General features: G+C 37.1%; 1 protein-coding gene across 1 annotated transcript; it reads right to left on the bottom strand.

The window, feature by feature from the left end:
* Positions 1-19435: 19435 nt before the first annotated feature.
* LOC129657389 (B-cell scaffold protein with ankyrin repeats-like) lies at positions 19436-90186 on the bottom strand. Its single transcript, XM_055587563.1, has 3 exons — positions 89960-90186; positions 49530-49928; positions 19436-19779 (listed from the first exon to the last, which is right to left on the bottom strand). The coding sequence occupies exons 1-3, from the start codon at positions 90027-90029 to the stop codon at positions 19436-19438; spliced, it is 813 nt and encodes a 270-aa protein (XP_055443538.1). The 5' UTR covers positions 90030-90186.
* Between the last annotated feature and the right edge of the window lie 16576 nt (positions 90187-106762).

Below are 106762 nucleotides of genomic sequence, written 5' to 3'. Positions count from 1 at the left end.
AACATAGACATTTTAGGCAGTGACACACACAATAATCTTTTGCAGCTTTTACTATTATGTTTCAATTAAATCACAGGACCTGACTTAAGGTTGGTTATCAAGATCTAATGTGGGATTTGATGTCAGAAGTAAGTGGGCAGTGCTGTTAGTTTCTGTGAATTGTTTTAAACTGTATTCAGTGCCAAGGAGTGAACAGGAAGCTGCTAATCTCAGAGGTTTTTGTAGCTTCCCCATGGGCCCTGCTAAGAGTCACACTCCTTCATATATTCTCAGAGTTTCTCTAGATTCACTGGTTATACAATCTGTGATCTGAACAGATTTGAGTTTGGAGACTCATATTATGGTTACAGACACAGACATATACATCAGTGAAGGTCAAATAAAATGAAGGTCTTTACCAGTGGATGTGCCATGTTCTAGGACTCAGAAAAACAAGTCAATGAAATTAATATAGCTATAATTGCTGATAAAGCCCATTAAAAGGTTTTTTGTCATGATACTATAAGTTTAAGAATTAAATTTGCTCAAAAATCAACAAGTAACCAGTCTCATCTGAACAGTAGCTGTGGAAGAATAACATAAACATAAAGAAATATATATAACTATATGAAAGGAAGTAAGAGGTTCGGGGTGGAGGAAAGCTGAGATTGCAGCAGATTCTACCAAAAGGAAGGGAATGCCATATTGAAGTCCTGCCTACACAGATAAGACAAGATAAAAATAAGCTCCTCTTAGCTGCTCTTTAAGATGGAAGAAGCAATAGAGAGGCCATTACTAACCCATGATTGGGGCTCCAGGAGAGGCAGGAGGCATTTAGAGCAAACCACAGTATTTCTGAAAGGGCCATTGAGGAAAACACTCAAAGGATCCCTCTTAAAGCTTCAGGTCAAATCCATTAAAAAATTATCCAGTGACTGGATTACTGCTTAGAGATGATGCCTCTCTAACAAGAAGGGCTTCCCAGGTAGCATGAGTGGTAAAGAACCCTCCTGCCAATGCAGGAGATGTAAGAGAAGTGGGTTTGATCCGTGGGCTGGGAAGATCCCCTTCCCACTCCAGTGTTCTTGTGGCAACCCACTCCAGTATTCTTGCCTGGAGAATTCCATGGACAGAGGAGCCTGGCGGGCTACAGTCCATGGGGTGGCAAAGAGTCAGACACAACTGAAGTGACTTAGCACAGCATAGCACAGCTCTAACAAGTGTTCACAGAACTGCCCAGACTGCAGACAAGGCTCTGAAGAAGAGCACTGCCTCCTTGAACGCCATTCCTAGGGTGATTTGAAGGTGACCTATTACTGAGAGGCATGAATGTATTTTCTATCCTCTGGCGCAGGATTTAACCCTGACACTACTGACATTTTGGGACCAGAGAAGTCACTGCTGTGGGGAACACCCTGTGCACTATGGGGTTTTTGGTAGCATCCCTGGCTTCTACTCAGCAGTTGCCAGGAGCAACCCCCAGTTATGACAAACTTGTCTGCAGACTTTGCCAGATATCTCCTTGGGAGAGACCAAATCACTCCCAGATGAGAACCATTGTTCTGAGGGAATTTTCCTGAGAAATTAATGAAATTAGGACTTTGGGGTAAATACACAGCAAAGGGAAAAGAAGCTAGCAAATAACAGACCAGGTTCAGTTCTGGTTTAGATATTATTTCAATGGGAGAATGCCTCCCAAGTGGATAATTCATCAGGAACAAAATTGGGTAAGATTACTTTGAACAATGGACTTGTTTGGAAGACTTAGAACTCACTGATTTCATATCTCTCATGATATATTACCCCATACAAGACAAAATCAAGAGGAATGTGCTAGAAAAGCAAAGTATCTTGGCCCATAAAAAACAACAAAAAGCTTAACAAACACTAAAACAGAACAAAGATTGCTAATCCTAGAAAAGGGAAAAGAAGAGGCCACATTAAGCAGATTTAAACTGTTAAGACCCATTTAGGTGTTTCTTAAAAAGACAGAGAATAACTTACATGAATAGAACACTGGAGGCACGTTTTCACTATTGCGCATGCACACACACACACACACACACACCTGTCAAAAGAAAAAAAAATGTTTTTCTGCTGTTTTTAAAGTGGCACAAATTTTAAGGTCCAAGGAAGGAACAATGCTGGGAAAGATGACTAGGCAGAAGGAATCAAAAGGGCCAGGATCCTGGGATCAAAAGCCGCAGCAGGCTCACCTGCAGCCTCAGTTACGCCAATAAACACCACTTCTCCAGAGCAGAGGAGGGCTCAGGGAGAGCACTTGGCTAGCGGCGGATCTACAGACTCAAGCCATTCCACAGCAGGAGACAGCAGGAGAGAATTAAACTAATTCCCTGTTCATCAGACAGAATGAAGATGACACCAATAGACTGAATCAGTCAACTCAACAATGGCATGCCAGAAATGTTAAAGTGTAAGGGGAAATTCATAGAATTTGAAGATACTGGGAGCAGAAGAGGCACATCGAAAATATGACCTGGTGACTGGCAATGACAGTCTCGTAAATTTCTACATTTTGTCCAATGGCAGAGAAGTCTCAAATATCATTTCTGGAGAGAGAAAGCTATACATTTAAGTGGATTCCATTTACCTAGTAACTTGAAGACTTCTCAGAAACGAGTAAGCACAAAGGTTGAGCTTTCAGACAACTGGTTTAGACTGAATGCTATCCTGGGCTTCCCAGGTGCTGCTGGTGGTAAAAGAACCCACCTCCCAATGCAGAAGACATAAGAGATGCAGGTTCCTGGTAAATCTGAAACATGATTTTCACTCATCTTTCTTGTGGTGCATGAAAACTGGGACATGAATTTAGACTATACCAAGATCTAGGTTCTAAGAATACAAGATTTTGACTTGGATGACTATTTTTGGTCCATGGATCAGTCTGTTTCAAATTTTTAGTGTGTACATGCTAGGTTGTTTCAGTCATGTCCAACTTTTTGCGACCCTATGGACTGTAGCACTCCAGGCTTCTCTATTCACGGGATTCTCCAAGCAAAAATACTGGACTGGGTTGTCATACACTCCTCCAGGGGATCTTTCTGACCCAGGGGTTGAATGTCTCTTATATCTCCTGAATTGCCACTTGGGAAGCTGGCTGGTGCTAAAATAGTCTTACATGATCTTCCAAATCTTAGGATTGTTTAAAAAGTGGGGCTCCCAAGATAGATTTGGAATTGAAATAATTTAATTCAGACCTTTCAAAGATTCTAATAGAATTATATCCATGTCAATTAATAAAAGACAGTCCACAATTCTGCTATGGAAAGAACCCTGGTCCTCCCCAGCCACCTGAGGGCATGATTTCTGCCTGGAGGGCAGTGGGATTTAATTTTTGGATTTTGATGTCTCTGCAATTTAATCATGGAAAGGTTTTATATTGTTCAAATTTTACTGTTGCAGATATTTTTAAAAGCAGCTAGTTAGACTCATTGCATAATTCTTGGTGAGCAATTTTTAGTTCCAGAGAGTTTTTTTTTTTTTTTACTTTGACTTTACCTACTTGAGAATAGTCCTCATTTCCCTTTTATAGTCTCTTCTACTAATTTCTGTCTCTTCCATTATTTCTCACTCAATAGGAGCCGCTGGTTCTGATTCTTTGGCCTGGTCTTCCTTCCTCAAGTAGGCTGTAATATTTCTTTGCCTGATTCCTCTGTCTCGGTTCCCTCCAACCTGCACAGTTCCGGTTCCTGGGGTCTCTAAGGGAGTGCCAAAGAAGTTTTTATTCCTCTGGCACTGATAACATAGTAACTTAAATTGGCGATTCTCCTGCTTGTGCTTGGGGCCTGGAGATGAGGGAAATAAGCTTTTCAGAATTGCACAGCACATTCTGCTTCTGCCAGGGCTGCTGGAACCATCAGGATCAGAGGATTCTCTCCCCAAATATGCCTTCCAGTAAGCAGACAAGTGAGCTTCCCTGGTAGCTCAGCTGGAAAAGAATCCGCCTGCAGTGCAGGAGACCCTGGTTTGATTCCTGGGTTGAGAAGGTCCCTTAAAGAAGGGATAGGCTACTCACTCCAGTATTCTTGGGCTTCCCTGGTGGCTCAGATGGTAAAGAATCTGCCTCCTGCAATGCGGGAGACCTGGGTTTGATCCCCTGGGTTGGGAAGATCCCCTGCAGAAGGGCATGGCAACCCACTCCAGTATTCTTGCCTGGAGAATCCCCATGGGCAAAGGAGCCTGGTGGGCTATAGTCCATGGAGTTACAAAGAACTGGACATGACTGAGTGACTAAGCACGGTACAGCAAGCAGACAAGTGCAGCTCCTGCCACCTAAATACTGGCTTCTACCTGAAGGACCTCTCATGCAACTCTCCAGCTTCTCCTGTATCTCTGGCTCTTTCTGCTCAAGTACACTGCAGATGTTGAGGGCCAGCATCTTCTTAGTTTCTGGAGATTACATAGCGCAAATTTTGGTCAAGCTCTAGCATGGCTTATTTTAGTGGTTCAGTCCAGTGAAGACTTAGGAAGAAGAAAGGTCAGCAACATGCATCCATATAACACCTCCTGAGAAATCTGTTTGCTCTAACATTATATTTTTATTCTCAAACCAGCTCTTCTACCTCTTATGATATTTCCACTTCATAATGTAGGCCTTTGACACATGTTTTATAATTGACGATAGGTGGTCCTAAAGCATTTTCAAATTCTATTCAAAAACATATTTCCTTTCATGAAAATAAAATCCTTGATCTGGTTAATATGAATCCAACTTTGCTTTGAACAGTTTGATACACACAGGCACACACACACATACATATATATATATAGCAATTGTAAATCTGTTTGCAACATATCAAGTAACATCTAATCACATGGTGCTTTCATGTACGTTTCAATATTCTATTACTCAACAAATACATACCAAATGCCTAGTAACTGCCAGACATTGTTCTGCCATTCTGAGGACACAGCCAAGAACAGAGTAAACAAAAACACCTCTATATTGGAGCTTCTAGTGTTAGTCACATTCTAGGGAAATGCAGTATCCATTACAACAATAACAAGGAGTCTTTACTGACCTCACATGGAATCTCAGCAGGAAGCACCACTGCCTGTGATATGGCGCTTCCTGAATCTTCTGATAATTCTTCAACTTCCTTTCCCTCACTGATTTGCCCAGAATGTTCCTTTCTTAGGTCTGGTGGAATAATGATCTCCAGGTAGTCCGCAGAACCTAAAGGAAAGTTCATTAATATGGATTACAATACAGCTAAGGCCACATTAAGTTCCTCCATTGTTATGAAAACTAATTGCTGAACAGTTGATTTAATATATGGGACAACCAAACTGAGCTTAATATAGTCAAAATAATTGAACCAATGTTAATAATTAAAATGATGCCTCATAATTTAACTAGTATTATAACCTTAGCTATTAAACTAAATCAAATACATATTTTCATCTACTAGGTAAATATTTTCCCCCCCAAAAATCCAAATACCACTTTATATTAAAACAGTCAATCTGAAAAACATGAAACTATCTCCTTTCAATGACTGTAAATAAGAAAATGTATTCATTTAAAATCAGAACAATTTAACTCAGAACAATTATTTACCCTTTATGTATATTTCTAATTTTTAAAAACAATAGGCATAACTAGGAGACAATCACTAAACAAACTAATTTTTCTATGAAATGTTAGTTTAATAGTGAAATATTAGTGTTTATCAAAACGCTAATGTGTCCTGTGAAAAAAGTGTCTTCAATTAAATGATATGGGTTTCTTTATGGTAGTATTATTAAGAACACTAAAATATGCTAATGTGAATTTTAAATATAAGAAGGAGAAAAGTATTCGATTGTTTAAAAATGTAACAGTAATTCAGTATTTGGTCCCAATCATTAAAAAAACTTTATTGAAGAAGAGTTGTGTGAAGAGAGATGGACAATATTTATATTGTCCAAAGTCCAAAGCATTTCCTTAGGGCACAGAACCAATATGACTGAAACCAAGGCTCTCACAACGGACACTCACAACTGTTGTCTGTCTTTGGCCAACCACAAAAGTACCCCTCAAATCCCCGAAGAAGGGTACTGGAGAAAAGGAAAAGAGCTCCTGACAGCTAGAAATTGTCCTGATACCTTCTGAAGGCCTTGGTGTTGCTAGGCAGTGGCCTCCTGTCCTGTTGAACACCAACAATCTCACAGAAAATCACCACCACTAGACCACGCTGCCACCATGATGGATCCAGTCAGAGATCAGGCTACTTTGCGTTCATGTCTGAATCCAGGCAAAAACATGAACATTATCCAAACCACAAAAGGAACCAAATATCCTGAATCCTGGCTCCTGTGAGTGACTTTGCTTCTTTACCAAGTCTAGCCTCAGCCTCTTTTCATTTTACCTTCCAGGTAGGGTAACCAACTCCTCCCAGTTTGCTTGGGATTTGGAGGAGGTTGTGTGCTGAAAATGCTGTGCCCCAGAAACCCCTCAGTTGCTGGGAGAGCTGGTTACCCAGCTTCTCAGTAAGAGTCATTAATTACACAAACCATAAAATTACACCCGCTTTTTGACAGCAAGCAAACAATAGCAAAGCCCTGCTTCCATGAACCCTTCCTCAAATCACAATACAACCCTAAATCCTACAGTAAGTTTTTTCTTAATACAATGTTACTGAGATGCCCCATGGTTCGCCATGGTAGCCTTCACTTCATTGCTACTAGACAAAAAAAAAGTAAATAATAGTTCAAGTACAGGTGTGTTCCAAGTTCCTCTGGCAAAAGGAAATTGACAGGATGACAAGGAAGAAGAGTCAAAGGCAATATAGATGAAGATCTATATATAGAATAAGGTGGCTAGAATTTTGGTGTCATTGCATCTCAAAAGTGAAGTCACTATTCCTATCTGAGAAGCAGAGTAAAAAAGTGATGTCCTCTGGAAAGGAGCTGTCCCCATGCTACACTTAAGAAGGAGTGTTGGTTTGTTTGTTTGTTTGTTTCTGTCTTTTGAAATTTACAGAATAAAAGTACAAAAGCACCTGGGATTTCCAGATTCTCCCAGTACCAGTCTTGCTTGAAATGGCATGAAAAACAGCCTTTATTTTTCTAACAATTTAAGGCACTTCCATAAGCAGTCTCATTCTCTCTTTCTCTGTCACGCTCTTTCATACAGACCCCAAAACAGTGAAAGGTTGTATAGAACTGGCTTGATCATTTTGTGAATTGATAAAAGAACAAGAGAACTGATTTTATTTAATGTATCTTAAGAGGTATATGTGCTCCACCGTAGCAGTATCTAGGATGTTTTCTGCTAATTCATCTGTGGAATTAGGTTAGGAAGAGCTATTTTCTTTACTTTGAGGACATAATCATAGATGTTCAAAATATTTATCTCTATGAATTCTCACAGAAGATCTGCTTATAATGCAGAAAATTAGGAGCAGTCTAAGCAATAACAGACCAGATAAAAATATCTAATGTGATAAAAGGTATTGTCACTAATTAAAATTCTATCAAAGAACATTTAACAATAAAGAAAAAGTTTATGATGTAAGTGAAAAAATTCAAGTTACAAAATTATCAATTTTGTAGGTTCCCATTTTAGTAAAATAACAAGTATAGGACTTCCTGTTTCGGGTTCCATATTTAAGGAGTTTTGGACATCACCACTCCATCCTAACAAACAAAAAGCTGAACAGACTAAAAATTCGACAACTCTTCTATGATTAATTTTTTGTTTGTTTATGTTTGGCTGTGCTGGGTATTCATTGCAGCACCAGCTTTTCTCCAGTTGTGCAAGTGGGGGCTACTCTCTAATTGTGGTGCACGGGGTCCTCATGGTCGTGGCTTTTGAAGTGCAATTGACAAATTGCTGGACACTCAACGGAGGACAAGTCTGAGAGTTAATCTCCAGGAGGGTTCAGCTAAAAGGTTGGAGGGGACACATTATTTTGAGATTTAGCTCTAGGAGCTTGACCAGATTCCCACAGCAAATATTGGGGAACAGTATTTCTAAGGAAATGGAAACAACCTTAGATACTCCAGAGTACTCTAGTCTTCTTAACAAGGCCTGCCCTCAGGAAAAACTAGTTAATCAGAGCCTAATCTATTAAGGTATTTTCAGAGACGAACTGACCACAGGAAGGGAAATAACTAACTATAGCCCACTATAACAATCCTCTCTCACCTAAACTCTTGTGAGGTTCACAGTTGAAAGGCATAGGCTTACTAAAGGACTGAGACCTAAATCACAGGACTCTAGAAAGCCTCCTCCCCACACCTCACCACTGCATTACCAAAGGACTATCTGCAACAGTTCTTTTTACAGAGTATATTACGTTTGTGCTCTGTGTGCTATGTCCCTTCAGTTGTATCCGACTCTTCCCAACTCTATGGCTGTAGCCTGCCCTCTGCCCATGGGATTCTCCAGGCAAGAATACTGGAGTGGGCTGCCATGCCCTCCTACAGGGTATCTTCTCAACTCAGGGATCGAACCCATGTTTCTTATGTCTCCTGCACCAGCAGATGGGTTCTTTACCACTAGTGCCACCGGGAAGCCCACATTATGTCTAGTTATCAAGAAAAATTACAAGGCATACATACCAAAAGGAAGGGAGTACAATTTGAAGAGACCAGGGAAAAAGCATTTGTTTTCTGTTTTTGTTACCCTGTTCTTTGTTCCTGTTTTCTCTTCTGTTTTTCTGCCATTGTGTTTTATTGAACATTTTATATGATTCCATTTTTCTTCTTTTTTATTAGCATATCAGTCATACTCAAACACATTTTTAGTGGTGTTATCCTAGAGTTTGCAATATGCATTTACAACTAATCCAAGTCCACTTTCAAATAACATTGTACCACTTTATAGATAGTTTTAGTACCTTATAATAATAAAATGATTCCTCCTCCCTCCTATACTTTATATTACTGCTTTCATTTATGTCATTATATATAAACATACACAAGCATATATATGTAAAATTTAAATCATATATTATATAAGCATACATTATTAAATATATTGTTGATATTATTTTGAATAAACTATTATCTTCTAGATCAATCACAAATAGGAAATATATATATAATTTTTAAATTTTATCTTCAGTTATTCCTTCTTTGATGCTATAGATCTGAATTTCTGATCTATATTACTTTTCTTCTCACTAAAAAACGTCTTTTAACTTTTCTTTTAGGCAGGTCCACTGATAATAAATTTTTTAATATTTTTTCCTGAGGAAAATGTCTTACTAACAATAAGCAAGTGTAATTGGAGGTTAAAAATGGAATACCACTTACAATAGTCCTTCTAGCTTTTTATTTGTCCCTCCTCAAAGTTAAATACTTAGGTATAAATCTAAAAAAATATGTACAATATCAATATGATGAAAACCACAAAACTCTGATAACCAAAATCAAATAAGAACTAAGTAAATGGAAAGATTTTGAACTGTGGTGTTGGAGAAGACTCTTGAGAGTCTCTTGGACTGCAAGGAGATCCAACCAGTCCATTCTGAAGGAGATCAGCCCTGGGATTTCTTTGGAAGGAATGATGCTAAAGCTGAAAGTCCAGTCCTTTGGCCACCTCATGCAAAGAGTTGACTCATTGGAAAAGACTCTGATGCTGGGAGGGATTCAGGGCAGGAGAAGAAGGGGACAACAGAGGATGAGATGGCTGGATGGCATCACTGACTTGATGGACGTGAGTCTGGGTGAACTCCAGGAGTTGGTGATGGACACGGAGGCCTCGTGTGCTGCGATTCATGGGGTCGCAAAGAGTTGGACATGACTGAGTGACTGAACTGAACTGAACTGAACTGAAATGGAAAAATATTCTATGTTCATGGATAGAAAAACTCAATAGTGTCAAGATGTCTGTTCATCCCAATTTGCTCTATAGATTCAATTCAATCACAATAAAAATATCAGAAAATTACAGATATGGACAAACTGATTCTAGAGTTTATATGTAGAGGCAAGAGATCCAGAGTAGGCAGCTTAATATTGAAGGTGAAGAACAATGTTGGAAGACTGACACTACACTACTTCAATACTTACGATAAAGCTACAGTGATCAAGACAGTGTGGTCTTGGTAAAAGAATAATCAAACAGTTCAATGGAACACAATAAAGAGCCAAGAAGTAGAATCACATAGTTAACTGATCTTTAAGCAAGGGTAAAAAATAATACAATGAGGCAAAAAAAGTCACTTCAACAAATGGAGATGGAATGACTAAATAATCACATCCAAAAAAAAAAAATCAAGATACAAACCTTACAGCAATCACAAAAATTAACTAAAAATGGATCCTAGACATAAATGTATGTGAAATTATAAAAACTGGATGACATTAATAACAGAAGAGAAAACCTAGATGACTTTGGGTATGATGATGCATTTTTAGATACAACACTGAAGTTGTGATCCATGAAAGAAATAATTTATAAGCTGGACTTCATTAAAATGAAAAACACGTCTGCAAAAGACAATGTCTAGAGAATTAGAAGATAAGCCATAGATTCGGAGAAGATATTTGCAAAAGACACATTTAGAAAAGGACTGTTTTCCAAAATTTATAAAGAACTCAAATTCAACACTTAAGAAAACAACTGAATCAATTTTTTTTAAATCAAAGTTTTTAAATATCTCACCAAAGAAGATATATAGGTAGAAAATAGGCATATGAAAAGATACTCCACTTGTATGTCATTAGGGAAATGCAAATTAAAATAACAATGAAATAGCTCTATACACCTATTAGAATGGCCAAAATTTGGAACACTGACAATAGCAAATGCTACCAAGAATTTGGAACAAGAACTGTCATCCATTACTGGTGGAAATGCAAATGATACAACTATTTTGGAAGACATTTTGGTGGTTTCTGACAAAACTAAACATATTCTTATCATTCAGTCTAACAAATGCATTCCCTGGTATGTATTCAAATGAACTGGAAAACTTATGTCCACATAAGAATCTACATATAGATATTTATCGCAGCTTTGTTCATAATCGCCCAAACTTGGGAGCAATCAAGATGTTCTTCCCCAGGTAAATGAATAAGCTCTGGTTCATCCACACAAGAAAATATTATTCAGCACTAATAAGTGAAGTAAGCTATTACACAATGAAAAAACATGGGGAAAAAACCTTAAATGCTTAGTGCTAAGTGAAAGAAGCCACTTGGAAAAGGCCATACATAGCATGATTCCCACTATATGACCTTCTGGAAAAGGCAAAACTGTAGAGACAGTAAAAAGATCTGGGATTGCCAGGGGTCTGGAATAGAAGGGAGAGGAGTGAATAGGCAGAGCTCAGATTTGGGGTGCAGTAAAAATACTCTTTATGATACCATTAATGATGGATGCATATCATTATACATTTGTCCAAACCCTTAGATTGTACAATACCAAGAGTATACCCTAAGGTAAACTATGGACTTTGAGGGATTATGGTATGTTAATGTAGGCTCATTCTTAAATGGTAAAAACGATGTACCATTGTGGTGAGTGATGATAATTGGGGTGGCTATATGTCATTGGGGCTGACAGGGCGGAGACTATATGGGAAATCTCTGTATCTCCCTCTCAGTTGCTGTAAACCTAAAACTGCTCTAAAAAATAAAGTCTTTTAATATGTATACATATTCAGAACTATGTGGTAGAAACTCAAGACAAATTTTTGAAAGCATACAAATAGACTAGCTATATAAATCCAAGATACCTAGAGGTTATTTCTGATTGACGGAGTCATGAGCAATTTTATTTCATACATAACTAATAATATCAGTTATTTTTAATATCTAATATACTTAATCATTATTCTGATTTTCTATACTGAATATATTTGTTTTATAGATTGAACTATATACATTCCTCAAATACAGGAATAAAATGATCAAGACTACAGATTGAGCAAATGTCTTTACCCCTCCTCTACAACATGCAAATGAAATTACAGAAAAGATTATTTTATGTATAATGATGGAAAAATGGGGAGGAAACACTGCTATTCAGATAATATATGAAATAAACCAGCTTACCACAAACCATCTCATGCTCAGGTGATCTAAGCAATCGCCAAAACTATTAACTGAAATTAACTTGTCTTTACTCTTTTAAAATAAATATAATCCTAGAGGAAAATTACAGATATCCTAAGGCAAGATAATTCTGTATAATTTTTTAGCATCCAATATTACACTGTAAACTTAGCAAAACAATAAAATAGTTAAGTATCAGAAAATAAACTTCCTTATGAATTAAGTTGCAAAAAATCATGTTTAATTTTTAAAACATACCAAATGCTTTTCAAAATAGAAACTTTTAATATTGTTTTTTCAAAAAATTAACTTTTAGTGTAGTATTTTTATCTTTTGTTTTTATTTGTCAATTGATTAAATCCTCATTTGGAATAAGGACAGGTTTTCTGGTAATTAGCAAAACTCAGTGGAGACTGAAAAAAGATAGAATCCTTTATTGCTATCATACTTGAACTGCTTTCATTATAGCGATCTGATGAAAAAAGAAGTTATTCCTCAATACCCAATGACCCTTCAAATCTATCAATACGTCAAAAACAAAGCAAGGTTTCAGTTTATAATTTGGGAACAGAGAGACAGAGAGGCAAGCAATAATATAGAAGACATATGTCTGCTGCTAAAAAAAAACTTCCTGTCTTCTCATGCAACCTTGGAAGACAAGCTTCAATTTCCTCAATTGTTTAATGGAGTAAATGACTTCCTTGTTGGATTGTTTGGATTACATTTAATAAAGTGTGTGTCAGGCCTAGGATAGGCACTCAATATTAGTCTCCTTCTTTTTCTAATTTCTGATATCAAATTGAATAAAAGCAATTTTTTATTTTCAAAAGATCATAAATCTATCTTTCTAAGTTTGTACGGCTAACTATGATTCAGAAAGCACTGCAACATATTCCTGGGATTTCAACACAATGTCATTTTTTGGACAGATTTATAACTTAGTAAACGATTCTTTAATCATAATGTAGCTAATACCATTAAGTATGCTTAAGGCAGTACAGATTCTAGCATGCTCTTCTGGAGTTTTAATGTCATACTAAAGACTATAACATTCCCTATCACTCGGGGAAGTAAACAGGTATTTTTCCAAGAGGTAAAGGAAACAAATAAACTGCACAAAAAGATGTAATTTTACCAACCTTTCAGTCTAGTCCTCAGGTATCTTAATCTTTTTGTCTGTGGGGCATTATAAAAGACACAAAATAAGGAATACTTCATTCAAGGCTATGTCCAAAGAAAAATAATAATGATCATAGTAAAATTTCTTACCTAATAAATATATATACAAACAGACATACTCAATATAACCAAGTAAATGTGGGTTTCCAATAATAAAAAGATAAATCTACATTATTTAAATATGCACATTTATCTTGGCACTGAAACTGCACAAACTCTACCAGTTCTCGCAAACGGAGACATCAGTATATATTTAATTTTACTCTTAGTACTTTAGTTTTTTTTATTTTAGTCCATAACAAGCAGGAATAGTTCTAAGACAGAGAATATGTAAGGAGATGCTGTTTTTGGTATCCTGTGTGTTCCATTTTTATCTGAATTTCTGTTCTATTCTGTTTATTATATTTTCTCCTTTTTCCTATCCTTTCCCCTTCTCATAGTCCATCACCCATTACCCACTCTTCCTTTAAGATACATTTTATTACCCACCTCTTAGTCAAACTAACTACACAAAAATGATATTATATCTTGCAACTCAAGACTGTTGTCTTCAGACCAGCAGTTTATTAGACATGCATACTTCTAGCCACCACCCTAGAGCTACTGAATCATAAACTGCATTTTAAAAGGATCCCAAATGATTTGAATGCACACTGAAGTTTGAGAAATGATGTAGATTAACAATTTGTACCTTGGCTGTTCCATAACATTAACAAAGCATGAGCCACTAACTGAAATCATATCATGTATTTTTTTTTCCTTGTTTCTTGTCCATCCATCTAGAATGCAACTGTTTGAGGTCAAGTAATTAGTCCTTTTTACCCCTTTCTATCTCTGGTACATATAATAGGGCCCGCTCAGTCGTTTCTGACTCTTTGTGATCCCATGGACCATACAGTCCATGGAATTCTCCAGGCCAGAATACTGGAGTGGGTAGCCTTTCCCTTCTCCAGGGGATCTTCCCAACCCAGGGATCAAATGCAGGTCTCCCACATTGCAGGTGGATTCTTTACCAGCTGAGCTACACTGGAAGCCCCCTTTAACACAGCAGATGCTCAATATTTATATGAGTAGACATAGTGATAAGATGTTGTATATTCATATACATAGCAGATGTAAATATTTGTTGCTTGATTTATGATTAAATAAATCCATGCCTGGTTTTTTATCTGGGGGGAGAGTAGAGTTGTAGCTTGTATCTGAAGGACAGTATTTTGTTCTATCTACCACACTCTTTGCCTGGCTGTTTTAAGGAAATACAACTGTATTTCAATCAGTATAACCCTAAAGGTGGGAACTGAACAAAGTTAGAGAAAATCACCAAAGCTTAGAAAGCACTAAGCTTGCCTCTGCTCTCCTACACATTTTCATTGTTTATAATTTTTCTGAGAGTTGCTAAGGTAATATTAGCATTACCTATTCTATCGACGGGCTCCCCAGGTGGCTCAGTGGTAAAAAATCTGCCTGCCAAACAGGAGACCAGGGTTCAATTCCCGGGTCAGGAAGATCCCCGGGAGAAGGAAATGACAGCCCGCTGCAGTTGTCTTGCCTGGGACATCCAAAGGACAGAGACGCCTAGGGGGCTACACAGTCCATCGGGTCACAAAAGAGTTTGTGACTAAACAACAACGACAATGCTATCGACTGTTATTTCCTGCAACTGGATAAATGAAACACTTAGATGAAAGAATTGGAATGCCAGTTAATGAAATAAACCCTAATTACATCCTCTCTGAAGAAGTTTAACACATATCAGTGATAATCCCTTTCAGCAGAATATCCAGAATGAAATAAAATCCAGATTTATTGAATAAGATTGCAAACAAAAACTGACCAACAGACTTTCGATTATTGCCTTTAATGAATGACACTGTAAAATATTGACTCTATTCTGGTTGCTGTATTTTTAAAGTCTAGGTTACAAGAAAACTTTGTGTATAAATTGATCATTGCAGGTTTAGATGCTAAATAATACAAAGGATTTACAATTCATGAGTAGGGAAATGACTTTTTGTGGTCTTAGAAAATATTACACTGAAATACGTAGTACCTGATAATGTACACTTAACTCAGATAAATGCAGCAATTTACCAGTTTCTTTCTGTTAGTCTTTTCTTAGAATTATGTAAAAAAAAAAAACACCAGATTAATCTGAATAGAAATTCATGAAAAGTATGGTCTGAGAAGCATTCCAAATGAATGAGATAATTTTTGTTATGATGTTCACTGAATATAAAAGCATATATATGTACATGTGTGTAGATATATGCACATATTTATATATAATCAGTTCAGTTCAGTTCAGTCGCTCAGTCGTGTCTGACTCTTTGTGACCCCATGAACTGCAGCTAAGATAGACCAGAGGAGGGAAGGACTGGCTACTTTATACCATCTTTCCTTTAGACTGGCTCACTAGATCAACTTACCTAATTTACTACAAGTTCAAAACCACATCATATAGGTTCTCAGATGAATTGCAGCACACCAGGTCTCCCTGTCCATCACCAACTCCTGGAGTTCACTCAAACTCATGTCCATTGAGTCGGTGATGCCATCCAGCCATCTCATCCTCGGTCGTCCCTTGTCCTCCTGCCCCCAATCCAAAAAATCTAAGATCATGGCATCCAGCACCAGTACCGCATGGCAAATAGAAGTGAAAGAGGTGGAAATAGTGACAGATTTCCTCTTTTTGGGCTCCAAAATCACTGTGGATGGTGACTGCAGCCATGAAATCAGACTGCTTATTGGCAGGAAAGTAATGACAAACCTAGACAGTGTGCTGAAAAGCAGAGACATTACTCTGCAGACACAAGTCTGTATAGTCAAGGCTATGGTCTTCCTAGTGGTCATGTACGGTTGTGAGAGCTGGACTGTAAAGAAGGCAGAATGCCAAAGAATTGATGCCTTCAAACTGTGGTGATGGAGAAGAGTCCTGTAAGTCCCTTGGACAGCAAAGAGACTAAACCAGTCAATCTTAAGGGAGATCAACCCTGAATATTCACTGGAAAGGTTGATGCTAAAGCTGAAGCTCCAGTATTTTGGTCATATGATGCAAACAGCTGACTCATTGGAAAAGTCCCTGATGCTGGGAAAGACTGAGGGCAGAAGGAGAAGAGGACATCAGAGGATGAGATGGCTGGAAAGCATCACCAATGCAACAGAACATGAACTTGGGCAAACTCTGGGAGATGGTGAGGGACAGGGAGGCCTGGCATGCTGCAGTCCATCGGGTTGCAGAGTCAGACACCACTGGGTGACTGAACAACAACAATGAATAATTTAGAACACACAAAGAAGAAAATAAAATCACCTATAATATTATTTCCTAGAGATAACCCTCCCTAACTTTTGAGATATATACCTTACAGTCTTTTGTTTTTTTAAGAATATAAATGCGTATTTTTGAAAAACTAAAATGGGACTGTTTTATATATATGTATACTATTAGGTGAAATAATAACCCTTTATATGCTAACAGCTCTTTGCAATCAAAATTTTCACATACACTGCATTTTATTTTGAATACACGCTTAAAATTATAATCCCTTTTCAATGCTGGATTACTGAATTTCTGTCAACCATTTAAAACTATTTGTATATAGTTTTAAAATTCTGTGAGCCAGAAACTATTTTTCTACCATAAGTTGTTCAGCCAAACAGAATATTTTATTCCTCTTCTAATGTTTCAAAGCTGTGAAGCAAATTGTTTAGTTGCTAAAGTGTGTTTGACTTTACCACACTATGGACCATAGCCTGCCAGGCTCCTCTGTCTTTGGGATTTCCCAAGCAAAAATATTGAAGTGGATATTGCCATATCCTTCTCCAGGGTATCTTCTCGACCCAGGGATAGAGCCAATGAGTCCTGCATTGGCAGGCAGGTTCTTTACCACTGAGCCGTATTATTTCTTATCGAACAGGGTTAAAAAAATTAAATGTAGATACAGTTAACCCAGGAATAATGTAATAAAGTCCTAAGTAGTAAATTTAATCAGAGAGGGCGATGCCACCCCACTCCAGTACTCTTGCCTGGAGAATCCCATGGATGGAGGAGCCTGGTGGGCTGCAGTCCATGGGGTCGCTGAGAGTAGGACACGACTGAGTGACTTCACTTTCACTTTTCACTTTCCTGCACTGGAGAAGGAAATGGCAACCCACTCCAGTGTTCTTGCCTGGAGAATCCCAGGGACGGGGAGCCTGGTGGGCTGCTGTCTATGGGGTCGCACAGAGTTGGACACGACTGAAGCGACTTAGCAGCAGCAGCAGCAGCAGTAAATTTAATAGCAAAATCTTAAATTTTGCAAAATAAATGATGAGACTCTTCTGGTCCTTGAAATTTCAATATTGTTTAGAAAATTATTAGAATTTGTTTTCCTCCTAAGAAGCTTTAATAATTTAATCAGGGGGACATTACTTTGTTTCTATAGCTTCTTTACCTAGCTAGGAACACTGATACCAACACCACATGCTAGTTGTTAGATAAAGACCACTGAGGACCAGGCACTCGGGTTGGCCTTCTCAGAAGAAGGCTTTAAATGTAAAATGATGAAGAGGAGAAAGAGAGAATATTCTAGTCACTGGAAACAATGCTCAATCAGTCTTTCTTCAATCTCTATGAGACTGAAGAATTGATTATCTTGTTTGTTGTTGAACACATGATAGGTGCTCAAAAATTATTTTTACAATGAATGAATTAATATATTTTAATTGGAAATTCTTGAAGGAAATGAGATTAGAGGAAGTGGACCGAGAGTGGAAAAGTGACAACCTCTCTTTGTGAGGAATCTATTATGGTCTTCCCTTTGAGACTCAGGGAACCATCCATATTAATGTTAATTTTAATGTTTCTATTTTTGGTGTTGTACAGGTGGGCTTCCCTGGTGGCTCAGACAGTAAAGAATCTGCCTGCAGTGTGGGAGACTTAGGTTCGATCCCTGGGTTGAGAAGATCCCTTGGAGAAGGGAATGGCTGCCCACTCCAGTATTCTTGCCTGGAGAATCCCATGGACTGAGGAGTCTGGCAGGCTACAGTCCACAGGGTTGCAAAGAGTCAGACACGACTGAGCAATTAACACTTTCACTTTTTTTCACTTATTACAGGTTATTTACACATAGCAAAAGATCCTAGTGTTTCCTAGGATACAGAGTGATAGATACAGAGTGATAGATACAGAGAAGCAAGAACAAGGCACATATGGCTAATCTGATCTTCTCAATGGCTCAGCAGCCAACAGAGTCACTAGACTTGGTAAATGACTCAATGGCTAAAAGGAAAGAAGGGAAGATACTGGTAGGACAAGGACAGGATCCTTCTGGAATGCCTAATGCAAGATCACTGCCCTTGGAAAGAATAAGAAAAAGAGACTGCACATATGAATTACCTAAATCTAAATAAAAATAGAATAGCTTTTTTTAGCTCTCATGAATGAATAATTTAAGTACATAATAAAAGCATTATAAATTAATATAAGATTATTAATATTATCTTTCACTTCAAATCTCACGCCCTTGGCCCTGGACTTGAGTTTCTGTTCAATCTTCAGTGAGTGACTACGTTATTCTAGCAAGTGGATAGAGTCCTCATCTTTCCCCTCCCAGTGTAGCAAAGTCAACCACAAGTTGCCCTCAGGAAGCTGGGAAATTTTTAGTGATGATGTCTTGTAGTTTAGCAAATGAAAAGGGATGCTACAATGCTACAAGTTCATTGACTAAAGGAAAAGAATTTCAAATAGAGATCTGTTCTAGAATGACTACCTATGATTTTATTAACAAACTTCTTCAAGAGTATTAATAACAGCTAAAAACTACTGAACATTTACTATGTACTAAGTACTGTTAGTGTTTTGCATACACTAACATACAATGTATTGAAATGTCTACAACTCGATGAAGTAGGTGTTAATATTAACCTCATTTTATAGATTAATCCACTGATTCTTTGAATAACTATTCAGTAAGCACCAGTTATGTACCAGGTGATCTACAAAGAGCTGAGGTGAATCTTTCTTCCAAGGACTTGCAAGCTAAAGAGGTGGAGGCAAAAAAAAAAAAAACAGGTGCACAATATGGAGTGTAGCAGATGCTAGGAAGAAAATTAAAGCCAGGAAGGCTGATGGGGAGTTCTGGGAGATAGGGAGGGAGGTGATGTTTCAAATGAGGAAAATAGGCTATGAGCAAGAAATAGCCTTTTTTTTTCCACTACAAAATAATTTATTAAAACACAGCTTCAGCCTCCTATATACAAGCACACATACTCCTGACTACCCTAACTAGGGGACCCTTTTCTTCTCCCTTGCCTTGCGAACCTCTTCTATCAGATCTTTAAGATACTGGATCTCCTTGGCCAAGGAATCTGCCTTCTCTTTCAGAGCCTCATTCTTCTTTCCTAGCTCTTTACATCCAGCAGTGAGGGCCTCCTGTTCTGCCCTCTTCTTCTGGCGGTACCTACGGGCTGCTGGCTTGTTCTGCTCCATTTTCTTCAGCTTCTTGTCTAGCTTCTCACCCTTGACTTTTGCTCCTACCATCTTCTCTCCAGGAGGGTCGTAGGGTTTGGGGCGGGAAGAGACACTGAGGGCACCTGGAGATAGCAGGTTCTTATTTGGAGGTGGAGGGGCTATGCTGGGGAGAGCCCAGAGAGGAGTCAGGGCTCATACAGAGGCCACTACCATTATCTGAGGGGGCATCCTCCTCCTTTATGCACTGAGGGATCACAGTAATGTAAGTGGTGGAGTCTGGCTTGCTATCTCCTTCAGAGAGAACACTTTCAAGGCCACAGAGCTAGTTACTGCTGAAGACAGGGCTTCCCAGGTTGCTCAGAGGTAAAGACTCTGCCTGCCAATGCAGGAGATACAGGAAATGCAGGTTCAATCCCTGGGTCCAGAAGATCCCCTGGAGGAAGAAATGGAAACCCACTCCAATATTCTTGCCTGGGAAATCCCATTGACAGAGGAAGGAGTCTGGTGGGTTACAGCTCAAGGGCTCAAAATGAGTCGGACATGGATGAACACACAGAGAGCAAAGAGGAGTAGCTAGTCAGACTTCAGGGATCCATAATCTCTATGCAGTATCCCACCCAAAGTTAAATCCCTGCATATGATATTCCATTAATCATGAGAATAATCTTACAGAATCAAAGACACAAAATTTTCAAAGTTGTTAAAAACATATGGTCCAAAACTCCAGTGAAAATGTCTAAGGCATTAATTCCTATGATAGCATAAGATTACACTCCATTTGACATTAAATTGATGTTCTAGTTAGAATCCTTAATTTACAAAGAAAGGGCAATTTACGTGTGAGGGTATATGTTTACCAGTCTTGCTGCTCACTGAATTATCTCACAAGAATGTTTTATATTAGAAAGAATTCCCAGGGGTGGTTTGTATGTTGTTGGGCTGACTCTCACTGCCAGAGAAAATGACTCTTTTTATAGTGCCAAACATGTGGAATCATTATCAGTAGGTAATGATGGTTCTTCTCAGTCCAAATTAGATTTGAAGGAGCAGATACAGTCTGACATTTTTCCTTCAAGTATATGCAAATTCTTTTTAATCATCTAGAGTAGAACATGAATTTGGACAGCAGACTGTCTTTGGTATTTTTTTTTTAATGTCCACTAGTATTTTATGCATTTTAAATAGTAATCAACATTTGAAACTGATATCCAAGACTATTTCCACAAAATACCAGGGACTCTGTACCTGAGGATTTTATTTTAATTTCCAAATTAAATAAAGCGTAAATAATTTTAGCATGTGTTATAGGTTTTGGTTTTCTATTTTCATGTGACTAGACAAAATGACTTTGAAATTGCTTGCTTTCACATAAAAGCAATCTTTAAAAGATACTTTCATTCTCTCAGAAATAGTGTATATAAGCATCATCTTTTTTAACTTGAATAAAAATAGTAGAATCTGAGTCTATACACCTCTGTACACTTTTAGGGAAGCAATAAGTTTTGGTTTTCTTTTTTCCCTTTTATTCAGTGAGATATACTAATAAGAAAGATGACTGCATTTAAGCCTAGGAAAGTTTCTCCTGGGGCTCACTTTATTGATAGATAAGATCCTAAAAGAAGCTTTTCAGGTTGGGATAAAACAAGAGGTAACATGTATTGAGTTCAGATTAAGTCTCAAATACCCTAGGTAGAGATTTCTGCAATGTAGGAGACACTAATTTGATCCCTGGGTCACGAAGATCCCCTGGAGGAGGAAATGGCAACCCACTCCAGTATTTTTGCCTGGAGAACTCCATGGACAGAGGATCCTGGCGGGCTACAGTCCATAGGATCACAAAGAGTTGGACACAACTGAGCAACTAACACTTTTCACTTTTTTTTTTTAACCTTAGGTAGAGATTTTTACACATAATCACATTTAATACTCACAATTGTCCTAAAATACATAGTATTATTTTCTCACTTCACTGATAAAGAAATGGAGTTTTTAAAAAGTTAAACTGCCATAGTTCACTGAGCCAAACTTCAATCCAGGAGTATCCAACTCCAGACCTTTTGCTTATGGCCACAGATGTATAGTCTGGCTTGTCCACATACATCATGCTGGTTCCCAGTTTCACACACAAAATGCTCTAGCAAGTTGGCCTCATCGGTAGGCCTACTTCTGTTAAGACTGAAGAAGAACCTAATGAGTACTTTGCTTGATTCATTTGTGAGGATGCTCTACTCCCATTGTAGCCATTCCAATCTCCCAATCCCTGAACATAACTATCATCTTTCTAATGCATTCATGTATGCTCTTTTCCTTTGCCTGTCGTGGCTAGTCTCATTTATCCTCCTAATTAATTTTCAACACTCCTATCAATAGTTGCTCCTGGTAGAACTTTTTCCAAATTATCCATGATCATGGCTCTGTACTATATACTTGATTAGAAAGTGTCAAATACAGGAATTCCCTGGGAGTCCAGTGATTAGGACTCATATGTTTTCACTGTTGAGAGTTCAAGTTCAATCCCTGGTCAGGCAACTAAGGACCCACAAGCTGTGTGGTGTGGTCAGACAAAAAGAAAAAGAGAAAAGTGTCACATGGATCACAGTATTTACATATTATTTGTTTTCCTTTCTCTTTCATTAGTGAGCTCTTGATAGCAGAAGATGGGTGATCTTTGTTTCTACTTCAACTCTAAGTATCCACCAAAAGCCTGCCACACAGTAGAAGTTCAATAAATGTCGGTTGGCTAAAACCATTATTTAGTGGAAACTGAGCCAAGCCAAAGGAAAAAAAAAATGCATTCCAAATAAGGCAATTGTGCCTTATAGCCAATACACATAATTCAAAGAAGATTATTCAAAGTTGAATAATGAGGAAAAATAAATTACACAGATAGGGCACTAACTTGCATGGGAACTAGGGAAACAGACAAAGAGTATATTAATTTAGGGAGCTATGGAAAAAGCACTCCTAATATCTAAATGTTTCAGGATTGTAGAGAAAAAAACATTATTAATATCTAAATGTTAACAATAAAGGGGAAAATGGTAAAATGCTTGATTCTAATGTTTTAATTAACAGCATGAAAATATATCCTTGAGATCAAAAGGCTAATATGAAAAATGTGTCTACATTGATGAAGATCAGAATAATCTGTTTATGACTAAAATGACTGTTGAAGAAGAACACTCTGGGGTATCATTTTATGTTAATCAAAATTAATATCATAGAGTATTTATCATGAAAATTACAAACTAGGGAAGTAATATTGACAAGGAAACATGAAAACAAAACTCATAATAATGAAATGAGACCAATTAAAATGATACGCATTGGAAAGATGATACACAGGGAAAGTAGATAATTTTCTCGGCTGCAATTTTGAAATATGAGGCCTAAAATGAAAATGTTTCAAGTGGACTATTCAGAAACTTATCCACTTTAAAAGTCTTTAAGTACTGCTATACTATTCCAGATGGGAAAACTTTCTGAAGTTCATTTAGCATAAGAAAGTTACTGAATTCAAAAGACTATATAATATTGTCTGCAAATAAAATACATTGCAAGTTTGTTCATGTAAATTAAGTCACAGGGCCTAAGATGTAAACTACGTTCAAGTGTGACCCTTGTGTTAAATATAGAATGTGGAATTGTTTTATGAAAGCTTAAAATCTTCCCACAATTGAAACTATAGGTGATAAAGAAGAGGATTCTGCCTGTGACAGTATTTCCTCAGCAAAGCTCACTCCAATTATTGCCACCTCAGGTTTTAACAACACTCTGATTAGACTTAAGAGTATCTGTACAACTAAGAAGGTAAAAATGAGCTGGTACTCCCAAAGAACCCTAAAAATAATTTTTACACATCTAACAAAAATCTGTTTGGTAGTTATTTACTTTAAATTGGGTGCTAGATGTATCTGATCCACATTCCAGCTCTGTCATTTCTTAGTTGCCTATCCTCCCATGCTTGTATTTTTACTTAAAAATCACAATGGCATTAGTATCCAGACTTTTTGTGTGAATTAAATAAAAATGTGCATAACGTTCTTATAACAGTGTTTGACACATAGAAATTTGTAACTCACAGAAATTCATTAAATATTAGACAATAAGTATTTTTAAAATGTAAGGCATGAAAGAATGAATTAGTCAAGAACAAATAATGGAAGTGAAGCTATATGCTTCCTCATGCAAGCACGAGCACCATGGGAGAACTGGAATTCAAAGGGGAGGAGCCAGCATCTGGACTCAATGTGGATTTTTCCCAGACTCCTGCCCACATGGATACTATGGGTCCTACATAAACAAGTTAATGTCTCAAGGTCTCATCTGTCAAATGACAATGTTGGACAAGATATTATTTGAGACCACTTTTAACTCTAGAACTCTAGAACTAGTCTATGATTTCTTTAGAAAAAGAGGGTTTTAAAAATAATCCTTTATAGGAAGTACAATCTTCATCATATATTTATATCCCCATCATATATTTATATCTCTGTCATATATTTATATCTTCTTTCATTTTCTAATAGCTCATCTATTTATGGCTTATTTTTGCTTCCCCTTACATCAATATTTTGCACAATTGTATGTAAGTAAGATTATCATTACCATTTAAATCTATGCTTCCATACATTAATATTTTGTTTGTTTTGAGGTATTTGTTCCATACTAGAATCTTTCATCACAGTAAGACATTGATTTTGGTGAGATTTTCATTTTTCCTTGGAACACTTAACATATCATTCCAGACCCAAAGGCAAAAATTTGACATTGTGGTCTTTTTCTCGAACATAAACTATGATTTTGTTTTAAAGCGATTCTACATACATGTTTGGAAGTACTCTCTCAACAATTAAACAGCTTGTATTCTACATTATAAGAATTTATCTTTGGAATGAAACTGTCAAAATGTTCACACTCATTGCCTCAAGGTATTGTCATTCTGAGTGACCTTTATTTCTGGCTTCTTTCATATTTTCTGTACAGTTCAGAATTTTAACAATAAGCATATCTTATTTTCATAATTAGAGAAAAATTTAGATTTTTTAAAATATATTTTTTTGGATTTTAAAATTCTTATCCATAATTCAAAGCTGGTTTCATATATTTAAGATCACATAAACTATAAAATTAAATATCTGAAATTATATAGTATCTTTCCTAATAAAGAAAGTAGGAAAAAAACACCAATTGTAAGCTCTTTCTAAATTCTAAACATCTTTGAAAGACTGACAATTAATGATTAGATATAAATCATATTTTCTCCTATTTTAAACAAATTTCAATGAGTTGTAAAGAACTTGGTCAGTTGAATAAGAAAATTATTTGTGTACGGTTCTAATCATTGTGACTAATGGAATAATGATTGAGAAAATCCCCCATGCTTAAGAAGCTTCAGACTAGAGACAGGAATGATAGAGCATTTATTAGAGTGTTGGGAGGCATTTTAGTAGAGTTGAAAATTCATGTTCTCAATTACCAAATTACCATAATGTTAGTCAAAGAGAATTCCTGTTGAGGTACTTGAATAAAAGGAAAAGTTGAATAAAAGCTAAGCTTCTTCATATGAGAAACTATTAAAGAGATTAATGAGCATTATTTATATCCATTTTCTAGCACTATAATACTATTAAGATTAAAAACAAAATGCAGATACAGGATGAATTTAAGAGTAAGAACTGTGTCGATTTCCACTTGTCCCCAATATTCCTATTACAATTCAAAAGAAACTCATAATTGCCTAGTAAGTAGTACAACCATAAAAATTTAATGGATAAATACAGTTCTTGGGAACAAATGTAATTCCAACTCTGCTATTATGCAATTTGTAAATGGGAATTGAAAAAAAATAAACTCTTCCAATATACAGGAATATTAAGACATTAGTAAAAAGTAATTTGAAATGTCTCATGCAAAGTTAAAGAGAAAATTATAAGTCCTTAAATATATGAGTGTAAGTGAACTCCTATTTGGTGGTAACATAAAATGTCTGACTTTTAAAATCTTTACTTATTTCTCAATATAATATAAACTGTCTACTGTGTTTCTCAGTGAAGAATTAAAAATTAAAATATAAGGGCCTCTTATCCTATTTCCTATGTGAAATATAAACATATGGTAAATCAGTGTTAAAGGCACACCTTTGTATCAAGCTGTTTGTTGATTTGATATGATCTTATGTTTTATTATCTTCCAGAATAAACCTCAGTGTGAATGAGAAAATGTCACTGATTTTAAGAAAATTAAGTTTAAATTCTCTGTCTAGAAAAATAATTATTGCAACAAGTAAATGGTTGCTTACCAGCTAGAGGAAGGGGTGTTTAAGTCAAACACAACTCGTATGTAACATTTCCTTTCAAATTTGATGAGGGTGTCTCCATCATCACTTGAGAATGGAGTTCTATGGATCTTAACAAAGCTAGTGGAGGTGATGGAATTCCAGTTGAGCTATTTCAAATCCTGGAAAATGATGCTGTGTGAAAGTGCTGCACTCAATAGGCCAGCAAATTTGGAAAACTCAGCAGTGGCCACTGGACGGGAAAAAGTCTGTTTTCATTCCAATCCGAAAGAAAGGCAATGCCAAAGAATGCTCAAACTACCACACAATTGCACTCATCTCACACGCTAGAAAAGTAATGCTCAAAATTCTCCAAGCCAGGCTTCAGCAATACATGAACTGTGAACTTCCAGATGTTCAAGCTGGTTTTAGAAAAGGCAGAGGAACCAGAGATCAAATTGCCAACACCGGCTGGATCATCGAAAAAGCAAGAGAGTTCCAGAAAAACATCTATTTCTGCTTTATTGACTATGCCAAAGCCTTTGACTGTGTGGATCACAATAAACTGTGGAAAATTCTGAAAGAGATGGGAATACCAGACCACCTGACCTGCCTCTTGAGAAACCTGTATGCAGGTCAGAAAGCAACAGTTAGAACTGGACATGGAACAACAGACTGGTTCCAAATAGGAAAAGGAGTTTGTCAAGGCTGTATATTGTCACCCTGCTTATTAAACTTATATGCAGAGCACATCATGAGATATGCTGGACTGGAAGAAGCACAAGCTGGAATCAAGATTGCCAGGAGAAATATCAATAACCTCAGATATGCAGATGACACCACCTTTATGGCAGAAAGTGAAGAGGAACTAAAAAGGCTCTTGATGAAAGTGAAAGAGGAGAGTGAAAAAGTTGGCTTAAAGCTCAACATTCAGAAAACAAAGATCATGACATCTGGTCCCATCATTTCATGGGAAATAGATGAGGAAACAGTGGAAACAGTGGCTGACTTTATTTCTTGGGGCTCCAAAATCAATGCAGATGGCGATTGCAGCAATGAAATAAAAAGACACTTACTCCTTGGAAGGAAAGTTATGACCAACCTAGATAGCATATTCAAAAGCAGAGACATTACTTTGCCAACAAAGGTTCGTCTAGTCAAGGCTATGGTTTTTCCAGTAGTCATGTATAGATGTGAGAGTTGGACTATAAAGAAAGCTGAGCACGGAAGAATTGATGCTTTTGAACTGTGATGTCGGAGAAGACTCTTGAGAGTCCCTTGGACTGCAAGGAGATCCAACCAGTTCATTCTGAAGGAGATCAGTCCTGGGTGTTCTTTGGAAGGACTGATGTTGAGGCTGAAACTCCAATACTTTGGCCACGTCATGCAAAAAGCTGACTCATTGGAAAAGACCCTTATGCTGGGAAATATTGAGGGCAGGAGGAGAAGGGGATGACAAAGGATGAGATGGTTGGATGGCATCATCAACTTGATGGACATGGGTTTGCGTGGACTCTGGGAGTTGATGATGGACAGGGAGGCCTGGTGTGCTGTGGTTCATGGGTTCCCAAAGAGTCAGACATGACTGAGCAACTGAACTGAACTGAACAGTTTGGTGTTCGAGTTTCATTCTTTGATATATATAAGAATGGCAAAAAATGATATTTAGAAAACAAAGTAAAATATAATAAAAAATGAAAAATAGAATTCAAAAAGATAAATTGATTAAAATAAAAGAGATTAATTTCTTCAAAGAAAAGTCCAATATGGACCATAAATTGAGGAAAACACCTTGAAACCTTAGTCTTTGCAGCCTCAAAAAATAGTTTCAGCAACTTTATTAAATCATGCAAGTCACAGAAGCTCTTTGGGACAAAATAAAACCCTTGTGTATGTAGAGCATCACATACCTGAACTCACATTTATAATTCAGACTTTTTGAGTAGTGTTCTTTTTAAACAATCCATCATTTTAATTGGAATTCTGAAGTTATAATGAACTATTAGCTTCTTGGAGAAAGCATAAAAGCAGATATCCAATCTCTGAATCTAAAGGTTGGCAGCTAATAAGTTTTCAAACTTTAATACATTCTAGAACTACAAAAACAGTTCTATTGGCCTTTGTCCTAAATGTACTGCTATCATCATACATTTACTGTTAGAATTAATTATTGTCTGAGTTAGAGGACAAGCACTGTAGGTGTTTCAAACCATGCTACTAATTTTTAAAAAGTTACCTAGTATATGATTTTGAGCAGCCTTGTCAGCTACTCTAAGGCATTCTGACTTTATTCTGTAGGTAACGTAGAGCCCCATAATCAAGTGCGAATTCTAGAGACTGAGGAGACAGGCTGCCAGCAGCAGATGTAAAAGAGAAGATGATGATCCAGGCTGATGGGAATGGGCAGTGAGAAAGCAGAGAGATTTCTAAGGCAGAGAAGTTCACTGAATGTGGGAGAAAGAGAGGGCTCTTGCTAGCCCTGAGGTGCTATGGGGAGTAGTTATGCTTTTAAATAAGATCTGAAGGTGTAACATATATAAACAATGTGAAGTCTAGGGGGAAAGTGCAGACTAGAACAGTGATTCAAAGGGTCCATGAGGTCAAAACAATTTTCATAATAATACTAAAATGTAGTTTGTCTAAGTTGGGGCAAAAGTAATGGATTATAAGACAAATGCTGCCTAAGCATGAATAATGAAGGCAGTGGCACCAAACTGTGTGATTAACCACCGTGCACTTGTGCTTAAAATAAACGTTTATTTCATAGAAGGAAAAAGCACACAATAAGATACCACTACACAACCATCGGAATGGCTGAAATCGAAAGACTGACCGAGTGTTGGTAAGGGTGATGCACAATTGGAACCCACAACACTGCTTGTGAGAATGTAAAATGGTATAACCACTTTGGAAAATAGTAGTGTGGTTTGTGCCACAATGATTAATGACTCTGAGCATCTTTTTATGTGTTTGCTTGCAATCCAGATATCTCTTTTGGTCAAGTATCTACTTAAATCTTTTGCCCAGTTTTTTTCATTGGATTGTTTTCTTATTATTGTGTTTTGAGAGTTCTCCATATATTCCAGATACAAGTCTTTTATGATTGATTTCTCTACTGATTACATGTAAAGTTCCCTGCTTTCTGGAAAGCTGGAGAATTTTTGTTTGCTGTTGGACATTACAGTCTTTATCATGGGTGCTATATCCCTACAAATATACTTGAACTTTGTTCTAGGATGCAGTTACATTACTTGATAACAATTTAATATTTCAAGATCTGCTTTTAAATTTTGTTATGCATGACCAAAACTGTTTTTCATTTAGGGCTGATTTTACCCTCACTGGCCAGGCGATACTTTGCTAAGTATCCTCCCCGATGTTTCTTGACCTATAAGGTTTTTTCCACTCTTGGAGGTGGATGGATACACAAACTATTCCCATGTCTGAGTGAACTCCTAAGAGGTTCCTCTGCTCCCTCAGGATGGTTCTTTCTTTGGTTTTGAGTAGTTTCCTTGCTGGCATGTTTTGTTTGGTATTCAGCTGAAGATGAACAATACTCTGCAGTTCTCCATAGCCCCTCTCTGTGCAGCTCTCTCTGCTTCAGCACTGTGCCTGGAGAACTCATGATGCCTCAGCCTCTGGTAATCCCATCTCCATCTCCTGAACTCTGAGTAACCAATGACTCCACCTGGGTCACCCTTTCCCCTCTGGTGTCATGGAAACTCTCTCCAGGCATTAAGCTGGGAAAATTATAGGACTAACCTTACTGTCTCCCCTCTCAGTGCTGATATTCCTGAATGGCCTCATGTCCAGTATCTGAAAATGGTTGCTTCATATATACTGTCTATTTTGTTTAGCTGTACTGGATCATAATTACTCCACTTGGCAAGAAAGAGAAAGCCCGGCACCTGTCTTTTTAAAATTCTACATGGCAAAATGCGTATACTGCATACTCAAGTTTAGTAATCATCTCAGGGACAAGTGTCCATGTAATTCTTTGATTTGCTGCTGAAAATAGGCAATAGGCTCCCCCTACTTCCCAATGAAACAACAGTTGTACTTGAAAGAAAAACTAACAGATAAACTATGGTTATTCAGACTTGACCACCTGCAGACATTTTCTTGAAAGTGAATGAACTTGTCATTTCAAGGAAAACTCGTTGACAGTGTTTGTCGACAATTAGAAATTTGTACATTGAGCAAAAAAAAAATTGTACTTCTAGCAAAAAATAGAACATTGAAAAACTTATATCCAAACCATGAGCTTGAGACCTTCCCAATACATAATACTTTTCTAATTAGATCAATTGTGATATTAATGAATATGATTGGGGGATGCTCTGTAATGAAATACATCAATACTTAGAAGATCTGTATCTAAGTAAATCAATATTTTCTACATGACCAATGTATAATGTTATAAAATCATGCATGGATAGAAGAGACATTAAAAGTGCAAGAAAGGCCAAAGAACTGAGTATATTTAGCAGAGTACAAAAAGTCTACTGATATATTTTTAGATGCCACATTGCAGCTAAGCTTTAAGAAACTATCACTTGTCAAGTTTGAGGGTAGTATTAACAGTAACTCCTCTCTTTTCTAACTACAAATCAGAGACAGAACTTTTTTCACATACAGCATGTTGCCAAAGCCAACATGATAATCTAACTGACTTCTATTACATTAGACATTAGAGTTTTGCAAGAATGTCAAGCAATACCACTTCTCTCACTGATTTTTTGTTTTTAAAAATACATCTCTTTTACATAGAAATGTTATTTATGTTTACCAGGAATGAATTTACTATTTTAAAATGAATCAGATTCTTAATTCTACATTTTAATTTCTGACATAATAGAAGTCAATAAATTTAACTAACACAAAAGCTCTTTGGGATTATTAAATGTTTTTAAGAATATAAAGTTTCTTGAGAACAAAATGTTTAATAATCATATTATACATAAGAGAAAATGTTTTAAGCCACATTTGGGAAGAGTCACAAGTTCCAAAGACAGAAATCTGAGCGACACCCTCACCTTCCTACTGTCACTGAAATGTCCATACATCCAATTTGTCCTTAAGATGTATTATTTTATCCTTTAAGTAGCTTGCTAATTTGTCCTCTTGGATCCATCTCTCCATTAATTCCTTAATTCAGCCCTTCATCATTTCTGTCCTGTACCACTGCAGTATCCTCTTGCCCACTCATGCAGCTGTTACTTGTACACCACACTGCCAGAATAACCCTTCTAACACCCTAGCCTGATTATATGTTAACCACAATTGAAAGGAATTTGAAAATAGTCCCAAGCAGTAAAATTCAAACTCCACGAGAGAAAGCCGTTCAGAGTGCATCTAGTTCAGTCTGTGTTTCTAGCCTCATCACACAAAGACGACGACACGTGAATTATTGTCATTCAAAGCTACATGGTGTGTTCTCAGGGAAACAGATATGTCCTAGCCTCAGAGTCCATACTCCCTAAATGGGAGAGTTTAAATAAATGAAAACAAATAATTGAGCCTTTCTCAAGTCATCTTTGTGACACTACATTTATGAATAACAGACATTGTTAAAAATATGTGGCTAGACAAGAGTTACTCAAAGTCTTTCTTTCTAAGCTAGTAAGCAACTATGCAATAATACAGCTGATCAGAAATGATCTGGATGGAATGTTTAAATGGCTGAACAACAATCACCCTACAAAAACCCTATAAAGTGTTTACATTTGCTAACCACTGCAATTAACTGAAAAGTTGTAGTAGACTGAGGTAATGAACTGCACTGTTACTAATTATGTAACCTATTTGTAAAATAAGAGTTTATGGATTTGTCTACAACATTCTTTTTTAGCTGTACATTTATTTCATAATATGGCTTCTTCTGTCTGAACCACTTTATGACTCACTACATTGAAGGAGAAGGCATTAGAAGAAAGAAAACCAGTAAAGCCAAAAGTAGATTTTGAGCCACATTTCCCCTAACCACATCTGACCAAAGGCCAGCATATAGAAGCACAGTTTATATGGACATGCTTTCCAGGGGGTTTATTACTGGGAATACAGAACACCATAGCTTCTAACAAAAGAAGTGCCCACAAAAGGTTTCCCCAGGGTAGGAATTTGCAAAGGAACCATAATTCAAATGTTTCAATTTAATTAATTGCCACAACAAATTTATTTCTAATGTGTTATTGTTATTAACATAAACCAGCAAGTTTTCTTACATCTTTAAGTCCATGATAAAAATTAGTTTTTTCTTTGATATGACTCTGAATTCAACTACCTAATATAGTATCATATATGCCAAAAAAACATGAAAATTAATTAAATGACATCTTTTCTATAATAACATGTGCCTACTCATTATCTTTGTTAACTGACATATGATGGGAAAAGTAGAACACAGTCATTTTTTTTCTTTTCAGTTAAAGAAACCTGTATGGCTTATTTTGAAAACTGATTAAATCTCAACTGTTTCTAAGTCATCCCTATCTCACATATTTAAGTACAGCTTTCCTGTTTTACTGGAATTGTTTGAAAGAATTTTTATTTGCAGCATTTTAGAATCACTAAAAACATTTTTTCCTCTTAAATTTAATGTCTAAAATTTTCTCACTATCAATTCACTGAAACTTTACAGATTTTTCATTTAATGGGTGGATTTGGACAATGAAAATGAAACATGTAAGCGTAAACCAAAGGAAAAAAGTAATTTTAGGTATTTGGTTCAAAGGTTCCCGGAGGACACGTCTCAAGATGCATGCTAGAAATCTTAATTAGTTGAAATTTGTAATTGTTCATACTCCTTGTTATACTTGTAACTAATTTTTTTTTTCAATTTTAAATAGTGTTTCAAGTAATCTATTTAGAGAGATATAACAGATTAAAGGTTCAATCTCTACCAATATCTGTATAGTAAATCTAAAATACTACAAATAATGATAATATTTCATACATGAATGGCTGAATGTAACATAGAAAATTTCTCAGAAGCCAGAGCAATATATAAGCACAGATTTATAGTGTTAAGGGAATGCATTGGAACCCATATTTCCTCTGAGTTTTTCTGCCCATCCTTGGTGGTCCTAGGTTCTAAGGAACACCATACTCATTGCAAGGTGATAAAATCAAGGCATGAGCAAAGAAAGGGAATCGTCTCATAAGTTGAGATGCTCAATCTTCTTTTTCAGCCTTGTTCTGGGTGAAACAGAAAAGTAGAAATATTATTTCTTGAGATTTCCTAAAGTAAGAGCATTCACTTGGTTGTTGGACCTACACAGGGCCAACCTTAAAAACTGCCAAAAAACTGCAAGCCAAAAATTTAGTTTAAAGTAATCCCAGGGGCAAATTCAACTTCCTGGCAGAAGCAGACTTAAATCTTTTTTCTTTTTTTTTTTTTTTTTAAGTAAAGTACATTAAAATCAAGCCTCAGTGGAGTTATATAGAGTTCCATGTTACATCAGTTACAGTGAAAAAAATATTGAAAGAACAAAAGTCTTAAGGAATAAGGCCAGCAATCCACATATTACTATTTTCAGAAAAAATATAAATAAGTGTCAATATAATTAAAGACATTTTAAAAAGAAAATGAAGTTGTAAAGAAATCAAAGACTATTAAGATGGGCCTGGCTGTGGTCAAACACCCAAACAGAACTCTAAGAAATGAAAAATATAATTGCATCTGATAACTGAAATTAAAAACTCAATGAAGATTCAAAGGCAGCTGAGAAAAGCTGAAGAATCTGTTATCCAAAAGATAAATCTGAAGAAATTAAGTAGAAAGAAGCAAGAGGAACAAAGTGAGGGCAGGTTTGAAAGAGATACACAGAGAATGAGAAGGTCATGCATGTACTTAACCAGGTTGCAGGAGACAACTGGAGGAACAGAGAAGAGGGAAGACCCTCAAGGTATCAATGCTTTATCAGATTATGAAAAGACAGGGAATCTCAGATCTAAGAAGCTCAAATAATTACACACAGGAGAAATTAAAAAGGTAACATCTAGACACATCAGTATAAAACTGAAGAAATTCATACAACAAGATCTTAACAGTTGGTTATTGAGAAAAATAGACTGAAAACAGACAAATGGCTGTTAAGTAGCCAACTTCTCAACAGCAAAATGGGTGTGAAATGACAGTAGAATAATATTTTCAAGGACTGACAAGAAATAACTGAACTTCTCTATCCAGTGACTATCTTCAACAATGATGCAAATCTGACATTTTTGCACAAATTGAAACTGAGATGGTTTATTACCAACAGAGCTCACTAAAGAGAATCTTTAAAGATATATATACTTCACGGGAGGAAAAAAATGATAGGGAGAGAGTTTAAGATGCAAGAAAGAATGGCATACAAAGAAAATTATAAATCAATGGTTTAAGTTAAACAAACATTGATTCTATAAACATCAAAAATGCAGAAAAACTAAGAAAGAATAATCATCCTGAAAAGTTGGAAAGGAGATGATTACAGTTAAAACATTAGAAATGGTGCTTTTATTTTTCAGTGCAAAGATAATAAATATAATTGTTAGTAGCTAAAAGTAATTATTAATAATTTACTTGTTAAGTATATATCTATAAATTTCTAGAATATTATGAAAGAATAAAGTAGCATGCAAATAAAGTGAGAGGGACTCAAGTCAAAAACAGGCAAAAAGAGACGGGAAAAAAAGAGAAACATGAAAAAAATGGAACAAAATGAAAGCAATAAATAAGATGGTAAAGTTGAATCCATATGCATCAGATATCAAAATCAATATAAATTTATTATTATATATTAAAAGACTATGATTCTAACACTGAGCTTTTAAAATCCAGCTAACAATGGCACCCCACTCCAGTACCCTTGCCTGGAAAATCCCATGGACGGAGGAGCCTGGAAGGCTGCAGTCCATGGGGTCACTGAGCGTCAGACACGACTGAGTGACTTCACTTTCACTTTTCACTTTCATGCATCGGCGAAGGAAATGGCAACCCACTCCAGTGTTCTTGCCTGGAGAATCCCAGGGACGGGGGAGCCCGGTGGGCTGCCGTCTATGGGGTCGCACAGAATCGGACACGATTGAAGTGACTTAGCAGCAGGCACCATTTATGAAATATACACTGAGTATATATAGAGCACATATATAAAGACAGCTCAAAATAAAAGAATGTAAAAAGTTATACCATACAGATAACAAGTTTGGTCTAATGGCCATAAATTACACGGCATACCAAATGTAGAGACAAGCTTTCTTTTCGAGCACACATGGATTTTTCTAAAAAATTAGTCAAATACAAGAACCTAAATAGAACTCAATAAATTTAAAACTACCTGAATAATAGAGACCACATTCTCTGATGACACAATTTAGAAGTGAATGACAGAAGATAAATTAAACTTGTGGACGCAGAAGGGGAAGGATAAGGGGGGACATGAAGTGAGAGAATAGCACTGAAATACATACATTACCATATGTAAAATAAAGAGCTAGTAGAAAGCTGCTGTATAACACAGGGAGCTCAACTCTGTGCTCTGTGAACAACCCAGAGGGGTGGGATGGAGTCGGGCGAGTGGGAGGGAGGTTCCAGCAGGACGGGACATATGTGTGCTTATGTTGACATTGACCGGCAGAAACCAACATGTTGTAAAGCAACTATCCACTAACAGAAAAAGTACTAATAAATTAAAGCTCATATTTCTGATTTTGGCTTCCCTGGTGGCTCAGATCGTAATGCGTCCACCTGCAATGTGGCAGACCTCGGTTCAGTCTCCTGTGGCGGATTCATTTTGATATTTGGCAAAACTAATACAATTATGTAAAGTTTAAAAATAAAATAAAATTAAAAAAAAAAAAAGAAGGAAATGGCAATGTATCCCAGTACCCTTGCCTGGAAAATCCCATGGACAGAGGAGCCAGTAGGCTACAGTCCATGGGGTCACAAAGAGTCAGACATGACTGAGCAACTTCACTTTCACTTCTGTTTATAATACTTTTAAATAAATCAAAATAAGATTAGAAAACATATGGGACTTTTCATAAAAATGAAAAGCATTATGAGAACCTGTTGGGTATAAATGAATAAGTACTTGAAGAGAAATTATAGCCTTAAATGTCTTCATAGAAAGGAAAAATATAAAGATTACATATTAATGAGCTAAGTATTTTTAAAACAGAATGAAACAGAAAAAAGAAATATTATGTATAATATAAAAATAACTAAAATAGAAAAATACAGAATAGAAAATAATTTTTAAATTTAAAAGATTTTTCCTTTCCTTTGAAAGGAAAATGAAATTGACAAACTTTTGGGAAGATTAATTGATATAAAACAAAAGGAGACAAACATCAATAAATGATCTTAGCAATAAAGAGATCACACAATTTTATATAGAGCGGACACTTAAAAATAAAGGATTGTTATGAACAATTTTATAATGGTAAACTTTGAAAACAGTGAAATCAGCAAATTCTCAGAAAAATAAAGCAACAAAAATGACTCAGATAGAAAATCTGAATGACTGCAGAACCCTTAAATATATTCAACTGAAACATTCAAAGAACAGATAATTAATTTATAATGGAAAAAATAATCTGGTGTCCAACTTCACATTGCACACAGAATTAATTCCAGATGGAGATGGATGTCAGATTTAATGAGAAAGTCAAAAGTTTCCAGTTTTCAGAAGATATCTGTATGACCTAAGAGGTAAAGATTCCTTAGACAGGATATAATAAAGAAAGGCAATGCCAAAGATTGCTCAAACTACTGCACAATTGCACTCATCTCACACGCTAGTAAAGTAATGCTCAAAATTCTCCAAGCCAGGCTTCAGCAATATGTGAACCGTGAACTTCCAGATGTTCAAGATGGTTTTAGAAAAGGCAGAGGAACCAGAGATCAAATTGCCAACATCTGCTGGATCATCAAAAAAGCAAGAGAGTTCCAGAAAAACATCTATTTCTGCTTTATTGACTATGCCAAAGCCTTTGACTGTGGATCACAATAAACTGTGGAAAATTCTGAAAGAGATGGGCATAACAGACCACTTGACCTGCCTCTTGAGAAACCTGTATGCAGGTCAGAAAGCAACAGTTAGAACTGGACATGGAACAACAGACTGGTTCCAAATAAGAAAAGGAGTATGTCAAGGCTGTGTATTGTCACCTTACTTATTGAACTTATAGGCAGAGTACATCATGGGAAACGCTGGGCTGGAAGAAGCACAAGCTGGAATCAAGATTGCCAGGAGAAATATCAATAACCTCAGATATGCAGATGACACCACCCTTGTGGCAGAAAGTGAAGAGGAACTAAAAAGCCTCTTGATGAAAGTGAAAGAGGAGAGTGAAAAAGTTGGCTTAAAGCTCAACATTCAGAAAACGAAGATCATGGCATCTGGTCCCATCACTTCATGGGAAATAGATGGGGAAACAGTGGAAACAGTGTCAGACTTTATTTTGGGGGGCTCCAAAATCACTGCAGATGGTGACTGTATGACCAACCTAGATAGCATATTCAAAAGCAGAGACATTCCTTTGCCAACAAAGGTCCATCTAGTCAAGGCTATGGTTTTTCCAGTAGTCATGTATTGATGTGAGAGTTGGACTGTGAAGAAAGCTGAGCGCCGAAGAATTGATGCTTTTTTTTTTTTTAATTTTTTTTTTAATTTTATTTTATTTTTAAACTTTACATAATTGTATTAGTTTTGCTGGAGAAGACTCTTGAGAGTCTCTTGGACTGCAAGGAGATCCAACCAGTCCATTCTAAAGGAGATCAGTCCTGGGTGTTCTTTGGAAGGACTGATGCTAAAGCTGAAACTCCAGTACTTTGGCCACCTCATGCGAAGAGTTGACTCATTGGAAAAGACTCTGATGCTGGGAGGGATTGGGGGCAGGAGGAGAAGGGGATGACAGAGGATGAGATGGCTGGATGGCATCGCTGACTCAATGGACATGAGTCTGAGTGAACTCCGGGAGTTGGTGATGGACAGGGAGGCCTGGTGTGCTGCAATTCATGGGGTCACAGAGTCGGACATGACTGAGCGACTGAACTGAACTAAATAAACAGTAAGCTAAAAGAAAAATACTGATACACTTAACTACAGTAAAAGTTTGTTTATCAAAACTATCAAAAAGAAAGTTAAAAACTTAAAAATCCCAAACTCAAACTCCAAGGAGATATTTGTAAACTATATAACCAAATATTTTTAAAGCATCCAATAAACCAAAAGACAAAATGAGTAAAAGACATGAAGAAGCATTTCATAGAACAAAATTAGAGATTTAAATCTATGAATATATGCATGTGCAAATATATGAGAAAATGCTAATTAGTAACCAGGATATGCAAGTTAAATCTATGACGAAATACAGTTTCACATTCATTAAACTGAAAATTAAAAACTCTGAGTATACCAAGTATTCAAGAGGATGGGGAACCATTGAGAACTTACATTTCTATCAGGTAAGTTGGTACAACTGCCCTGGGCAATTTGCATTACCTTTTATATGCATAAATCCTATGAGCACAACTTTCTTCCAGGACACATGGCCCCAAACTAAAACTTGTGGAGCAGCAGACTTGTACAAAATAATATTCATAGAACAACATTTGTAATTGCATTAGTTAAACAAAACCCAAACCCCAAACCTCTGCAAATAGTCACTATTTATTAGTATGTGGACAATACAATTGATAGATAAATTGAGGTGCATTCCAATTATTTCAAACAACATAAGACAGATATTGATTTAAATTTCACAAAGCCACTATTTCTAATTCTTTGACTGATGCTTAATTATCCATTAATAAAGATCATATTCAGTAGGCAATTATTTCCGATCAGTGGTTCTTAAGCTTCAGAGTGGACTAGCCACAGGGGAACTCATTTAATGTTAATTTCTATGGCCACTGCTACTTGTTCTTTCATGACTCACTCCCAGAGATTTTACTCATTGGAACTAGAGGGAGCCAGGTATCTCTCATTCTGGCCAGCCCCCTCTGCACTACTCTGAACAGTCTGATAGAGATGGAGAGAGAGCCACAGAGAATAATGATGTGCATTTATTCCTCTTGCTAATACACAAAGTTGGATCAATGTAGGAAGGCTCCCTTCACTTAATGAAACAATTTGAAAAGATTCCCTTTAACTTCATAAAATCAGTATATGTAATTTAACACTTGTAACTTCTTACCAAAAATAAATAAATAAATAAACTTTGAAAACTACAAACACTTAAGAAATCAGGAGTGTGTTCTAATTCATTCATCATATTAGAGAAAGCCCAAGCACATCAAATTGTGAAAACGAACAACTAGAACCACGAGAAAACAGAATTCCTGCTTGCTTTTAGCGTACTTATCCTTTTGTGCAAATAACCACATGTATCTAGGGAGAAAATCACGCTGTTATTTGACAAGCTACAGAAACAGAAACTCTGGGAGCTCCTCCTTTCTATTCCCTGAAGGTATTTTTTTCTGAGTTAGTCCAAAGCCTTCAGGCCCTCACCTGCTGATTGGCTTGGGGCCACCCAAGGAGTAGGTGTAAATTCCAAAATAAATGAAGCTATTTTTTGTTATCAGCCTTAGTGACTTAAATCAATACAATTATGTAAAGTTTAAAAATAAAATAAAATTAAAAAAAAAATCAATTCTTCTTTTCCTGTTTCTTCCTACTTCAATTCCCACCTGTTTTCCTGTTTCCTGAACTCTGACCTCTCCTAGATGTTTTACTGTTTACCTGATATTTGACTCACTTCTTTCCTTGACACTCTTTCAGTCTTGAACTTCTCATTTACATCTCTGATCTCTCTTTCTAGCCCAATCATAACACCGTGGCCTCTATTTGAAGGCAGCAGAGCTCCTGCCTCTCTCCCCCACTCTCAGATGTGGCCTCCCCTCTCCTCCTCCCTTATTTCCCCTCTCTACTTTTGTCTTTTTCCCTCTCTCTATTTCTCCCTCCCTCCCTTCCTTTCTTTCTTCCTCTCACTTAATCAATACACAGAAAAGTAATAAAACTAGCTTATGTTTATTGAGCATAGATTCTTTGCCAGGAGCTCTTGTAAGCACTGTAAATGTATTAAATAATTGAATCATCACAATAATATCAGGTGGACAGTATTAAGTCCACTCTTCCCTATGCCTACTATCCTGGGCTCAGAGGCAGGTAATAGGGTTTCTGTGGGAAATACATTTATTTAATATCAGCTCCAGTACTCTTGCCTGGAAAATCCCATGGATGGAGGAACCTGGTGGGCTGCAGTCCATGGGGTCGCTAAGAGTCGGACACGACTGAGCGACTTCCCTTTCACTTTTCATTTTCATGCATGGGAGAAGGAAATGGCAACCCACTCCAGTGTTCTTGCCTGGAGAATCCCAGAGACGGGGGAGCCTGGTAGGCTGCCATCTATGGGGTCGCACAGAGTCGGACACGACTGAAGCGCCTTAGCAGCAGCAGCAGCAGCAATATCAGCTTAATTGACAACAGTAAGTTTCCCCTTTAAACATTTACCTTGCGCAGAAAATCTGGGGGAGAAACTCAACATGAGTTTATTATTCCTAAACATCATTTTATGGTTTTGAAGTACTCAATTTTTCTAAGAGACACAGCATACAACAATCCAGAGTATAAGACATAAGACATGGTATTTGACATAAAGGGCTAAAACATTATGTAGAAGAAAAAAGTCAGTAAACAATACAGAGGAATCAAGACTCTTCATGCCGGATGACTTCCCCAACCCTATCCCACAGTAAGAATGGCAGTAAAATGCTATATTGTTACAAAATAGACATGTGGAAGCTCCATGAATGCTGCCTACAGGGTAATTAGGTCTAGCTTCACAGTGCATGCACTGAACTATGTCCTCCTTCAAAAGCCACCACCTCTCAAAGATGCACAACCATCAGTTTACTTTGCTTTTTGTTCATCTCTTAGACTGTGCTTACTTTTGTTCATCTCTTAGAATGTGCTTACTTTGCTTTTGTTCATCTCTTAGAACCACAGATATTTATAGGAGATAACTAAGGATATTTAGCCAATAATCATACACACACACACACACACACATACATAGATCTTTGTAAATAGATGTATCTCTCTATGTGTATGTCTGTGTTGTGCATATGCATGCCAGTTGACATCATGTCCCATTACTCCTAAATATTTCCTAACAGGGATGTTCTCTTGCCTATCATCTCACAATTTAAAATTCTGACAGCTGAACATTGTGCAATGCTGCTATCTACTACCTGTGTACTCAGTCACTTGGTCGTGTCTGACTCTTTGCAATACCATGTAACACCATGGACTGTAGCCATCTAGGCTTCTCTGTCCATGGGATTTTGCCAGGCAAAAATACTGGAGTGGGTTGCCAGTTCCTACTCCAGAGGATCTTCCCAACTCAGGGATCAAACCCATGTCTCCTACATCGGCAAGTGTATTCTTCACCACGAAACCACCTATCCTTTCTCCATTGTATGCTCTTTGCTCCTTACCAAAAATTAACTGTCTATATACATGTAGATTTATTTCTGAGGTCTCAGTTCTTTTTAATTGATCTGTGCCTATTTTGAGCCAGAATCACACTGACTTTATTATTAGAGCTTTGTAATATAGTTTGATGTCAGCCAGTATAATATGTCTAGCTTTGTTTTTGTTTCTCAATATTGTTTGAACTCTCTGTAATGTTAAGCAGCGCCATTCAAATTTTAGAATTATTTGTTCTAGTTCTGTGAAATATATCATTTGGTACTTTGATAGGGATGGTAATACATCTGTAGATTGCTTTGGGTAGTACAGATATTTTTACAAAATTAATTATTTCAATCCGTAAGTAAAGAACATAGTTTCATATATTTGTGTCTCCTTAATTTCCTTCATTAGTGTCTTACAGTTTTCAGTGTACAGGTCTTTCACCTCCTTGGTTAAATTTAAAATATTGAGTATTTTATTCTTATGATGAAATTGTAAATGGGATGATTTTCTTAATTTTTCTTTCTGATATTTCTTTATTAGTGTATAGAAACACCACAGGTATATGTATGTTGATTTCATATCTTGGAAATTTACCGAATTAATGAGTTAGTTCTAGCAGTTTTTTGGTGGACTTCTTAGGGTTTTCTACATACAGCATTATGTGATCAGCAAACAGTGACAGTTTTACTTCTCCCTTTCTTATTTGAACAACTTTTCTTTTTCTTGCCTAAATCTGAGGCTAGAATTTCCAAAACTGTGTTGAATAAAAGTGGCAAGAGAGGCATATTTAGCTTGCTCCTCACCGTTGAGTGTGATGCTACTAAACGTTTATCATGTATGACCTTTATTATATTGAGGTATGCTTTCTCTCAACCCACTTTGTTTAGAATTTTTATCATAAATATATTTTGAACTTTGTCAAATGGTTTTTCTGCACCTATTGAAATGATCATATAAATTTTATCCTTCATTTTGTTAATGTAATGTGTCATGTTGGATAATTTAGATGTTGGACCAGACAGATATTGGACCATCTTTGCATTTCTGGAATAAATCCCTCTCGATCATGGTGTCTCATCCTTTTAGTGTATTGTTGGATTAATTTTGCTAATGTTTTGTTGATGATTTTTGCATCCATATTCATTAAGGATGTTGGCCTGTAATTTACTCTTTTTTTGTGGTGTCATTGTCTGGTTTTGGTGTCAGGGTAATGCTGGCTTCGTAAATTGTCTTTTGAACGTTTCCTGCCCCTAAAAATTTTTAGAAGAGTTCAACATGGATAGGTACTAAATCTTCTTTGAATATTTTACAGAATTCATCAGTATTGGCGACTTTGGTGAAACATATTGGTCCTGAGCTTTTTTATATAGTTTCAACTTCCTTACTAATAATCAGTCTATTTAGATTTTCTATTTCCTTCTGATTTAGTCTTGAAAGATTGAATGTTTCTAGTAATTTATCCATTTCTTTTTTTTTTTTTTCCATTTCTTTTGTGTTGTTCAATTTGTTGGCGTATAACTGTGGTAGCCTCATGATCCTTTGTGGATCCTTTGTGGATCTTCTAACTTCTCTTTCTGATTTTATTTATATGAGTTCTTTTTCTCTTTCCTGGTTAGTCTATCTAATATTTGTTGATTTTGCTTATTATTTCAAAGAACTAGTTCTTAGTTTCATTGATATTTTCTATTGTTTTTTGTCTCTAATACATTTATCTGATATTATTTTCTTCCTTCTACTAATTTTGGGTTTTATTTGCTATTTTTTCTGATTCATTTTGTAAAGTTAGATTGTTTATTGGGGATTTTTCTTGCTTCCTATATTGCTATGGACTTCTTTCTTAAAAGCTTTTTTGCTGCACCCCATGGATTTTGATATATTCTATTTATGTTTTTATTTATCTCTAGGAGACATGCCATAATCTCCTTTGATATCTTTGATAAGCCATTGATTTTTCAATAGCATGTTGTTTACACTCCACATTTTTGTGTTTTTTTTTTCATTTTTTCCTATGATTGATTTCTAGTTTCCTACCATTATGATTGGAAAAGATGCTTGATATGATTCCATTCTACTTTAACTTATAGAAACTTTATGACCTAACATGTAATTTATTCCTGAGACTGTTTTATGTGCTCTTGAAAAAAATGTTAATTCTGATGCTTTTGAATGGGATGTTCAATATATATATCTACTAAGTCTTGCTGTGGCACAGCCCAACTGCCATAGCACACTGGTGGGCAGAGATAGCTCTGGCCTGGCTTCAAGGTTCAGCTGAGGCACAGGAGTAGGTGTGGCTCTCAGTAGGGTATGCCTCCTGTGGTGATAGATTGGAGGGAGAATTAAAACATGGCAAGTACCAGTGACAGCATTAGGAAGGTAGCCTGAGACCACCCCCACACAAAAATGTCTCCCACCAGTGTCTTAGCCTCTGGGGAGCATCTCAACTGGTTCCTGCCTCCCTGGCAGATGCTTCAGATGCTTCAAGATTAGTAAGTGGGTCCCCTCTCCTATGGACCATATGCTTTTCAATCTGGTATTTCTGCACCGGTTTTCATATCGAGTGTGTTGTGTGGGAGCCCTTTATGAGCAGGTTTCTATTTCCTACAGTTCTATAGTTTTCTTGGACATATTCCCTGTTGAGCCAACCGTACGGTCCTTTTACCCTTTGTTGTTTGTCCAGTTTTCAGGTCCCTTTCTTAGGGAACTATTCCAAATATAGTTGTCTTAATAGATGTGCTTGATCCATGGGAAAAGGGTAAATGTAGGATTTTCCTACACTGCCATCTTTACTCTTCCAAATTTCAATTTTGTAATCTTGACAGAAATACCACAATAAACCTGTTAATCATTAACAAAGTGAAACTCGACTGTGCCAGTAAACATTTATAAACTTAGAAACACAATTTGTATTCTTCTACTGTTTTTTTCTATATTCAAAATGCTGAAATATTTTAGAAAGAAAGCAGCATTACATTTTTGAAACAGAAAATAATGAGGAGAAGAAATTGTCAAAACAATTACAAAGAATATAATGAGAGTTATAAATAAGCAATAATAAAAATTTAATAGAATTAGAGACGAGTATATTTTCAAGTAGAAAAGATCTGAGATGAATTCATTAATAAAGCAGCTTTTCAATGAATCTTGAAGGATGGCTAGGATTTCAATCAAAAATATGGGGAAAGTTACTCCACATAAAGAAGGCAGCATAGGAGCAATGGTTTTAAGACAGAAATGGGAGACTGTGTTCAGTGGAAGGTGATGCACTTATCCTAGTGTACATCACATACCTATACTAATGGTAATGACAGAAATGGCCTGAACATCTATGCTGCTGCTGCTGCTGCTAAGTCGCTTCAGTCGTGTCCGACTCTGTGTGACCCCATAAGATGGCAGCCCACCAGGCTCCCCCGTCCCTGGGATTCTCCAGGCAAGAACACTGGAATGGGTTGCCATTTCCTCCTCCAATGCATGAAAGTGAAAAGTGAAAGTGAAGTTGCTCAGTCGTGTCCGACTGTTAGCAACCCCATGGACTGCAGCCCACCAGGCTCCTCCATCAATGGGATTTTCCAGACAAAAGTACTGGAGTGGGGTGCCATTGCCTTCTCTGGAAAATCTATGTTAATGCCATGCTTTTGAGGAGCTGGAAGGCCATGTAAAATGGATGGACTTCATCTGAAGGCCATGAGACCTCACTGACCAACAAATCAGAGCTTTTACAGCAATACACAGCTCAGATGAGAGGAAAGAAAAACATGCTTCTGTATGATTTATTTCAATGCATTGTGGCATTGTTATTTTTCCTGTTTTGTTTCTCCAACAACTCTACTGTTACACTGCTGTTCATAATTTACTGATTCCTATTTTACATCATCAAAGTTAAATATTTGAAATCCTTGGTTGGTAATATGAAAACAAATCAAAATGTTAAAGTTGTTCATGAACGCATTAGCAGCTCCCCCATTACTATTACATCTACAATTCAACAATGAAGAAAGTACGATAATATAAATAAATATGAACATCATATTTTCATATAAATATAAAATATGATAAAGGTTAGAGAGAGCTGACTCAACTGTTGATAACAAGCCAGAATGCTTAAAAGATATAAGAAGAAAGAGAAAGAGAGGAAGGTGACCCAGTGGATGAGCTGGGATCACAGGAACTGGTACACACTCTTTTAAGGGAAGGATTCATAAGCAGCAAAATACATAATAGTAATACTCAGAAATGTTAGTTGATTTTATATAGATTTGAGATCAGATAATTCATATTACATATAAACTATGCTGTATGAAACCTATACATGTGAAAAGATTAGAAGGAGAAAACAAGGTAAAGATCCAAAAATAAACAAACTCAGACGGTAAAGTGTCTGTCTACAATGTGGGAGACCCGGGTTCGATCCCTGGGTTGGGAAGATCCCCTGGAGAAGGAAATGGCAATCTACTCCAGGATTATTGCCTGGAAAATCCCATGGACAGAGGAGCCTGGTAGGCTACAGTCCATGGGGTCGCAAAGAGTCGGACACGACTGAGTGACTTCACTCACTAAGAAGACAGAAAAGGGAAAACATATGGTCAAATTGGTTATACTACATACAGAAAGGTGGAAAACATACATAGGTTTGTATTATTCCCAGTTGGTGAATTAAAGAGACAGGTAATTGATACTTCTTCATTTGTTAAATAGAAATAAAACACTCATATTGAACATGAATTACAGTATATTTTTTCATAATTTTAACAAGAAAAGTTTTCCAGAGTCTTGATTAACTATAAAATATCTTTCTCGTTCATTAAGTTTTATAAAATTTCCTCTGATTTGTCTTTCTTTTGTGAATATATTAGAACATGAAATTATTTCCAAGACTTTTCTGGCTTTTTTATTATTCTCTTTATCATATAATGTCCCTGAATAATAAGTTTCCTTTCTTCCTGTATAATTCTCTGTGGCATAGAAGGGAAATAGAAAAAGGACACTAAAATTGAATTTCACATCTTTCATACTAATTACCCATTTTTAAAAAAACAGACTTTATGTATTCAACACAAATGGCAACAGATAACAAAAATAATTTAGCACAACATTCAAGTGGTTTACTAAAACAAATTATTATTGCATAGACCATAGCAATGAATACCAATTTTTTCAAGCGACTCAACCAACACATAAAGTTATTTTAGGCATGGTTAGCCAATTGCTTATCGATCTGTATTTTGATTGCATGCTTACGGTTTCAGACAAATTTATCTTTGAATTTTTTTTCACACAATATTATTATATTTACTATTTTTTAGGTACATCTAAGCTATTATAGAATGTGACATGGAACAACAGACTGGTTTCAAATAGGAAAAGGAGTACGTCAAGGCTGTATATTGTCACCCTGCTTATTTAACTTATATACAGAGCATATCATGAGAAACACTGGGGCTGCAAGAAGTACAAGCTGGAATCAAGATTGCTGGGAGAAATATCAGTAACCTCAGATATGCAGATGACACCACTCTTATGGCAGAAAGTGAAGAGGAACTAAAAAGCCTCTTGATGAAAGTGAAAGAGGAGAGTGAAAAAGTTGGCTTAAAGCTCAACATTCAGAAAACGAAGATCATGGCATCTGGTCCCATCACTTCATGGGAAATAGATGGGGAAACAGTGGAAACAGTGTCAGACTTTATTTCTTTTGGGCTCCAAAATCACTGCAGATGGTTATTGCAGCCATGAAATTAAAAGACACTTACTCCTTGGAAGGAAAGTTATGACCAACCTAGACAGCATATTAAAAAGCAGAGACATTCCTTTGCCAACAAAGGTCCATCTAGTCAAGGCTATGGTTTTTCCAGTAGTCATGTATGGATGTGAGAATTGGACCATAAAGAAAGCTGAGCGCCAAAGAATTGATGCTTTTGAACTGTGGTGTTGGAGAAGACTCTTGAGAGTCCCTTGGACTGCAAGGAGAGCCAACCAGTCCATCCTGGAGGAGATCAGTCCTAGGTGTTCATTGGAAGGACTGATGTTGAAGCTGAAACTCCAATACTTTGGCCACCTGATGCAAAGAGCTGACTCATTTGAAAAGACCCTGATGCTGGGAAAGATTGAGGGCAGAAGGAAGGGGACGACAGAGGATGAGATGGTTGGATGGCATCACCGACTCAATGGACATGAATTTGGGTGAACTCTGGGAGTTGGTGATGGACAGAGAGGCCTGGCATGCTGCGGTTCATGGGGTTGCAAAGAGTCGGACACAACTGAGCGACTGAACTCAACTGAAGCTATTTTAAGAAATCAGTGTAAAAACTGAATATGGGAAGATGAGAGCTAACAATGTCTTCAAAAATAGTCCTATGTTGTCCATAAGCTATAAGAATTTTTTCCTATCAAATATCAATGGGAATACAATTTGAAAATATAGTTGACATAGCCACTCAACGGTACTCATCATAAAACAAAACAACTAAAACAACAATAAGATATGCCCAGATATTTTTACACAATAGTGATATCATAATATAAGTGGCCAATACAATTTGAATTCTTCAAGGAAGTAAAAATAATGGGTGTGGAAAACCACTCAAAATTTTGCCACAAATTTTTAGTGTTCCTCTGTATCAGAGGAGACAATAAGCATAAACTTACTTGCATCTTATGTTCTTATGTGTATTTTACTGTAATAAATGTTTTATCATTTCCAATTGCAACATTTTTCCTTTTCAACTAAAAATACAAAAGGTACTTGGGGAATACTAAACAAAAATTAAAAGTAACAGATTATTAGATATTAGAGGACTGCCAGTTTGAAAATCATAGCGTAGGGTCAACATTTTCCCTTTTTTATTACTGCAAATCATCCCAAAACATAGAGAATGAGAAACAATTATGCAAATGTCCTATTCACTGCAAAGAGCAAACAGTGACCTCTTAGACCTCCAGGTCAATAGAATGTTTCCAAAATCAGATTTCAAAAAGAGCTAACAAGCATAGCTTTCTCTAAGTCTAGAGGTCATGCCTTTCTATATTGTAGGCACGATGCAACAGTTTCAGGTGGAAGTGCTTTGGTTCCAAAAAGCAGAAAAGGTGAGGCTAAATGAAGACTATACAGAAAAGACAAATCTGTAGAAAGCAGTCTCTGTCTGTGAAAACAAAGTCAAGTCTTTCATTGTGGGGGAGGGGAAGAACAAACAACAAAACCCACATTCTCTGTCTCCATTGGCTAGACCAAGGAAAAACTCACTGTATTCAGTGATACAAAAGAAAAACTGGTCCAGCACAGGATCCATATGAAGGTAGCTATGAGAGAAAGAGCAAACAACTGCACATAAAGAATCACATACTAAAACCTCATTGCCATAAAAGTAGAAAATTGTGACCAAGCACTTTTCCATGAATTTTTAAAATGTAATAAATTATGATTACCCTTTTGAAGCAATTATACAATGTAGAAATCAAGGTGTTAAGAAGATAAGAACAAGAAATTCATTGCAAACTTCCTGTGTTCAACCAAAGGTTAAAATGAAAGAAGTAAAGCAATATAAAAATGAAGAAAAAATTTGAAATAGTATAGGGGAAGAGAGAGTACAGAAAATATAAGAATGTAGCAAGGACTGAAATGATGAATACAAGCTAAGTATTAATAAACTGATATTAATAAAGAATCAAAAATAATTAGAAACTGTATATTAAGATAAAATAAATCAAACACACATATAAAAGGAATTTCTGAAAAAGAAAATCATATTAATAAGGTAGAGCAAACATTTAAAGACAGAAGCCAAGAGATTATGCCTGAAATAAGAATAATATTGAATCTATGTCTTGTGGGAAAAAGCCCCCCTCCCAAAAATAAGAAAAAGGAAAACTAAAACAAAAACTAACATATAACCTAGCATATTGTTCTACAAAGTATGATCTCCTGCAAGCTGCCCTAAGGAATATGTTTATAAACAATTTTTTGAACCACTGATAAACATTGTCTGAAATAAAGCTAAAATTAAGAATCTTCATGAATTTTGAGGAAAGTATAATACACTGTTAAATAAAGTTGGATTTCCTTTTTCTCTTCTTTAGTTCCACTGTCAAATATTCATTGGTTCAAAAAAACTTTCAAAGTTTTAATTAAAAAAATAAACAAACAAAAACAAACAAGATTTGGCAACGCTACCTCCAAATATGATACTCTCAATTACAGAGATGTATTCTTCAGGCTCCTGCTCAGTTGAGATCTCCCATCTGCTTCTAGAGATATTCAATAATTTGTAGAGTTGATCTGAACTCTTCATCCCACACAGCAGAGTGACCACACTTTCTGGTGAATGAAGTATGTTTTTCAGAAATTGACCTTTCTTTGGAGATAGGTTTTCAAGCAGGCTATTTGATAATATCAAAAGTTTACACTTGTAGGAGCTTAAATTCAGCAATTCCAAATCCCTAAGAGAGCAATTCTCCAAGCAATATAAAAGGGTTGCTTCCTTTTTTACAACATGTGAGAAAACTTCGCTCAAGTACAGAGCCCATTCCTCAGCATCTCCTTCATATATCATGATGATGTCTTTTGCATTTTCTGGAAAAGAGAAAATAATGTATTACTTTTCTCATATTGACAGGCTAAAAGCAGATTATATTATCAGTTCTTGAAGAATTAAACATACTTCTTATGGAATATGTTAATTTGCTTATGTGTGTGCATGCAAAGTCGCTTCAGTTGCATCCAACTCTTTGCGACCCTATGGACCACAGCCCACCAGGCTTCTCTGTCCATGAGATTCTCCAGGCAAGAATACTAGAGTGAGTTGCCATGCCCTCCTCCAGGGCATCTTCCCAACCCTGGGTTTCAACCTGCATCTCTTAATTTCCTGCATTGTCAGGCAGGTTCTTTACCACTAGTGCCACCTGGGAAGCCCTTAATTTGTTTATACTAGAGAGCAATAATATGATTTGTAGTATCCCCAAAGAAACCCTATGGGATTAAAATAATTCTTCAGATGCAACACAGAGTTCATGCTTTGTGCAAGTGTACACTGTCCTCACTGCACAAGTGTGAATCTAGGAAGCTCAACTGAAGTAAATGAGAGGCTTTGAGATAGAATGAAAAGACTGTTCTGGGGGATTAGGGATGCTGGGCTACCAAGCATGGCTCTACCAGTAACCATGTAATTTTAACTAGATTTACCTACTTAATTCCTTTCAGTCATTGTTTCTTCACCAACTAAATGAAAGTTTTTTGTTTTTTTTTTAATAAGCCCTACCTCATGAATCAGATTATTCTGAAAAGAATAAGAGAATATATGTTGGAGGACTTAAAAATACTTCTTCCAGGTAAAGATGGGTACATCAAGGCAGATTATAGAATTTCCATGCCCAGAAAACTAATAAAATAAAAAAAATTGAAAAAAATTCAATAATAAAAAACAAAGGGAGTAGTATGTCAGAAACTAAAAAGCTAATGTTGATGAAATAAATAGGAGGTTCTACTGAGGCAATGCTAGTCCTATCTATCTCCTACCCTAAAACCAGAACTGATGGAAAAACTTATAAACCACCAAACTGTCAGGGTGGTCATGAATCTCTTCCCTAATTGGAAACTGGTCAGGGACGTCCGCAGAAGCAAGAAAGGCTGAATCCTGAAGAAGTCAGGACTCAAGGTGAGGCAGTGAAGCCAGTCAAAGTGCACAGGAAATCAAGAGCATCCCTGAGCACTGGGAGGGGTCTTGCAGAAAAGGTCTCATTAGAGACTATAATCCACTACCTCCAATGTGAGAGTCACACTGACAGATCTTCCTTCTCCTCTTTTCTCTCACGCCGTAACAACTGACTGGAATATAGATATTCTCTCTCCAACTATAGCTTGCATGGAAAAATAAAAAGTAGCCAGTAGGGAAGAGAGCTTAAGGATAATTTACCCAGACAGTATTAAGCAAATAGAAAGTCTAAACTGAGCTAAGAGAATCATGAGCAAGATAAAAGGATTAGCAATACAAACTCGTAGTTATTGAAAGAGATGATGGCAACAATATGAACAATAATAATATGATCATCATAATAATGAAAGCAGCACAACATGAAAAAACTAGGAGAAATGATAAGCAGGGAAGAAAAACACAAGAAAAGTTCTTCAGAGTATTAAAAATTAATTAAATAAAACCTAAGGTCAAAAACAAGTTGATTTGATATTTTTAAAAGAATCATTTGAAAGGGTATAATAAATAGATAAAAAGATCAAAAGCCAAAGCAGTACCATTGCTCAGGAAATAAATCAGAAAAAGTACAGACTAGATTAGACATAGATAATATTTTATCTCTGGCCTCAAAGTAAAGCTTTATATTTTCATAGTAAACACAAAAATAGAGAACAAAATTAAAGAACTGATGAAAAATCTGATATATATGGATAAGAGCCAAAAAAGGAAAACATTGAATGAATATAAAGATACTCCAAAAACCTGAAATAGAAGAGAACAAAGGACATATTAAAAAATTTAAATATAGTTTTAAAATCTTTAAAATATGGAAGAAAAAGAAACAAGTTTCATGGAAAAACTGTTAGAGAAAACATATCTTGATTAAATTTCTCTTGGTTTAACTATTATTATAAAACCTCTTCATATATCCAGGAAAGAAAAGCAAGTTATCCAGGAGGAGAAAAATATCGGGTTGATATATTTTTTACAGAGCAGTTTCAAGGCCACATTATGATAAATTATAAGACAGCTCTTACAAAAATATTTTATAGTATCTTCATACTATAGAATATTGTACAGCAATAAAAATGAATCACGGCTAACGCAAATGGATGAATCCAAAGACGTAATGTTGAGTGAAAGAAAAAACAAGTATATACTGAATGACAGTGTTTATATGAAGTTAAAAAACAGAAAAAAACAAACAAACAAAAACCCACCGTGATACAGATCAAAACATTTGAGGTAGGATTAATGAATGGAAGCGGATAAGAGGGAACATGCTGGGGTTCTGAAAATGTTCTATATCTTGATCTGAGTGGTTGTTACCCAAAGTACACTTACATAAAAATCTATTCATCTATACATCTTAGACTGGAAATGTAAGTTATATTACAATAAAAAAGTAAATTAAAATACCAAGAGAAAAAGAAATAGTTTCAGGATGGCAGCTGTTTGAGAGGCATAGGGACTTATAATAGAAGAATGGAGCATTTCAGGAGGGAGATCCAAAGAAAATAAAACAATTGTAAGATTGTATCATATATTTGAAAATTTGAGGAAAAATGCTAATGGTTTGAAAATTCTGATTGGACATTTTGAAAAAAATTAAAGATAGATATATTACAATCTTTTACATGCAAACTACAAAAAAAGTAAAATAAATAGCAGAAAAACACAGCAAAACAAAACAAAAAAGAAACCAGGGTCATTATGTACTATTTGGATTAATAGTATAAATGTGCATATAATCATTGTTATGAATTGAATATTTATGTCCTCCCCTACAGTCATATATTAAAACGATAGCCCTCAGTGTGATGGAATTAGAAGGTGGACCAATAGGAGGTGATGAGGTCATGAGAATGCAGCCCTCATGAATGAAATTAGAGCACTTATAAAGGAGGCTCCAAGGAGCTCCCTTGCCCCTCGTGCCATGTGAGATCACAGAAAGACATCAGCAATCTGTAACTCAGCAGAGCAACCTCACCAGGATTTGACCTGCTGGTGCCCTGACTTTGGACTTCTAGCTTCCAGAACTATGAGAAATAAATGTTCGTTGTTCAGGCCACCACGTCTATGGTATTGTATTAAAGCAGCCTCAAATGGACTAAACAATCATAATAATGCAAAATATGTCTAATGGTTTAGCTTCAAGATGTGATTTAAATGCACTGGGGAATAAGGAAAGACTCTCAAAGGCTAATAGATTGAAATCCTTATCTAGCATATTATAGGAAAAAAATAGGTAATAGAATTAGTAAACTAAGAAATAATAGAGGAAACACGAAATAGAGTAATAGAAGAATTTGGAAGACTAACAGTTCTTGAGGTTCCTAGGAGGGTATGAGATCCCAAGGAGGGGATGAGATTCAAAGGATTAGATCTGATATACAGGGTGCCTGAAAAACTATGTATGGAGGTTCGTGACATTGTACAGGAAGCAGTGAGCAAGACCATCCCCAAGAAAAAGAAATGTAAAAAGGCAAAATGGTAGTCTGAGGAGGCCTTACAAATAGCTGAGAAAAGAATAGAAGCCAAAGGCAAAGGAGAAAAGGAAAGATATACCTATTTGAATGCAGAGTTCCAAAGAATAGCAAGGAGAGACAAGAAAGCCTTCCTCAGTGATCAATGCAAAGAAATAGAGGAAAACAATAGAATGGGAAAGACTAGAGAACTCCTCAAGAAAATTAGAGATACCAAGGAAACATTTCATGCAAAGATGGGATCGATAAAGGACAGAAATAGTATGGACCTGACAGAAACACCGATATTAAGAAGAGGTGGCAAGAATACACAGAAGAACTGCACAAAAAAGATCTTCACAATCCAGATAAAGATGATGGTGTGATCACTCACCTAGAGCCAGACATCCTGGAATGCGAAGTCAAGTGGGCCTTAGGAAGCATCACTACGAACAAAACTAGTGGAGGTGATGGAATTCCAGTTGAGCTATTTCAAGCCCTAAATGATGATGCTGTGAAAGTACTGCACTCAATATGCCAGAAAATCTGAAAAATTCAGCAGTGGCCACAGGACTGGAAAAGGTCAGTTTTCATTCCAATCCCAAAGAAAGGCAATGCCAAGAATGTTCAAATTATTGCACAATTGCACTCATCTCACACGCTAGCAAAGTAATGCTCAAAATTTTCCAAGCCAGGCTTCAACAGTACAAGAACCATGAACTTGCAGATACTCAAGCTGGATTTAGAAAAGGCAGAGGAACCAGAGATCAAATTGCCAACATCCACTGGATCATAGAAAAAGCAAGAGAGTTTCCGAAAAACAGGGACTTCTGCTTTATTGACTACGCCAAAGCTTCTGACTGTGTGGATCACAATGAACTGTGGAAAATTCTTAAAAAGATGGGAATACCAGACCACCTTACCTGCCTCCTGAGAAATCTATGCACGACAAGAAGCAACTGGAAGAACTGGACATGGAACAACAGACTGGTTCCAAATAGGCAAAGGAGTATGTCAAGGATATATGCTGTCACCCTTCCTATTTAACTTATATGCAAAGTACATCATGAGAAATACTGGGCTGGATGAAGCACAAGCTGGAATCAAAATTGCTGGGTGAAAAATCAATAACTTCAGATATGCAGATGACACCACCCTTATGGCAGAAAGCAAAGAGGAACAAAAGAGCCTCTTGATGAAAGTGCATGAGGAAAGAGAAGAAGTTGGCCTAAAACTCAACATTCAAAAAATGAAGATTATGGCATCCGGCCCTATCACTTCATGGCAAATAGATGGGGAAACAGTGGAAACACTGACAGACTTTATTTTTTGGGGCTCCAAAATCACTGCAGATGCTGACTGTAGCCATGAGCAACCTAGGCAGCATATTAAAAAGCAGAGACATTACTGACAGAGGTTCATCTAGTCAAAGCTATGGTTTTTCCAGTAGTTATGTATAGATGTGAGAGTTGGACCATAAAGAAAGCTGAGCACTGAAGAATTGATGCATTTGAACTGTGGTGCTGGAGAAGACTCTTGAAAGTCCCCTGGACTGCAAGAAGATCCAATCAGTCAATTCTAAAGGAAATCAGTCCTGAATATTCATGGGAAGAACTGATGCTAGAGCTGAAACTCCAATACTTTGGCCACCTGATGCGAAGAACTGACTCACTGGAAAAGACCCTGATGCTGGGAAGATTGAAGGCAGGAGGAGAAAGGGATGACAGAGGAAGAGATGGTTGGATGGCATCACCGACTCGATGGACATGAGTTTGAGCAAGCTCTGGGAGTTGGTAATGGACAGGGAAGCCTGGCATGCTGCAGTCCATGGGGTTGCAAAGAGTCGGACATGACTGAGTGACTGAACTGTATTGAATGAGGAGGGGATGAAATTGTTTCTGGCAAGGGGAAGAGCAAAGAATTACTGATTTTTATTAGAGATGTTTTATCATTGTTCAATATTCAAGTATAACTATAATCAAAATTTAAATAAAGAAGAAAATCCAGCCAGTAAATAGAAGAACAAAAGTAGGCAAAATGGAAACGTAAAAACTTTATAAAAAGAACACATGGTAACTTGAATACATGTACCTATAGGTCAAAGACTAAGTATCATAAGGATTAGGATAGCACTGCAAAATGTAAATGTTAAAAATCTTGATGAAATAGAAGTGACCATAGAATGGAAAAACTGAGCATTTGAGGAGAAGAAAGTATAAAGTATTAATGACTGAATCTTTCATAGAATTCAGTCATTTAATACTGAATTTGAGTATAAAGTGACTCAATTCTTTCACTATTTTTTGTAACTTCAGTTTTCTTAATAGTAAATGACATTGACAGTGTTCTGAGTAAAAAAAAATTATCTGATGATTAATGTTCTTTGATTTTACTTTATATTACTTCATGTCATTCAAAATTATTTTATTTAAAAATAGCATATAGATTATGTTCTCACTTTTAAATAATCCTGCCCATCTAACTCAAACTATAGCATAATTCTATTGGCTGTGAGCAACCAACAGTTGTACATGAGAGGTAAATTTTGAGAGATGTATGACTTCTTTTATGTTACTCTTCCATATCACTAATATTTTTGTAGTAAAATTGTATTACTTTATAAAACAATGCAATGATTCTTAAAAATTAATTTGTTAAGGTATTAAGCACAAAGAACAAAACACCAAAACTGCTGTATTCCATAAATATCTTTTTCCCTCTGGATATAATATGCATTTTCTACACCATTGAAATTGCAATTAATAACACAATGACTTTGAGAGTTATTGTATCTTTATTGATTTATCTATGTCTTTCCTCATGATATACATAGCATCTCCAAGGAAGATGCTGCCTCTTTCAATTCACAGATTCCTACACAATGCATAGCATAATTTCTTGAATGGATATTCAACAAATGTATATAAATATATTTTAAAATACATTTATATCACAGAATGAGAAAAAACATCTGGCAGAAAACATATGGGAATCATACACAAGTTCTATATGAATCATCAGCATAATTCTGCTTTTCTCCATGTAGTGTTTCACCCAGCCTCAATGCTAAATAAATATTTATTAAACAAACACAAACATAGTGTTATAATTCAGCATTTCTATATTTGAGGAACAGTAGAGGAAGAATTTTCCTATCTTACACATGGCCAGAGTAAGTTGCCATTTAGTTCTGGAATAATTAAAAATAAAACTAATAACAAATTATCAAGTGCTTAATATATACTAGGACCCCTGCTGTTTTACATATGTTATTTCACTTAATCGTCTAAATTTACCCTATTAACTTACCCTAATTACTCTAATATTATTCTTATCTTATTTTACAGATGAGAAAACTAAATTTGATTTTGGAATTAGGATTCCAGCACAGGCGGTCTGACTCTACAGTCTGCACTTTTAACCTCTAATAGCAGAGGACACAATAACATTATTTAAAAGGTTAAAATAGATTCTCTGTAGTGCTATGAGCTAGATTAGTCTCTATTAAGCAGATTATGAGTTAAAATCAAATATGGAAAGTATGTGAAATTCACTGGGAGCCTGGTTTCCTATCAAGGAAAAAAGAGGAAATAAACCAACTCTACAGGAGTATGGATGTCTGTGAAGAATGTACATTACTTCCTTCCTGACTAGAACTTAAATCACTGAAATTATAGATCAAGCTATAAGGATGTATTAAAGCACAGAATGAATACTGCCCCATTATATAGTTGGATATCACAGTACCGTAGGGAGATAACCATAGAAAATCAATTCTAGAGACAATCATAACCTATCTTTCAAAATTTCCCAAGGAAATTAGACAGGAAGTTTCTCTCAACACTTAGAGCCCATTTTTTTCTTAAGCTAAAATTGTGCCTTCCTTTAAAATTTATATTTGACTTGTACTTAGTAACCTCTGTTTGCCAATTTTCAGAAACTAAGAATAGCATTAAATCCCTCTCTTTCCTATGGATTTCATTATTTCAGGCTTTTTAATTTTATCAAATATTATTTATTGAGATGTTTCATGAACCAGTTATGTTTCTAAGCATTTAACATGCATTGCTTCATTTACTATTCATAAAACAGTATGGAGTTGGCCTTGTTATTTTTGTTTTACTGATGATCACATTGATTAACTTGTCATGGCTGGAAGATAGTAAATGGTCTTTGAGTTACCTTCCAATCTTTTTGTATAAAATTGTGTTGAGTCAAAATACAAAAGTTAATTAAAAGGCCTTTCACAGCCATGACTTTCTTTTTCCTTATTCTAGAAAAAAGCCTATCCTTGAGTAACAACTGAATTGCAGACTCAACAACAGTTCTCTATGATTTCTCAAGAGGAGCCTACTAGCCTTGAAATGAACTTCGTTTTATGCACTTGAACTATATCAAACCTAAATCATTATTCTGCCCATTTAAAGAGGGTTATTGTTATTAATGTTGGCCAAATTTTATAGGCTGTGAAATGAAATCATAAAGGATGAACCTGAAATATAGAAACATAGAAAGTTCATTCCTGTAAAGTGTCATCAAGATAAAGGGAAATTGCTACTTAAGAAGCAATTATGGTCTGCAAATAAATTATTTAAAATGTAAATCTCAGGTCTAGCAACATAAAGTAAATGCCAGCTTATACTACAACGGTAGGAACAAAATATACTTAAATTTATTATAAAGTGTCCCTTAAGATTCCATAATGATGCCTTTTTAATTTCTCTTACAAAATACTGAACATATCTTCAAGTTTGAAGAAAATTTGTACTAATAACTGATATTAATAATTGCTTTTGCTATGAGATTAAATTAGACTACATATTGCCAAAAGAAAGAGACTGATCATGAATCTAAATATTTCCTATTATATATGCACAGCTTCAAATGGCAGATTTTCCTCTTTTTGAGTAAGATCTCATCTCTTACCCATGTTTGTGTATAATGGAGAAAGACTGAATGATGCATCTTTTCAATATTACAGTTTTCTAACTGGTAACCAAAGTGCAGAAGAAAACAAAAATACACAAAGAAATAACTTAGAGCCATCACGCACTTATTAGAAATGACATGAACATTAATCTTGATCTAATCATCAGATCAGATCAGTCGCTCAGTCGTGTCCGACTCTTTGCGACTCCATGAATCACAGCACGCCAGGCCTCCCTGTCCATCACCAACTCCCGGAGTTCACCCAGACTCACGTCCATCGAGTCGGTGATGCCATCCAGCCATCTCATCCTCTGGCGTCCCCTTCTCCTCCTGCCCCCAATCCCTCCCAGCATCAGAGTCTTTTCCAATGAGTCAACTCTTCGCATGAGGTGGCCAAAGTACTGGAGTTTCAGCTTTAGCATCATTCCTTCCAAAGAAATCCCAGGGCTGATCTCCTTCAGAATGGACTGGTTGGATCTCCTTGCAGTCCAAGGGACTCTCAAGAGTCTTCTCCAACACCACAGTTCAAAAGCATCAATTCTTCGGCGCTCAGCCTTCTTCACAGTCCAACTCTCACATCCATACATGGCCACAGGAAAAACCATAGCCTTGACCAGACGAACCTTTGTTGGCAAAGTAATGTCTCTGCTTTTGAATGATCTAATCATACACAAATGTATATCATTATTCAAATTATATAGGTAACTGAATTGGTCTTATACTCTAATTTGTACTCTAGTACAAAAGGAGAACAAAACTAAGGATTTTCCAAAGGCAATAAGGTAGCAAAATACACCATCACTCATATTTCTCCTCCACAAAAGTTGGTTAATTTCACTTATTAATAGTGGCCAAAAGCTTCCCTAGTGGCTCAGACAGTAAAGCGTCTGTCTGCAATGCAGGAGACCTGGGTTTGATCCCTGGGTTGGGAAGATCCCCTGGAGAAAGAAATGGCAGCCCACTCTAGTATTCTTGCCTGGAAAATCCCATGGACCACAGAGTCTGGTAGGCTACCATCCATGGGGTTGCAAAGAGTCAGACATTACTGAGCGACTTCACTTTTACTTTCAAAAGTACCAGGCATTTTCTGTGTATTTCTGTGTAGCATCCCACACCTTCCTGGCCCAGGAGCTTCAGCTTCATGTTCAGTTGTTAACCACACTGACCACTTCCAACCTCTACTGTGCCTCTGAAGAATTCCTCTGTATCTGAGAGAGCTTCTGTGTGCCTACTCAGCTTGGAAGTGCTGGGGAGTTAGAGCATGGAGGGCTGGGGGCAACCCTCAGTCAATGAGGGATGTAAGTCAGTTTGTAAATAGGTCAGCTTCCCCATCCTTCAGTGCAACAGTTCTTATGTTTGTTCTACACAGTAACGAGAAGGTTCCCAGTGGTACTGAATTAGGCTTGCCCATCACATTATTCTGCTTATTAATATACACAGTATTTGCTTTTCCCCCTTTCTTGTCTCACATTCCCAATTCTCTTACTAGTGCTTCACGGGCTAATCTTTAAACTACTTGCTCTCATGCCCATTTCTTAGCGTCTTCTTCAGGAGAAATCTCTATAAACATAGTTGTTAATTTAGTTCTTCTTTTCAAATACAGCAAGGTACCAACATATCACTTTAAGATAATACTTTTCAACATGGGGAGGAACAGCTACCAGCAAAAAATGCAGAACTGTCCCCTTTCTTTTTCCTTTTAAGATGCAAATAAGTGCTTTTATGCTTCACAGAACAACCTTGAAAGAGAAATTTTTCTGTAAAGAAAGCATGGTGTAGTTACAGGATTATTTTGCAAAGACCTCCTATCCCCTCATATATAAACTGCAAATCTCATTCAACTCCCATCTCTATCACTCTTTATGGCTAATGCAAATTTATAATAGTTTATTTAAAATTATAAACATAAAAGGTACTAGATTTGTGAGTTTTTTTTTTTTTTGATCTGTGAGGTTTTAAAATGTTTCAAACTTACTTAGTAAAAATTGATGGAATTCTATTTCTGCAATGTCCATATCCCTTCCCTCCTTTTATTGCCATTACTCTATAGATTACTGAATTGGACGACATTGACCACGAGACAGCCCATTATTTGATATTCCTTTAAGAAAAGAATACTGTGATCAAATAAAATATGATATACTGCAAATTTTAAGATAAATTCTGATTCCAGAGAATTTGACTACCTAAAATAAAACACATTATCAAAATCAATTAAATATGGGAGTAGTATCAGCTCATACAATATCTTCGGTGTTTCTCATTTCTCCAACTCACACTTAAAAATGAGTCCTTCCCTATAGATTTCATCACCCAGGCTCCCAAGCCCACTCCAATGGAAAGCACCATCAGAACACCAGAAGGGGAAAGAAAGGAACAGTAGGGTTATTTATTGGTCCTGTCACTCACTCCCCCATTCTAATTTTGGCAGAGCTGTTTTTTCGTCTATGATTCTTCTGTGGTTTCAATTTTCATGCATCTCTGGCAATCATCTTTTCTCCACTTCCCTCACTGGCCTAGTAAAAGATTTGTTCTTAGTCTTCAAATGGTTCACTAACCCTCTTTGGGTTCTTCCCTGCACATCATAATAAATTTTTTCAGTTGAATTATTTGACAGTGGCATCTGTTTCTTGCTGGGATCCTAATAAATACAGGTATCAGGGGTGGTCCAGGAAATAGACTCTATAAAATGGATTTTAGAATTGGGTTAATCTCAATAATTATGGAGAACACAAGCAACCTCTCATCAAGGGAAAATAGTACACGGGAAATGTAGGGCACAAGGGAGCACCATAATGGCATAGTAGTATAATGGATAGATTGTCAGTGGAGGAGAAAGTTTTGGGAGATCAAGTGTCTATGGTGGCAACAGGGATTACAGAGATGGAGCAAGTTGGTATTATGACTTCTCTGTTCTAGAGAGCAAGCTTTCACACAAAGACAGAGCTACAATTCCAGTAGTAGGCAAAATCGTCCAAGAATCATAAACTAATATAAAAGCACTATTTAGAAAGTTGTGGAATCCTAAGACTTGAGATCTAGAAAGACTAGGGCAGAGATGAGGCTAAAAATTTTAGCTCCCAAATATCCCTGCATCTTTTTTAACCAAGGGAATCTGTGCTCCTTGTAAGAACAAGTAAATAAAAATTAAATTGAATCAAATTAAAAGTTTTCAAGAGCTTTTGAGGCAACTGCCCCATCAGTGATGTCAACTTTTCTCGGTATCCATGCCAACATCCCTCACTGACTGCCTCTAATACCAATAACTAAAGTTAGATCCCATAAGTGAAAGGAATATTCTAGAGAAACTATTTCAAACATAGCAATTATTACAGGACCTTACCCATATATATCAGCATGAGCCTGGAAAGTATTATGGAATGGATTTTAAAAGTTATTAGACCAAGGAGGGAAAAACAGAGGATTAAATCCAACTGAATTCATCAAAATAGTTACACTCATATAGGAGGCAGAATGTGATGTGTTATCTCAAGTACCTAAGTGGCATTTGCAGCCAATTATGATGTATAATCAAAGCCTGGACTCCATGGTGGCTTACAATAAACGTGACTACAATGCTAGAATTTGCCTACTATGATGGAAAGAAGAGGTCAGCATGCAAGGTTTTTTTTTTTTTTTTTTTTTTTTTTTGTAAAGGGCTAGTTAATACTCTAGGCTGTGTGGGCCACACACAATACATTCATTATTTTTCTTTGTTCCTTTTTTTTTCTTTTCTTCCTCTTTTACCTTTTTCTTTCTCTCTCTTTCTTCCTCCCTCCCTCCCTTCCTTCTTTTACTCCTCCTGCTTTACTTTTTTCTTTCTTATAGCCCTTTAAAATGTAAAAACTATTCTTGCCTTACAGGCTGTACACAGACAGCCCATCAGCTGGATTCCGCTTGCTGGCTATAGTGTGCTGACCCTTGCTGTAGAGTATTCTGACATTTCCTCCAGTGAGCATTAAAACATTCACTCATGAAAAGCTCTGTGATGTCTGTCCTCTGTAGCCCAGAGACAATGATGAAAACGGGACTGCTGACCTGAAGGTTTTGATGTCAATGGGGGAATAATGAAGTCTGGACTGGTAGAGAATAAACGGCAACACTTCATCATTACTGGCAATTTAAGTAATCAAAGTGTTTTCCACTACAGGATCTGTTATGGTAACTAATTGATCTGAAGGTCCTTAGGAATGAAATATATGCACAGCCTATGAAGCTTCAGTTTCACCTTTTTAAACAAAACAACTCTAGGTTTGCTGCAGAAACTGACCGAAGCTGCAATAGTGGAGATTCACAGCCTCCTATCTGGTTTACAGTCTCAGACCCTTTGGACTTAGGGAAGCCCAGATTTCTCTGAGAAAGATTCTTCTATGCTTTCAACACAAGAAATCTTTTCCAAAGCATTCCCCCAGAGACTTGCAGCCATATGCTCCATCATTTTTTTTTCCTTTGAAGTTTTTTTCTTTTTTTTATGTATAAATTTATTTATTTTAATTGGAGGTTAATTAATTTACAATATTTTTATGGAGCCCAAATGCCACAATAGCACACTGGTAAAAGGGAACTTAAGGAAGTTAGATGTAATAATAAATAACACCTTGCTTGGGGATATATCTAATCACAGTTTCAGTGGACCTACAGAGCTATCCTGTGGGATTTTTATTTTAAGCCAGGGATGTATGTGGGCAATACATATATGCAGCAAATGGCTGAAGGATATTATTGTAGGAAGTGAAAAATATACGTCTCTGGAACTGTTCAACCCCATCCCCATCACCACCACCCATATAGTAAGTAAGCTAAAACAAATTACTACATGACTTGTGTCTGAAAATATACTGGCACTAGTTCAAGGTAAGTGATCGCTGCATTTCAGCCCACTCATTGTTGTTCCCAGAGAGAATGGGGAAAGGAAATTCTCCCAGTTTGTAGAACTTTGGGCAGTATCTAATTGTCCACTTTACTTTGAAGAAAAGGCTTAAACTGTGGATCTACTTCAAGTAAAAGAATAAAAAGAAAAAAATATGCTCATTTCACTAACCTAGACTAGGTTACTAATTAAGGAAATATATCTTGGGAACATGTGCTTATAAGTTACTTCCTTCCATGCAAATGCCCTTGTATTCTTTGTGGCTTATCTAAAAGCAAGTTAGACAGAAACTACATTAGCCAATGCCAACGTTATGAATACTAAAGACAATATCTGATTTTCCCTCCACTTTATTCTTTTCTCCTATATCTCAACTGCTTAACAACTTATGCATGGACGAAGGATATTTACTGTTCCATCCCCACCTCCATCTTCAATACAAGTCCCTGAGGTTTTTACTGAAAAGTGGCTTTGTCACTAAATGCTATGTAGCTCAGGCCCCAGAGGCAGAAACCGTCTTTAGCCATATAGGCTAGATGTGTTTTACCAATGGATGCCACAAAGATCAGTGACAAAACCAGACTGAACTGGCTAGATTCAAGACAGTGGGCAAATTAGGCTCAAATCACCGCTTTCCCAGCCTTGATTTATCTCTGTATTTCCATACCAACTCCTGAGAGCTGAAGGGCACTTCCCCTGATTTACCTCTGTGTTTGTTTCAAAACTACCTGGTGTCTGGCAGAGATGCTCTGCAGCTGCATTTTGAGAGATCTATGCTCTGAGAGATAGACAGCAGTCAACCACCCCAAACCAACTCTGACGAACACAGGACCTGCCTGCGCACGTGAAAGCTGGAGATGACCTAAAGTTATCTTTGCTTCATTACCATGCTCTGATCTCTGCCCAAAGCAGGTTTTGTGCTCTCCTGAGCACAATGTCTGCCTGTGTAAAGGAACCTGGAAGCCTATGCATGCCCAGCTGCCTCCAGCTACCCCAGGAAATGTCCACCCTTTTCCTAAAGCCCTGATGACCTGTCTGCCTTCTACCCCTTAAAATACCCCTCTTCCCCTCCCTTAGGGGAGGAGGTACCTTTACAGCACGAGTCCTCCTTCTCCATTCCCATTTAAACAACTGAATAAAAGCTCGTCTTGTTTGAATCTGAGCAGGAAAGAATTCATTGACCAAGCCATCTTCAATTCAGTTACAGTGGAGCCTGGAGTCTAATTAGGTAACAACTTAACACTTGATTGTAAATGTGGCACATTTCAAAGTAATGTACACTGGAATTACAATCATAATAATAAGAAGAAATGCATTCATATGAATATTATGAGGGTTTTTTTTCCTATTCACAGGGTTACAGTTTTAAGAAAAATATTTTAATTTAGTTTTAGTCAAAAACAAAATTTTAAGCTTGAGAAGACATAATTGCACTCATCTCACATGCTAGCAAAGTAATGCTCAAAATTCTCCAAGCCAAGCTTCAACAGTACGTGAACCATGAACTTCCAGATATTCAAGGTGGATTTAGAAAAGGCAGAGGAACCAGAGGTCAAATTGCCAACATCTGATGGATCATTGAAAAAGCAAGAGAGTTCCAAAAAAACATCTAATTCTGTTTTATTGACTATGGCAAAGCCTTTGATTGTGTGGATCACAACAAACTGTAGAAAATTCTTAAAAAGATGGGAATACCAGACCACCTTACCTGCCTCCTGAGAAATCTCTATGCAGGACAAGAAGCAACAGTTAGAATTGGACATAGAACAACGGGGTGGTTTCAGATTGGGAAAGGAGTATGTCAAGGCTCTATGTTGTCACCCTGCTGATTTAACTTATATGCAGAGTACATCATGAGAAATGCTGGACTGGATGAGGCACAAGCAGGAATCAAGATTTCCAGGAGAAATATCAATCACCTCAGATATGCAGATGACAGCACCCTTATGGAAGAAAGCAAAGAGGAACTAAAGAGCCTCTTGATGAGGGTGAAAGAGGAGAGTGAAATAGCAGGCTTAAAATTCAACATTCAAAATACAAAGATCATGGCATCCGCTCCCATCACGTCATGGTAAATAGATGGGGAAACAATGGAAATAGTGGCAGACTTTATTTTCTTGGACTGCAAAATCACTGCAGATGGTGACTGCAGCCATGAAATTAAAAGATGCTTCTTGCTCCTTGGAAGAAATGCTATGACAAACATAAGCAATGTATTAAAAAGCAGGGACATTACATTACTGACAAATGTCCACCTAGTCAAAGTTATAGTTTTTCCAGTAGTCATGTATGGATGGGAGAGTCGGACCATAAAGAAAGCTGAGTGCCAAAGAATTGATGCTTTTGAACTGTGGTGTTGGAGAATACTCTTGAGAGTCCCTCGGACTTCAAGGAGATCCAACCAGTTAATCCTAAAGTAAATCAGTCATGAATAGTCATTTGAAGGACTGATGCTGAAGCTGAAGTTCCAATACTTTGACTACCTGATGAGAAGAACTGACTCCTTGGAAAAGACCCTGATGCTGGGAAAGATTGAAGGCAGGAGAAGGGGATGGCAGAATATGAAATGGTTGGATGGCATCACCGACTGATGAGTTTTAGCAAGCTCTTGGAGTTGGTGATGGACAGGGAAGCCTGGCATGCTGCAGTCCATGGGGTCACAAAGAGTCGGACACAACTGAGCAACTGAACTGACTGAATATTTTGTACAAGACTAAATTCTAAACTGTTTTCTAAACTAAAATAATAAAACAATGGGGAATCCTGATGGGACTATGTTAATTAATATCTGACATTTGGAAGTTTATAAAATCTATGTACAAATTCTTATAAAAATATGAACGTCTAGACAAAGAACATGACTTCAGAATGTGGAGAACCAGAAAGAATTATTACAATTTTTTCTGTATTTCTTCTCTCTTATTAAAGTGTGCAGGATACTGTCCATTAAAAACTGAAGCTCTATATCATATAAAAGTGTTAAAGACAGAGCTGTTATCAAGAATGTATGAAAATAAATGTTTTATATTTAATCTTAAACAATTTTAGTAATCTATTTTATTTTTGATTCTAATCGCTCAATTACTTACACTTAAGTATGTTGGATCACAACAAACTGTGGAAAATTCTGAAAGAGATGGGAATACCAGACCACCTGATCTGCCTCTTGAGAAACCTGTATGCAGGTCAGGAAGCAACAGTTAGAACTGGACATGGAACAACAGACTGGTTCCAAATAGGAAAAGGAGTTCGTCAAGGCTGTATATTGTCACCCTGTTTATTTAACTTATATGCAGAGTACATCATGAGAAATTCTGGGCTGGAAGAAACACAAGCTGGAATCAAGATTGCCGGGAGAAATATCAATAACCTCAGATATGCAGATGACACCACCCTTATGGCAGAAAGTGAAGAGGAACTCAAAAGCCTCTCGATGAAAGTGAAAGTGGAGAGTGAAAAAGTTGGCTTAAAGCTCAACATTCAGAAAACAAAGATCATGGCATCTGGTCCCATCACTTCATGGGAAATGGATGGGGAAACAGTGGAAACAGTGTCAGACTTTATTTTTTTGTGCTCCAAAATCACTGCAGATGGTGACTGCAGCCATGAGATTAAAAGACGCTTACTCCTTGGAAGGAAAGTTATGACCAACCTAGATAGCATATTCAAAAGCAGAGACATTACTTTGCCAACAAAGGTTCATCTAGTCAAGGCTACGGTTTTTCCTGTGGTCATGTATGGATGTGAGAGTTGGACTGTAGAAGGCTGAGCACCGAAGAATTGATGCTTTTGAAGTGTGGTGTTGGAGAAGACTCTTGAGAGTCCTTTGGACTGCAAGGGGATCCAACCAGTCCATTCTGAAGGAGATGAGCCCTGGGATTTCTTTGGAAGGAATGATGCTAAAGCTGAAACTTCAGTACTTTGGCCACCTCATGTGAAGAGTTGACTCATTGGAAAAGACTGATGCTGGGAGGGATTGGGGGCAGGAGGAGAAGGGGACAACAGAGGATGAGATGGCTGGATGGCATCACTGACTCGATGGACGTGAGTCTGGGTGAACTCCGGGAGTTGGTGATGGACAGGGAGGCCTGGCATGCTGCGATTCATGGGGTCGCAAAGAGTCGGACACAACTGAGCAACTGAACTGAACTGAACTGAAGTATGTTGGAAAGGGATAGCTATCCAAATACTGAATTTTCCCTTATATTTTTTTTGTCTAAGCATGTACAAGTAACATACTATTAGTATTTAAAATTTTTACTACTTGAACTTGAGGCATTCCTACATCTTGATGTAGCTTAACATTGTTAGCAAAGTTGAAAAATCATCAACAGATACTTCAAAATACAGACAGAGATGGAACATATCTTCATTTACTGGAAATTCTCAATACTTCTGGACAGTCATATTTAAGAGGCCATTGGCCTTACCTTTGTATCATCCTGATCCTCACTACTCTAACATTTCCTAGTTCTCACTCATCACTTCAATTTTCAGATTGGATGTTTTGAAATTCAACATGATAATTTATCATAACTGTCCATAATTATCATAATGTTGATTAAAAATACCTCTATATCAATTCCCTAATCATTTATATTTTTCATATGTTTACTTGAAAATCATTTAATGATTATCATAAAAACAATTATTCAGACTTTAGAAAATATAAAGATCATGGAGCACAATTCTTACCCTTAAAGGGACTTAAATACTAGAAAAAAGGAATGCATTTTTACAAATTCTCTTAACACAAGGTAGTTTATTTTAGTATCTCATTAAGACCTGTGGTTTAATAGTCTAGTTTATCCTAGGGTTAATTACAAATACAATCTTGGGAATAAAATGTCAATAAATCTACAAATATAACAAAATGCAGAACTGAACTTACACATCTAAAATATATAAATTTTACAAAATCCCTGTTTCACATTAAAAAATCTAAAAATGTATCATGAATTAATAGGCAAACCACAGTGAACATATAAAACCATGTATTAAAATGTGAACTGCTTTACTAATGTACACACAAACTCACAATTCCAGACAAATATTATCAATACTTTTTAGTGAAGGGCTATGATACACTATGATTTTTCTTCTTACACTGTCCTATATTTTTTAAATGTTCTACATTTTATAAGAAAACACCCCTAAAAACAATCCTATATCATTCTTTTCATGGCAAACTAACCTGATGTCAACCCAATTTTTACCAGTAGGAGAAAATGGCCTCAAAATAATTCCCTTCCAGGGTTAAAAAATAGTTCATGTTCTCAGAGATTAGAACAAAGTGGGAGCATAAAATAATATTAATGGCCTTTTCCAGGGAGTGCACATCTAAATCAGTTGTCTTTCAAAATATTGTTGTCCTCTGAATGGTTAGGACGGAATCAAGCCTTATGTAATGAAAGCAGAAGGCACCTAGCACCAGGCTTAGCAGAACTTTAGACAAATATTTCAGGAACAGTCCTCACTCCATCTTTTTGAAGTTCTTCAACCTGGTTAGGTTGTATCTTGGTTATTTCTGTTTGTTTACCTGAAAGTGTGCAGAAACTGAACCCGAATTCCTAGGGATAAAATACTGAGCCTGTGTGCTGGGTTCAGGCCTGGCTTCCAGCACTCATTGATGTGTATGGCAGTGATGATGACGATGACGATAATAATTACAATTATGGCTACAAAGGTGTAGCGAGTGCCTAATACGTGCCAACTATTCTGGAGTCTGACAAGCACTAATTCCTTTTAACCTCATAGCACCCCTGTGAACAAATGTTCTTATCCTATTTTGCAGTTGTGGTGATGAGGCAGTAAGAAAGTAAACAGCTTGCAAAAGTTCACACATCTGTACTATTAAAAATTATAATCACAGCAGCAGCAGGTAGCGTTAATGACAAGGAGTACTAAGCTGGTAAAATCAACAAATATGGTCAAACAATAATGGGACTTTCATTTTTGTATTGCTATTAAAACAACAACGAATTCCAGAGAGATGTTCCAATAATGAATAAGTATATATATTACCAATGATATCTACTTAAGGATAATCGTGATATCATGCTTTACAATGGTTGTTTTCTTCCTGTGGTTACATCCAGTGTTTTAACTAGGCTGATGGTGTATGAATTTTTGAAGGATGGGGTCTTATTTGCCACATTCATGATATTCCTTGCTCCTGTTGAGTCCACACGTGTTTAGAAGTCTGTACTGCTTTTCTATTGTTGCTGTAAAAAATTACTGCAGTGACTTAAAAGCCACAGAAATGTATTGCCTTACAGTACTGGAAGTTATAAGTGTGAAATGAGTCCCACTAGGCTAAAGTCAAGACATAAACAGGACCATGCTCCTTCTGGAAGCCTTAAGGAAGAATTCATTGCTTGCATTTTTCCAGCTTCTTGAAGCCCTCTACAGTTCTTGGCTCATGCCCCATTTCCCCATCTTCAAGCCAGCAACATCAGGCTGAGTTCTTCTCATGCAACCATGTCTCCAGCAGCATGAGAATGCTGCCTCCCTCTTTCACATATATTGGATCTACCTGAATAATCCATGATACTCTCCCCATCTCAAGGTAAACTGATTAGCAATCTCAATTTCATCTGTAACCTTTAATCCTTTTCTTTGTCATAGAAGGAAGAGGAGGAGAAAGGGAAGACAGATGGCATCACTGACTCGATGGACATGAGTTTGAACAAGTTCTGGGAGCTGGTGATGGACCGGTAAGCCTGGCATGCTGCAGTCCATGGGGTTGCAAAGAGTCAGACATGACTAACCTACCGAACTGAACTGAACATATTCTCAGGTGCAGAGATTAGGATGTAGATATCTTTGGGGAGCTCAGTGGTAAAGAATCTGCCTTTCAATGCAGGAGACATGAGTTCAACCCCTGTGTTGGGAAGACTGTCCAGAGAAGGAAATGGCTACTCTCGCCTGGAAAATCCCATGGACAGAGGGATTCCTGGTGGGCTACAGTCCATTGGGTCTCAAAAGAGTTGAACCTGACTGAGCAACTAAAAAACAACAATCTTAGGGAACCATTACTGTGTGCACCACAACATATGAACACTGCTTTCAGCTCTGGTTCCTTCTCTCCTTTAACTACAGCCTTCTGACATAAAACAGATAGATATACAAGCAAGAACACTCTCTGCTTCTCCTCACACAGTATTTGCAGGATAACCTTGATTAAACAGCTTAAATGATCATTGTTTACATTTCTCATTGAGTCAAAGTAAATGATATGTTAGAAGAATTTTCTAAGAGTCAATTAGTAGGGGTTTGAAAATTCCTTTGAGAATGCAAAGTATTAGACAGATGCAAATTATTAGCCTTGCATTCTTAAACTACTCTATTGCAGGCATTTTACAGTATATTTTAATCACATCTGTATTACAGCTTTGATAATTTTAAATACCTTAACGGCCTTTATGAAAGACATTTTTTCTAGCATTTCATTGTAGATATTTCACTTCCTATTCATTCATCTCTAAGGACCTTGAAAGTAGCAAAACTCTCTAAATTTTTATAATTATCAGTTGGAAACTGTGGTTGTCTATTCTATAACTTATTAAGAATGTTTCTAAGTGGATCTACTGATAAGTAATGGTATCTTATATGTTGTACATTATTCTATTAAAATGACTTTCTGTATATATGGCTATTTATTGAATAAAAAAGGAAATGTTCACCTGAGAGGGATACCTGCTTGACCTGGATGTATATCTGAGTTTGCGTGAGAAAGAAGTGAGTTCACTACAGAGACGCATACAGTGGCCAAGAGGCCAAGCTTTAGAGTCAGGCTGTCATGGAGTCCAATTGGGCAAATAATTAACATCTCTGAAACTAGATTACCTACTTGTAACATTTGGATAATAGAACTTATGAAATTGGTTGTTGTGAAAATTAAATAAGATAAAGAATGTTGAGCATTTATCACAGTGCCTGACACCTGTCAGCTCTAAATAAAACTTCCTTTCAAACTTCTGTAATGTGAAATCTGCCTTTCAAGAGGGCATTTGCCAGAGGTAGGATGCCAATTCCTGGGACACAGTGACTGGAAGTCATAGAGGGAATGTCACTCCCTTTAGAACACTTCTCCAATCCTGACTCCTTCAAGGCCTATATTCCAGTTTGGAGCTCCTGCGACTTCATGAACTCCACCACTATCAAGGACAGAGTGACCCAGGTGCTCAGAGCTTGTCCTTAGCTACTTTTTTCAAATTATTTGATTTTCAATCTGTGTATTTGTATGGTCACCATCTACTAATGGCAAGAGGTAATGATTTTATATTTATGGTAGTGATAGAATCTTTTTAAATGTATCATATTTAAGCTAAAAAAAATTTAGCAAAAAGAAAACATTTTCTTAAACAAGATTATGGGTAGTATAGTCAAAAACTGGGGAAGGTCTTCAGTTCAGTTTAGTTTAGTCGCTCAGTCAAGTCCGACTCCTTGTGAGCCCATGAACCACAGCACGCCAGGCTCCCTGTCCATCACCAACTCCCGGAGTTCACTCAAACTCACATCCATTGAGTTGGTGATGCCATCCAGCCATCTCATCCTCTGTCCTCCACTTCTCCTCCTGCCCCCAATCCCTCCCAGCATCAGAGTCTTTTCCAATGAGTCAACTCTTTGCATGAGGTGACCAAAGTACTGGAGTTTCAGCTTTAGCATCACTCCTTCCAAAGAACACCCAGGTTTGGTCTCCTTTAGAATGGACTGGTTGGATCTCCTTGCAGTCCAAGGGACTCTCAAGAGTCTTCTCCAACACCACACTTCAAAAGCATCAATTCTTTGGCACTCAGCTTTCTTCACAGTCCAACTCTCACATCCATACATGACCACAGGAAAAACCATAGCCTTGACTAGACGGACCTTTGTTGGCAAAGTAATGTCTCTGCTTTTCAATATGCTATCTAGGTTGGTCATAACTTTCCTTCCAAGGAGTAAGCGTCTTTTAATTTCATGGCTGCAGTCACCATCTGCAGTGATTTTGGAGCCCCTCAAAATAAAGTCTGACACTGTTTCCACTGTTTCCCCATCTATTTGCCGTGTAGTGATGGGACCAGATGCCATGATCTTCATTTTCTGAATGTTGAGCTTTAAGCCAACATTTTCACTCTCCTCTTTCACTTTCATCAAGAGCCTTTTCAGTTCCTCTTCACTTTCTGCCATAAGGGTGGTGTCATCTGCATATCTGAGGTTACTGATATTTCTCCTGGTAATCTTGATTCCAGCTTGTGCAGTTCTTCCAGCCCAGCATTCTCATGATGTACTCTGCATATAAGTTCAATAAGCAGGGTGACAATACACAGCCTTGACGTACTCCTTTTCCTATTTGGAACCAGTCTGTTGTTCCATGTCCAGTTCTAACTGTTGCTTCCTGACCTGCATATAGGTTTCTCAAGAGGCAAGTCAGATGGTCTGGTATTCCCATCTCTTGAAGAATTTTCCACAGTTTATTGTGATCCACACAGTCAAAGGCTTTGGCATAGTCAATCAAGCAGAAATAGATGTTTTTGGAACTCTCTTGCTTTTTCGATGATCCAGTGGATGTTGGCAATTTGATCTCTGGTTCCTCTGCCTTTTCTAAAACCAGCTTGAACATCTGGAATTTCACAGTTCACGTACTGCTGAAGCCTGGCTTGGAGAATTTTGAGCATTACTTTATTAGCGTGTGAGATGAGTGCAATTGTGCAGTAGTTTGAGCATTTTTTGGCATTGCCTTTCTTTGGGATTGAAAATGAAATGAAATTCATTTCATTCATTTCATTTCAAATGATTGAAAATTGAAAAGAAAACGGACCTTTTCCAGTCCTGTGGCCACTGCTGAGTTTTCCAAATTTGCTGGCATATTGAGTGCAGCACTTTCACAGCATCATCTTTCAGGATTTGAAAGAGCTCAACTGGAATTCCATCACCTCCACTAGCTTTGTTCGTAGTGATGCTTTCTAAGGCCCACTTGATTTCGCAGTCCAGGATGTCTGGCTCTTGATGAGTGATCACACCATCGTGATTATCTTCGTTGTGAAGATCTTTTTTGTACAGTTCTTCTGTGTATTCTCGCCACCTCTTCTTAATATCTCTGCTCTGTTAGGTCCATACCATTTCTGTCCTTTATCGAGCCCATCTTTGCATGAAATCTTTCTAATTTTGGTATCTCTAATTTTCTTGAAGAGATCTCTAGTCTTTCCCGTTCTATCATTTTCCTTTATTTCTTTGCTTTGGAACGTCTTAGGAGAATAAAATTTGCAAAACTCTGTCCCAAGAGACTACTCATGACTGCATTCTAAAATGAGTGGTGACTTTCTGGAATAGCAATTATGCATCAGTAGTCACCCCCAGTCATCAGAGAAAACATTTTTAGCTGCTGCTCGGCCTGCTAACTAGTTCTCATGACTGAATTATTCAGATCTTGACAGGCCGAGGGGTTTTTAGTCACCTGATGTTGAATTAGAGTGAAAATAAAAGGAAATAGAGCTACTTAGCTTGTCCCATCCTATTTCACTTAAATACAGTCCCTGAGAGCTACAGCCAACTTTGTGTATATCCCTGGAGCCTAGCACAGGAGATGCAGGATAAATGAAGGAAGGATAATTACTCCTACACAGGAATGTAGAGAGAGGCATTAGTCCACCCTTTTCTTGACAAATATTCTCAATTCCAAGTGCCTAGAGAAAGCAATTTTAATTTCTGTAGTTTTTTTTTTAAGATAAGAGGTACTAATTGAATTACTAGTATGAGCTTATCATTCTCTTGAATAATTGATGTTATCATCAATATACATAATGCCTCCTGGGCATCGAAGAGGTTGCATTGCTTATAAAAGATGAAGGTCCATTAATGACAAAGCCAGAATTTGATCCCGTTCTGTCAGATGACTTCAAATCAATTGGTACAAAAATGTTTTCTTATGTTCTTAAAAACTTATTGTTTTCTTTCTTTATTATTTTAGGCCCATCAGTTAGGTCCAATTTTGCCTTTAAAAATGTTATATACATACTTATAGGTAAAAAAAAATGTACACAACACCAACATGTAAACAAGATGAAGTTTGGGCAGTATAATGAAATGGAACTTTATGTTTCTTCCTTATATTTCCCAAATTTTCTACAATGAAAACCATCCAGAGTAAGGCTTAGAAGAGTTAATAAAGTTAACTCTTTATTGTTGCAGGGCCAATGAGCATCTTGTAAAAGTTAATTTACATCATCAATCTTTAAAAAACAATATGGCAGACAACACTGGGGACTTGCTTGGCTATAGAACCCTTTCCAAATACTAAAACTGTACTCTTCCCACTGTATCATGATACATTCAAGGAATCGAAGTGACATAAGCATTGGAAAATGTTGAAAACAATGGCAACATAACTTATGAAATATTAAGAAAAATATTTGGGAAAGAGACTCATGCTTTATTTAAATGAAAGTTAAATTATAATTCTTATTTATAATTATAATTTAAATGAGAGTTGAAACTTAGGCAATGTACAGCATGGTCACTACATGTCACCATGGAGTCACTGAAGGTAACATGGTGACTACAGGAACAACACTGAATTGTATACTTAAAACTGGCTAAGACAGTATACATATATTATTTTTAATTGAAATATAATTGACCTACAGCACTGTGTTAATTTCAGGAGCATGACATAATGATGTGACACTTTTGTAAATTACAAATAATCATCATGATAAGTCTAGTTACCATCTGTTAAAATACAAATTTATTACAATATTATTGACTATATTCCCCTTGTTGTACATTTCACCCTGCACACCCAGCACCCCCCGCCCCCTCCACCATGACTCATTTATTTTGTCTGAAAGCTTGCACCTCTTAGTCTCTCTCACCACTCACTCATCCCCTCTCCCTCCTTCTCTATGGCAACCAGTGCTTGTTCTTTGTATCTATGACTTTGTTTTGGCTTTGTTACTATGGATAATTTGTTTTGTCTTCTATATAAGTTAAATCATATTGAATTTGTCTTTCTTTAAGTTAATAAAAATAATTCATTTTTAATTACTTAACTAAAATAATTATTTAAATTAATAAAAATAATCTTGTCTGGAGGATGATCTGTTCTTCTATCCAATAAATCACTGTGGATTTCTTTCTTTTTGTTTCCTTTTGTTTTAAAACATTGTGCAATATATTTAAATGAGGCAAGAGCACAGCAGAAATATTTACAAATGCTACATCACCAAATAGCCATACAAATGTAATTTTAAATTGTATATCCAAATAGTAAATATATTGAAGCAAGAATGCCAAACAAGTAAAAATATTAGAAGTAAACATAGACAAACAAAAATTAGAAGTACATATATCTCTTTTTTCTACTTTTTTAAGCCTGTTACATATTTTCAACTATGGGTATGTATTATTTTAGAAAAAAAGAATAATAAAGAAAATGATTTAATCTTCTAGACATAAATGCAGGATATTAAATTTCATAAACTTTTAGACAATAATAATACTTTTTCTATTTACCCCAAAAGATATTTTAATTAACTAAATAAGTTATATTAAAAGGTTATAGAAATCTTAGTAAAAATAACTAAAGTATTTGTTACCAGATTTAAACATTAACATAATACTGAGAACTGCCTTAAAATTATCTTTGTGTAAAAGGTTCTGTGAGTTTTAAACTTTTTTCATAATCAAAGGCAGTTCATGTGCAAACCAAACAATTAAGAAAGAACTTGGAAACCCCAGGCTGGTTATCTAAGGGTAGATATAGAACTCCAGGGATATTCATAAACAGGGTATTCAGAAATGGCTTCACTTTTACTTATTCTCTTTCATAAACTTAATCAGCAACTCTAATGTCACACTTTGTACTAGCTCATCAGGAAGCATCTATTAATGTGCTTCTCTCTGCTGAACGGATGCTAGAGGTTACCCATTCCTTTAAATAGCATACAATCTATTTGAGTAACAGCAGTCATTTTCATATTAACTTTGTTTTCTATGTGACCTACTAAGTTAGTCCATCTCCAAGACATAAAACTCATTCTCTAAGTTATTTGCATTTATATCAGTTTCTGTTGTTTTAGGTAGAAAAATATTTCAGCAATAATTTATTTGAGTGACTCTTATTAGCCCATATATTTGCCTCAAACATGTGCTTCATTGACAAACATTTCTAACATGAAAGACATTTGTTTATGGCCATGTCAAGTTGTTCTTAATTTTAGAATCTTCTAATGAATGAAATCCCAATAATTAAACAATGTGAGGCCATTTACATAGCATACATGATTATTGAGACAGTGGCAGATTTATACATTTAACATGTGAAAATATCTTTTAAGTCATTTGCTCAGTTAAGATGCACACATGCTATCTGAATATCAACATCATAAACACAACACTCCAAAATACTCTTATCTTAGAATTCCCTAGGTTCTTTCCCAGTTCCATTTCATCCCCACATTTCCTCCTGTTTTCTCTGGCACATCCCATAATAAAAGTCCTACCAGAAAAGTCAGAAATAATCATAAGAGAATTAAAAAAATCAGCAAGTTGTCTGTGCCCTACTTAGCCTGCCAACGCCATTTCCCTATCTATAGCCCCCTCCACTTTCATTTCTGTGATAAGCCTCCTTCCCTTCCGCTCATTTCAAATGTGGTCAACAGCAGAGTGAGAACTTTATTTACCCAATGGGATGAACAGAACTGAAGAAAAAAACTAAAAAGAGTGCCATCAATCTCTGGTTGAAAGAACTCAGGAATCTCAAGAACTCTTTGCCATTTAACAGGGATGATAATTTTTGTGCAAAAGAACTTACTTCTTTTCCAGTGTTGTGATAACAAAGCATACCATGGTTAAAAACATTTATGAGACAATGGCTTCAAGGAAATTGAACAGACACTGTTAGTTGCAGAATTTCTCAGGCTATTTTAATGACCTAATATATGTATATATGATATATATAATATATATATCATATTTATACCTATACATATATATTATATACGATATATATATCAAAACTTATTTCACCACAGAACATCTTTTTTTCCCAAGGAATATATGTGGTACGGAGTAACAGGGGAAACACAGCATTAAAGGAACAAAGCTTGGAAATATGAACTCTAGATTTTTGAGGCATTGACCATCAGCTAAGAGAGGTATGAGTCGCCCTTCATAATGTCCCATGTGGCTGCTGGCCTACCTGCCTTGCAGCAACCATGACAGTCATCAATTACAGAGTACCTGCCTGCTTCAAGTACTACTACATGCTCTTTCTTCATTTCATTGTGAGGTACAGAGAGGTCTTGTAACAGAGTAACTTAAGGTCCTATGACTAACTACGAGGTGATTCTGCTAGGCTTTGAATTCATATTGAGGAGTTCAGAGTCTAGATTTTTATATACACCAGATCAGAGAATTATTCTAAGAGGTCATACAATAAAATACTACATGTGAACATACTTTCTAATGATTCCTCTATGTTTTCACAAGGAGAGCAGAAATGAAATGGGTTTTAACTGCTAGCTTCTCAGAAGGCTGGCCCTCATAAAAGTAAAAGAAAAGCTGTCCCTTTCTTTCCATAATTACAGGAACTGTGGGTTACTCAGAACTAGAAATTTGCTTTGGGGATCCTTCCTGTTATTCTGCTCACCCTTAGATGTCTAGGTGAAACACTGTATAGATTTATACCCTATAAGGAATACACTGCTCAGACATAATTTAAACAATTTCAAATATATCGCTAAAACATTACCTGCACAACTATATCAACTATTATTTAATTACATGATGATATAAGAAATGCCTTCATTGCAAAAGTTCAGAGACTGAGTCAACTACACTACGGTCCAGTTTTTCTGTATGTTCCTCTGTCTTCATAGGGCTGGGAGGGCAGGAAGTATAATATATGGTATAGCTATGAACAAAGTCTCCTTCAAGAATAAAGAAATGAAAATTTACTACATTTTTATTTAAAAAAATATGATGCGTAAACAGAATTAAATTCTCAAAATGAGAAAAATGTTCTTAACCCATTAACTATTTTCCCTAAAGACTACATAGTATTCATATATAGAACCATAGCATTTATTTTCATAACAGATCACAGGTTTCTTCAAGTTCAGTTTGGAGTGAAAACCCAGAGAAACATGTGTTTGAGATATTATACTGTTTAATGTAGTGTTGAGAAAAATTAAACAGGAGAACTGAAAGAACATTTATATGAGGCTCTCAATCCTGAGATTCATATGTATGCGACACCAGAAGTGTGAGAATGAGCCATGTAAACACATTCCTTCTAATAAAAGTGCAAGTTGAATGTAACTTATGCTGAATGTAATATCGGCCATTTGCTAAGCACCTGTTATGAATGCTCTAGGTACTCTACACACAGAATTATATTTATCATCATGAGGCTATAAAATAGGTGTGTTACCCACTCCAGATATAAAAGAATTGGATCCTAGATACGTAATCAGCTCAAAGTCACACAAGTGACAGATTCTATATCTGAGTTGACACAGATTGAGTGCCAAAGAATTGATGCTTTTGAACTGTGGTGTTGGAGAAGATTCTTGAGAGTCCCTTGGACTGCAAGGAGATCCAACCAGTCCATTCTAAAGGAGATCAGTCCTGGGTGTTCTTTGGAAGGAATGATGCTAAAGCTGAAACTCCAGTACTTTGGTCACCTCATACAAAGAATTGACTCATTGGAAAAGACTCTGATGCTGGGAGGGATTGGGGGCAGGAGGAGAAGGGGGCGACAGAGGATGAGATGGCTGGATGGCATCACCAACTCGATGGACATGAGTTTGAGTGAACTCCGGGATCTGGTGATGGACAGGGAGGCCTGGCGTGCTGCAATTCATGGGGTTGCAAAGAGTCGGACACAACTGAGTGACTGAACTGAACTGACAGATAATCAACCCACAAAGGTGAACACAACCAGCAGCCTAAGTTATCTTGTCAAATAAGATGATAAATTTTAACAATGTAAAACTGGAAAAATGTATAGGAAACAGGTAAGAGATTAGGAGATTAGTTTGGTCTATAATACAAACAAAATTTTTGATAAATTTTAAACTGAAACTCTATACGTATGTCCAAAGATCTATCAAGTTCTTTTTAAAAAGGAATTATGTGTCTTTTTTCATTTTAACATCTTATTCAGTTTAATACTAATAAAATATTAGATATTTTCCATCTCATAATTTCAGTGCAAAGGTCACATTTTTCCAATTAATGATTCAACTGAATTAATGAACTAATTTTGTGATAAATATTATCTGGAAAGACATCTCAAATATAGAAAGTAATATCTTGTTACATTTTTTCACAGAAGCACATCAGGAAAGCTCAATCTTCATGTAACTGCAATATGAGTGAGTTGAAAGTTTCCAATTTTGTCAACTGAATTAAATAACCCAAGTTACTATATACTTATTCTAAAACCTTGGACCTTTTGGACACAGAATTTTCTATCCATATTAATCCAACAGAATAGTTAATAACATTTAATGTTGATTGGCGCTAATGGTAAAAAATCGGCCTGCAATACAGGAGACACAAGGGACTCGAGTTCAATCCCTGAGTCAGGAAGATCCCCTAGAGGAGGGCATGGCAACTCATTCCAATATTCTTGCCTGGAGAATCCCATGTACAGAGAAGCCTGGCAGGTTACAGTCCATGGGGTCACCAAGAGTCTGACACGACTGAGCAACTATACTTACACTTAATTCCCTAACTTAAAAGTTCTTTCTGATTAAAACTGCTAGATGGCTTTCTATTAAATGCTTCTAAAGTATGTGTTACACAACATCCCAATTATTTCACGGGAAGGAGAAGTGGACAAAATCATCTTTAAATGCAAGTGGAAAAAGAGAATAATAAATATCTGCTTCTGCTGCTGCTGCTGCTAAGTCACTTCAGTCATGTCTGACTGTGTGATCCCATAGACGGCCTCCTACCAGGCTCCTCTGTCCCTGGGATTCTCCAGGCAAGAACACTGGAGTGGGTTGCCATTTCCTTCTCCAATAATAAATATCTATTAATAGCCAAAAGAAAATTATGGAAAAGGCAATTTCTTGGGAGAACTTTCCTTAGCAGAAATTGGCTGGGGAATAAACAAAAATATTAGTGGAACAGAGAATTCAGAATGCAAATTCCCAGATACATGAAACTTTGCTGTATGCCAATGGTGGTATTTCGATTCACTTACAAGAGTAGGATTCATTTAATAAATGCTTTTCTCAATTAGCTGCCCTTATTAAAAAAGAAAAACTTAAGTTGGATTTTAGCCTCATGCTATACACAAAAATAAATTCCAAGCATACTACATGCAACTATAAAAATTAAAATCTTAGAAAAAAATACAGAAAATTACAATGGTCACTGAGGGATTTTTAAGATTCCCCTAGCCAAGACAGGGAACAGAACTGTGAAAGAAAATATAAGTGTATTTGAAAAAAATGAGCATTAAAATATATTCAGTGGCAACAAACACCATAATCAAAATCATTTAGAAAGATTACAATAGACTAAGAAAAATATCTGTGATGATAAGATAAAGTTTAAATCTTCAATATGTAATGTGACCTCACAAATTATTAAGGTAAAAGATATAATAGAAATATGAGTAAATTATATGAAAAATGGTAGGTAAATTTTAGCATTTACACTATTTTAGTATTATACTATGATTTAAACATTCAAGTAATACTATAATGTCATTATTAAAATACCTCTGTGGGCAATCATGAATGGGAAGAGGGTCTCTTTAAACTATTGGAGGAAGTGTAAATTATGTTAGCATTGTTCGTGTCAGATATTGGTAATATTTCTATAACAATATTTCATAAGAAAGAAACCAAACCTTCAACAGATTTCATTGGGATTTTTCGAAAACTTAGAGCAGTGCTATCCAACAAAAAATACAATATAAATCACAAGTGCAAATCCCATATGTAATTTTAATTTTTTAACAGCTATATAACAACAAATAAAAAGAAACAGGTGAAATTATAGCAATATATTTTATTCAATCCAGTAAAACATGTAAATCAATATTAAAGTTACTGAAAGATTTTACATTCTATTTTAAATCTTTGAAAACTAGTGAGTGTTTTTACATTCACAGCACATCTCAATTTGAACCAGCTGTATTTCAAGTGCCCAAGAGCCACATGTCTAGTAGATACAGTGTCAGGCAGCACAGTATAGTGTTTTTTGCCCATCAACAGACAGAAAGTATGTAAGAGTTCACTGATCTGACATCAGAGAACAAATCTGCATTCAGAGAATACAATTTTTTCAACTCACTGTCATTTATTATCAAAATCTTCTATGACACAAGTAGTATGTAACAGGAACTGCCCAAATTTATAACTATTCCAACTTGCTCGAATGTGTTTTCACTTAGCAACTTTCAGTTACTTGATTCAAACAGGAAGAATACAGTTGGATAGACTTATTCAGGGTTGGAGTTTAATCAAGCAGCTCTGACGGAAAAAGAGGGGGTACAAGTTGAAGCATATGCAAAGATATGACTGTAATAGTGAGGCACTGATTCAGATTTGGATAAAAAGGAAGGGATGATCAATAAAAGCAAAAGTATGGAATAATCCAGCATGGAAATAAAGGTTCAATACAAAGAAATATTCATTATTTTCCATTAACATTCATGCCTAGAGAGAGAAGGAGATGGGGAGGGGGAAAGGGAATGAAGGAGGAGAAAGAAGGGGAGGAGAGGAAGAAGAGAGGCACTCCAGAATCATGGAAGAAGAGAAGGAAAGAAGGAAGGGAAAGGATGAAACAGAATATTTAAACACATAAGAAAATATCTACATTAAAATGTGTTCATAATGAAATTTATGGAACTTGTCTCTGAACCTTTTCATAGGAAAAAATTTCCTTTGGTGTAGTGCTATCAGCTTTTGAGTACAAATAAACCATAACACTAGCACAGATCTTAAAACAAAAAACAAATACACAAAACCCTTTCTTTAACCCACATCTCCTGCAGTGGCTACTTTCTTTCTGCATACTGGAGCCAAGCTTTCAAAAGTTGTCTACATGGTATTCACATCCTCATCTACCTTCACCCTTCAACTCTCATCCCCTCTCCTAAAGCTACTTAACCTCTCTCCCTACAGTCATCAGTAAGTTTCATGTCAAATCCATCAGCTAAATTTCAGTCTTCAATTTACCTGAACTATTCAAAGAATTTCAATCAGTTCACCACTCCTGCCTCCCCAAAACATCTCATTCTTGAATTCTTGCCATTATACTATTTTCCTCCTTTTCTTTTTAGCCTCTCCTCAATCATATAGGGTAACTCCTCTGTCTCTATCAATATATAAATTTTACTTTATGTGGTTCTTTATCCTGGGTCATCTTTTCTTTCTACTCTAGACACTTCTTTTCTGCTATCTTATTTACTGATCCAATTTTAAAGACTGTGCATACCTGTGCTCTCAGTCGTGTCCAACTCTTTGTGATCCCATGGACTGTAGCCCACTAGGCTCCTCTGTCCATGGGATTTCCCAGGCAAGAATACTGGAGTAGGTTGCCATTTCCTTCTCCACGGCATCTTCCCAACCCAGGGATCAATATACATCTCCTGCATTGGCAGGGAGACTCTTTACTAGCTGAGCCAAGGTACTTTTCCCAATTTTATATCTCTAGCCTGAACTCCCTTTCTGAGCTCCATATCATAACATCAAATGCTTATCTGACATCGCTACCTGAGTATTTCTCATCTAGCCCAAATGTAACATATGCAAAACTGAAATTGAATGTTCTCATGCCCTTGCCATTTCTTCCTGCTCCTTCAATCTTTTCCATTAGAGTAAATGACAACTTATGACCTTCCCAGTTTTTCATGCCACAAACCTACCATTGACTTCACATCTCTTTCCCCCTCAGACTCTGTATCTACTACTACAGCACAGAAAGCATATAAGTAATAGTTCTCAATAAACATGTCCACTTCTCCCTTTATTTTACTTTTGGATAAATTCCTAATTGTTCAAAAACTTCCACTGTTGACTTCTTCCAATTAACTGTACCAAAAGCACCTCACAAGATCTTTTATTTTTTTCAGATCATAAGCTCTTTTTATTTTCACCTTCATTGATTCAGAAGGTGATTTAGAAGAAGAATAACCTTTCACACGGTCTTCTTAAAACAAAAATCTAGTCATGTTATGCTTCTGTTTTAAAATTCTTCAGTATCTACTCATACTTAGGGGACTTTTCATACAGGCTTATGTAATTTAGTTTCAGTTTACTTTTCCAGCTTCTTCTTCTGCAACTCTCCCCTTGCTCATTATAAGACTGACTGTAACCTTGTTAAAATCTGAAAATTTTTCTGTCAATCGGAGTCTCCTTCCTTCACCTACGTCATTACACTTAATTGATCACACATGAACTTCATTAATTTGTGTCTATCTCTCCAATTTGGTAAGAGCACACTGAATTCTAACCTTGTTTTCCAAGGCAATCATTAATACTATTAATAACGTATCATCTGTAACCTAATGAGGATACTAAACTTTGTACTCGATTACTACAAAAGATCTTAATCAAGGACCAATCTCTGAAGTAAAATGCTGATTACACTGCTTCAGGTTGATATTAGTCCACTGATAGTGTGGATAAAGGCTTCACAATGGCCTGTCAGTGATGCTATTTTTTATCATCTGCCAGGAGGATTGAGACAATAGCTTGTAAATTATGCTGGAGGAATTTAATAATTCCTCTTTCTTTTTTACTAAGATAAATGTCATAAGGATCCTCTTTGTGTGCCTCAATTTAAACACATATTAAAAGTTTGTAAGAAACAGCATGCTACAAACTTTTCATATAAGTAAAAGCATTGTATTAACAAAGCATAAAAATTCTATTGCTAAATTTTATAATTAATATAATTTTATAACTACATAATTCAAAACTCTAGACTTAATAGTGCTTAACTCATAATATTAACCTTTGAATGAATTATTTCCTCACCAACTATAGAGACTTCAAGTTCTTCAAATATGCACCATAAAGCTAGAAAACTCCAAATATTTTTATCTAGAGGACTCACCAGACTCACCTCACAAGGCACTCTATTTTTAGCACATAAAAGGAATAGATCTAATTCTGATGATTTTTAACTTTCAATAGAAGATTCTTAAAGATTGCTTTAACAATAACAACAATTTTCTAAAAGAGGAAAAGCTTACAGGAACAGGAATGGCAGTGTTTGAGAAATAAAGGTATTCTAACCCAAACTCTTTTTTTCCTCCAAAAAAAAAAAAGAAACTCATTCAAACTAGTTCATATAAAGAAAAAGTCATTGCAGGATGTCACAGGCATTTCATGAACAGACAATATCAGAACAACAAGTGCAGCGGGGTCCTACATGACCTGGAAATGGAAAGTCAGAAACCAAGATTCTTCCCTCTGTCTTTCAGTTCTCCTTAATTCTCTCTTCTAGTCTTTTGTCTAATTATCCATCTTCCACACGAGTCAACTAGTTGTCATTCTCTATTGTATGCCACCGAACATTGACCTTCCACTGTTAACAGTCTCATTATCTATTGTTTGGAAGGAAAGAAGGGCTTTGTTGAATCCAACAAATCTTTAAATGCCAGACAACACACATCATTGGCCATTAAGCAGTCAACAGACTGGCTCCAATAGGGACCCAATAGTTCACGAATTACATTAAAACTGTAGTTGTCTCCTGAGATTTCTTAATTACACTGGTCTTCTAAAATCTAAATAAAATGTGATTGGCCAATGTAGAAAATGTGTAAATTTTAAGGATTCTTCATACAGTCACAAGAAATACTCTACAATTTGTCATTCCAGTGCCATGATTTTATAGAATCCTACCACTTTGATGTGATAAGTTTCTGCATGTTGATGTTTCTCCACCCTGCACCCCATCCCCTAAAAAAAGACTTTAACAGTTTAGAAAACTGTTAGGAAATGAAAGGCCACAATGAATTATTAAATGTTTTCATATGATTATATGAAACAACATAACTTCTTGTCCAGATTAGGTGCTAATCTTCTGACATGCTCACCTATCAAAGTAATGTGATATCCCAATCACATAAATTCAAAGTAGAAACATAATAAATGCTAGCTACTAAAAGGCCAAAATTTCAAGTAGTCTGAAACTATATTGTTTTTCTGAAAGTTAGACATGATCCTACAGATAAATATGAACAAAAGGGAATGAGACCATTGATCTTGACTGAAGGATGAGGTTGACACCTCAACCTAGATCATGACCAAACAAAATTAGGCAAATGAAATTCCATGTTAAGAATGTCTTGTGCTTTTCAGTATGTCTTCCTTATTAAATGGAACACCTAAAAATGAAGCAATGAGAATTACTAATATATAAAAGAAAAGGAAATATGACACATAGTTCATTTGATAAAGCAAAACTTGAACTGGATACAAAGAAAATCTCATAAAAGACCACAAGGCAATAATGAATTACTTCTCATGATTACGAAGAGAAATAATCTTTCTGGATTATCTCAATCAGAGCATTTGGAAGCAGCAAAGAAATTTATGTCTAATGGTAAAGGTCTAAAAGGCTCATTATATTTCTGAGTGAAAAATAAATACAGGAGGGTATAATTCCATACAATATCTGTTATCTTCACCACCTGAACTATTTTAGTATCTGCAGTAAAACATAGATACCATTCTTTACACTTAAAATAGGAAAGAATTACAAGACCATATAACAACTCATTTTTAAATAATAACTTCTAGAATATGTCCTTCCTATTCTTATTTCATAGCTGTCTCCAAAATTATTCTAAGATATTCTATAATATATATATATAGAAAGTAATAAAATAGCAACTGTACCTTAGATGATTAGGTAGTGAGTGAAAGTTGCTTGGTGACCCCACAGACTGTAGCCCACCAGTCTCCTCTGTCCATGGAATTCTCCAGGCAAGAATACTGGAGTGGATTGCCATTCCCTTCTCCAGGGGATCTTCCCAACCCAGGGATCACAGCCAGGCCTCTTGTATTGGCAGGCAGCCTCTCTACCATCTGAGCCACCAGGAGAGCCCTGATGATCAGGTAGCAGCCATTTAATTTCTTAAAACATGTGATTTATATTTGGCAGGAATGATATTCTTTACATTAGTTTGTTTTTAGCCCAGCAGTAAATATTTTGGTAAAACAAATCTTCTATCTTCTTATAATTTGATGAAATGTCCCACAATTTTACATTTGATGCTTACTTTTTAAACATACATTTTTTTTTCCTTAATTGGGTCATAATTGATTCTCTGTGATATGAAGAAATAATTCCATAATGATATAGCTCTCATTTTGTCCTATTAAATTCCCATTTTATTCTTTATTGTAACTGCCCTAGTCTAATCAATCTTTTTTTTTTTTTCCCTCATTGTGGATTCCTTTTTATTCCTCCTCCCGGAACTATTAACCACACTATTTCCCCAAGATTATGACAATGTCTTTCTATAGGAAGCCACACTCCCCAGTTTTATTTTTTTTGATGTGGGAGTTTGATGGCTTCATCCTTTTAAGTTTTTCCCCAAGTCAACACGAGGCAGTTTCTCAACAAGAATTTTACTTGTTACATGTAAATATGACACTATCAATCAATGACCAAAGGAGTAAAACAATAGCCAACATGTATTAAGCAATTACTATCTGCTATGGCACCTTGAAAAGCACTTCACATGCACTTTCCCCTTTAATACTCAAAAACATTCTTTCAAATAGATGCTATTGTTCAATCCACATTTACTTTGTAACTGGACAAACTGATACAATGATAGATTTATTTATTTATCCAAGATCACAAAGCAGATAAGCAATGACTCTAGACTGGATTTAAAGCAGTCTGAGCTGCTGCTGCTTCTAAGTCACTTCAGTCATGTCGGACTCTGTGCGACCCCATAGACGGCAGCCCTCCAGGCTCCCCCATCCCTGGGATTTTCCAGGCAAGAACACTGGAGTGGGTTGCCATTTTCTTTTCCAATGCATGAAAGTGAAAAGGGAAAGTGAAGTCACTTAGTCGTGCCAACTCTTTGGGACCCCATGGACTGCAGTCTACCAGGCCCCTCCGGCCATGGGATTTTCCAGGCAAGAGTACTGGAATGGGTTGCCATTGCCTCTCCAGTCTGAGCTGAGGCCATCATAAGTAGGGCATGATCATGATCGCCTATAGCACGTGTTCAGAAAGACATGGCAAAAAAAGGTTCCTATGCCCAATATGCTGCTGTATGCCTGAAATCCCAAGCAATTAAATACTATACAATTATTCCATATAAAGAAGGCCCTGAGAGAGCACCTCTCTTTAAAATCTCAGCATAAATAAGCCTATCAGACAGAACCCAGACAGAACCTTTCCAGCTTGTCTGAAGAAAGTTTTATCAGTCAGCAGAGTTAAATAAAGGAATCTCCCACAGTAGAAATCTAGATCACTGACTATGCTGGAAGATTGTAGTTGGAGGGAAAAGCTTCAAATCCTTAAGAACTTTAGACACAATACTTAGACAAACTATCTTCCTCACAAACTATGTACAAGCATCTAGCATATGGTGAGACAGGACAGATGCTCTCTGCTTTTAACCTAACAGTTCATCTCTGTCTTCATCAGAGGCCTCAAGTAATATTAATAAGAAATACAGAAACTATGGAGTAGGGAATATTCTATGCTTTAGTAAACAGTCTTTATTGAAGGTAGCAGTCAAAATTAGATTTAAACAATCATTAGTTTTGGAATAAAACAAAGAAGGAACTTCTCTTTTGGACATTAGTAGACAGTATCTAGTTACTCATAAACCAGAAAAAAGAGTCTAAATGGAATTTTCATCCACTGTGCATCATTTTCACACTGTCTTAGTTCTGGGTACCATATTTTTCCTGCTTCCACTAAAGGACAAGTTGAACACTCTGATGGAAGTTTATACAATATTGTCATTACAAATACAAAATACACCAACTGCTAGAAATATATCTTCATAGGCATGAAACTGTTATTTACCACTTTAGATTGTGTTTGCCCATTTTACACTCATATTACTACACAACTCTTGGGGATGGGTAGGTAGAAGACTGTTGGTGAAATGATGAATGAGATCTTCAGATATTTATTGGTTATGGAACTGTGGGCAACTCACTCATTGAGTCTTAGTTTTCTCATGTCTAAAGTGAGGCAGTTGGAGTAACTAACCCCTAATGTGTCACATTTAGCCCAAGTCTATGGTGCTACAGAGACACCTGCCCAAAGCAGAGAGAGAGGTCACACAAAAAGGTGTTCGTTAAAAAAGAGAGAGAGAGAGATTAATCAGAACTAGTTCTTTTAGAAGACTATTCACATCTAGGAATGGCATGGGTTAATAACAAAAGAGAGCTCGTTAGAAGTGTCATTAGCTGAGCCAAATAAGGAGGTAAATGAATCAAGTGAAATAATATTGTATTGGAAGGACCAAAAGAGATGAGGGGAAATGCACAGGAGGAACAAGAATACTCAGAATGAGACAAAAGATGGTTTACATCACTGCAGCATTATTCATACTACCAAACACCTCAAAGCATTACTTGAGCATTAAGTGAAATAATAGTCATGTTTTGTCTAAACTGCTCAATCTAGAAGTCTGAAACAAATTGTAGCCGATTCTATTTAACAAAATTGTTCAACCAAAGTTACAAAAGAGCTAACCTGTTCAAGGTTCAAAAGATATGGCTGGTTTATTTACTGAAGCAAGCCAAGATGCAGTCCATCAGACCACAGCTTTCAGAATTTCAGTGTTCACTACACAGAAAGTTAACATATCAAGATATCAATTCTTTTCTTGTCATTTCCACTGCCACAAGTACACTTCCCATTTTAACTAAAAAGCAGTATTTTGAAACTCGTATATGAAAAAACACATTTGCCATAGCTAAAACCATAATTTAATTTTTTTAAATGCTAGTAAGCTACGAGAAACTCCATTCAGCAAATCAATAGAATTTCACTCAGATTTTTAATCGCTTATGTCAGTGTGTACATCTCCAGTACTCTTAATATGCAAGTGAAGCCTTTTTCTTTTTAATTTTCAAAACTGAACACTTTTTATATTCATTATACAATTCACAAATGCATTTGACATATTTCAAAAAGAAGTGAAAACAAGTGCCTTCACTTCCATTTGACCCGTAAATGCATTTATGTATTCAGACGAATTGACTGCTCTTCCTTTTGCGTTAGGAAAAGCTGTTTCGAGGACTTTCTACAGAAAGTAATCTCTCTGACTAGCAGGTCACAGGCCATTTACCGGTTTGGATTCGGGGAGCCCCTGCAGGTAAACGGGCAGGTTGCTGTAACATGTTGACAGAATTTTTAGGCTGATGTGTAACTGTAACACATTCCAAGATGATTTTGGATACTAGAGGAGGCTGTCCCAGGTGCTCTGGAAAGTGCCAACTACTTAGAAGTTGCAGCGCGGGCGGTGGCGCGCTGCCCAGATTTCAAGAGTGCTTCCACCTCCTCGGGTCCGGGTTTCCCGGCCAAGAAGCCCGCGGGAGGCGCCGGCAGAGCGGCAGCCTGGTCCCCCACCGCGAGGAGCACGGTCTCCACGGGACCCCGGGGCCAGCCGGTCTCCCTCCCGCCTCCCGACCGCGCGCGCACCCACCTGGGGGCGCTGGGCCGCTGGCACGCTGCTCGCAGCTCCCGCGCGCCCAGCCTGGCGCTGCTGGCAGCATCGCGGCCGCTGAAGCCCAAGCGCCTGGACGCGTGCCCGCCGAGCCCTGACTCTCCCGATCTGAGGTTATCCTCGACCTGGTCTCCGGGCCTCGCTGTCCTCAGCCCGCTTCCCACCGCGGCTGCTGCTGCCGAGGTCCCGGAAACGCAGCCCCTGGGCGCGGGCCGCGGGGCGAGGGCTCGCCGCGCTGGGCTCCCTGCGGAAGTGAAACTGCTCAGGGGCTCGCGCTGGTCTCCTTTTTAGGCCACTTTGGTTTCTTCTAACACTCTTCGGCGGAGAAGGCAATGGCACCCCACTCCAGTACTCTTGCCTGGAAAATCCCATAGGAGGAGCCTGGTAGGCTGCAGTCCATGGGGTCGCTAGGAGTCGGACACAACTGAGCGACTTCACTTTCACTCTTCACTTTCATGCAATGGAGAAGGAACAGTGGAGAACTCCAGTGTTCTTGCCTGGAGAATCCCAGGGACGGGGAGCCTGGTGGGCTGCCATCTATGGGGTCGCACAGAGTCGGACACGACTGAAGCGACTTAGCAGCAGCAGCAACACTAGTCGGGCCTGTTCCCTCCTCACCTTTTCACTCAGGACATTTTTAAAGCGAGATTACCTGTTCCTGTCGACTTTCTTGTCCCATTCAAGGGCTTCTGCGATGCCCCTTCTTCCTGGAAGAAATAGGGTTACCAGAACTAGACACGTTCTGGAAAAGAGAGATAGTTGTTCAGTAGCTCAGTCGTGTCTGACTCTTTGCGATCCTATGGACTGCGTGCAGCAAGCCAGGACTCCCTATCCCTCTTTATCTCCCGGAGTCTACCTAAGTTCATCTCCTTTGAATCGCTGATGCCATCCAGCAGACCTACAGATATGGATGAGTCATTAAAGGTATAGGTAGTAATGTAGATAGAGATACATAGTTGGAATTTTTTGGTTTGTTTTGGGTTTGGGGGGCTTGTTTGTTTGCTTTGATATTGCATTTTGCCCAAACATTTTAGGTTAGATCCATAAATTATGTATTATATATTTCCTACTCCTGCTCAAAACTGGGCCTAGTTAAAAAACAAAATAGACATGGATCTAAATGGTTCTTTGTTTGTTTGCCCTAAAGACTGGAATACTCAAGAGTTTCCCCAGAGCCTTAAAATAAACATCCCTTCTTCTCTCAGGGATTTCTAAATTAGTAATTTACATTCTGAAGTTAAAAATATTTTTGAAGATCAATTTGAAGAGTTGGTAGTTATTCATGCCTAAATGTCCCCCTCTCTTTTTATAAAAGTAACCTAGAAAGGAGGCTTATACCAACTATTTATATTTGTAGAACAACTATTTGATATTGATCTCATAAAGTCTGTTTTAGGAATGGCATACAAATCAAGTATCAAAACTTTGTTTTTCACATAGCTGAACTTGTTTTACATTTTATATCATGATGAAGTAAACTGGGAGAAATATGTCAGCAAATTTGAAAGCTATTGTAGATATATATTTATATACATTCAATATATATTCCAATTGTTCCCTTAGCCTCATTGTTAACTTTAAGTTGATTTCCTGTATTTGAAATAATGGAGCAGAAGATTTTATTTAATTTATGAAATAATATCATATTGACAAATTTATTGTCTTCTACAAGTGTCTGTTTACCAAGAGACCACAGTACAATAAGGTAAAGACAAAGAGTTTGGATTAAAGAGTATATAAACTCTTGGTCAATATTTTCAGAAATTCAGTTCTCAGGAAAGCATAAATCTTCTTAAACCAATCCATTGGGGAGACAGTGTTCTCACTGATGCATCTTCACAAAACATGCTTTGACCAAGATTCTGAGGGGAAAGTAATAAACACCTTCTAACTCCTGCTCGCCAGTTAAGTGTCCATATCTTCAAAAGCAGCCCAGTTTTCTCTATGCAAATACGCAATGCTCATTCCCTGCTTGCACACAAAGACTTGTTCACAAGGATAATCTTCAGATAGCAAATTGTATCTGTCACATATTGAGTAGCCTTCTTGTATGAAGAGACCTGGACTGGAAGTCAGAAGGCTGTGGCTGCCATCTTGACTTTCCTCCTCACTATCTGGGCAGCTGGGGCAATTCTGTTATTTCTGAGCCTTGCATAATCCCAGCTAAATGAGGAAATTGAAATAATTATACTCAGGACTCTGCCAGCTCTACAGTTTTATGACACTGTCTCCTCTAATAACCATATTTATAATACATAGGATAATTAAGTATTTTCATATACTTCCACAACTTTATCAGTATGATCCTGGTAAATGGAAAAATGAAAACAAAAATGTGTCTAAAATTCGGAGCTGTTTATATTAAGTTACTTTATTGAATAAGACTTCGTGTTAGAAAAGCTTAAAAATCTATAAAGTTCAAAAATTATTCTAGCTTTGTTTTTGTTTCAGGTACTGAATGAGAACACAACTCTTGTTCAAAGATTTTGTTGTAACAGTTTAGCCTCTTATTTGTTCACTCTTGTTTAATTCATATTGCTATTAACAGCTACTCTGTTTTAAGTATTATGTGTGCCAAGCACCATGTGATTCACAACGTTCATGTGATTTGGTTCTCAGACCAATGTGGCTTTAGCCACATTTTACAAATGAAGGATCTGGATTTTAAAAGTTTTAAGTAGACAGAACTGAAATTCAATCCCAAATCTGACCCCATAGGCTTCCCTCTAAGTATAAGCCTTCTCTCCCTTTTAAGGTCGCATAGTTATTGCTAAAGATTGCATGGACGTCATAGGCAAGGTTATACATATATATATATATATATATATATATATATATATATATATATATATATATAAAAGCTTCCTCTTCTTTCCACAGAGCAAAAATCTCATAGAAATGAACATCTATCTCCTTTAAAACAGGTTTGAATTGAACTCATAATTCATTATAATATACTGGCACTATTCGGTTGAGAATATGTAGACATTGCTTTCACAAAGAAAAGAAAATGTGTGGAGATCACACACAGAGAGATCATGAACAAAGTCTTACATGTATTCTACCTTTGCCTATGCATATGAAAAGATATTTTAGAAATGTTTTCACTCATTTTGGTCTTCTCGGTGCCAGATAATCTTTAGTCACAGTTGACTTTATTTTCCCTCAACCTTCTCCCCTAAGGAAATGATACTGTCTAAAATGCTGGGTTAATCTCTTGGTTCACATTTGTTCTCAGACAAGAGGCACTTAGTAATCCTCACACTGAGATGCTTTTTCAGGCAGAATGTGACCAGCAGCGTGTAATCACAGGTTCCTGATTTTTCCCCTGTTACAGAATGACAAAAAATGCTATCCGCAGTTGGTTTCTAGTTTCTCAATATATCAAACTCTTGGATCCATTGACTTCTTCCCTTGTATTCTTTTTAACAGCATATTGACAGCTTCAGTCTGATTACCCCACTCAGTAGAGATTATGAGCCTCATGCTGACTCTATGTTCCAATAACTGGATGGCTGAGGCCCTGTTGCCCTGTTGAAGCTGCATGGCTGATTCCTTGTGCCTTTGCACACTGGATGCTTTTGCTAATTCTGCTGGTTTCATTTCTACTTTTAGATTCTGGATCGCTTAAAAAAAAAAAAAAAAAACCTGGTTCTTTCCTAAAGCAGCAAGATATCATAAAAGTTAAAGAGTACATTGTTTCTTTATAGCTATTTATTATCAGAGAATTTTCCTCTTGAAGAAAATGTCCAGATCTTTAGGCATATATTATATTATTCTCATGAAAGAAAATGAAAGTGAAAGTTGCTCAGTCCTGTCTGACTCTTTCAGACCCCATGGACTATAAGTCCATGGAATTCTCCAGGTCAGAATACTGAAGTGGGCAGCCTTTCCCTTCTTCAGGGGATCTTCCCAACCCAGGGATCGAACCCAGGTCCCCTGCATTCAGGCGGATTCTTTACCAGCTGAGCCACAAGGGAAGCCCATAATATTTTCATAGAGTGTCTTATTTTCTAGCTCAAAACTAGACCAAATACTACAAAGGTTTGAAGGCATTTCCTAGAAATGGTACTTTCCCTGCTATTGTTACTGAGAGACTTTCTTCATTTTCTTTTCCTTCCTCACATTTAACTGAATTCTTTCATTCTAACATAACTGTGTGATGGGCCCCCTAAAGATGTCCTAAAGATCTAAAGATGTTAGATATTTATTACCTAGCATTACATGGAATGTGGGGTTAAGTTAAAGATACTGAGGTGGGAAGAGTTGTGTGGATTATCCAAGTAAATCAGTGTAATAACAGGGTATATAACATGGAGGCAGAAAAGTCAGAGAAGAGATGTGATGAGGAAGCAGAGATTGGAGTAATGTGCTTTGAATAATGTTGGGGGGGGTGGTACCCACAAGCCAAAGAATGTAGGCCTCCTCTAGAAGCAGGCAAACACAAGGAAACACATTCCCCTCCAAAGCCTCCAGAAGAAACCAGCCCTGCTGAAACCTCGCTTTTAGCCCAGTGGGACTGATTTTGAATTTCTGACCTGTAGAATAATAAATGTGTTTTGAGCAACTAAGTTTGTGGTAGTTTGTTAGAGTAGCAATAGAAAACTAATATCAACCTAAGGTGATAAACTGAGTGTTCGGAGATAATTCATTAATAGGGAAAAAATTATCTTCTTCTAAATAAACATATATTAAAGAATACTCAACTCCTTTTCACATTAATTTGCTAAGTCCCTATGGAGTAACATTTCACTGTTAATTGGTGGTTGTGGTAGCTCTTTGATATTCCTTCCTGCAAGGCTATTTGCATCATGTACTTGCCTCTATTCTCTAGTGGCTGAGCAGATGTGCTGAATCTGCACTTTTCTATTCAGTTGAGAATCACTTATGGGACTCACCAAGTTTTCTGCTTATACAGTAGCTGACAATCCCCCCCTCCCCAGCCACCCCGCCTATGTTAACAAGTGAAAGTAAGTTTGTTAGAATGGAGCTTGATTATTATATCTGAGTTTTAACAAACAATACTATAAAAATTTTAAGTGTCAAGAAATATAAAATTCTCTATTTCTCATTTTGGCTGTTTTGACTTTTTTTTTTTAAAAACTCTGATAATTTGCTTTTGGGTTTAGCCAAAATTATTGATTAGATAAGGTTTTCAGCGCTACCCTGTACCCTACTTATAATGTTTTCCTTAGCACTTAACTCACCAGAGGTCTCTCAATAGCTAAACCTGTTAGCTTCAATCTACAGGATTGATAAAAGCAGACATTGCTCTTCACATTTTCATTATTCATTTATCTATTAGTTCATTCAAAGACATTTTAGTAAGTGCTTGCTGCTACTGCTGCTGCTAAGTCACTTCAGTCGTGTCTGACTCTGTGCAACTCCATAGACGGCAGCCCACCAGGCTCCTCTGTCCCTGGGATTCTCCAGGTAAGAACACTGGAGTGGGTTGCCATTTCCTTCTCCAATGCTAACCCCAAAATGCAGTGCTAGGCACTGGACATGTAGTGATGAAAAGATGCAGCCCTTGCTGCCATAAAGTCTGCTTTCTAGACATTCTGCTTCAGTTTTTGTGGAGTATTAAGGGCTTCCCTGGTGGCTCAGAGGTTAAAGCGTCTGCCTGCAATGTGGGAGACCTGGGTTCGATCCCTGGGTCGGGAAGATCCCCTGGAGAAGGAAATGGCAACCCAGTCCAGTATTCTTGCCTGGAGAATCCCGTGGATGGAGGAGCCTGGTGGGCTACAGTCCACGGGGTCGCAAAGAGTCGGTCGGACACGACTGAGCAAGCGACTGAACTATATAGGATAAAGTAATACTAAACAGTTCTGTAATAATTGAAAATATCTCTGGTCCATTGGATACGTCAAGGATATTCTTTCTTGTAAGTAATGTGATTGTTAGAGCAGCTTCCATTATAAATAAACCATAGTAAGGAAACATTGAAATTGGGAGTTTGGAACTAGAAGATAACAACAGGAAGTGGTTGGAGGCAAATTTCAACAGGAAGAGAAGCAAAGATAATGTGTGAGACAGTGGTGTAACTAGCTATTAGGGTGCTTTGGGCAGTTTCTAAGAACTGTGCCCCTGAAACTATCCAAAAATTGGAAGAACATACAGAAGGTATTTTCCACATCTGCCATATAATTTCAAAGGGCAGTGAATAGTCTGTTAACAGTTCAGAAGAGAAGAGAATGCAGACTTTTTTTTGAGGAAACCCATTCAGAGAAGAAAAAGCAGTTAGTATAACAGACTTTACAAAGAGCTAAAATCGGGTAGCAGAACAGAAAATGGCATCTTATGGTGAGAATTCTCACCAAAAATTGACTTATCGTTTTCCAAAAACAAGGCCTCCTCTAGAAGCAGGCAAAGACAAGGAAACACATTCCCCTCCAGAGCCTCCACGAGAAACCAGCCCTGTTGATACCGGACTTTTTAGCCCAATGAGAATGACTAAATTTCTGACCTCCTGAACTGTAGAATAATAAATATGTTATGAACTGCTAACAGTAACAGAAATGTTGGTGATGTGAAACTAATATCAAGAGACTATTAGCTCATATAGAACTTCTGAGAGTTCATTTGCTCCTTTCCGATGACCAGTGCATTTCCACGTTCTGAGAGACCAGTTGTGTGGTCACAATTCATCTTTTGAAGAGAACATCCTAGACTTCTGCCCTCATGAGTTATCTGAGATTTCAGGACAGAGGGGCCTCAATGTCACAGGCTCTCCATTCTCTTGCTAGACCTCATATAGAGTTCATGGATCCTGAGCCTCCAAGATTAGATGGAGGAAATCTCAGGCCATTCTTATTGGGATGAATGAAAAATATTTCTTCATTAAGCTTTGCTGGAATAAAAAACATCATGTATGCTTTTGAAGGAAAGAGAAGACATTATTTATTATGAAGGGGTGATTTTCTTTTGTGAATCTAGGTCAAATATACATAAGAGAGGGATGTTGAAAACTATATTGTAAAAAAGATGAATTTAACTCACTGGTAGAGCTACCTCCCTAGAGGCTTCCTGGACAGCCACAGAAACAGAGGGAGTTAGGGGTGTGAGAAATTTGTCTAATGGCTAGAGATGTGAGTGGGAGAGCACTCTGAAAAATTTTGATGAGGGAATCTAAGAAATATATTTAGTCCTGTGACACTGCAAATATTTTGCATAAGTTTTCTTACATTTGTTTCCTACTGAAAAAAAATCTGCCTTTTATTTTGACAATTACTGAAAGTAATATTGAAAGTAACTGAAGTAGAAGAAAATCGTTAAAAAAATTTAAGATTAAAAGTGAAAGCTATTTTTACTCTAAATACATACTGAGCATTTTCTATGTGTATAATATTCTAATCAGGATACATAAAAGATGAACATTTTTTATGTTAAAGTATATAATTCATAAAATGATCTTCATAGTCTAATAATTAACAGTTAACAAAAATTCAACTTAAAAATAAAAGAATCTTGTTTTATAGGCACAATGAATACTTGCCATGAACTAGCACTGAGGAATTTGAAAATAAAGTGAATATTCAAAGCAATCATAATGGATTATTATCCAGTCAGTCAGCAGCTGTATATTAAATATCTACTATGTGTCATAGTTTCTATTCTTAGAGTGTTTTCCATAAGACAAATAATAGAAATTGTAATAAAGTATAGAGTATTCCAACATTATAATACAGAAGGTATAATATTATTATAGAACAGGCCCTGGGTTATTTGGGATATTAAACAGATTAGGACAGGGCATAGGAAGGCTAGCTTAGCATGATAGTGAGGAAAACTCTCCCAGGGATTAATTATCCTTATGCCTGACGAATTTTAAATAATTAATATCCAATCTCTAAAGTAAAATCTTAGTTTAGGAAAAGGCAAGGGCTCCTTAATACACTGAAACTATTTTCACAAGTGAATTCCAATCTACACTAAAACAAGCAAAAAATAATGATCAGTAAAGCTATTGTACCATAGAGCTAAATATGTCACTTTTCCCTAAATCTTTACTGAAACTTATTCATTATTATAATACCATTAACAAGTGGTAATTATTTTTTAGTTTTCTCTTGAAATTCTGAATGAAGTGGACAGTTACCAACTGTATTGATAGTTTCCCCTTATATACCTTTCATATTTGGTTAAAAGGGATCTGATTTCAGTGACTAACTGGTAGAATGCAATTTATCTTGCCACCAACTTCTTTTTCATCAAAAATACTGCCTTAAAGAAGAAAGAGAGAAGCTACATGTGAAGTAAGCCTTTTATTTTTTGGCCCTTTGAAGAAGTACATGTTGCACAAGGGTTGCGGTGGGTCCTTCCCAGACAAGCATAACCAGTAAGAATGGTCTAGTAGGACTTTCTTAGGATGCTTCCTATTCCCCGGAAGAGGCCTAGCTCCCTAATTCCTATTCAGACACAAAGGGAGAAGAGATCTGCTGTCTGATATGTGTCCCAGTGAACCAGAAATCACAATATAAATCAGTTGACCACTTGTGGCCACACTGTGACTCTGACATAGGCTTATTAGTGAACTCAACTGCAGTGCAGATTAATCCTCATTTACCCATTACATCTGTTTCTCAGAAGCTAAAGGGAATTCCCTCCTTGGGCTTAAGAGGGGATTCACCTATAAATCTGATTCTATGATCTGAGCAGAATTGACTACACATTCTTGTGACTTCCTGTGCCCTGTGCTTATTCTTATTTTTATCCTAACAACACTCATACAGTTTATTCTTACTGATTTTAATATAGCCTTCCTATAATAAAAGGTAAGCCTCTCAAAGGATCTTATTCATTTTTCTATCCCCAGGACTATCATAGTTTTAAGAATAGAATAGGTGACTCATACATAAAAATTAGTGTTTGTTGAATTAATCACTGTGAGAACTATTAGAAACACAAAGTTGAACAAAAAGAGTCCCAGGTCTCAAAAATCTTAATGCCTAATGAAGAAGGCAGATATGTAAACCAATGGTAATTTAATTCACATAAATATAACCCTAAATAGGCTTCCCAGGTGACTCAGTGGTAAAGAATCTGTCTCCAATGCAGGAGATGCAAGAGACACAGGTTCAATCCCTGGCTAGGGAAGATCCCCTGGAGGAGGGCATGGCAACCCACTCCAGTATTCTTGCCTAGAGAACCCCATGGACAGAGGAGCCTAGTGGGCTTCAGTCCATGGGATTGCAAAGGGTCAGACGTGACTGAGCACAGAAGCCACAAACCCTAAATAAATGTGCAGAACAAATTGTTTAAGCCTGAAATGGAAGAGGTGATTAAATATTGGGGAGCCTTCTGAGCAAAGTAAGTTTTGGAATTTGGATCTTTAAGATTGGGCATTATTTCCACAGAGTTTATTTCCACAAAGAGATGAAGGAGGTACAATGAAGAAGCAGCTGTGAGTTATGCCTAAACTTTGGACTTTTATTATTTAAACAGCTTCACTGCTGGTAGCATTGTTCAGAATGTTATCGAAGGTCATGCATTAGGCTGAACTCTTTTGTATGCACATGATAGATTCCCAGCCCAAACCAAGTTATGTAAAGTGGGACATTTTAACAGATCCTGTGATCAAAGTGTGGGAAGAAGAGTGGTGTACGTAGGCTTTCTGGAAAACTGAAATAAAGGACTGTTCTCTCCCCCTCCACTTCCTTTCTGTTATTCTAGAATGCAGTGCTGCGCATGCTAACTCACTTCAGTCATGTCCAACTCTTTGTGACCCTATGGCCTGTAGCCTGCCAATCTCCTCTGTCCATGGAATTCTCCAGGCAAGAATACTGAAGTGGGTTGCTGTGCCCTCCTCCAGGGGATCTTCCCAACCCGGGGATCCAGCCCATATTTCTTATGTCTCTGCTTTGGCAGGTGGGTTCTTTACCAGTAGTACCACCTGTTGTTGTTCGGTCCCTCAGTCATGTACAACTATCTGTGACCCCATGGACTGCAGTACACTGTGCTTCCTTGTCCTTCCCATCTCCTGGAGCTTGCTCAAACTCATGTCCATTGAGTCAGTGATGCCATCCAACCATCTCATCCTCTGTCTTCCCCTTTTCCTGCCTTCAATCTTTCCCAGCATCAGGGCCTTTTCTAATGAATCGGCTCTTCACATCAGGTGGCCAAAGTATTGGAGCTTCAGCTTCAGCATCAGTCCTTCTAATGGATATTCAGGATTGATTTCCCTTAGGATTGACTGGTTTGATCCCTTTGCAGTCCAAGGGACTCTCAGGAGTCTTCTCCACAGTTCAAAAGCATCAATTATTTGGCATTCAACCTTTTTTATGGTCCAACTCTCACATCCGTACATGACTACTGGAAAAACCAAAGCTTTGACTAGACAGACCTTTGCTGGCAAAGTAATGTTTCTGCTTTTCAATACGCTATCTAGGTTTGTCATAGCTTTTGTTCCATGGAGCAAGTCTCTTTTAATTTCATGGCTGCAGTCACCATCTGCAGTGATTTTTGGAGCCCAAGAAAATAAAGCCTCTCACTGCTTCCATTGTTTCCCCATCTATTTGCCATGAAGTGATGGGACCAAATACCATGATCTTTGTTTTTTGAATGTTGAGTTTTAAGTCAACTTTTTCACTGTCCTCTTTCACCTTCATCAGGGGCTCTTTAGTTCTTCTTTGCTTTCTGCCATAAGGGTGGTGTTATCTGCATGTCTGAGATTATTGATATTTCTCCTGGCAATCTTGATTCCAGCTTGTGCTTCATCTAGCCCAGCATTTCACATGATGTACTCTGCATATAAGTTAAATAAGCAGGGTGAAAACATACAGCCTTGACATACTCTTTTCCCAATTTTGAATCAGTCCATCGTTCCATGTCCAGTTCTAACTGTTGCTTCTTGACCTGCATACAGGTTTCTCAGAGGCAGGTAAGGGGGTCTAGTATTCCCATTTCTTTAAGAATTTTCCACAGTTGTATTCCACTCAGTCATAGGCTTTAGTCTAATCAGTGAAACAGAATTAGATGTTTTTCTGGAATTCTTTTGTTTTTTTTCTATGATCCAATGTATGTTAGCAATTTGACCTCTGGTTCCTCTGCTTTTTCTAAATTCAACTTGAACATTTGGAAGTTCTCGGTTCATGTACTATTGAAGCCTCACTTGGAGAATTTTGAGCATTAGCTTGCTAGTGTGTGAAATGAGTGCAATTTTGCTGTAGTTTGAACATTCTTTGGCATTGCCTTTCTTTGGTATTGGGATGAAAACTGACCTTTTCTAGTCCTGTGGCACCACCTGGGAAGCCCCTATTCTAGAATAGCTGCCTGGAAATGTTGAAAATAGGCCAAGCTGAGGCAAAATGAGTAGGGTAGTGAGTTGCTCTCTGCGGTATCAAGTTTAGAAAATTATGAGGTATGAATCTTCACAGCAGCGTTATCCATAAGAGTTAAAACATGGAAACAACCCAGATGACCATTAACTGTTGAATGGGTTAAAAAGCATGCAGTATAACATACAATGGGATATTATCATGCAATATAAAGAATGAAGTTCTGCTATATGCTACAACATGGAAACATAGGTCAAGTTAAAGAAGCCACTCACCAAAGACCACATACTGTATCATTCTATTTATATGAAATGTCCAGAGTAGGCAATCAGGGATAAAAAGTAGATTTGTGAAGAGGTTGAGGTTAGCAGCAGATGGAGAGTGAATGCTCAGTCCAGGATTTCTTTTTTAGGGTAATTAAAATATTCTAAAATTAGAAAGTAAAATTAAAGAGTAAAATTAGCAAAATCAGAAAGTAAAAATTAGAACATAAAATTAGAAAGTGAAAGTGAAAGTCACTCAGTTGTGTCCGACTCTTTGCAAGTACATGGACTATACAGTCCATGGAATTCTCCAGGCCAGAGTACTGGAGTGGGTACCTTTTCCCTTTTCCAGGGGATCTTCCCAACCTAGGGATCAAACCCAGATCTCCCACATTGCAGGCAGATTCTTTACCAGCTGAGCCACAAGGGAACCTAAAACTAGACAGTGGAGGTCATTGTAGGACTCTGAATATACTATGCTATGCTAAGTCACTTCAGTCATGTCCGACTCTGTGCGACCCCATAGGCGGCAGCTCAACAGGCTCCCCCATCCCTGGGATTCTCCAGGCAAGAACACTGGAGTGGGTTGCCATTTCCTTCTCCAATGCATGAAAGTGAAAAGTGAAAGTGAAGTCGCTCAGTCATGTCCAACTCTTTGCGACCCCGTGGACTGCAGTCCTCCAGGCTCCTCCATCCATGGGATTTTCCAGGCAAGAGTACTGGAGTGGGGTGCCATTGCCTTCTCTGCTGAATATACTAGCAATGACTGAATTATATGCTTCAAAAGGGTGAATTTTATGGTATATAAATTACATCTCAATAAAACTATTATTAAAAATTAATAAAGTGCTTTATTTGATCTAAATTAATTCAAGAGATAATGTTTGCAGTTAAGGAAGGATGCATGGAGTATGTTGATTCATCTCGCTCATCAGATGTTCATCTTTGAGACTACAAACAACAGCTATAGGAGGAGTTAGATATTTCAGAAGATGGTGCACATGGTTGACTTGAGAAAACCACTTCCCCTGGAAAAATTAGATATTATTCTCAGAAAGAGTTAAGAAGGGATGTGGGTGTTCCAGGTAGTTCAATAGTAAAGAATCCGCCTGCCAGTGCAGAAGATGCAGTAGGTGCGGTTTCCATGCCTGGGTTTGGGATGAGCCCTGGAGAAGGAAATGGCAACCCAATCCACTACAGTCCATGGGGTCACAAAGAGTCAGACATGACTGAGGCACACAAGCATAAAAGGTCAGCTTGAAGAGCTTAGTGACTCTAGCAGTTGGCTTAGTTACTGTGTGCGGTGGCATGTACTTCTTAGTTCTATGACAGTCATCTCTCAATTCCTGGAGGCATTAGCTAAGGGCAGCTCACAACTGTGTTCTCTCGTTTTGTCTGTCCTTCACAAAAAGAAGCTGCCTTGATCAAGGTTACTCACCTTCCCTACAAGACAACCTGTATCCAGGAGTATAGCAGCTCCAGTGGAAGTTCAGTGTGGAAGGGCAAGGGCAAGTTGAATCATTTTGAAGGGTTGTTCAGCACAAGGGCTTCCCTGGTGGCTCAGACAGTAAGGAGTCTGCCTGTAATGCAGGAGGCCTGGGTTCAACCCCTGGGTTGGGAAGATCCCCGGGTCAGGAAGATCCCCTGAAGGGAATGGCAACCCACTCCAGTATGCTTGTCTAGAGAATCCCATGGACAGAAGAACTTCGTGGGCTACACTCCACTGGGATGCAAAGAGTCAGACATAACTGAGCAACGAACACACTACACTACACTCAGCATAAGAACTCACCAAAGTATAATATGCCCTGAGGTCTCTGTTGCAACTGCTTCTCTGCTCAGCATCTTCCTTTGTCAAGTCCTACTTCCTTTATCTCGTGCATGTGTTGTTCCTGAAACAATTTCTCAACAAAGATTCTGCATGCAAATATCAGAATGTATTCCCCAGAGAACTTGTGACAGTTGGTACCATGAATGACCCTAAGAAGCTGACTGAAAAGTGATATTTGGAGCTGGATCTCAATCTAGGTCTGAGAACATCATCACAGGCACTGAGAGCTTCTAGCGTGTGGTTCAAGTATAGTTCCTAAGTTTATTTCAGTTGTGAACTGGAAAGGTAGGCCAATGGGAAGGATGGGTGCTCAGGCACATGAAAGGTTTGGGGAAACTAGTAATGATGAGGACTACGGAATTGAATAACTATAGAAAGAGCCATTTGGTGCATTGAAAGAAGAAAGCAAAGGCTGAGGGTGATGAATGATGAATATAAATCAAATTGTGAAAGACAAAGTCTCCTAGGCAGCATATAAAGAACAGAGTCTCATCTGCTGTACCTGAAGGTCAGGGAAGGCTAAGGATCAGGGCCAAGACTTAATTTTATGAGTAGCAGAACTCCAGAGAAGTTTAAATTCTCAATCCCAGCAAGTCTGCTATGCCAAGATCAGGGCTGTAATTGTGAAGGAATGGACTCTGAAATTCTAAATGGACAAGCTCAGTAGCAGTTGTCCTCTGAAAGCCAGGGCTTTTACATAAGGAGGATTCCAGGTAGTAAATGGGATGATAAAATCCCCAAATAGTCAATTCAGCATTATAATCACCAGAAATATAATGGACACAATAAATGTAATTAGCAGCAAGATTGTCATGACAAACAGGGGAGCCTGATCCTCACAGACCTATGGAGATGACTAATAGAACACAAAGCACCTGGAACAAAATAACTAAGCAGACAACAAAGATATTGTTCAATCTACATTGTTCAAACTATATTGAAGAAAAATAGCTTTCAGGCTTGAGCCATTTCATACATTTGAAACCCACTGAATGAAAGAGATCCCCAGAAGGAAGAACCCTGCAGCATCATATCAAGTTTTCATGATAATGATTCTCCTGGGCTGTGCTTAGTCGTTCAGTCGTATCTGACACTTTTTGACCCCATGGACTGTAGTCCACCAGGCTCTTTTGTCCATGGGAATTCTCCAGTAAAGAACACAGGAGTGGGTTACCATGCCCTCCTCCAGGGGATCTTCCCAACCCAAGGATTGAACACAGGTCTCCTGCATTTTGGGCAGATTCTTTACTGTCTGAGTCTCAGGGAAGCCCACTTAATGATTCCACTCAGTTCAGTTGCTCAGTCTTGTCCAACTCTTTGCAAGCCTATGGACTGCAGCACACCAGGCTTCCCTGTCCATCACCAACTCCTGGAGCTTACTCAGATTCATGTCCATGGAGTCAGTGATGCCATCCAATCATCTCATCCTCTGTCATCCCCTTCTACTCTTGCCTTCAATCTTTCCCAGCATCGGGGTCTTTTCTAATGGGTCAGTTCTTTGCATCAAGTGGCCAAAGTATTAGAGCTTCAGCTTCAGCCTCAGTCCTTCCAAAGAATATTAAGGACTGATTTCTTTTAGGATTGACTGGTTTGATCCCTTTGCAGTCCAAGGGACTCTCAAGAGTCTTGACACACTGATTTAAACATTACATGTTTTCATTAGAAGCTTGGTATTTGTTTCTTGGATATGAAAGAAATGTGTTCTGTTAGTTGCTCAGTTGTGTCTGACTCTGTAACCCCATGGACTGCAACCCACCAGGCTCCTCTGTCATGGAATTCGCCAGGCAAGAGAACTGGAGTGGGTAGCATTTCTTTTTCCAGGGGATTCTCCTAACCAAGGGATCAAACTTGCTTATCCTACATTGCAGGTGAATTTTTTACTGTCTGAGATACCAATCTCAGAGGAGAGGGAACAGAAAATATTTACCCAGGTGGGTTCCAGAATTGCTATGAAGCAGTGACTACTACCGGAGAAGGCAATGGCACCCCACTCCAGTACTCTTGCCTGGAAAATCCCATGGATGGAGGAGCCTGGTAGGCTGCAGTCCATGGGGTCGCTGAGTCGGGCACGACTGAGCGACTTCACTTTCACTTTTCACTTTCATGCATTGGAGAAGGAAATGGCAACCCACTCCAGTGTTCTTGCCTGGAGAATCCCAGGGACGGGGGAGCCTGGTGGGCTGCCGTCTCTGGGGTCACACAGAGTCGGACATGACTGAAGCGACTTAGCAGCAGCAGCAGCAGTGACTACTATGTTATACACATACCACCACCGCTCTTGAAGAGATTTATTAATTTAAATTATCCTGCTCCTATCTCATCATTGTATGTTGGGGTTGGAGTTGGGGATGGGTAGAAGGAGCAGATAACTTAATTTTTAGTTTATTCTATTCTGTATTCAGTATGGCTGATTTGCACTGTTGTATGGCAGAAACCAACACAACATTGTAAAGCAATTTTCTTCTAATTAAAAAATAAATTTTAAAAAAAGACAAGTTGCTTAAAAAGTTGCACCTGAGGAATTTCACACCAGGGGCCTCAGCCACACTTGGACTCAGTTTAGATGAAGAAATGATGAATATTAAGCCTAAGTTTCAAGCCTATGTCTGAGGTTATAATAGAATGACATTGTGATTCTTAGAAAGGGCTGAATATATTTTTGATGTTAGGCGAAATGAATCATCAGAGGCCAGAGAGAAACGTGTGGTAGCTGTTATACTGGTGGTTTAGTCTCTAAGTCATGTCTGACTCTTGCAACCCCATGGACTGTAGCCTGCCAGGCTCCTCTGTCCATGGGGTTTCCCAGGCAAGAATACTGGAGTGGGTTGCCATTTCCTTCTCCAAGGGATCTTTCTGACCCAGGGATCAAACCTGGGTCTCCTGCATTGCAGGCAGATTCTTTACTGACTGAGCCCCAGAGAAGCCCACAGCTATTATATCATTATGACCCACTAATGCACCAGCCAGCTTGGTACACATGTGTTCACCTAGTTCCTTTCCACAATGACTCAGAGACAGACCACTTGACTATCCTTGACCAGTGGAACACTGACAAGCAAAATACAAACAAAGACATAATAGGGACTTGCTCACTGGGCATTGGGGTTTGTATTGTAATGCTCTCCCTTGGAACTCAGAACTAGAACTTAAGGAGATCCAACTACCCTGATTGACAGAACATGTGGATAAAGAGAAATATCCAGCCAATCCCTCATTATTCCATCCATCACAGTGGATGTGAGACACATGAGTAAAGAAATCATTCTGGATAGTCAAGCAAGAGCAGTCACCTCTTGGAACAGAAGAACCACCCTCCAAAGTCCAGCTCAGATTGCAGAATAGTGAGAAATAAATTTTAAGACACTAAGATCTGGGTAGGTTTGTTTATATAGCAATAAATAAATCAAACACC

Source organism: Bubalus kerabau, chromosome 7, assembly GCF_029407905.1.
Source record: "Bubalus kerabau isolate K-KA32 ecotype Philippines breed swamp buffalo chromosome 7, PCC_UOA_SB_1v2, whole genome shotgun sequence".
Lineage (NCBI taxonomy): Eukaryota > Metazoa > Chordata > Mammalia > Artiodactyla > Bovidae > Bubalus > Bubalus kerabau.
The sequence above is the reverse complement of the archived record's forward strand: the minus strand, read 5'-3'. Positions and strand labels throughout refer to the sequence as shown.

Bases quoted from the DNA above. Each gene is read 5' to 3' on its own strand.
- LOC129657389 (XM_055587563.1), bottom strand. From the start codon at position 90,029: ATGCTGCCAGCAGCGCCAGGCTGGGCGCGCGGGAGCTGCGAGCAGCGT. The intron at 49,929-89,959 runs GTGGGTGCGCGC...TCTCTTTTCCAG, and splicing joins CAGCGGCCCAGCGCCCCCAG to AAAATGCAAAAGACATCATC. The intron at 19,780-49,529 runs GTAGCGTTGCCA...TCCCCAGCATAG, and splicing joins TGAGAGTATCATATTTGGAG to CCCCTCCACCTCCAAATAAG.